The sequence below is a fragment of the Phalacrocorax carbo genome, chromosome 9 (assembly GCF_963921805.1).
Source record: "Phalacrocorax carbo chromosome 9, bPhaCar2.1, whole genome shotgun sequence".
NCBI classification, from domain to species: Eukaryota; Metazoa; Chordata; class Aves; order Suliformes; family Phalacrocoracidae; genus Phalacrocorax; species Phalacrocorax carbo.
Window position 1 is genome coordinate 35,576,604 of NC_087521.1, and position 110,315 is coordinate 35,686,918.

General features: G+C 51.7%; 4 protein-coding genes across 8 annotated transcripts; 2 read left to right on the forward strand and 2 right to left on the reverse strand.

Moving 5' to 3' along the window:
• The first annotated feature begins 529 nt into the window (after positions 1-529).
• On the forward strand, positions 530-24,211 carry ERO1A (endoplasmic reticulum oxidoreductase 1 alpha). 2 transcript variants are annotated; one of them, XM_064461140.1, is made up of 16 exons: positions 530-1,170; positions 8,092-8,211; positions 10,701-10,784; positions 12,753-12,791; positions 13,262-13,338; positions 13,430-13,503; positions 14,422-14,542; positions 15,270-15,307; positions 16,525-16,536; positions 17,698-17,724; positions 17,895-17,987; positions 19,925-20,171; positions 20,919-20,988; positions 21,332-21,418; positions 22,066-22,199; positions 23,769-24,211. In XM_064461140.1, exons 1-16 carry the CDS (start codon positions 1,057-1,059, stop codon positions 23,827-23,829), a joined length of 1,398 nt encoding a protein of 465 aa, XP_064317210.1. In that variant the 5' UTR covers positions 530-1,056; the 3' UTR covers positions 23,830-24,211. The 2 variants fall into 2 exon arrangements, with proteins under 2 accessions (XP_064317210.1, XP_064317212.1); XM_064461142.1 differs by lacking the exon at positions 16,525-16,536 and having other exon boundaries at positions 532-1,170.
• A 1,487-nt stretch (positions 24,212-25,698) lies between these two features.
• On the reverse strand, positions 25,699-42,460 carry GPR137C (G protein-coupled receptor 137C). The gene is made up of 7 exons (XM_064461144.1): positions 41,984-42,460; positions 34,342-34,385; positions 33,364-33,592; positions 30,180-30,329; positions 29,495-29,617; positions 29,258-29,373; positions 25,699-28,456 (listed from the first exon to the last, which is right to left on the reverse strand). The coding sequence occupies exons 1-7, from the start codon at positions 42,350-42,352 to the stop codon at positions 28,285-28,287; spliced, it is 1,203 nt and encodes a 400-aa protein (XP_064317214.1). The 5' UTR covers positions 42,353-42,460; the 3' UTR covers positions 25,699-28,284.
• Positions 42,461-42,755: 295 nt separating this feature from the next.
• TXNDC16 (thioredoxin domain containing 16) lies at positions 42,756-85,764 on the forward strand. Of its 4 annotated transcripts, none has more exons than XM_064461124.1 (22): positions 42,756-42,873; positions 43,129-43,444; positions 49,180-49,383; positions 50,346-50,428; positions 52,326-52,399; positions 53,089-53,163; positions 53,501-53,622; positions 54,594-54,684; positions 56,379-56,535; positions 58,113-58,279; positions 59,380-59,440; positions 60,809-60,950; positions 61,745-61,891; positions 62,381-62,440; positions 68,097-68,265; positions 68,772-68,908; positions 73,804-73,888; positions 79,429-79,567; positions 80,191-80,351; positions 81,069-81,194; positions 82,097-82,287; positions 83,631-85,764. In XM_064461124.1, exons 3-22 carry the CDS (start codon positions 49,215-49,217, stop codon positions 83,912-83,914), a joined length of 2,640 nt encoding a protein of 879 aa, XP_064317194.1. In that variant the 5' UTR covers positions 42,756-42,873; positions 43,129-43,444; positions 49,180-49,214; the 3' UTR covers positions 83,915-85,764. The 4 variants fall into 4 exon arrangements, with proteins under 4 accessions (XP_064317194.1, XP_064317195.1, XP_064317196.1 ...); XM_064461125.1 differs by having other exon boundaries at positions 43,147-43,444; XM_064461126.1 differs by having other exon boundaries at positions 43,294-43,444.
• A 17,758-nt stretch (positions 85,765-103,522) lies between these two features.
• PTGER2 (prostaglandin E receptor 2) lies at positions 103,523-108,380 on the reverse strand. The gene is made up of 2 exons (XM_064461128.1): positions 107,488-108,380; positions 103,523-105,249 (listed from the first exon to the last, which is right to left on the reverse strand). The coding sequence occupies exons 1-2, from the start codon at positions 108,337-108,339 to the stop codon at positions 105,004-105,006; spliced, it is 1,098 nt and encodes a 365-aa protein (XP_064317198.1). The 5' UTR covers positions 108,340-108,380; the 3' UTR covers positions 103,523-105,003.
• Positions 108,381-110,315: the final 1,935 nt, after the last annotated feature.

Below are 110,315 nucleotides of genomic sequence, written 5' to 3' on the forward strand. Positions count from 1 at the left end.
TGGAGTTTGGCATTTTGCACACCGGGCGAACAGACCTGCATTTTGGGATAACAGCCATGCAAAAGACACCTCTAGGCTCTCCTGTGCCCGCAGGCTGTGGTCGCTCCTTAATCCATAAACTCCTACCAGGCAGCACTGAAAACTAAACCTTTGCTAATTCAGCTAATGGCATTTAGAATTTGCCTGTAAATAACCTAGTGCCTTGGCTTTTTCCTTGACACCTTCCAAGCTGCCCACGGCCTCAACATGGGGCAGCCGCCCCTGATGTTATCAACTCAAATTTCAACTTATTTCAGCTTCCTTTAAGTTTACCACATATGCTCAGAGAGTGAGGTGCTTATTTGACACAGGCCAGGTGTTTCCTGGCCTATGGGCATGATTTTTAGTATTATAATGAGGATAGTTCACCTAAAGGACACTTAGTTCTTATCAACATCCCAATTAGTTCTCCTTGACTATGCACTTTATCACCCACTTCTTGGTGTCTTCTGAGGTGCAATGTTTGCTTCTGTCAGCCTCTCAGCTCTTCTTCAAGGATATAGTCATAAAATAAATGCTTCCCTATCTCTCAGCTGCCTTCTCTGGCCGCCAAATTCTGCTCTGCCAGGCTCGCATGGCTCACTTTTATTGCTTAGAAGAAAATTCAATTTTTTTCGGGTTATCGGAGGGAGGGAGTCCCGTTACCAGCCCGCCCCCCGCAGCAGGGCCCTCCCTCAGGGCCCTGGGCTGCTTCTCCGTGTTGGAGAACCGGGGCGGGCGCCCACGCAGCAGCACCAGAGAGGGACCCCCGGTGCTTGCAGGGCCACCCCGTCCCGGCATGAGTGAGTCACGGCGGCCGACGAGCCGGGCAGGTTCTCCGGGCCACGTCCCCGCCTTCCGGTGGGGTCCCGGCCGCCCTTCGGCAGCGGGCGGCCCCGCCGAGGAGGGCCGGGAGGGCTGCGTGCGGCTCGGCGCGTAGCCGGCGGCGGCCGCGCCCCCGGCGAGGGGCGGCGCACGGCCCGGTGCGGCTTCTTCAGCCGGCGGCGGCGGCGGCGGGGACGGCCTGGGAGCGGTGAAATGGCGGCGGGGAGCGCGGCGCTGCTGCGGGCGCTGGGGCTTGCCGTCTTGCTGGTGCTGCCCGTCGTGCCCCGTGAGTCTCCCGGTGCGGCGGAGAGACGGTGCTTCTGCCAGGTGGGCTCTGCCGGAGGGACGGGACGGGACGGGACGGGACGGGGGTGCTCTCTGTGTGGGGCTGGGGCTCCTGCCCCCGGGGAGGGCCCGGACCCTCCCGTGAGCACCGTTGGGCGCAGGTGTCTCAGTGTGTCGACTCTGAGCATCCGAAAGCCTGCTGGGACATGCCTAGAGCAAAGGGACTCGGGGGGCGACTTCTGCCCGCTGAGCGGCCCCTTCCTTGCCCCCTTAACTATATTTTCTCTCTGTCCCTAGCAGGAAAGGTGAGTGTTTCAGATAGGGGAGCAGTTCTTCCCTAACCACCCAGGTGCCTCTCGTCGGATGTTTGAGGAATATGTGTTACTATAATGTCTGGGAGCTGCCTCATCCTCTCTCCTGCAGGTCTGCCTTGCTGTTTCTCCTGTCTCCTCTGTCCAGGAGAGAGTGTGGCTGCAGCAAGTGTGCCAGCACCTGCTCACCCTGCCATGCCCGGGGGTGAGCTGGGCTGTCCGGCTCATTAAAGCTCTTCCAGGGTTAATCCCCCTTAACTGATGTGCTAGGAGTGCTATCATGTGGCGCTTGGTGCACCTTCTGTTGATGTACAGCAATGAGAACCGGGTATAGTCAACCAAGAGATCAGACCAAGCAGCTGGATTTGGGGCAGTGGTTGCTGTACAGGCTTTTGACTTAGCTTTGCACAAGCATGTTTGCATGATCAAGGAATGAAGACAGTAGAATGTACTTAGTGCTTTGGTTTTGCTGCCTTTTTTTTAAAAAAAGGAAGTTATTGTAGAGGTGACTGTTGTTATATTCAAAATTCAGTGCTTAATTGTGAGTCAGAAATTGAGACTGGAGAAAGAAGACAAATGCAGTTGTGTGCTTGGCTTTGCCTTGTGGGTGGCTCTCAACAGTTTTGTGTGGAAATGGTAAATACAAGCTATGCTGATAAAGAATTAAAAATCACTCATGTAGATTCTCTTATCTCTACGGGGGTTTTGCTTGTACGCTTCCTGTTTAACAGTGAATTTTGTCTCCTAAGGATCAAAGTATGAGTCAATAGTGTGGTAGGGGATAAGAAGCCCTAACCACTCAGTGAACTGGCGTTCTGGCATAGTAACAGCTAGCAGGCTTTTTTCCTCGGAAGAGGAAGTTCCCTCCTAGGAGGAACGGGCATTGTACTTGGTATGCTCTTGGTTTCTTGCAATGCGCTTCTCGTTTGTGGAGTGGTGTATGCTTCAGTTTAGTTTTCAGTACAAATGTTCAGGTTCAAGATTTTTTTTTCCAGGCTTTATGGCCTTTGGGAAGGCGTGTTATGTAGGGCAGCATTTCTCAGCCTTACTAACCACTTAACCTTCTAAAAAGACACCTGAGGGCTGTCTCATCTTTTAGTAAAAAACAATCTGCCAATCATCTGGTGCAGAGCTGGTCTGGTGGTTTTTATTTACCACCGAATAAAATATAGGGCAAGCCTTAAATGGTATGTTTTACCCTCCTTGGCTTATATACTTGAAGGCCTGGGTATAGCTTTTGGTTTCCTCCTGTGAACCATCTCCTGCTGTCTCATGAGCTTGTCAGATAAAGAAACCTTGATGTAGGGTGAATGGAAGCGCTTTGACTTGTCTGTCAGCCTGCGCTGGGACAGTTGACAAGGGCCACTTCTGAGAGCACTTGCTGTAGTAGTATTTCAAATGCTGACTTAAGCGGGCCATAATTCTGGAATGGATGTTGTGCTCTTGTCTGTACTAAGAGCAATGCCTCACCTGCTTTTTCTGTCTGTTATTTTAGCTCTTCATTTACTTAGAGAGGTTGCTAACCAGTCCTGAAACTTTTATTAGAAACGTCCATCTGTTACTAAAACACTTAAGTTTCATGTACTGTTCCTGCTTTCCAATCTGTCTCGTTAGCACTGAATAACATTTCAATATCAGAGTTTCCTCGAACTTTGCAGGCACCTCATCCCCCTCCCAGATATTCCTGTTTGCGTTAATGCTTTAGTCAGCCATGAATCAATTCTCTGTATTCCTAGTAATTACTTCTCATTTGCTGTTTACAGACTGATGTAGCTGCATTAAGCTGATGTTCTGCAGGTGTCTGGCACACTGGGATTTTGACTAGGTTTCTGGTCTGGCAGAGGGCTGGTTTTCTTCAGGGCCATTTCTGTGGTCAGTAAGCTGTCATTAGGGGTGAGTCCAGGCATGGAGAGTTACCTTGCTGTTACCTGAACAGACTTTCGAGCCGCTCTTGCATTCTTGCTGAATTGGTGTTCACCCAACAGCCTTCAGGGCAGGAATTCATACCTAGTACAGTTCCCAGCTTCTATGGGGTGGCTCAAGAGGTAGCGTCCAAGTCCAGAGCAGCTGCAGATCCGTCTTTGCCAGCAGCTGCTTGGAGGTGCCATCTGACAGCACTTTGGCTTCTGCGGTTTAACCCCATCCTGAGGCTCCCATGTGAGGTTTGCTTCTGTGTGAGCTCCGGAAGCTCCAGTCCTTGTTTTCTGGGCAAAAGATAGGGCGGAAAAGCACTGGGCCGGCATATGCTGCTTCCAGGGCAGATGCTGGGCATGACTGGCCTCACCTGGCTGCCAGCTACATGATCCAAGTGCGCTGGCAAGGATGAAAGGGAGATGTAGCCGGACTGAGTGCCACAGGCAGAGCCACAAATCCCTTGTGCGGGGCGATGGCAAGGAAGAGTCTGCTGGGGCGGCAGGGAGAGCATCAGCTTGCCATCAGCCTGGGACTGGGGTGGCTTGCCTACAAGGGCAGGCAGCTGCCAGTGAAGTTGGTACAGGCTAAAAGCAACTACTCAGCCACTGTTGTATTCCTGTCCCTGTACCCTACTGTAGCTGCAAGTCGGAGTTGCAGAAAAGAGTTTGCTTTGTTTCCTGCCCAGCTGTGCAGTAGATGGTGGTGTATGGGTCTGGGACAGAGCCCGTAGCAAGAGAAGGAAGCCCTAAATCCATGGCCTAGAGGATATTTCTGTGACACTGGGGGAAGCAGAAAGAGGTGGGGAGAGACAGACCAGCAGAGCAGGGGAGAGCAGGCTGTCAGGAGCCTGGGATGGAGGTAAAGGAAGTTGAAGCAAAGGCCAAACCCAGTGATTACACCGAGTCCTCGTTTGGGGGTGTTTCAGCCTGTGTTATGCCCATGAGGTGGGTACATCGGTGTTAAGGGGTTGAGAGCGGCTGTTGCAGAGGGCCACCAAGCCTTCCTCAGTGCTTGCTCAGCATCTGGAGCCACTTGTGTCGCATCTGTCCCGGCAGCTCTGTTGCATCTCTTCCCACTGGGCAAACCCGGGCCTGCCCGTCAGTCTCATGCCAGGCTGTCACACCCCGGCTGGGTGGAGTGCGACCCGCCGCCGCCACTTGGCTCGGTGATTCACGGATGCCAGCAAGCGTATGGCACATGTTTGGGACTGGATCAATGTGGATTTCATCTTAAACAACTGTTCTAATTATTACAGGCTGAAGATGTAGATAAATATTTTCAGGAGGTGGGGGGGGAAAGTGTTTTAAGGCACCACCCATTGCAGGGTATGTTTGACAAGTGCTCAACTGCTCTGATGGCAGGAATTGAAGTGCAAAACAAATGAGTCTCTGCCTGTGTGCAGGGCTGACAGAAACAGGTTCTTGGGTGGCAGGCGGTCACAGAGCAAGAGGGAACTTCTGGGGTGAAGACCATGCCCTGCCAAGTGGTCCGATGCTGCCTGCTTCCCTGTGTCTTAAAGCAGGTCAGCACTGTTTGGGGGCAGCATTGCTGGGGCTCTTATCTTGGTCTCTGCGGAGCCTTGGCTCTTGATGCCATCTTCTGTACTCCTTTGGCAGTGAACTTTGGTAGGTTGGGTGCCTACAGGGGCTGTCACCCGGCCTCGCTGAGCTCTCTTTCTCAGCAGCCTGGTGGCTTAGGAGGCAGAACAGGAAGGTAAGCAGGCCAGTGATACCTTATTAGCCATGTGCAGGCTAGGGAAATTGCCCATTTCTGCACAGTCTGACTGAAAGCTTGGAGGAGGAGGAAGTTTTCCCTCCAACTTGAGCAGAGCTCGAGTTCTCCCCAGCTTCCCCTTTGCCTGTGCAGCCCCTGCAGGTGCATTCTTGGTGACATTGTGGCTGCTCTTCCCACCAGTGCTTTTCTAAACCGAGCCATTGATATTTAGAGATCTCCAAAGCATGACCCCCATCTACTCCTGGGTATTGTGGGAACATCTGCAGCGCTTTGCCCCACATTATTTTCAGGATGATGTTTTGCCAGGTTGGTTCTGGCTTGAATTGTTCACTAGGCACAGCAAAGGCAGGCCTGGTGCAAATGGTGTGTGCTGCCTCAGTTGAGGGCTGGCTGGATGCCCCACTGTTACCTCTCACAGGGATGTCACTCCCTTGGAGTGACGTGTTTGTCTAGCGTGGGTATAGAGAGCAGCTGAAGATTATCCACGAAGCTTTTTGTAGGCCACTTTTAGACCCAACTTATAAGCTGCTTGCCTCAAAGGATGCCAAATTTTCAGGAAATAAAAAATGGTTGGCTGGGGTGGTTGTTGTAGTTTGGTTGTTGTTGTGGGTTTTCTTTTTAATTTTGCCATAGCTTTAAATTAAATTGGGTAACTGGACTAGCAAATTGCTGTTTTTCACAGGGGCAATTCAGGCTAGTGCAAAGCTTAATTGCTATGCTGTTAACCTTTGTTACCATGCAAAATACATGACAGAATATGGTACACATGTAAGGATGAGGTGGTGGGCTTCAGTGTGAATACAAGATTTAGAAGTGAGCCTCCAAATAAGGTGTCTTAACAAAAACTATTTGCTCAAGTGAAGTGGGGCATTCTGACACACTCTGATAGATTTTTCCTTTCCCACCCCTTAGATTAGTGTATCCAAAATATCAAAGCCCTTTTGAAAAGCTGTTTCCAAAATACAAATTCCTGCTATGGAGCAGTGCGTGTCTAGAGCCTGGGTTCCTTCCTGCTCTGTCCAGGGTGGCAGGAGGAAACTTATGCTTGCCTTGAAGTTGCTCTATGCTTAATCAGGCTATTTTTCCTCCCCCCTTCCCCATTTCGTGTGACTGTGTGCCCTGAAGTCAAGTGCTCCACTTCTGCCTTCCTTCTGGGAAGGAGGGCAGGGAGCTTCCATTTCCACAGCAGCAATTATAATGGTTTTATTTATGCTGATGTGTAGCTTTTGCTGAGTTACCTGAGGGCTCTCCAGAAATGCGTCAGGGCAGGTGGCTCATGTTTCTCATGTGGCGCTCTTTTCTCTCTGTACGCAATGTGTTTTGCCCTAATTGCAAAGGCTGGAGTAGCACCTTTACTTTGGATTTAGGGAGGCTTTTTCTCGAGGCTTGCAGGGTCTTACTCCCTCTCCTGGTCCTGACTGCTGAGATGCCTGTGAGTTTGGTCAGCTGCTGCCTTTCCTGCAAGAGGGACAGCAAAGAGAAGGAGGTATCACCCCACAGTGTTCAGCAACCCTTAGGCTGGTTGTGTGCCTTAGAAGTAAGAAAAGGGGGAGCCCCTTCTTAGTCCAGCACCTTCTTAGGTCTTGTGCATCCCCCCTCTGCCTGCTTGTTCCTGGCATCCCCTGGGGAGCTTTTATGCCACCACTCTGTCATGTTTCACAGGAGCTGCCCGTGCTGATGTTTCCAGGCTTATTCTGCTTGCCTCTGCTTCCAGCTTTCTTATGTACAGAGAGCAGGTGGAGGTTGGGCACAACCCCTGGAACAGTAGTGTGGGGTACATCATTTCTGTGCTGTCTGCTACCAGGATTTTGTAGGCTTTCTGGGATGGAAGCAGCAAGAGGGTTTCTTATCACAAACTGTGGCAAACATCCCATTCTTTGCTTCATAAATTAATAATATCAATTTAAAACAACTGCCTGATCTTAAAACCCTGAATTTATCTGATACTGGGGAATGGCAGCTTGCCATGTGTTGTATTACTACATCAACATCCAGGAAAAATCCCTGGTGTGCTGTTGAGAAGGAATGAGTAGTAATACCTGATTTTGGCCAGGCTCACTTCCCCAAGTACTCATCAGGGGTGTGGGGGAAGCAAAACTACTTCTGTGTTGTGCAACTTTGTCATCCAAACAGTAATCTACGTGTCAGAAAACCATAGCTGAATTGTGCTACTTTTTTTTTTTTTTCCTTCAGGACTTGCACACAGCTTGTTGAGTCGTTCAGGATGATGCAAGAAGTATTGGCTTTCTACAACAGATTTAGAACAAATGTTTTCCTGCCAAATGGCTCTCTGAGGCAAGGAGAGAGACTGTTGCAGTTGCTGTGGTTCTGATTAAACCAAACAAATGGCTACAGCACAGTTGGTTAACAACAAGGACTTTCTCTGAGTGCTGTAATCTTTGGTGGCATTATTGTTGCCTAACCGGTCCCTTAGGCAAATGCCAGCTCTCACCTGCTTGCCATCGTGCCAGGAGTGGCATGCTGAGGTGGCTAGTCTCACATGGGAACCAGAGCTGGCAGTGTGTATGGCTCACCGCTGTTACAGCAGCCGATACGCAGAGTCTTGCTGGATTTGGTCCTGATGGAAACATCTGTGACTGGTATAACTCTGTGTGGTGCGCAGACAAGGGCTGTGTGTGGTTTTGTGTGTGTGTGACACAGTCTAGTTGAATGTGTCTGTCATCTCTGCATTTTAGAGGTGGAAGTGTCTGTCTGATGCCTGTTGCTCAGACATCAGCGAATTCGAATACATCAATGTGTGTTAGAGCAAAAGTGTTCCCAAATAAAACTGCAACAAGTACAGGGCATGTCCTAAAGGTTGCATCAGAGGAAGTTCTATGCTAATTCAGCAGAGTCTGGTTTAATGTTGTTTATTCCTCATTAAACTTAACTAGTTGACTCGCTGGTAAAAGGGAAGAAAATCGTGATTTGTTTTATTGTCTGCAGTGTTAAAAAGTACTGGCTAAGTGTTCATATTCAGTTGTGTGGTTTTTTTATCTGACAGGTTACTGGTCATTTGGATGACTGCACCTGTGATGTAGAAACCATTGATGCCTTCAACAACTATAAGCTTTTTCCTAGACTGAATGAACTTCTGGAAAGTGACTATTTTAGATACTACAAGGTAATTTTCTCATACGAGAATTGTATTTATTATGTGTGTTGCTGCTCTCTCTCTTTTTTTTTTAATCACCCTTGATGTTATTGCTGATCTCTTTAAGATCAGATATCTACATTTCAATCCCGATCTTTTAAGAATGCAGTGAGTAAGTGGGACTCTTCTGTTATCAGGAGAATCTTAATGTGGTACAACATCCTTACGCGATGCACAGTTTTAAAGATATTTTCTTAGGCATTTCTCCCCCTTAAGAACTTAAGCAGCAGGCCAATGAAATTACTTTTGTTGAGCTGTGGCTCAAAAATGTCAATGACTGGAGATCCACACTGCATGAGAGTGTTCATAGTGTCTCCCCATCGACATGGGAAGCCCAGTTTAGTTACCAGACCATAGTCATGAGATGGACTCTGCCCCTATTCAGTGAGGTCGCATGTATATGACTAAATGTGGGGCTTGTTTGAGTGTGTTTGGGTTCTGGGGCAGTATTTTACCTGCTGCATACAGGTACCAAACAGTGACTGGTGTCTGACTGTTTCCACAGACAAAACAAGTATTTACTCTGCTGTAAAAACTTTATAAAAACTTCTCAATTTCACCACACCGCAAACTAGAGCAGGCCCATATATAAAAATCACTGGGGTAGAGCTACTTTTTCCCTGTGCTTTTTCTCTACCAAACCCACAAAATCTTGTTAAATATTAATTGTTCTGGAAGAATGATACTTGATACCAACTGAGAAAAGTCTAGGACTTTTTAAAGAAGTTAATGTCCTTTCAGTCTTGGGATTTGTATTCCCAAGAAATGCTAAAATTGGCCTGAATGAAGCATGAATGGAAATGTCTGTGTAAAAGCACCAGAAGAAACAGCAGAGCATGGATTAAAAGAATAGCCTGTACTGATGACAAGGGCAGGAGCGATAGCAATCGATCTGGTAAATGCCAAGGAATTATTTGTTCCTGTCAAGCCCAGAAGGCTTGCACACCAACAAGTGAAGAACACAGATGACTTGACAGCAGGAGAATCATAGAATTGTTAGGTTGAAAAAGACCTCCAGGATCATCAAGTACAACTGTAAACCTAACACTGCCAAGCCCACCACTAAACCATGTCCCCAGCTGCCACGTCTACACATTTTTGAACCCCCCCAGGTATGGTGACTCCCCCACCTCTCTGGGCAGCCTGTGCCAAGGCCTGACCACTCCCTCAGGAAAGACATTGATCCTAATCTCCAACCTAAACCTCCCCTGACGCAGCTTGAGGCCGTTCCCTCTCGTCCTGTCACTGGTGACTTGGGAGCAGAGACCAGCCCCCCCCTCACTCCAGCCCCTCTCAGGCAGCTGCAGAGAGCGAGAAGGGCTCCCCTCAGCCCCCTCTTCTCCAGGCTAAACCCCCCCAGCCCCCTCAGCCGCCCCCCAGTACACTTGTGCTCCAGACCCTGCCCCAGCCCCGCTGCCCTTCTCTGGACACGCTCCAGCCCCTCAAGGGCCTTCTTGTCCCGAGGGGCCCAACCCTGAGCCCAGCATTCGAGGTGGGGCCTCCCCAGTGCCGAGCACAGGGGCCCCATCCCTGCCCGGCCCCTGCTGGCCACACCAGTGCTGACACAAGCCCGGGGGCTGGTGGCCTCCTTGGCCACCTGGGCACTGCTGGCTCATGCCCGGCCGGCTGTCAGCCAGCACCCCCAGGGCCTTCTCCGCCGGGCACTTCCCAGCCCCTCTGCCCCAGGCCTGGAGCGTTGGATGGGGTTGGTGTGACCCAAGGGCAGGACCCAGCACTTGGCCTTGTTAAACCTCACACAACTGGCCTCGGCCCATCGATCCAGCCTGTCCAGGTCCCTCTGCAGAGCCTTCCTACCCTTGAGCAGAGCGACACTCCTATCCAATTTGGTGTCATCTGCAAACTTACTGAGGGCATGCTCAGTCCCCTCATCCAGATTGTTGATAAAGATATTAAACAGAACTGAGCTCTGGCCACAGGAAGATGGCAGCAAGGCTCCAGCATGTCCTCTTCCTGCTCCTCTAACAGGGAGGCAGGTCATAGTCCGAAGACACCCAAAAGAAGGAAACAAAATCAATGGGGAGCAAGCGTACCCTAAGATTCATGGGGGATGAAGTGAGCAATATTCCAAGGCCAAAGATTGCCCCATAGTAGCTGTTGGCTCCTACAGGGTAGAAACCACCCAGCCAAAACCCAGTTTGTCATTGCTCAACAGGAGCCACGGGATGCAATTAGGAATCAGTGCTCTCTGTGTTACCGCAAACAGTCCTGGCTGGGCTACACGGGCACACGCATCTCACATGAGAAACGAGGGAATGAGCGTGATCAACTTTAAGATAAATAACACCATCCATTTTCACGCTCTCTGCACTCAACTCTGTGTTGTTTTGTTACCTGAAGTCTTGCACTAAGGTGCTGAATATGTGTGTTGGTAAACTGGTGTGGAAGGTTGGCTCGGTTGTGTGGAGGAAACATTTAATAGGATAATATGTTCTTTGTAGGTAAACCTAAAGAAACCTTGTCCTTTTTGGAATGACAACAGTCACTGTGGAATAAGAGACTGTGCTGTAAAGCCCTGCCCATCCGTAAGTACCAAATCCATTCTTTTACCTCTTTTCTGTATTTGGCTTTTGCAGACCAAGGGGAAGAAGCGGGCAGATGACTTCTTATTCTCGTTATTGTAGCTATAGTAAAACTGTGGCTCTGATGGAGCTCTCAGGTGCAGTAGTACTGGTATCCATGAGAAAGGTCACAATACTAAAGTCTGAAAATTTAAAGAAAGGCTAGGCTTTTAATAGCTGACCCTCTGTGAACAGCCAAAAACTTGTCCTGGTAACTCTTTTATTTTTCATTTTAGTGAGGTGGTTTTGGGGCAAATCCACTGTTGTTATAATAAATGCCTTTTGTGTTAATTGCCAGGATGTTCACCCTCTTGGCCCATGAGCTACACTGTGATTGACAGTTTTGGCTGATGAATTTGACTAAGCCCTTTCCAGCCCTCTCTCTTCACATGAAATGGCTCTTTCCAGTTCTCTGTTTCTCAGTACAAAAGCAAATACTCTTCTCCCTGTATCCTGGACGAAAGGGTTTTATTCGCTGAGGTAAAAGAAAACATCTTGCCTGCAGGTGTCTGCCTGAGAACAAGGAGCCAGGAAAGCCAGTGAATCAGCTTGGTTGCTGGGTCGATAGAGGTGGTGAAAATGCCACCCAGCCTGGCATTGTGGATTGGCAGCCAGCAACAGACTGCCTTATGCTCTTGCTCCTGGGTCTCTAGAGCAGTCAGTGTGTGTGCTGCTGGTGTGCAGGGCTGTGCCATGCTGCTGCTGTGATGAGTGCCCTCGATGAGAGGGGCCTCCCGATGCTACACGCGTGCATTTTTCCAATTCGCTGGTTTATTTTCCTGTATGATTTAAAGTATGTTGCAGTGAAGCAGGTGTCTGTCCCCTCATCTGGTAGATCTGTGGTAACCTGATGTAGTGTAGCTGTTGGCTGAAAAAATATCTAAGCTCATATGATACCGTGAAAGATTCTGGTACAGGAGTGTGTGTGTGGAGCATCAGTTGTTAGATAAATTCTCGTATGTATGTTAAATTCATTTGTCCTCTCAGCAACTACCCTACCTCTCAAACAAGTGTTCTTTGCTTCCCTGGTCTTCAAAAAGCACCTATTTTAGACCCAAAATTGAATGATGATTTTTCCCCCTCCCCTCAAAATAACCATAAATTTTGTTTAAATACTTTTTTCCTTAAACGGGATGTTTTTGGTGGTGATGATGACCAACATGACAAAGTAACATTACAATTACATCAGTATTAGCTTGAAGTTCTGGTTTTAAGAACTGTGTCACTGCTGGTTTTAATTATTTTGATTTGAGTCTATTTCATTCTGAAAGCACAAAAATAACTCTTATTCATTGCTTAATTTTTCTCTTCCTGTGCTGTTTGCCATCATAGGATTTGCTCCTGCAGTGTAGAAGTGGTTTTACTGCCTTCTTACTGCTGGAGGAAATGGAAGTTGAGCAGAATTTAGGACTTGATTGTCTTGCATGTACTGCTGGGGTTGTGCGGGGCTGGCAAGCCTGACATCATGTGCTGGAGCGGTAAAAGGGAAGTTTTTGAATGACGTGTATCAGGGGCTGGGAGTTGCAATATCTGAGGAGGCGCCTGGGCTCCTGCCAGGAGCACAGGCATCACCGGGAGGCAGGATGCCAGACATCAGCTGACCGGAGGCAACTCCAGCTCCTCTGAAGTTTATACCGGCTTCCCCAGCTTTGCGCTTGGGTAGGCAAAACATAACCTGACATGGCACCTGTGGAGGGCTGCTGGCCTTTTGAGAAGAGGAGTCTTGCGAAAAATCAAAATAAAACATGAAGAATATTGCTTAACCTTAGTCTGTGGAGGAGCCAGAAACTGGATATGTTGTAAGCTGGGCTGAGTGCTTTGATTACCTTCTGATTTCTAGAAACTGTGATGACCTTCCTAATCTTTCCCAAAGATTAGGGTGAAAGGCCTCATCTGCCCCACATGTAGCACATGCTCAATTTTGCCTTTCAGGATGAAGTCCCGGATGGAATCAGATCTGGAAGTCACAAGGTAGGCGTGCCTGTGTGCCCAAAAGGGTGCAGCTTATAGGGCCATGGTTGTGTCACTGATAAAAGCTGCCTTAACCAGATGGGCAGTGTTTGTCGGGATGTACTTTGTGGCTAAATTTTTACCCTCTTCAAGTGTTTGGCATGCAACAGAGCCTTAGAGGTGATGTCCTGAAGTCAGGTGTTCCTCTGCACTAGCATAGGGCAGTTTGGGAGACTCCTCCAGGAGCGAGTACCATCAGGCACAAAATGCTCCTCCAGCAGTGCCAGAGGCTGCTGTGAGTCCCTGCAACAATCATCACAGTTGCATAAGCCTCTGAATATCTGCAGACATCCTGTGGAAACACAGGGTGGGATGATTCATAAAAGGGTTTCTGATGCTTAAATTGGTTAGTGCATTAAAGGCAGAATTCTAACAGCAGAAAAACTGCTTTTAATCCTCCTCTCTCCCCACCCCTTTGCTTTTCAACCCAGTATTCGGAAGAAGCCAACAGCCTTGCTGAAGAATGTGAAGAAGCCAAGAGACTTGGAGCTGTTGATGGCTCTTTGAGGTTTGACTTCTTTTTCCACGATCCTTACTTGTCTTGAAGGAAATTTCGTATCGGTTCTCTTTCTGATAGTCTTTCTCCACTCTCCCTGCAGCAAGGAAACCCAGCAGGCAGTGCTCCAGTGGACACAGCACGATGACTCTTCAGACAGCTTCTGCGAAGCTGATGGTATAGGGACCTGTTTGATCTGACAAGTCTTGTAATGGGATTTTAAGCTCCTCTGCAGAATTTCAGGCCAATGAGTAATATTTCAGCAAATCTGGAGTACATATAGCATTTCTTCTGTTTTCCACCCCCCTGCCCTCAGTATTTTGAAAATAATATGGTGCAAATCTAGCTAACAGGATGCTCAGGGGACTGGAGCATCTGCCTTATGAGGAAAGGCTGAGAGACCTGGGTTTGTTCAGCCTGGACAAGAGAAGGCTGAGGGGGGATCTCATCAATGCTCATAATTATCTGAAGGGTGGGTGTCAAGAGGATGGGGCTGGACTCTTTTCAGTGGTGCCCAATGACAGGCCAAGGGGTAACGGGCACAAGTTGGAACACGGGAAGTTCCACCTAAACATGAGAAAAATCCCCTTCCTTGTGCGGGTGCCAGAGCAGGGGCACAGGCTGCCCAGGGAGGCTGTGGGGTCCCTTCCCTGGAGACATTCACACCCTGCCTGGACGCGGTCCTGTGCCCCTGCTCTGGGGGTGCCTGCTCAAAAAGGGGGTTGGATGGGGGGTGATCATCAGAGGTCCCTTCCAACCCCTACCAGTCTGTGATTCTGTGAAATATTTCTGATGAAGCTTCGTTGCTGCTCAGGGTCTTGCTGTGTTTAGCAAGTTAGTGGCTTGGATGGAGAATGCTCAGTCTGCTTTGCCATCAGCAGCCTTGCACTCCGATAGCTCCAAAGGCTGGAAAGCATTGCCCTGCTGCAGTGGGTTGACATGTAGCAAATATTATGCACCTGCCTCCCTGGAGAGGGATGAGCTGGTCTCTGCTGGCAAGGCTGTTCAGAATGCAAAGGGGTGGCTGGATCATTCTTGGAAGATGTCGTTTTCCTTCAGATGTTTTTGTCACTGACCCAGCACTCTGCTTCACAGATATCTATTCTCCTGATGCGGAGTATGTGGATTTACTCCTGAATCCTGAACGCTATACTGGCTACAAAGGACCGGATGCCTGGAAAATTTGGAATAGTATTTACGAAGAAAACTGCTTCAAGTAGGTGCTTTGGGAGACAGGTTCCACAAGCCTGCATGTGCTAATTTTGCAGAGGGGCTGCATGTGCTTTAACTGCTCCATTAATCCCCATCCTCCTGTCTCTGCTGCAATGCTTGTGTGATGTGGACTGTCAGAGGAGGGGACAAGCTGTGTGGCTGCCTTGTGAGCCGCCCTTGGCTGTGCTCTGCACCACAGCTTGCCCTGGTGCAGGTTCCCAGTGCAAGCCCTGCAGTGTGGCGAGACAGCAGCCTGGCAGGGGGTGCACATCTTGTGGGTGATGTGGTCCTGGGCGCACAGTCCTGTCCTCCCTGGTCGTTGCAAGGAGCTCTCTCCCACTCTCCGTGCTGGTTTGAACTCTGCTATGGGTACCCCTGGGGCTGATGCCCATGTCGGTCTGTAGTCTTGCCTGCTTTCATCTCTCTAGTGATTTCCTCCCCATTTTTTCTAGTGTATCCTGTTGCACCAAGGCCATGGGATAATGTCCACTAGCACCTCTGTTAAACACTTGAGTTTTCCTAGCCATTCTTCCTAAAGAGAAAAGGGAAAGCCACATTTTGCTCTACCCCTTTCCTGTCTGAGCAAAGCTAAAGCATGGGAGGGGTTCTTAGATCTCCTTAGGCTGTTTGACTGCAGAGAAGTAATGAGTTCTGCTGTGCTGTGTTTCTGCACAGCAAGGAGACAGTCACTCATTTACATATCTTACTTAAATTAATTTTTTTCCTCTTAGGCCTCAGAGTGTAAAAAGACCTTTGGCATCTGGTAGAGGTAAGTCATTTATTTATCTCCCTAAGTGGTTTAGTAGTGTGCTGATCCTAGCTCCAGCAGCCGTAAATGCTCTCTGATCTACTCCTACTGAATGAGAAATATATTGTAGCTCTTGATATCAAGTCTAGAATTTTATTGCTAATGCAAGGGCACCTGGAAGGGTGGCTTTCTAGTATCCGTCACGGAGAAAGGAAGTCTGATCCTCCACTCCTGGAAGAAATGTGAGCTTTGGAGGGACTGGAAGCAGGACTGAACCCTGAGCTGTTCCTGGGTCCCTGGTTTCTTTACTCGGCAATGCCAAACCATCTGTGACGGACTGAAATAAGAACCTGGCTGGGATCCTCTGTGGAAACCGTCCAGTAAGAGAAGCTCTGTCTTAGAGACTGAGGCTGAATGTGTAAATGAAAGGAGGGAAGGGCTTTGGAAACATAAGAGCTTCTTGCCCAAGGCTGCAAAAAGACCCCATGTCTCCTGATGTCCCACCCTGCCCAGACATCTAGAACATCATCAGTCTCACTCCCCCTTCTTTTGACCGGAACACCGCTCCAGCGGGTACCCTCTGGGATGATCTCTTGACTTTTCCCTAGAGTAGGTGCTTTCTCTGCTCCCTTGACCCCTGTGCACTTCAGGAGCAGCACTGGTGAAGGAAATGTACAGTGTCCTTTAAAACATCAGTGCTTCCCTTGACCACCCCTGTTGTTTAGAGCAAGACCTGACTGAAATAACACAGGTATGTTGAGGGGAGAGGGAAGGACTGCTGTTTTGCAGATGAGGAAGCAGGAGGACATGAAAACAGAGGATCTGACCTGCAGAAGTTGTTGTAAATGACTAATAAACTGCAGGAGACAGGGATGGGATCCTTGAGGATCCTGTCGGAGGTCATACAGGAGATTCCTGGCAGAGGCAGACACCTGTGTCCCGTTTTCTGGTCTCTACTTCAGCTATGCAGTGGTTTTACTTCCTTTGCAACTATTGATCCCTCCTGCGTTGGTCAAGTTATTCGGTAGCATTGTTCACCTGGTGCGTTTGCTGCTGTGGTTTGAGGTGATGTTTTCTGTGTTCAGAACATTTCTAAACCTCCCTGGAGAGGCTCGCTCTCTTGTCAGAGCAGATTAACAGAGCAATCTTAATGCTTGTGCTTTGGAGTTTAATTTTGGTCATGTGTAATTTTTAATCTCTTTTCTCTCCCACCACCACTCATGGTTTTTTTTCATCAGGAGATGATGGAGGTGAGTGGCACTCTGTTTGCTTTTACTGATAACAGAAACAAATGTGGCATCTTTATCATGCTGTCACAAGCTGTACCGTTAGATGACACACCTGGTTAGCAAAAACATTATTCAGGTAAAATCAGAAGCTGTCTTGAAATTCTGCTGTGTTTGTGACCCTGCAGAGAGATCCCTCTGAGCACCCTGGCGTTGAGGCCAGCCCATCCTTGTGTGGAGGCCTTAAAAACCACCAGCAGTTTTTTAAGAGTACAAGTCCTATTTGAAGGTAGCCGCTGAAGTGTCATAAGCCTTCAGGAGCAGGACTTGCGGTGTGGGTTTTGTTGGTTTTTTTTCCCCAGCACTTCTTATTGCTGAGAAAGCAGCTCTTGGGTTGGAGCTTTGGCAAGATTCATAGTCCCAGCTGCCTCTGACAGCTGGTAGGAGGTAGATGCCCAGCTCCCCTAGGCCCTGCAGGGCTCATGTCTGGGAAGGGCTGTGCCCTGAAGCAGTTTGCCCTCTGCAGCGCTGGGTATAAGGCTTGTCTTCAGTCCCAAATTATCTCCAAATCATTTTATGTTCTCCAGATTACTTTCAAGCATATAGCAGATGTGAAACACTGACTTGTGTGATTGTACACACTTGATTGCGCTGTGTGGTTCTTGGTTTGTTGTGGGGGGTGTGTGTTTCTTTTATAAAAATACCCCTCTCCCTGCCCTGGCTAGAAGAGATCCATAATCCTGGTTTCCCCCTCTGCTGTGCCATTCTGCAGTGCTGCTGAGATCCCACCCTTGCTGAGATGGGTGGGAATGCCCACATGTTGTGTTTTGCTAGTGCCACACTGCATGTAGAAGCATCAGCCAGAAGGGTGAGGAAGAGAACTATTTTCACGCTCTTCTAATGCTCCTTCACCTGCCTCTGCAAACTGGAGTGGGCAGAGGTCCTCTGGGGGCTGGCCTCAGAGCTGGTTTTGGGGTATCAGGCTTGGGTGTTACCCTCCCCTCTGCTGGTGCCCTCCCACGCTGCAGAGGGGAGGGCACTGCCCTGTTGCATTCGTGTATCATCCTGCTGTGCTCTGAAAGGTGTGGCCAAAGAAGTAGCCTAAAACACAACACAGTCTGTTAAAGCCCTCCTGCTGCTGTAAGGCATCTCAAACTGATGTGCTTGTTTTCCTTTTGTTTCCAGGGCATACGTTTTACAAGTGGCTGAAAGGTAATGCTTTTTCTAAACTTGGTTGCTCTTCCTGGCATGAATACAAAAAGGCACGGAGGGGGTGGGAGTCACTGGCCATGCTTAGACAGCATTAGATTTCTGTCTGACAGGCAGGAGAGGGGAGAATTCAACGTATGCTTTCAGTATCTTACAGTGCCGTTTCTTTTCAGGTGTTTGTGTAGAGAAACGAGCTTTCTACAAACTCATTTCTGGCCTCCACGCAAGCATCAACATCCATTTGAGCGCCAGGTACCTTTTGCAAGGTAAATACTACTTTCTGCCTTAGCTCTCCTGCATCAGTCCTAAATTGAAGCTTCTGTGGCTCTGCTAAATGCTACCTGGAGCCCGTTCCAGCAGGGTTCAGGCCTACTTCTGTGCTCTTCTTCCTGCCTCAGCACAGAGGTTGTGTAACAGTATCAGGAATGCAGTTACCATGTGCCTTCAGGCTGAAAATGGCTGGACTGTGTTCTGTACCAAGTCCTCCAGCATGTGTTCCTTCTATTCTTCCTCCAAGGTTATTTTGGAGTGGGTTTCTAACTGCGTATCGAGGCTGTCCCTTCCTAGCCTGTCTTTATGACAGTCAGTTTAGCAATAATCTCACCTAGACTGTGACATGCTTGCCTGGGCTTTCCCAAGAGCCTTGGTCCCTTTCCGTATGCCATGTCCATTTCCTGTGCATGCCTTTGCCCATGAGTAGCTATCTGAAGAATCTAAATTTCAACCCTGGGGTTGAAAATTCTAGGGTGATGTGAAAAGATGATTTGTGTGCTTACGTGACCAAGGGCTGTGGCACACTGCTCGTGCAGCGTGCGACGTGGGTTCTGACTGACTTCCTGAAGGAGTTAGTCCTGGTAGTTTATAGAGTGCTACCAGTGGACCAAGCCTACCACATTTATCCTGTTAAAGCTTACAAAAATCAAGTACAGATTTAGAGATAGCTGTTGGAATTTGGATAAGTAATTTAGATTTAACTAAGTAATTATATTTCAGTCTCTACAGCCCACGGAGGCCTCACCTTGATGTCAGTTAGACTACATTAGGGTTGGGAGATTGATGGTTCTCTTGTTATTCTAAGGCAAGCAATGAGTCGGGACTGCGGGGGGAATTGGCAAAATAAGGTTTGATAGACAGCCAAGTGTCTTTGCTTGGCTTGTGTAGAAGGGGGTAGCTTCTGCTGGTGAAAGGCTGCCCAAGGTGGTGTCTGCTCCGAGCCGGTGTTCCTTGGCTCAGTGTGGGTCCATGCAGGGATTCCCACCTGCAGGTGCTGTGATTGCCTTGTCGAGAGGCTGCCTCAGCTGGGGGTTGGGATGGAGTCCTTTCCTGCTGGGCTGGTTATCATCCGATGATTTAGAAAATAGTTTTAGTTTCTCCACCTCCCCCCCTTTTTTTTTTTTCTTTCCTCATTTTCATACTTCAGCTTGATACAAGTGTGTCATATCTTCCACTGCATACTTTATATACTTAAGTACACAATGGAATGAGAAAACAGAAATATTCTTTGTGAAACCTGTGGTCTAGATCATGGAAAATAGAGTCCAGTCTCCTCCGCTCCGTGGCTGCTTTTGTTCTCTTGCATTTCCACAATAGAAGGAGTTGTCTTAAGACATCCCTGCTCGCTAGGGAGCCTCCCAGCCCTGGCCCCCACGCTGCTCCCCAGCGCAAGGTGAGCAGGAAGCCTGCGCTGTCTGCCTCTGCAGAGGCTCAGATCAAAGCAGAGACCTGCCCTGAGTCCTGCACTAAGTTGGTGGCTTTTGTGGGCAGGAACAAAGGGGCCCTCACGACCCGTCCAATACTTCTATCCAGCCCTCTTCACTTGCAGACGAATGTTGAGCTATCGCCAGCTTACCTAGAACTGCTCTCAGAGGCAATCAGCTCACCTGATGAGAAACTCTTCAACTGATTTAACTCTGTTTAAAATGGGCAGCCTCAGTTTTTAGCTTTTGCTTGTAAGCCTGGCTCATGTTTTAAACCAACCGACAAAGGTCTGCGGGAGTTCTGCATTTGTTGGGGTTTGAGTTTGGTTAAAAGCATGCCTCTCAGCTCTTGAACAACTTTCAGTTAGCGAAGAGGCTGTGACTGTGGTAAAGCTTGGATCACCCTGGTTAGGGTTTACATTTCACCATTTAGCATGGGATGGTGGGAGGAGCTGAACCAGAACTATACCCAGCCGCAGCGTGTCTGTGTCTTCTTGCTCTCCCAGATACGTGGTCAGAGAAGAAATGGGGCCCCAACGTTACCGAGTTCCAGCAGAGATTCGATGAAGTCATCACCAGAGGGGAAGGTCCCAGAAGACTCAAGAACCTGTATTTCCTCTACCTGATAGAGCTACGGGCCCTCTCCAAAGTGCTGCCGTTCTTTGAGCGCCCCGGTTTCCAGCTGTACACAGGGAATAAAAGTCACGATTCGGAAATGAAAAACTTCTTGCTGGAAATTCTCCACCTGGCCAAGTAATTACATTTGGTACCCGGGGAGAATGGCTCGCTCAAGCCCAGCATCTCTGAGCGTGCTTAACCTTTCACTTAAAGCGCCTAGAAAGGTGGGGTCTGGGTTCGTTCTTGCAGTGGGGTAGTGTGATTTGTGCAGTCGGGTAACATTGCTGGCAGTACGTTGGTATCTGTATTCAAATTGCAAAACAGGGTAATTAAGCCTACAGTTTAATAGTCTAAGCTGCCTTTTTGATTTAGCAGAACTGAATTTAATAACCACCTATGTGTCAGCCCTGAAACTGGCTACCTGTCTGACTCATCTGCGAATACCAGTGCTGGCTTCATGTTTTTGACTAGAAGAAAATCCCAAACATGTTGCTTAACAGACGTTTGGGCTGTTGGACAGAGTTTGGAGTAAGAGGAATGGAAGATAGCGGAGCCAGATGGAAATGCGTGTCTTATAACGCAATTGATGTTTGAATTTATCTTGTCACACTCCCGTGCCTTCAGTGCTTACGTCTGTTAGAAAACAGGCTACAATTGCTTAGAAACCGTAGAGCAATTGCTGAAAATGTCTCTAAGGTGAGATGAAAGCTGAAATTTACAGCCTCCAAGAGATTTACAGAACAAGCAGCTTGGCTTAGAGATGCCCAGTGTGTAACAGCTCTCAGTTCCATTTACGCACCTCACCAGAGACTTCCTTGGATCTGGACTTCAGCCGCACAGACAAGCTGTGGAGAGATAAGACTCTTTCTTGTTCTCTTTCAGGTCTTTCCCACTGCATTTTGATGAAAACTCATTCTTCGCAGGGAATAAAAAGGAAGCTGCTAAACTAAAGGTAACTGGCCAGCCCTTCCCTTTGGGGCACTTGCTACATACAGGATATTTTACTAGGGATAATACTAGATCTGAAAGGGACCCCAACACACTCATGGTACCCGATCAGGTATTTCCATTTCATTTTGCTTTCTGAATGGTTTGGGTACCTGTGGGTCACTACAGACCGTAGGGTGTGCCGTAGGGAGAGAGGTGAATTCCTGCTGAGGAGTTTTCCCTAACGCAGTCCCACTGAACTTAGCCTGAAGTCCAGAACTAATATGTTATTGGACTTGGATTAATACGTGGAAGAAAAGTGCTAATTAGTGCGTAACCACGATCAACTTGAATGTCTTTTCTCCTAGGAGGAATTTAGGCTACACTTTAAGAATATTTCTAAGATAATGGACTGCGTTGGCTGCTTCAAATGTCGCCTGTGGGGGAAGTTGCAGGTACGTGTTGTCAGCAGCCGGGGACGTGTCTGGAAGCACCTCATCTGATGGGACTCTGGTGCTTAGGTATCGGTCGGCTCCTAGGCATAGGCCAGGGCTGCCTGAGCCGGTACCCGGTATCGGTCGGCTCCTAGGTACAGATCAGGGCGTTACCCAGTCCCGTCAGCAGGAAGCAGCGTGCTGATTCCAGCTTGCCGGGCCTGGCAGCAGCTGCCAGTTGCCTTTTGCAGTTGAAAACTGGGTTAACCTGGTACAGGTGCTCCCTGAGGGAGGGAAGGGGGCGCAGAGCCTCTGGCAAGTGAGGCAGAGGGTGCTGTAAAACTGGGGGTTCGGTAATATCCGCACTGAATGTTACACGTGGTCAAACCGAGACAGAAAGCCTCTGTGGGGCAGCTCTGCTCTCACAGTAGCTCTCAATAATTGAAGCATCGTGGCCCTGTTCTGCTCCCTTCTCTGAGCTGTGGTAAGTGAAATCCACGTCTGGCTCTCTTAAGATGGTGTCAGCAGGAATCCTTGCAAAGGTGAAGGAGGGAAGTTAAACTCTGCTTTAGTAAAGTCAGGCTATCCAAGATCAGAGTGAGAAAGACTATCCAAGTCAGGTCCTGGATGTTTTCCCGCTACTAAATGATCTTGTTTGTCGTGTACAGACGCAGGGCTTGGGCACGGCACTGAAGATCCTCTTTTCTGAAAACCTGATAGAAAAGATACCTGAAAGCGGCCCTTCGTACGGATTCCAGTTGACAAGACAAGAAATCGTTGCCTTATTTAATGCTTTTGGAAGGTTAGTTTGAGACTTCTTCCTCTACTTTTACACAAGCTGCTGCGTTACATCTCACTTAAGCTTAAACAGCCCGTTCTCGTTGGCGGTATTTGTGTTAACTCTGGCTCTGATCATGCTGTCTCATAAAGAAGCTTTCACATGTCAGATGATGTTAATGTGGAGTGCAACAGTTGGAACAATTTAAAACAACTTCTTTGTTGTTCTGTAAGGAATTCAAGGAAGCATTTGTATTAAGATACAAAGAATTTGGTGATTTTTAAGAAACTCTGTGGCTCTGTCCTTGGAGCATGTTGTCCCCAGACAAGGGTTGCTGTTCTTGCTGTACATTTACTTGAGAGCTATCCTTCAAGCTTCTCACTTCCACCAGTTCCCAGATCTCTTTGCAATGCTTGCATTTAGCAGGAATCCATCAGTCCGGCCCTTGCGGAGAGCTGGACGAGGAGGTTTTGGCAGTGAAGGAGGGTAATGAGGCCTTTAGGACGGAGAGGAGGTTGCAAGTCACTCCGGTTATACGTTACTGCTTAGCGGTGTTGACAGACCTGGCGTTTCTGGCAAACGGATTTTTCAAAGGATTCCTCGGGCGATGTTTGAAGCTCAGGGGCCCTGCTGTGTCTCACTTCAGACCCACCATCTGTGCCTTCTGCGGTGTGAGCGGCCAGCACGGGCAGACCCCAATGCGCATCGGTCCAACTGGGAAAACCCAAAAACGCTCTTCCCTGGGGATGTTGTGGTGCCCCCCTCTGGCGCACAGCTGCTGCGTTCCCCTTAGGCCAGAGGAGCAGGGCTTCCTCCTGCCTTGTCGACACAGCCTTTGGAAGCAGTGTGCAGGAGACTGACAGACCCTCTGACCGTCTGTCTGCAGAGGGAGCTGAGGGCTGAGGGCAGAGAGCCTTTTTCTTTCTTCCCTTTCCCGCTCTGCTGTGTGAAAAGACCGGGGCGAGGCAGCTCACGCTCAGACTGCAACCTCAAGTCCCACCTACCTGGATTAGAGGAGCCTTTTAAAACAGACCTCCACCTTTTGCTTTGTTGTTCACAAGGGATTTGGGTTATTCCAAACTTTCCTAAACCAGAAGTTTTTTGCTGGCTGGGAAGGGCCAGGCCTCTCCTTCACGGAAGAGGCGCTCACAGGCCACGTCCTCGGAGTCCAGTCTGGCACCTTCCCCAAAGCTCCAGGGGCAGAATGCATTCAGCAAGAAAATGAGGTAGGCGATTTAAAAAGAGAAAAAACCCTTCAGAAGAAACAAGCTTATATTGCAAGGAGACCTGCCCACACGGCTTGTAGTATTATGGTCTGTTTCTTGACCTCTGGTTAATGGGTTTGTCTGATCACTGCTGAGCTCTCTGTAACATCCTGTTCCGCTGCGTTTCTCAGTGTTTGCTTGAAAAAGTCTGCAAAATTAGTGAAGGGCCTGGCTGTAACCAGAACCTAATTTAGCTGAAATTCTAAATTCTCTCTTCCCAAGCACTGCTTGGAGCTTTACTTGATAGCAGTCCCTTTCTCTTGAATTTTAAATAAGGCGTGATGCATATGTTGCTCTAATGCTTCCCTTTTGCTTTCCTTGCACACAGGATCTCAACAAGCGTTAGAGAACTGGAAAACTTCAGGAACATCTTACGAAATATGCGGTGAATTCTGCTGGAGAAAGAGAGACTTAAAGCGTTACTGCTCGGCTCTTCTGGGTTCTCTAAAAATGGACAAGCGCCTTTGTTCCATCGCACTCCCAACCACTACGTGGTGAAGGCCGCTTGCTGGAGTGCCTGTTCACAGCTGTTAGTCTGTAACCTGCTGATGGCCAATACTGTGTATGGGGGGGAAACTACTTTTATACAAAAAAAAAGGTGGGGACTATATGTAAAGTTTATTTTATATATTGGAAGATCATTTTGAATAACTTCTTTAAATATTGCTGTGCTATTTTGATGGATGAAACCCATCTCTTCAGCTTCTGGAGGCAAAGTTAGGGTGAGAACTGTGCCACTGAATAAATTTGGGGAAAATTCCTTGTCCACTCTGTGATTCCACCTAGCCCTCACTTACAGTGTCTGCGCACTAACAAAAGAACTGCAAGCGACTGTCGGAGCCCCCCATGCTTCAGTGCTGCTGCTGCGCAAAGGCACCTTCCTCTTCCTCCTGCCGCTCGTTCCTGGTCGTCTCCACAGTGCTGACTGTGTGTTGTAGACTTCAGCAATCACTTCCTTGGAGAAGGTGAGGGGAGACAACCCAAGCAGCAGCGCGTGGAGGAGCCCTGCTATGTGCTGCTGGGGCAGGAGTCAGCGGGTGTTCGATGAGGGAAAGCAATCACAGCCCTCTTCTGCCTGCTCTGCTGTTGGGAACCAGGGCTGTGGCAGAAAGCAGGGCTTTGTTACAGACCCTGCAAAGCTGCTCTGCTTCCAGCCGGCACCTGAAGGCACCCCCCGCCTCATCTAGGGAAGGGAGCCTAGAGCTCCCCACCTGACCAGCTGCTGCCAGGACCCAAGTCACAACCTCACCTGCCTGTTAAAGCAGATTTGCTCTCTCTTGGGATTGTCTTGTCTTATGCTGGTAGCCAGATGGGGCTAAAATGGGAAAGGACGTACCCGCCACAGGGCTGCTGCCCCTCAGAGGCAGTGCAGAGCTGCTCAGTGTCTGAAGCCAAGTTGAATTTTGCCACTCCAAGGCCAAGCGGCTGGAGAACTGCAGTGGCAGAGCAGAGGTTGGGTGCAGCCACCCATCTAGCACAGAGAAGGAAGGGGTGAGCCGCCCCATCCTGCTGCCGGCCAGGTCCCGCAGGGGTGGTGCCAGCCCCCATTGCACCATCCGCCTTCACAACAGGGGCAAAGGACAGGCTTGCATGTGGTCGGCGCTGCCAGATGACAGACAGCCTGGGCAGGCATCCTGCTTTTCACCCCGAGCCCCCAAAACACACTGCAGGGGGCAGGCACTGCCGCACAGGAAGATGTGGTGTGTGTTCCAGCTAAGCCACTGCTATTTGTGGCGAGCTCAAGGCTGCACAGATAAACCCATGCAAGGAAATAAGCACTGAGCTGGGGTTTTCAGCCCTGAGAAGGGGGCAAAGCACAGCCCATGCCTTGGGAGCCATGTGTGCAGAAGGCAGGGAGGTACAGAGGACATGGTTTGAACACCTTGTACCTCACAAGCTGGGGACGAGGGGAAGCCCTGCACACCTCTGGGCCACAGCCAGCCCCAAAAAACCCCAGAGAGTAAAGCACACTGTGAGGGGCAGGAGGAAGGAAAGGTGCTCTGCCCTCTCCAGGCCCAGAAAACCACAACTGCAGCAGGGAAGCTGCGCAAGGGCCCCCTCGCAAAAACCACCTCTGGGTGCTCTGCACCCAACCACATGGACACCTGGTGAGGGACACGCTGGCATGAGCTACCCCAGCATGTGGCAGCAGAGCAGTCAGACATCGGGGTCCTGCGCTGGCACAGGCAAGGAGGGGGACGGCAGTCACACCAAGCTAGGTCCTACCAAGCGCGAAACGCAGCCAGGCCTCCAGCAACTGCCCAGAGAAACTATATTTTTTTTTATTTCAACAGAGTAGTGCTTGGTTACAGTTTAGTGAAGAACAAATAGGTACATTCATTGGCCACAGCTTCCTGTTGCAGCCAGCTGCTGCCGCCTGCAAAGCCAAAACACTGTTAAATCATACCAAAAAGAAAAAAATTTAATGAAAGGCAACTATGCATTAAAAAAGTCATTGTACTTCTCAGCTATAAATTACTTCAGTAAAACATGGGACCGGCTCCAGCAGGAGCAGTCAGTTTTGAAATCACCGGCCATCCGTACAAAGGAATAAAACCAAAACGCTTCCCCAGTCACTCACAAGTATGTTAGCAACGAGACTCACTGCCCTGACCTGCCCTCCTAGTGCCAGGAAGATCGTAGTGTTGTTGTGTGCTTCAGTGCAATATGAACAATGAGCCTGTAGCCCTTTAATTTTTTTATTTTTTAAATTTTTTTTTTTTGCACTACACTCCTTTCCCTCCAAAGAAAAACTTAAAGTGCTCCTAGTGCTTTGGAATTTAAGCAAGAACAGGGGCCACTAGTGTCACTTACTGTCTTTGGTGACTTATGGGAAAAGAAAGAAGGGCAACGCATCAAGTCCGGGTCCTTCATTAGCTTTGCCATAAGTCAAGCGGTGATTGAGATGGAGCAACCTGTTTCTGCCCCTCAGCCGGGGCACAGAGACTGGTCCTGTACACCACGTAAGGTGGAGCAGCCAGGAGAGCCACGGCAGTTGGGGCAGAGCTCTCCTGTTCAAGTACTAGAGCGAGAGGGGTGTGCCAAGAGCCATCATCTCGGAGCCTTCTCCAAAAAGAAGCAGGCGTTGCTCCTTTTTTGGGGCCAGCAAGAGCAGAGCAAGCGAGCAGGGAGAAGCCCACAGGCCAGCACAGACCACGCAGAGGGACAGGGTGTGCTCTGTTGCTCAGTGCAAGCCAGTTGGGAGCACATGGCAAGCAAGGAGAGGCTGGGGCTGCCTCAGGGTCCCTCTGGCACACAACACCAGCCCATCCTGCACCCAGAGCCAGGCAGCACCGCACCACTCCATGTGTGAGCAAGTCCTTCACCCCAGCTGGGTCCTTCAGTGTCAGACTTGGCTCCAAGCAGCAGGAGCAGCTCTGGGCAGGCTAAAAGCAATTCCAGTTCAGGTTGTCACTGGAGGCCCCTCCCTGGACCAGTGCCTCCATCCAAGTCTGTGTCCAAAGCTGCTTTGCTCATCCACACACAGGGCTCAGCAACAAGCCAGGAATAACATCAAGCCTCATCACAAAGAGCCCAATGGAGCCATAGACCAGGTCAAACTTGGCTGTTTTGGTTAAAGAGACAGAGAAACCTCCTCCCAGGCTGACCGAGCACACTCAAACCCCCTGTACACCACTAAGCCCTGCTGACACAGCTACTGGGGCAGCAGGAAGACCCCAGGCCCAGGGTCCTGCCCCACAGCAGAGGAGAGAGCAAGGAGCCCAGGGACCAGATCTCTGCTACTTCCCTCCACAACAGTGGGCATTGCCCCCACAAGCAGACAGACACCTCCTGTGCCTCAGCGGGGACCCCACCAGTTCACATTCACTTCAGGTTAAAACTCTTGGTTATCTGGTAAATGCAATTTAATACTGAGAGGGAGAAGGGGAGCCCCACTGCAGGCAACGAGGAGGAGGGAGCAGGACTGCTCACCACCCACCCATTCAAGCAGCCCTGGTTTTACAGACGCTTTGGGCCGCACACGTTCCTGCACACACGCTCTCGCTGAGCCAGGTCCAGCTCTGAGCTCTCCCACAAGGCGGCGGCCTATAAAGTCTTGCCTGCTCCCTTCCTCTGCCATAAGCTAGTGGGTTGGTTACAACGTAGTGATCTTAATGCCAGTAGGAGCACTTGATCTCGCCCTCACAGGCCTCTGCTAGGATATGCTTTGAGCTCAGCTTTGAACCTGCAAGTCGTAGGTAGGACAGTTCAGCAATCAGGTGCAACAAGGACCGGCAGTCAGAGCAAGACCACACTCAGCCCAGAGGCATCAGCCCCGCCGGGTGTGAATATGGCACAGTACGCTTTGACATTCACCACAGGAGGCCCTGCCCATAACGTGCTCGGCTGACGGAGCTTCACACTCCCAAGTGAGTCAGGATGCAGAGTACTTCACGGAACACGTCTTTGCAGGAAGACAGTGCCTCTCCCAGCTATGGATGTGCAATTAAAAGAGTAACTAGAACAGTCTCAGACCAAGCACAGTCTGAGCAAGATTCATTCCTTCCAAGTGTGCAGATAAAAGTGCAAATATGCATTTGATGTTTCTTTTCTAGTGAGGAAGCTCTGGTGCATTTAGCTGCCAACATCTTGAAGACCAGACCAAGAAAAAGCTTCCAGAGAGTTCAGCTTCACTTTGCTACATGGTACCTTAAAGTCACAGTTCTCTTGCTTACCGCCTGCAGCCATAGGCTCAGTCCCGCTTACAGCTGCGGCAGGTAGTGGAATGTTTGTGTCAATGAGTTAGATGCTTCAGGGAAGGAGGAAAGAGGGAAAAAAACAAACCAGATTACAGTCCTATACATGAATGCCACTTCTGGAAAGAAAGGGACCTCACCACCTCTTCAGTTCTGTGGTGCAGGGTATGAGCTGTGGTGATTATTCATCTCCGAGCTGCCTGTGGCAACCAGTAAGGGGGCACTGTCTGTAGCGGTTCCGCCGAGATGGGGACCCACCGTGTAGCTGTCATTGCCAGCCAGGGACCCATAGCAGCTGGAGCACTGAGGGGTAGCCAGGCTGTGGGGAGAGACAGAAAAAAAACAAACACAGACTCTTAGAGGTGAATAATTTGGCTGTGGCAAGCCTCTGCTGCTCGGAGGAACTTCTGCTCCCAGCAGTGACCAGGGTAGCCAAGCCTGCAGAAGCAGGCTATGACATGCAGGCACAGTATCTCCAAGGGACCCAGCTTTGAGGAAACAGGTACAAGAAGAGCATCAGGCCCCATGAAACTGGTCAAGAAGAGCTAGAAGCTCCAAACCCCTCGCTACCCCCAGGCAGGCAGAGGCCAGGCCCCCTGAGCAGCAAGTGAAGGACAGGGCTGTCCAGTTTCCCCCCACTGTTTTGCTGGGGATGCCAGACCATTCTCCCCCACACCAGGTGTTCCTGCAGGGCTCTGTCCCAGTTGGCTCCCAGAGGCCACATCCCTGCCAGGGCTTCACCACCGCTCACTTCCCAGTGGAGGGGCCCCTCTGGAGGACATTTAAGAGCCCTCTGTGCCCCCAGCTGAGGAAAGATATCAGCAAGATCAGCCCTCCTGGATGAGGCCTCCTGTCTGTAGCCGCTGCGCATTTCTACCCGTGAGCACCCAGTGCAACGGCCCCCTCTCCGAGCTGGTTGCTTCTAATAAAAATAGCTCCTTGTGAGCTGCCGAAGGGAACAAAACCCAGCTCAGTCAGAAGGCTCCTTGCCTCACCCACCTTGCCCAAGCTGCCTCTTACACCAACATTTTTTCCTAAGAGCAGAAGCCAAGAGCTCTGTTGCTTCCACACAGCGCAGCAGAATGGCAGCTGTGCTTTCAACTTGCCCCGCAGTGCTTACCCTCCTTCTCTGGCCCCAAGCCGCGACAAGTCATCATCACTGTCATAGCGCCTCGGATTGTCAAAGAAGTAGGCTCTGGAGCTGTAACTGTGACTATTGACCATCCCTGCAGGAGTCTGTCAAAGAGAAAGGAGTTAGGCCAGACATGAGGTATTTCTGACAGTCTTCCTAAAGTCCTGCCACCCCCACCCCAGGTGCTTCAGAGTCCTCAAGCTACAGCAGCTCACTCAGGCCTACCAAGTTCTGACTCAGTCTCTGAGCCCGGAAGAACAGCACCACAAAAGTCGTTGGCACCAGCTCCCAGAGGAAGAGGACCACTCCAAACACCACGTATTCTTCACTGCTCACTTCCACGTGCACCTGTGGGCAGAGGTTAGAGGTCTCTGTATAATCCTAGCCACCGGCAGAGCTACACAGCTCCTGAAGCTGGACACAGCTTAGGACTAGGAATGCAGAGAAACCCTTATGAAGGCAGGAGTCCCTAAAGCAGAACAGTGACCCTCACCTGACTGCTGCTACTGGTTTTAGTGAGAGTTCTCTTCAGTGTGCTACCAGGATGCTGTTCACTCCCTCCCCACACCAAAGCCTTTCCCTTCCACACTGCCACACCTGATTAAGCATTGCTTTTCTGCACTAGTTGACTCATTCCTCCTCTCCCCCAGAAGAAGAGTTGGCAGACTAAAAATGAAGAGCACAACAGGGAATCCCTCCTGAATAAGCAGCCAGATAGAGGAAGATTCAGGTTTGCTCTGGTGGAGAGAACAAGTGGGCTTCTCGAGGCATGAAAGCCAGCTTGTCCGGGGATTCAGCGAAACAACTCCGCCCTCCCCAGCCCACTTTGCCCCTACACACACCCTCACAGAACAGTTGAGTTACTGCCTTTCACTTCACTAGCTCTGCACTGGGGGTCACAGACACTTACCTTGTCTGAAAGGTTGTCCCAGCCATAGTTAAAAGGACCAGGAACATTGTCTGGAGATATGGCCACAGCTACCAGGTTATAGCAAGCCCTTGAGGAGTACAGAAGAGCGACTACAGATCCCACAAGAATAGCCTGGCAGACAGATGTTCCCTAGAACAGGAACAAAAACAGTTTTAGCACAGACCTTCCTACAAAGCTGCAATTCCCCCCACCCCTTAAATGCCTGAGAAGTTGCACAGGCAAGAATGACCTAGAACATTTGCATGTTGTTGCTAAAATATTCAGAGCCAGTTAAGTGCTTCCATGTGTGAAGGGTTCAGTGCGGTAGCAGAGCTATACAGCCAGTGTTGACAGGGAAGAGGGAAGACTTGAGGCACAGCAGCATCATTCTCAGGATCTTAGTTTCAAAATTGTGGTCCAGAGAGATGCAATCGCACCCACCACCTTATTGTGGTAGTCTGCATAAGGGCAACCAACACCATTAAGAAAATCTTACTGCTTCTACACCCTCATCAGACGCTACAGCAGAGACATCCACCCGGCTCACCCACTCTGCAGCAGTTTGGCACCCCCGACATCAAACACAGGGTTTGTCTAGGAAAAAAGCCCAAATATCTGGGGTGGGCAACTCAGAGCAGGCAGAAAGACCCAGCACCTGAACCCCAGTGCTGCTGTGGGGCGAACCAGGCTTTGCTGTGCACAGAGCAACATGCTAAAGGGTGGCTAGATGTTGCAGGACCGCTGCCTCCTGCCAGCTGTCCCATGCTGGTGAAGGGCAGCTTTCTCCACAGCATTTCAGACACAGTGCTGTCAGAGGGATAGCTGCATGACATTCCTGAAGGTCACGGTACCTACCTTTCCTGGATGGCTAGCCTTGGGAGAGGAAGCCACTTGAAGATCTACAGGTGTCTCCATTTCTTTGCTAAATACACCCACGAAGCCTTTTAACAGCTTCTGGTAGCCACCAGTCACTGCACAGCAGACACCAGTAAGCAGGCAGACAAACATCCCAGCAGCTGACTTGCCACTGTATTTAGAGAGACATTCAGCTCAGGAAGAACATCTCATTGACCTGCTCCATATCCAAGCTATGGGTATGCTAGCTCTGTTTTCCCAGCTTTACAGCACTCAGGACTGTCTTGGAAGAGTCAGTGTGAAAGTGCCGCTAACAGACAAGTACCTGTGACACTGCTGAAGCACAAGAATGCCGCCTGTTCTAGCACTGTTAGCTGAGCCCTTGGTATTCAGGGCAGAAAGGCTAGGGAAGCAAATCTCCAGCTGACAAGGACCACAGTAGAGGATCTGGCAGCAGTTCAATAGCACAGTCTCTTCTCAAGCATCAAATGGCTCAAACCTTCCTACCTTCAGTGGAGGCAGCAGCCTCACTGGGCCCCTCCAGCCTTGCTCTATTATTTTGAGTCAGCAGGTTCACAGCTGGAGTTCAGGAGGCAGGACAGCCTCTTCAGGCATTTGGGTAACACTTCTGCTCATCTCCACCCTATTTTTGCAGCTCCTCCACACCAAAGTCAGGAGATGCCTCCAAGGCAGGGAAGGGAGACATCATTTGAATGCAAGAGACCTTTACCAGACAGCCAGGTGGAGCATTCAACCTGAGAGCAGGCTTCTCTAGAGCATGTTGTACAAGAGCACAGCCCCACAGGCAGCTTCAGGCATGTAACTAGAGGAAGTTACTGCATTCATAAACTACTCCTGGGTGAGCTTGATAAGTTAATTAGTGTCCAGAGCCAGTCAGAGCTGGATACGTGGCCCATGCAAGCAGGGGTGCAAGCAGGTTCTCAGCTTAGTCATGGCTCCTCTGCCTCACTTCAGATCACCTGGCTACGATCTGCAGCCCCTGTGGACAGCTGTCACAAGAGCCAGCTAGGCAGCCACTCCCAGCAGCCCATGGCCCACACACCCTGGATTCTGGGCAACCACCGATGCTCTCTGCTGCCTAAGAGAGTCAGACTTCTATGGAAAGCCTCAGCTTCAACTTTGACAGCACAGCTCTAGCCACCCTCTCTCAGAGGACAGTCCCCCAAGCAGTCACGCAGCTGGCCTGCTAAGGAGCAAGGAGATGCCTCCAGCCAATGCAAGGCAGCCATCTGGATCCAGACTGTCTTTGTAGCAGTGTCTGCTGCAAGGTGGCTTGTCACCCTCTTCCTGAGGGGGGACAGAGCCATCCAACAGCCTCCAGGAGCTCTACGCTCCAGGCAGCGTCTTGCCTGAGCCAGGCACGGCAGTGCTTTAAGCCCATATTGATTCATCTGACTGAAGGCCCATCAGAAATAGTCTCTGCAAGAGACCTGACACCTGAAACACAGCAATTCAGAGCATATGGGGTGAGGAGCTACACTACTGGGAAAAGGCAGTCACTCAAAAGTACTAGGGCCAGGCAGCTGGCTTCCCTAAGCCTGACTAAGCTCAGGTGCTCAAGTTTTATCCCCACAGATGCTTCCAGGCTCATCAAGAGCCTGCTGTCTGCCCCCCCTCGGCAGGCCAGGTCCCTACCCTGCAATCACTGCCTTTGACAGGAGTGATACAGCTTCCCAGAGGAAGAGGCAGCAGCTCAAGCACACACTTAGCTGCAGCCTACTGCCACTGGCTTATCCACTTTCCTCCCTGCTTGAGAAGTGTTGTATATTTCAGACCCTCACCTGTCCTTCTGCTTTGGGGCAGGACCTAAAGCAACTTCTCCTCCCCTTTTAAGACACTCGTCACTGCCTCCAGCTCAAGCAAGGAGGCAGCTAAAGCTGGACTGCTGGGGGGTTCCCCTTTGCAGAGAATTATTATGTTATCTCTGGCAGATGCAATATGCTGCAGACTTTACTGTCCTTAGTGGCAATACACTGCAGAAACAGCATCTGCTACTCTTAGAGAACCCTCTCTTCCAGTCAAACCCTAAATTATACTTCTAAACTGGAAAAGCATTAGCAGCTCATGAGTCTCCTGTCATGCCAGCAAAGCTGCAGACAATGTATTCCCCTAAAACACAAAGGGCATTTCATTCCTACAGCAGGAGCATGCACTTTCTGGAGGGAGGAGTCCAAGAGCTGCCACAGCCACATTAGGAGGAGTATTTGAGCAGGAGTAGCTTGGCCACCAGGCCAGCATTGCTCCAAGTAAGCACACACAGACCTAGCTGATGATAGTGCAGTTCCAGCATAGTTGCTAAGGCATTTACCTTAGACTCGAGGTAGACATTCGCTGAAGACATCTTTCCCAGTTTGCACATGCAGCAAGCCAGCGAGATGGCACAGAGGATGAAGAGGCTGTCGTTGACTAGGGCACGGGCAAGGACGGTCCACCTCCGCTGGTTCTCCGGGACCTCACCGTGGATTAACATTGCACAAGTTAAGTTCACAACTAAGAAGAGGAGGCTGGTAAATATGGAGCCCAGGTACAACAGGACCCTGGAGAGACGGAGGGGAGAAAAAAAATGGAGTTCAAGTCAGACAAATCTAGGGTCTTTCTTCACTGCCCTGCTGTCTCATCAGGCAAGAGGACCTCCTGGCACGCCCAGTGCTCTGCTTGCTATGAAGATCAGACATCCCAGCAAGTTTCGGTGGTTGTATTGACAGCCCAAGCCTGCAGAGTATTTGTCTGAGCTGCTCTCGTAATCCGTGAGCAGTGTAAGTAGTCATGAGCTGCAAGACATCTTCTGACAGTCAGGTTCTTATCTTGCAGATTTTAAGTATTGCTCTAGCTCTGCATTAACTTCAGTCAATAAGCTGTGACTCATCACAACCACTGCAACTTCTTTACTGAAAGCCACTGGAGCTTGCATCTTCCATTGTGGGTTCCCCTGGAAATGGCTAGGAAACACCTGGGCTGCACAAATACAGGTCCAACCTATTGCTCAACCTTACCCTGCAGACCTCTTTGGGGTGGGACAGCTCAGAATGAGCTCAGGAGTCCATCTGGTTTGCTAGCAGCACCGGTATGGGACGCTGATGACATGTAGTGAGGCATGCAGCACACGCTTTAGCTTCCTTGGTACCCTTGAAGCTCCAAGGTACAACACTGATCCTTTGGCAGAGCAGAGCCAGGTATAGCGTTAGCTCTGTTCAGCCTTTGGGGTCTGAAGCTCCCATTCCTAGCACTGCAGTGCAAGTTCACCTTAAGCCAGGTTTGGAGGTAACGTTCAAAAGATATCACTTACTTGTATTTGTTGAATTCAGCTGCACATTTCACTTTGAATATGACCTAGGGGAAAGAGTTGCACATCATTACTTAACATGACCTACAGTTCTCCTTTAAGCTTAGTAAAGGTATATACAACAGGGGAGCCAGCATCCGCTCAGGCATCTTGAAGGACTCTAGATTATCTGTTAACACCAAGTCTTGCACTGGAGCTACTTGTATTCTTTTTCCTGCAAAAGCCAAGCCCAAACATAGGTGTTCAATAGGCACAAAACCATTTAGGTTGGAAAAGACCTTTAAGATCATTGAGTCCAACCATAAACCTAACACTGCCAAGTCCACTGCTAAGCCATGTACCTATAAAATTATTTAATAACCCATATGCAACAAGGACTTTAATAACAACCACACCTAAGGACTTCAAGAAAAGCAGGGAGTTTAGCACTCAGTAATCACTAAGATAATTCAGAAATATATTTCCTTTGCCCAGTGTTCTGTGCTGCATATTTTAGGGCCTCAATCATGCTTGATTTCTGTTAGAGAAGGCTGCTCCATCTGCCGTGCTTTAGCAAGACAAGTAGCTGATCTGAAGTAGCCCTCTGGTATTGGATTATGGACCTGCAGGCTGTAACAAGCATTTGGAGCTCGCAGCTCCTCCCCCCGAAGATGTTTGCAGGCCAAATACACCTGAAAAGTAACTCTGAGATGGTAGGAAGTCCTCCAGAGGTGGAAGGCCCAGCCTACCAAGTTGCATGGCACACTTGACAAGTATATGAGATGAGTCAGTCACAGACTATTTCAGTCCTCAGAGAAACATGCACTCTGTCCAGGAGTGGATCTGGGTTCTGTGAATCTTCTCACCACACAAGGAACTGGGAGACTCAAGCTGAAAGTTGCCTAAGAAGGACCAGTGCTTCAAAGCAGAGGCTCACAGGCCTCTCCTGAGACTGCAGGGGACTGGAGCCACGCCTGCACTCCCAGCCATTTGGGCTGGAAAGGCTGGAGGACAACCATCAGCTCACACTCAGGCAGCCCTACAGCACTCTCCCCAAGATGGCAGACAAGCCTCCATGTTCCTTGGGGCTGGAGGATGGCTCCTGCTGAAGCATACAGGGGCAGGACTTTTAGCCTAAGGAAGTACAGACAGTTTAGGAAGGTGCAGACACACTCCCAAGCCACAGCTAAGTTAGGAGCACAGAGGTCCTGCTGCAACCTCTTGCAGGTGACCAGCGCTCACACATGGTCAGGACAAGCAGCAGGAAAGCAGCATGCTGACAGAGCTCTGTGGAGCTCACTTGTCACACACTGATTCAGCCCAGCCATGGCAGGAACTGGGTTTTGTCCTGTAAGAAACAGATCCTGGTACAGACGCCACCAGGAAGGACCCCAGAGCTGAAGGTCACATTCAGTCTCAGACAAAGCTCGTGTCCTGATTAGACTTTGAAAGAACTTGGGAAGAGGTTGAGAGCCAGCCAGCCAGGACCAGCAGACATGTCCTCATGGTCAGCATAAAACCACTGTGGGGTCACTGCACCAGTGCGGAGGCTTAGTTTCACTGCTTCTGCAAAGAGTCCTACCCATCAGCTTCCAGACTGTGGCTGCAGTAAAGGATCACTCATCTCTTACAAGGCACCCTTAGTCAGCTTTTTTCTGATGGGATTTCTTGGCTCCTGCCTTCCAGTCAGCACTGAGGTAGCAATGGCACTCTGAAGCTTCAGAAGTCAGGCTCCTGCCAACAGGAGTTGCAGAGACATTTCAGGATTTGAGGGTCATCTGATCCATTGTAGTAGTTTCAAGCATTTGAAATATCTCCTACAGGGCATTGGTCAGCTTTAGCAACCTGTTCTGAGAGCCAGTTTCACTGTCTGGCTCCTCTCCCCCAGTCTGAGAGAAGACTAACTCAAGCAGCACTTTGTGGGGAACAAGACAATCCTTCAACAGAGGGAGGTACCCAGCCCCCATGGCAGAGGGGCACACAGCTACAAGCCATCCCTGAAGCCCTCTACTCTGCTGTCCCGGCCTGTTCCAGCCCAGAGCAGTACAGAAGTGTGGCATAATCCACACTGAGCCCCAAAGCCATCCAACAGGCCTTGGAAGGACCATGCAGTGACTTCAAAACAGAAGAATCCCTGAATCCTGCTCTGTCCTTAGTTTGCCTGTAGGCTGCATTCAAGCACTTCGGGAGCACTGGAAGACATCAAGGACATCCAGAAGGGAAACCTCTTGGTTCAGCACCCCTTCACGCAGCACAGGAATCCATCTGAGGTTTGTATTTCATCCTGACTCCCAGAAGAGCAGTCTGTAATCGCAGTCTCTGAAGAGCAGAGCTAACAAGTCCCTGACTTCTATTCCAGCAGATCACCCTGGGTGAGAACAGCCCCTCAGCTGAGCAGGGACATGCCAGTGGCTAACAGAATGGAGATGCTGGCTTCCACTGCTGCAGTAGCCCAATGCAAGACAGTCTCCCACAACTCTCCCCCACAGTCCCAAGCCTGGAGACACAAAGTTGTCTCAGGATTAAGAGCAGAACAGCAACCTGAGACTCACGCTTGGACTGCTGCCACTAAAGAGTGGTCGGAGACCATGGCACCAGCCTTACGCTTTTATTAGCCCCCAGGTATTTAGCCCCTTAACTTCAGGAAGAGAACAGGCACCGCTTAGTTTACAGTGGTTTGAGTTATGAAGACATGATAACTCATCTGAAGGTTGCTTTTTCTTCACAGAGGCTGGGTCAGTAGGTGACACTAGTAGCGTTCACAATGCACCTTTGGGTTCTCATCCTTGAGATAATCTTGCAAGCCTTTCAGTGCTGGACTAGCTCTGCTGCTTTCAAAGCTCAAGGACAGCTGATGGAGAGGGTTCTGCTGTGAAGCAGCCAGTGCAGAGCACTCAGGGTAGTCCTATTCCTCATAAAAATAGGAAATCCAGACGCCTGCCCTCAAACAGGTGCATTATGCTATGTTGCTAGTAGCAAGCCTTGCAAACTGAACCATTCCTTCAGTTCCCAGCTGAGAGGCCAGCCCCAGAAGTCATGCAGTTGCCTGCCGAAAACAAGGAACAGACATCTCTGCTAGCCCAGAGCAGCAGGACTGAGACTGTTTACTCCTAAGCAAGCCTTTTATAACAGTTAGGCAATACCCAGTTGTCTTTCTGGAGCCACAAGCCCTTTGAGCACTTCACATCAGCCACAGACTTGGGAGAAAGGGGTGGCCAAGAAGAGCTACAGACCTCAAAGTCCCCTGTGATGCTGGAGGCTTTTGTTTTTGTGATGAGTGGATATATTTCACAAAAATGAATACCTTGCTCGCATCACTGAGCCCAGAAAGTGAACTTGCTACAGGTTCACAGAACAGGTCTCAGAACATTGTTTAAGAAACACACTCATCCTTAGAAGGTGTACTGGAGGTGTCACAGCTGCTAAGAAGATGAGAAGTGACAGATGCTGTATCCCTCAGACGGCTCTAAGGACCACTTCCAGCACCTGTACAAGCCAGGACCTTAGCCCTAATGTTGAGCTTCAGACAGCACTTTACCTTGGTTTTAGTACAGCCAGTTGCAACAGATCTGAGAGATCCAGGAAAGCCAGAAACTTGTCCAATAGAATCAAAGTGTCTTTTGCTCCCTAAAGAAATCATGAGTTTGGGCTCCCCAGACCCAAGACAACCATGTCCTGCCTCAACATGAACACCGCCCTCACTCAGTGGCACGAGCATCCACAGACAGATTAGATTCCTTCTCCCACCACAGTAATTCAGCAGCAAGCGTCAGAGCAGAGCACAGACTATTTTGGGACCACACCCCATAGCAAGTGTTCAAGCCCCCACCCGCCCCTCAGGAAAAGCTGGAACTATCTGTGATGAGGATCTCTCACCATCCCCACTAATACTGATATCATCCTAGGCCATCGTGAGCTCAGGGTGCCACTTGCATGTACCCTCATTTCCTGGAACAGCTGGTTGCTGGCACGGCCACCTGTTAATTTGGGAACCATGGGGCCCATGGGAATCATCAACTGCAGGACAGAGGAAGTTCTGAGTTTAAGTGACCCCTTACCAGCCATCCCACTGAGGCAGAGGGCACGTGCTAGGTGTCTGCTAGGCAAGGAAGGTGGAAGAGGGCACGAATGGATGGAGGCTTTTCTGGTTTTCCATCTGAGGAGGCAGGAAGATACAGGAGAACAAGGACAAACAGCTCCCAGGCTGGATGCTCTTTCCATGCATGTCTGCTCCAGCACAATTAGAGCAGCAAGGGATGAAAGAGGCTGATGTCATCCCATCGATGGAGCACTTAAAGCAACCCAGACAGGTTGAGGGTTACGGCCACGCCAGTCTGGCGGAGCAGCCTGTCAGAGCTCACCACTTCAGCAGAAGGCCTTACTCATTGTTGCACACAGTTGCTGACTCCCAAGTGAGGCAAGGATGCCAAGCACTCAAAGAGGTCTTTGAAAGGGTCAAGATGGAGGTTGTTGTGGCTACGTTTCCATGTACTGTGCTCCTGACAGCGACCTGGGGAAAAGCAGGAACTGGCAGACTCTTGGGGAAGGTAGCGTTACTCAAGCAGATGTATAGCTGGCAGCAAAGGAGCTATCCCAAGAGGCAGAGAAGCACCCTAGGTTGGATATCTGAGCCACTGTTCTGCCTGTTTGAGGCAAGACTAGAAGTGGATCTGAGGAATTCTGACCTGATGTACTCTGAACTCCAGATTTCCTAGAAAGGAACTCATTCTGTTACAAGCTGAAGCAGAGAGGAAGAGATGCTCCCAAGGAAAAGGCATTACACCATTTGATGTTCCAGGTGGAAATAAGACAGTGACAAAAAACCTGTCACCACCACATAAGCATCCCACACACATTTTGTCAGGCCTCCATGTCCCCTCAGGGATCTCAGGGCCAAGAGGGGATAGGAAAAGCAGAGCCTCTCCCCATAGAAAGGAGGAATGCAAGGCAGTCTCATGAGTTTGAATTTCAGACCCAGAACAGTCTGGAGTGCAAAATAATGTAGTTTTCCATGGTTATTTGTTGTTTCCTGGAGCTCTTCCCCCACCCAGCACCATTTCATCCTCAGCTTGTACATAGCCCGAGGAACTCCATAAATCAAGCAAGATCAGCTCAAATAACATAGCACAGGACACATTTTCTTCCACTGCTTACACAGATGCCACCTCTCCAGCATCTTCACAAAGGAGGCACTGTGTACAAAGCCAGTTAGCCAGACCTTCAGCACAGACACAGCCTATGCTTTCATCTGAGGACCTCTCAGCCCAGGATGCTGCCTCCAGAGCAGCAGAGCCCCAACATCCTTCTACAGGTCACTACCAACTGGTCCTTAAGAACTGGGAACGGATGGGCCCTCCACAGCAGGTCCTGCTTGAAGTCACACCAGTGAACATGCCAGACATCTCTAGATCTAGAGCCACTTCAGCTGAACTGCTGTGGTTCCCCCATAGCTTCTCTCCTTCCTCCAGGTATAGATAATTTAGTTTAATTACACCCTAAGCCCCCTTAACAACTCCTCCTGCGCTTTAGGAGAAGCACTGAGCAGATCCAAGCCAGGCACACCTCAGCTACCAGCACATGGCACCCTTCTGTCGAGGAAGAATGGGCTAGTTTTATCAGCCTGTTCTCCAAGCAGGGGAGGCCAAATATCACTACTTGGCATTACTTTTGTTCTTAAGTGGAAGCCAGAAAAACACCAAAGGCTTTCAGTCTGCCTAAGCTGCACTCTTTGTCCAAACCTCTGGGCTTTCAGCACTTACCACCACTGTGAGATCACCCACAAACACCGAAGTGCTGGACACCCATTCTGCTTGCAACAGCCAAGCGTCAGACCCTCTCTGTAACTAAGCCCACAGACCCATTTTAATAAGTCATTTTAGCCTTTCCCAATCTAGATTCTGAGCTCTTATTCCCTCAGACAGGATTTCCCTTGGCTCTAGGTCTTCAAACAGAAAGAAATAGGGTATATTCAGGCAGGGTCTACTGAAAAACAGATATTGTGGGAGGAAGGGAAGCCTGGGAACCGATTTGAATTGACTTTGCCATTCCTTAAAGGAGCCTTCTAACAAGCCTGCAAAAAGGCAAATCTGCTGTCAAGTCAAGTGACTTGGAGGAAAACAGAAATCCAGCCACTTTGTAGGATCAGAACATGGGATCCCTTCCTCAGCTTGCCTTCCAAGGAACACAAACACCTACTAGTTGGAGCAATCAGTAGGTCAGGCTCCCTGTAACAGACAAGATGGATTATGCATGTTATGCACCATTTGTTATTTTGCTGCCACTCAATCGGCAGTGTATCTAACACGGACAGCTTTTGCAACGGGCATTTTATCCCAGCTTCCAGGTGTTTATGTCAGAGGGGGAAGAACCAAACAGCTCAACAACCCAATGCTCCAAGTCTCACATCATCATGTGAGCACTGATGTCCTCGGGAAAATGAAATCATAACTCCCATCAGTGACACATCGGAGCGATGGAGCGATTTCGCTGTGTGTTAGCGATTCCTTTGTGAGGCTGGTGAACAGCTGAGAGCTGCAGAGCAAAGAATCTGAACAACAACAACAAAGCTGGAAGGAAAGTACTGCCTATTTATGAAACAAGTCACCAAACTGAAAGGCAGGCAAGCAAAGGGCTGCTCACAAGAAACTGGAGCAGAAACAAAATATTCAGAAGAGGGAGGGGAAGGGAGAGCCAAGGCTTTAAAAAGATAAAGACAAGTGAAAGGACTAGAGAAAGAAGGATAAAAATCACAAGATGAGTGATGGGAAACCCAGAAAAGGAAGAATACAGCTCAGCAACAATAACAAGCAGCTCCGCACTGTCCCGGTAGCAATCATTGTGCTAGGAAGGGGCCCACCTCTCCAGCCCCCGGCTGTTGTCTGAGGAGACAGGGGGATCTCAGGGCTTTTGTCTGACAACAAGCCGCAGAACAACAAGCCCAGTTCACAGCGGAGCGGAGAGATGGAGAGAAGGAGGGAGCGCAGCAACAATAGCAGAAGAGGCTCTAGCTGGTGACGTAATGGTTGGCATCACTCCAGGCCAGAGCAGCCCCTGCTGCTGCCACTTTCTGGTCCCCTCTAGAGAAGGGGAATCAATTAAAAAACAAAAAGATGCAAAACAGTACCCCCCCAAGAGAGCCCCCGTGGCACCGCCACCCCTCATAGGGCTGCAAAAGGGGGAAAGCCCCACCGGGGAGCAGGGCACATCTCTACGCCCCCCCAAACCCCAGATTCAGGGCATGAGCCTGCCTGTGTCCCCCCACCCCGTGCCACCCTACAGAGCCTGCATCCGAGGCACACCCCTGCACCCCACGACCCTGAAGCTTCGGTGATTCGCACTTTTTGTTCACCCCCATCCCACCACCAAACCTGGATTCAGTGCATACTCTCTGTGCTTCCCCCCCAGCCTGGATTCAGGGCACACCCCTGCATCTCCCCCACCCACCCCGAAGCCTCCACACCGAGGGCAGACCTCTCAGCACCCTCTCCCACCGAGCCAGGTCAGGGCACAGCTCCCCCCCCCAGCAAAACCCCCTCCATCCCACCCCAGAGCCTGGCTTAAGGGCACAGCTCCCCACACACAAAAACCCCCTCCATGCCACCCCAAAGCCTGGCGTCAGGGCACACCTCTCCAAACCCCCAAGTCTGAAGGGGGGGGGGGAACTTACCTCAGCGAAATAGAGGTTGAGGAGGCAGAGGCTGGAGAAGAGCAGGCAGCCGGGCAGGCAGTAGAGGAGCCAGTGGGCGAAGGGCTGCTGGAGGCGGAGGGCCTGCAGGGAGTTCTGCAGGTAGAAGGAGAAGAGGGTGGTCCTGAGGGCTGCCCAGAGGAGGCAGAGGAAGAGGCAGAGCGTGTGGTAGCTCAGCCGCCGCTCCCGGTAGTAGAGGAGCAGCCAGAGCTGCAGGTAGGCGAAGAGGAAGAGGGCGGCGTAAAGCGCCGTGTGGAGCACGGTCAGCCCCAGCTCCACCGCGTAGGGCACGGCGGCCCCCTCAGCCAGGGCCGCCCCCTCAGCGAGGGCCGCCGCCGCCGTCGTGCTCATGGGGCAGCGGGAAGGCAACGGCCCGCCAAGGGTCGCGGCGCCCGCCCCTGCCCTCCCCTCAGCCCCGGCTGGACACCCCCATGCAACAAAGGGGAGCCCGCGCGCCCGCCCGCCGCCAAACAACTCTCCGCCGGGGACAATCAGCTGAGCCCGATTATTTGAGGCGCTCGCTCCTGACAGCGCGCGCTCCCCATTGGCTCCCCGCCGCACCGCCCCCACCGCGCCCATCCTCTTCGCCGACTGGTCGTAACCGACTGTCACTCACAGACGCCCCCGTCGGTCTCTTCTTTGCTTCTTGGGTTGCCGCCGCCGCCCGCCTCCTCGTTCTCGCTCCCCGCCTACCTCCGGCGGCGGGAGGCGGCACCGCCCCCCACCCTTCCCTCTCTCCCTCCCTCGCTACCCCGCCCACTCTGGGGCGGAGCGCGCGCGGCGCCGCTGGGTCTCGCGCCGCGGGGCGCGCGCGGGCGTGGGTGCTCCTTGCAGCGGGGTGCGCTTTGCAGCGGGGTGCTCCTTTCAGCGGGGTGAGCCTTGCAGCTCCAGGGCCGGCCCTGGGGAGCCCCGAGCAACTGGGGGTTGGGGGGCAGCTCTAGGGGTCCCCGCAGCAAGAGGGGCAGGGAGCATCTGCCCTGGGTCGGCTACCTCTGGGGGCTCGTCTGGGGTTCCTGTAGGAAGCAGGGGGCTTTCCTAAAGGGGTCACCGGAGCTGTGCAGGGGATCTGGGCACCCCCAGCAGCCTGCGTGGGTGTGAGGGGGGTGTTGTCTTTTCTGTATGGGCAGCGATCCCTGTGGCTGTAGGGAAAGCTCAGGGATCACAGCAGTCCCGTGAACAGCTGAGAGACCCCTGCTACCGAGACGTCTCAGCTCGGGTCTCAGAGATCCCACCGCTGGAAGGGCCGGACTGGCACAGACCTGCCAGCTTCATTTTTGGCATCCCATTGCCAGTGTGTAAGACAAGGCCGCCTCGCAGATTCTCCAGCTGCACAGCCAGGCCGCCGACCTCAGGGGGCTGCTGGGGCCAAGGGGAGACCTGGATGCGTGATGCTCTCCTAGCAGCCGTGGTGGAGGGACAAGGACTTCAGCTCAGGACACCCAGGTAGGTGACATCCATAAGCCATCTTGGAGGCAGCTCGGCAATGTCCATCGTCACAGCGCCAGCTGCTTTCCAGGGATTTTGGGGGGGCTGATCCCCAGGGACAGATTAAATGGGGGCAGCGGTGCGGCAGCAGTGGGGGATGCTGCGGGCTGTCTGCTGCGCACGGGCATCAAAGCGCTCCTCTCCCAGCATGGGCAGAGGGAAGGGCTGCAGCGTGTCCCTCCTGCAGCCTTGGCTAGCAAGCGAGGCCCAGCAGGGCTACTGGGTGCTGGGAAGTGGGTCCTGGAAGTGAAAATGAAAGTGAAACTGTCCGGGAAGTGGCAGGAGATGAGGCAGCATGGGAGCATCACTGCAAAAAAAACAGTGAGGCAAAGCACGCTGGGCAGCAGGCTGGGATGCACTTCGATGTCGATGTGTTTCCCACCTCTGCTGCTGATCCTTGGGAAGGATCCCTGCGCTGCAAGATGCTGCTCCCGCCACTCACCGCAGCCGCCCCTGTAGGCACCCTTGTCCCCTTGACTGCAGGCCCGTATCTTGCATTTGCACTGAAAATCAGGCCTCTCTGGTGCAGGGGGCCAGAGGCTGGGGGAGAGGCGGCGGCGCAGAGTGGAGCTCCGTTATCATCTGACATGATGTGCCAGATGTGCCTCCGGTCTCGTGAGCTGCCCTGGCATGGATTTGCACCGTGGGCTGATTACGCAGCAATCTGCAACGTCCTTAAAACGCTGCTGGATGAAAAGTGTGCCTGTCTGTGCACAAAAGGCCTGGCAGCGCTCCGGCTTGAAACAGCCTTTGTGGATAAATGCAGGATAAATACCTCCACAGCAAGGCTCTGGTTTCTGCCTGGAAGCAGCGCACGAGTCTGCTGTGCGTCCCAGCGTTTCTGGGAGGCTTGTCGGGGTGTCCAGCACGGGTGGAAACATTCCCACAGCTGTAGGGACACGGCTGTGGCAGCACACGATGCGGGGGCACGGCTGCCAGAGCCTCGCAGTTGCAGGTTGCAACCCCTGCCTCCTCCGCAGGCTGCTGGAGAGAAGGGACAGGTGGGAAGGGCCAGCAGGTATTTTGGACGGATGATTGCAGGCCCATCCCAAAGTGATAGGGAGCAATCTCAACGCTGTCCCAGCTCCAAGTGCTGAGGAACAGCAGCTTCTTGACCTTATTCAAGTCAGTCGGGTCAAAGAACTTAGCTTTGGAAAATTTGGAAGGAGCTGGGTTGAGCTCCTTTCCAGCAAAACTGGGCAGTGATAATTAACCTGACCTGTCTGCTGCTTAGGAGGAGGCTGGCGCTGGCTGCTTTCTCAAAGGTGAGCAGGAAAGGGGAGCATGTAGTGAAAAATGTGCAAAAAAATTGCAGTATTTGGTAAGGAAGTGAGGTTATTGCTGGGCAGCCACAGGATTCCATAAAACTAACAGATAACCCTACCCGGCAGAAAAAAAGACTTAAATATTGCTTGACTTCCGCGATATTTCAGCAGTTGTCAGCAGTATATGTTCACGGTTATCAGGCAAGTGACTTGGAGTTGCGTGGTCTTCTGATGAATTAAAAACCCACAGGACAAACCTACCCCTCCCCAGGCAGCGAAGTGGCTGCAGGGTGACAGTTTCACATAGTGAGTTGTCACCAGAGAGTCAGCGCCATCCAGATATGCTTCAGTGGGATCCCAGGGTGCTTTCTTTGGCCCCCAAGAGCCAATTTATCATGTCTTCAGGAGAAAAGAGATTTGCAGACAATACAGCTGTTGGGACAGCTTCCGTCTTGGGGCAAGCTGGCTGCAAGCAAGTTGGATGTGTTTGGGAAGGGTTTGCTGGTCGGGCAGTGACGTGTGGCGGAAGGGATTCTCATGGATCCGCAGAGCAGAGGGCTGGAACGGAGAGCTTTTCAGGGAGTTTTTCTGGATCCCCTAAAGGAAACCTGTGTGCATGGTCCAAAGTGCAAGAAGAGCTGTCAGTGTTATGCTCTCCCGTGCATTTTTCAGCAGCAGCAGCAGCAGGCGGCTGATTTGGGCTGGGGCAGAGTGCTTCAGCCTGCTTAGCTTGCTGTAGCTCAGGAGTTGAGTTGGCTCCGCATGGATGTTGCGTGTCCCCTCTGCCAGCAAATCTGGGAGGGCAGCACATTGGTTAACTGCTGCAGGAAGGGCATGAAAGGCAGGCGAGCGCGGCTGCCAAAAAACAGTACCAGCTGGGTGCGTGGTGAATGACCTGCTGCAGCAAAAGGCCTGATCTGTGCTGATCGCCACAGGAGAGGCTGAAGTGGCTCCTTTTAGGAGCATCCTAAATGCTCCTGATTTAAGAACATCTGCCTTAGGAGTTAAAACTTGTTAACTGAAGGTTCTGCAGGCTGGAGGATACCGATATCACAGAATCACAGAATCCCAGAATCCCAGGTGGGAAGGGACCTCAGGGACCATCTAGTCCAACCTTTCTAGGAAGAGCACAGTCTAGACAAGATGGCCCAGCACCCTGTCCAGACAACTCTTGAAGGTGTCCGATGTGGCCGAGTCAACCCCTTCCCTGGGGAGATTATTCCAATGGTGACTGGCCTCAGTGTGAAAAATTTCCCTCTGGTGTCCAATCGGAATCTCCCCAAGAGCAACTTGTGTCCATCCCCCTTGTCCTCTCCATGGGACTCCTTGTAAAAAGGGAGTCTCCATCTTCTTTGTAGCTACCCCTTAAGTCCTGGCACATGGTGATGAGATCCCCTCTGAGCCTCCTTTTCTCAAGGCTGAACAAACCCAGCTCTCCCAGCCTATCCTCATATGGCAGCTTCCCAGTCCTTGGATCATCCTGGTGGCCCTTCTCTGGACCCCTTCCAGCCTGTCCACATCCTTTTTGTACAGCGGGGACCAGAACTGCACACAGCACTCCAGGTGTGGCCTGACAAGCGCTGAGTGGAGCGGGATGATGACTTCTTTCTCTCTGCTGGCGATGCCCTTTTTGATGCAACCCAGCATCCTGTTGGCCTTCTTGGCCGCAGCAGCCACTGTTCGCTCATGTTGAGCTTCCTGCCCACCAGGATCCCCAGGTCCCTTTCCACAGAGCTGCTCTCCAGCCGGGTGTATCCCAGTCTGTGCTGCACTCCCGGGTTATGTTTTCCCAGGTGCATGACCTTACACTTCTCCTTGTTGAATATAATGAGATAAAACAAAGGGGAAGCAGCAGTGTAACATATTTGGACCACATAAAGCGTAGGTTTTTTGTAAGAAGGTAGTTGAACACCAGGAGGAAAATACCCTGCTGAGTGATGTGGGAGATTTTACATCACTGGCATTTAAGTCCAGGCTGGTGGTGTTTCTCCAGGGTTCAGGGAGGTCCATGGATGATGGAACTGGTACCCGGCTGGCTGTGCAGCCCAGGACAGTGGTTCTCCCTTGCCTTGTTTATCTTAAAAGCCACCTCACATCACCCTCTGTTGAATGAAATATGCTGCAGCTTCCTCAGTCATAAATATTGGCAGCCAGGGCCTTTGTGAGCAAGGTGTCAGGGAAAGCAGATGGGAACACAGAGGTGATGCTGGGATCCCAACCCGTGGTTACCGCTGCAGGATTCCCAAGCAAAACTGATGCTGCACGAGCAATTTATGCCAACACAAGAGTTTGTGCTGGGTGTCTCTGGTGTATTTGGTTATATTTTAGGTCATCTACAGTGGCCGTAACCACCTTTCCTGGCTCTGTCTTGGAGATACGACAGTGAACACACCAACCAGGTCTTCCATACCATCTATGCTGTGCTAGGCTGCCCCGTGGCTCGTGGGCTTAAGGGTTTCCCAGCAGTGACACATTGCTGGTTCACACATCCCTGGTATTTTCACACATCTCTGATAATCCTGCAAGTGGCTGCGGTACAGGGTTCTGGCTGTTTCCAGCCCTGTGGTGTTAATTTGATGTCGATGGAAAAAAGGTGACAGAGGAAATGACCTAAAAGCTGAATATTCAAGTCTGGATTGATGGGGCACAGGGGCAGACAGGGCTGATTTTGGGAGAGGTGCAAAAAGCAGCGGTCACACAGGGATGTGGAGAGGGCAGAAGGTGGACGCTAGAAAAACTACAAGAGCCAGAGGAGGCATGAAGAGTGATCGGGGCTGGGTAGAAGCTGGAGTTGTGTTTTAAACTGCTGGCACCCTCCAAGTATACTGCCGTGAGGTCTTTGAGTCATTGAGGGCTGCTCCTCTTGTCTCCTTGACAGTAAGCTTCCCCATTTGACCTGGGCTGGTTCCCACATGCCAGGATTGAGTTTATTTTTCCATCCTGCTGTAGCCAAGTTTGTCTTTTAATAAACATCACCCCCCCCGCCCTGATCTCTGTCCCCTCTGAAAGCCAGAGGAACAGATGGGAGGGCAAAGGACCAGAAACGCCTGGCACTTCCCAAAGCTGGAAGGGAGAGAACTGGAGCTTTTTACAGATGAAAATGAAAAAATTCATGCCTTTCTCAGCTCTGTCTTTGTTCCTTTGTGCCATTCAGGCCTGATCCAAGCACCCCACCTACATGAGAGGGACCCTGTGAAGGTTGAGCATGCCTGGCTTTCACTAACTCCCTGCTCTTGCAGCAAGGCAGAGGGGCTTTGCCTGCTTGTTTTTGAGCTTTTGGGTTTGGGTTCATCACAGAACAGCGATAGTAAGCTGGCAGTATCTGGGTGCTGGAGGGAATGACAGTCCATGGACACAGGGGCGTTTGTTACCGAAAAATGCTGCAGCTTATGACGCAAACAGCTTCTACATGGCTTCAATTCCAGCTTTGTCTCATTGTTGACCAGGGGCCAGCGATGCTCCGGCACACTCAGCAGCAAAAACCAATACCTGAAGAGCAGGCTGCGAGGAACCTGGTATTAAACAGGGGAATGAAGTGCGAAGAAGGTGTTCTCTCATCCTGTAGTAGTTCTCCCCATGAAGCAGTCCTGGGCCCCTTAATTTAAGCAAGAAGAGTTAAACAGCTGCGGCCGGGCAGCCTGGGGAGGGCAGCTGGTGAACCCTGGCAGCAGGCTTGCACTCTTGGTCTTTGCCCCGCTCTCTGAAGCATCTCACAAATTTCCTTGGCTCCTCTCCTAACCAGCTTCACGTGGAGACCTGGTGTGGAAGGGAGACTGCTGGGACTGCCCCGCAGCCTGGTGTGGGTCATGGGCTTTGCTCCCATGCCACCGATGTCAGAATAACCTGAGGCTGGACCAAGCAAGGTGTGATAAGCCTGAGGAGTTTGCACAAACCCCTCTTGCATTTGGTGTAGCTGAAACCCCGAATGGCGGAGGGATGGGGCAGGCACTAGAGGAGGGCTCTTGAACCTCCCCCCATCATTTGGCATGGTCTGAAGCAGGCAATATGGCCTGTACCTTTGTGAACACCTCTTTCAGTGGCACATAAAAGGCTAATGGCTTCCTCAAAGCTTTTTAACAGGAATTGGGACAGTTTGGGTGGGGGTTTTTTTGTATGATATGGCCACTGTTTTCTGCCTGTGTGTGTAATTCGTGTTTGACTTGAAAGAAAAAAAAATAGGGAAGAAAAACAGCGCTAAACTGAAAGCACGGAGGGTCCATGTGCTTGCAGATACTGCTTAAGGAAAGGGAATAGCCTTTTCTATCATCTTTACAGTTGTCTGAATCACCTGCTATTCTAGTGACTAATTCATGATGTCCTTGAGACGTTTGTGTCACATCTGGAAGTTACAGTCATCCTGCACCTACCTAAGTGGAAGGCACTCATATATGTGCATATATGTGTATGGTTTTTATTTGTTTTTCCCAGCTGTGACTCTCCCGTGCCTGTAGCTGATAACAGCCATGTCAGCCCAAAAGGACAGATGGGTTTTTTCCTTCTTTTTCCTGCTCTTCTGTGCTTCCTCCATCCGGATGCAGGGAAGTGCAAGGCTGCTGCAGGAGCTGAGCCCCCAGGAGTATTTCAGTAGCTTGCAAGCCGGCAGAGCATCCCTGGCTTATTTCAGCCACAATGGTATGTATTTATCAGTATGCGTTTACATCAGCCTGGGTTTTCAGCAAAGGTGTGTGTGAGGGTGTGTGTGAAAGTGGGACAATGGGGAGGCAATTCTTGAGACTTTTAAACGCAAAGTGATTTTAAAGAGCTGGCCGAGCTCAGCTGGTGAATCTGTGTTTGCACAGCTCTGAGTGTTCCTGACAGGCAGAGACCTCCTGGGGTGGGATCTTTCCTGGCTGTGTCCCCAGGCACACTCCTTCAAGTCTCTTCATTAATTTTCTGGTTTATTTTCTGGACATACCATGGAAGAGAAACCCAGCCTCCTAAGGAGTTGTCCCCTCAAAGGGGCTGGGTTTCTCTTCCACGGTACCTCCCACGGAAAGGGGGATCCCCTGCAAAGAGGGGAACTAAGGACTGTCAAGAATTACAGGGAGATCCTTGGCCTTGCCTTTCTTATTCTGCTCCTGCATGACCCCCAGGTATGGTCTCCCAGAGATATTGGCATGGGCTGAGACACCAACACGGCTCCCACGCCAGCATCGAGAGGCTGGGCTTGGTAGAAAGGAAGGTGGGGAGTCTGTGGGCATTGGTGTTGTTGCCCATAGTTTTGTTTCAGTAAATACCTTACCCTTTTTGAGTAAGAGCAAGACCATATCGTGTCAAGCACTGTCTCAGTGTGTGGCAGGATGATGCTCTTGACTCTGAGGACCTGTGGCCCAGCCCAGCAGCACCCATCTGACAAAACCATTCCCAGTCCATCTGCCTTCCCCAGCCAGCACCCAGCCCCTCTGCCAGCAGCACGCCACAGCTCCCTGCTTGCCCTGCTCAGGTCAGCTCGGATGTCCTGGGATGTTTGCATGGGGACCTCAGCATGCTGTTACCATGCCAGAGCAGAGACAGTGCTTGCCCTGAAGGTACTCTCAGCTGCCTCATCTGTAAGGGGAAGGGATGGAAACCAGGGGTTTTTTTTTGTGTTTCAGTTTCTCCTGGTGCCCAGCCCTTCTTGGAGCAGATCGAGAACTCAGCTGAGGCCCTCCAGGACTATGGCATTTCGGTGGTGAAGGTAAATGGGGATGAGGAACGGGACAGGCTATTTCTGCAGATTTGTTTCTGCAGGGCTTCCTGTGGGGTGAACAGAGCTTCTCTTGACCCACCTTGGGGACTGACAGCAACGGGACCCCACAAGAAAGCAGGTGTTGGCAGACCAAGGCATCCCATTTTATCCTGGCCTTACATCTACTGCCTGTGGGTTGTGTCACACCTTCTGCCTGCAGGACATGGGCAGGTTCCTGTGTCCCAGAGAGGCTCAGTGTTGTGCCTGTATCTCCAGACACAGCAGAGGACTGGCAGTGCTGAGGGTCAGGCAGGGGCAGCCCTGAGCTTCTCCTGGGCTCCCAGTCACAGAATCACAGAGTGGCGGGGGCTGGAAGGGACCTCAGGAGCTCATCCCGTCCCACCCCCTGCGTGAGCAGGCACCCCCAGAGCAGGGGCACAGGGCCGCGTCCAGGCGGGGGGTGAATGTCTCCAGGGAAGGGACCCCACAGCCTCCCTGGGCAGCCTGTGCCCCTGCTCTGGCACCCACACAGGGAAGGGGTTTTTCTTCATATTCAGGTGGAACTTGCTGCGTTCCAAATTGTGCCCCTTGTCCCAGCGTTGGGCACCACTGAAAAGAGTCCAGCCCCATCCTCCTGATATTTATAGGCCCTTCAGATATTTATAGGCATTGATGAGATCCCCCCTCAGCCTTCTCTTCTCCAGGCTGAACAAATCCAGCCTTTCCTCCTAAGAGACAAGCTCCAGCCCCCTGATCATCTTTATAGCTCTCTGCTGGACTCTTTCCAGTAGTTCCCGGTTCTTGAACTGGGGGGCCCAGAACTGGACGCAGCCCCCCAGATGTGGCCTCACTGGGGCAGAGCAGAGTGGGAGGAGAACCTCCCTCGCCCTGCTGGCCACACTCCTTTCCATGGCCCCCAGGACACCGCTGGCCCCCTTGGCCCCAAGGGCCCGGTGCTGGCTCAGGGTCACCTCGCTGCTCCCCAGCACCCCCAGGGCCTCTCAGCAGAGCCGCTCTCCAGCAGGTCCCCCCCAGCCTGTGCTGGTGTGGGGGGCTGTTCCTCCCCAGGGGCAGGACCTGGCACTTGTTGAATTTCATCAGGTTCCCCTGGGCCCAGCTCTCCAGCCTGTCCAGGTCAAAACAGTCGATGAACATGTGCACATGGGCTGAGGGAACATTCAGCTACTCACATTTTTCCCCGCAGATGGGACTTTTTCATGGGCAACCCCGCGTACTAGGCTTAGCTGGCTGATCTAATCTGGCCTCCCAGCAGCTGGGTGGGTCTGTGGAGCTGCCTGGTCACTGCTGTGTACCTGTGGGCATGGTGCAAGGAAGAGAAGGCCCCCCAGCGTGCTGGACAAGAGGGCATCAGCCTGCTCATCTCACTCAGAAGGTGGGACTTGCCCAACTCCCTCCACAGCTCCCTCCTGCCAGCTCAAAATGCAAAGAATGATGGATGGGTCAGTTCACTACTTCTCAATTCAGTGCAATAAATATTTCATATAAAGGGGTTTGTAGCTGAAACTTTATGCAGATTTAGGTGAGGGAATGACAAATTCAGGCAAGTGTAATTAGATTATAAGAAGTGCTTATATATGCATGTGTTTGTATTTAATCCCCTCCAGACACAGGCTGGGTTTGATAAGCAAGCATCAATCTGTCACTTTGAATATGCTGGGTGGATCATAAGATCTCTTGATCCTGTCTGACCCAGTTCAAGGCAGGCTGAGCTGGAGAACTGAAGTACACACTCCAGTCCCCAGCTCTGGACTGTGTTTTATTGTATTTTCTCTCCCAGCAGGTTTGGAAAGGCTGTATTGACACCCCTGAATGGAAGTGAGCTGTAGTGGTATGTTTGTAGTCATTTGTAGAGCTGAATGTCTAATTACATGGTTTCAATGTCTAGGTTAATTGTCCCAAAGAGGATGTCTCAAGATATTGTGGAGAAGAAAACGCATTAAGGAAAGCCTACCTGTTCAGGTGAGGGGGATTTTCTGGGCACCACACTGTGATTGCTTTCCAGTGCAAATGTCTGGAGGAAAAACGCTGTCAGTGATCGGAGGGATGTCTGCACAGGAAGAGAGGAGCCATGGGGACAGCAGTGACATACAGAGTTCAGCGAAATCCTCCATCAGTGTTGTTCTGTCCTCGCGGCGTCCCACCACCAGGTCCCCCAGAGTTACGCTGTGTTTTGGATCTAGTCCTAGAAAGAAACACACTTCGGTGCTCTTCCTGTTGGTGTGGTTAGCTCGTCTGCCCTGGACGCAAAGGTTTAGCTCCTGGTCTCTCCATGGGTTGTCAGCTGGATCTTGTCCGTGTGTCAGCTCAGTTCTCATTGACTGTTGTACATGACTCACAGAAACATTTCTGCTGCTGGGGAGGGTCTACAGGGTGATGCTTGGTATATGAAGACCTTCTGTCAGTCTGGGCTAGGCTTCTCATCAAGGCCCCAGAAGCTGAGCGAGATGGCAGTGACCGAGGTGACTTCACTAAAACAGCATTGCCTGGACACCTGGTCCTATGAAATCCCCAAATTCAATCCTGACATTTTCTCTCCAGTCACACCTGCCAGCAGATATCTGGAAGTGTTCAGCAGGGTGAAAATTAATTTGTTATGTGTAGCTAATCTTTCGTAATTTCTTTGGTGATACTCTTTCTTCTCTCCCCAGAGGTAACATGCTGATCAGAGAGTTCCCCACCGACGCCTTGTTTGACGTGGACTCCATTGTTGCTAACGTTTTGTTGTAAGTACCGACCAGATGTATCTCTGTGAAATCCTTTACTTCCCATTTTTCCTTGTTGATATAGAGTTATGCATAAATACAAACCCCACATATTCCAGAGGCTGATCTCCGCCCAGCAGAAGGCTGCCTCTCTCTCTGGTATGATTTGACCCTGCTAAATCTATATCCTTGAGACGACTCACCAACACACATCTGGGCAGTTGTATTTGGCTGTGAATCTTCAATCTGCCAGCAAGAAGCTGGAATTTTACCTTGTTTTTCCCACCACTGTTACGTGGCAGCAAATTCGCTCTTGAAAGAAAGCAGTGCTAATGAGGTTATTTTTCTGACTCCTCAGTGCCCTCCTCTTTAATGAAGTTAAATACGTTGAAACACTGGCAGATCTTCAGAACATTGAAAACGCGTTGAAAGGGAGGTCAAACATGGTCTTTGCCTACGTACCAGCTACCGGCACAGCAGGTATTAACACTCAGCTTTTCATCTTTGCTCTCCTCCCAGAGCCTTTTTTACTGAGGTACAAGGGAGCTGGATTTCTGACCCTAAATCCTGCAAATGGAGGATCAAAGAAACCTGAAAGGGCCAACTAGACACAACTTCCCCACCTCTCTCTGTCTTGCTGTGTTTCCAAACGGATCAGTCGCAGCAGAAAAATTTTGCTGTGAGCACAAAAACTTTCAGGACATGGAGGTGCTGGAGCGAGTCCAGAGAAGGGCAGCGGGGCTGGGGCAGGGTCTGGAGCACAAGTGTGCTGGGGGCGGCTGGGGGAGCTGGGGGCGTTTAGCCTGGAGAAGGGGAGGCTGAGGGGAGCCCTTGTCGCTCTCTGCAGCTGCCTGAAAGGAGGTTGGAGTGAGGGGGGGGTTGGTCTCTGCTCCCTCCTCTTCTTAAGAAGAAATGGCCTCAAGTTGCATCAGGAGAGGTTTAGATTAGATATTAGGAAAAATGTCTTTACTGAGGGAGTGGTCAGGCCCTGGCACAGGCTGCCCAGAGAGGTGGGGGAGTCACCATCCCTGGGGGTGTTCAAAAACCATGTAGACATGGCACTTGGGGCAGGGACTTAGGAGGTCTGGGGGTGTTGGGTTGGGGGTTGGACTTGATGATCCTGGAGGTCTTTTCCAACCTTAATGATTCTGTGATTCTATGATTCAGAGCTGGACTCGAGAGGTTGCTGTCCTAATAAATAAATGAACCCTTTGGCAGACCTCTGGTTATGCAGTAGAACGGGTTTGCTTACACCACCTGTGTGTTTACTGGGGGTCCGCAGCTGGGTTCAGCGCCAGTTACTCAGTTACCTTCATAGTGTGTCTTCAGACAGCTGTGGCTTTTTACTGAGAGTTTCTGAAAGCCCAAGCCTTGATATTTACAACTGGGAAAGATGAAGAGAGAGGTCTGGAGGGAGCTGAGATGAGTTGGGCTTGCCTTTCTCTTTCCAGAGCACAGAGCTGTGATGGAGGCAGCTTTTGTCTATGGGACTGTCCACCAGTTTGTTCTGACAACTGAAGCAACGCTGTTGAAAGACACTGGGTATGTCCAAACACACACCCGCCCACGCCAGGTAGAGCTGCTCACGTGCGCTTTTTGCTCTACTCTTGGTTTCTCAGATCCCCATGTCAAATCTGGGATGGTGTTAGGATGTTATGCCAAGGGTGGACAGTCAGATCTGTTTTGCTTTTCCAAAACCAGCTGCTGCTTGTGTTCCTGGACTTGGACTGGCCATGCCATTTGTGACCAGTCATTGAATAGGATTTTACAGGAGATGGGCCTACTGTCTCCTTTCCAGAGCTGACTGATCAAACCTCAGCCATGGGTTTTCGGGGAGGCTGATATAGCTGATGTTACAGTCTTAAAACACTCAGCCTTGTGCTTTGCTGAGCAAGTCTGGCCAGCTGAGAAGGGTAGGAACTGCTATAGTGGGTCGGAGCAAAGCCCACCCAGCTCCATATCTCACCTCTGTGGTGGCCATAATGCTTACCAGGGGTGTGAGGGAATAGGTGTGTGTTGCCTGCAGCCTCCCATCTTCTGGCAGTCAGATGTTTAAGGACTCGCAGGGGTGGGAGCTGAACCTGTATCATGGTGTTAACGGCCACCAGAATTTTTTAAACACATTTTTACTTTTCACCTCCACAACTCCGGGCAACAGTGAGTTCTGCAGTTCAGCTGCGCGAGGCACGGTTCCCTGGAGCTCTGCATTTGGGAATTCCCACCCAATGGCTTCACTGGAGCTGGCCGGCTCAGGCCATCCCCTTCCCACGCGGGAGGAGCTGCGTTAGAAGGGCAGATCCTCCTATGCGGCTTGCTGCTGATGTGACCTACTGCAGTCAGGAAACTGAGAGGGAGCAAGGTTGGAATATCACACAGCATGTTGCATCTTCAGCAAAGCGTTTATACAACAATTTGCCTGCTTTCACAGGTGACACCAGGGCGTCCTTGCAGGGTCATGATCAGGGATAGCATTTTGTGGCTGCCACTAGATGGCACGGTTGTCATTTGGACAGGAATTGGCTTCTTTACGCTTAAAGCAGGGAGGACACCAGCAGGCCACCTCCTTAGCTGATGAAATGGTGGTAGCTTCACTGACGTGAATAGCTTTCAGCCAACCAGGGTGGCAGGCTTCGAGGTCTTAACACTGCACCCTGCTCTTCCATAGAGAGATCTTAAAACCCTTTGCAGAGAAGATGATCCCTATTGTAGAGACGGGGAATGGGTGCATAAGGAAAGTAATGTGACCGCCCAAAGCTGACCTTCAGGCTAACCAGCGATGGTATCAAAGCAGGAACTGCTAACCAGGGAGCTATCCAGGGAACTCGATCTCACTGCTTCTTTTGGTGCAGCCAAAACCAATGCTGTTATAAGGTGCAATACCCCTTATACAGTCTGTAAGATGTCATCAGTGAGGTAAAAGACATAAGCAAAGCTGTACTTCAGCTGTCCTCCTCTGGCCAGGGTCTCCACTGCAGTGGCACGGCTGGTTCCACTGAGAAAAGTTCAATTTGTGTCCTTCTTGAGCCAAATATTCCTGGATTGAGGTCATTTGCACCCAGAGAGCCAGAGTATTTATTAGATGGCCAGCACAATTTTGAAAAGCGCCTGGACACAATTGTACCTGTCAGTAGCAGGGCTCTTGAAGAGGTCCCACAAGCCTGCCAAACCCTGAACAGGGTGTTTTAAAACCCGGCAGTGGATGCCTAGCTCAGCATGGTTTTTGTTTTCTCTCACAGCAATGATGAGTCTGATGTGTCGTCTGCTCGGCTCTTGTTCTGCCACTGCCAGCAGGCCACGGACTTGGCGCAGCCCTGCAGGAGGACGGCCATGGGGCAGACTCTGACGATGCTCAACATACACAGGCACCTCAAACTCATGGGGGCTCCTCTGGTGGTATGGCTGGGGAACAGGAGCTACTTGGGCTGTGTGGTGTGAGGGCAGCTGGGGTGGATGTGAGGATGAGGGAGGTGTGAGCAGAAGGTAAGGCTGAGCGTGAGAATCTGCCCCTTCCCTATGAAGTTAATGACAAAGCTCCCAGGCTGGGTCCAAGCAAGGAACAGGCATGGAGCTGGATGGGAGTGACACTCATTGCACTGCTCAGCTTCCTTAGACCTTTCCCGGGAGCCCTGGCACCCATGTATGCTCTTCTAGTTGTCTGTAAGCACTGTGAGTGGGAACGGGGCGGAGGTACCCCTTGGACTTGGACATCAGGGAGAGGAGAGGAGAGGAGAGGAGAGGAGAGGAGAGGAGAGGAGAGGAGAGGAGAGGAGAGGAGAGGAGAGGAGAGGAGAGGAGAGGAGAGGAGAGGAGAGGAGAGGAGAGGAGAGGAGAGGAGAGGAGAGGAGAGGAGAGGAGAGGAGAGGAGAGGAGAGGAGAGGAGAGGAGAGGAGAGGAGAGGAGAGGAGAGGAGAGGAGAGGAGAGGAGAGAGCGCAGTTCAGTTGGAAGGGACCTACAACAATCATGTAGCCCAACTGCCTGACCACTTCAGGGCTGACCAAAAGTTAAAGCAAATTATTAAGGGCATTGTCCAAATGCCTCTTAAACACTGACAGGCTTGAGGCATCAATCGCCTCTGCAGGAAGCCTGTTCCAGTGTTTGACCACCCTCTCAGAAAAGAAATGCTTCCGAATGTCCAGTCTACACCTCCCCATGCGCAGCTTTGAACCATTCCCACATGTCCTATCCCTGGATCCCAGGGAGAAGACATCAACACCTCCCCCTCCACGTCCCCTCTTCAGGAAGCTGCAGAGAGCAATGAGGTTGCCCCTCAGCCTCCTTTTCCCCAAACTAGACTAACCCGAAGTCCTTGGCTGCTCCTCTAGGCTCCCCACAGGAGGCTCTGCACCCTGGGGAGTTCGATACCAGTCATTCCTGCCTTGGTGAGCACAAGGGGCTTGAGGCTCCCTCCTATCTCCTTTTCCCACTGGGCAGGGATCTTCAGCAGGCCTCCAGTTCCCACAGGTGACATCTCTGCCCAGCCAAAAGGACGGGTGGATGAGCTGGGAAGTGCCGCCTTTGGCCAGCCCCCTGGGTTAGGCGCGTGGAGGGAAGGCACTTCGTTGAGCAGCTCCGTGCTGTCATGAAGCAGCATGTCCAAGGCAGGAAGGGAGAAGATGCCAGCTCTTGCATGTTGCGGCTGCGGTTTGCAAACTGCTCTGGGGAATGGATGTCAGGTAAATAAAAATTAATGGAGATTTGACATCTGGAGTTACTAAGTCACAAAAAACATGCATAATAAAGCCCAGGTTTTTAACAGGGAGGGTCGTGACAGGTTGGAACAGTTTAACCAGGGTTGTGTGGGTTCTGCTTTGATGGAGGTTTTAGAATTGGGGTTGGAGGCTTTTTTCTCGAGGGTATCCTTATTTCTGTGGCTGGGGAACACATGGTGGCTCAGGCTGTGGAGGGTAAGAGTTGAGGTACCTTCAACAGCATAGAGATGTGCTGCAGTATAACCATGTCTCTTCTCCAGACAGAGGTTGCTGAGGACCCAGAGAAGGTTTCCACCGTTCACTTACAGCTTGGGCTACCACTTGTGTTCATCCTCAGCCAGAAAGAGACCTACGAGGCTGACAGGAGGACAGCAGAGTTTGTGGCCTGGCAGCTCTTGGGGAAAGCGGGAGTTGCTCTTTTGTCCAGGTATTTGCTCTCAGGTGTTTTGGGGTTCTCCTTGCTTCTTGTGGTGTTCCTGAGCTTGGTTACCCCACCACCAGGACAATAGTCAGTGGTCTTATTCAGATTTGTATCAGAGGCGATAAAACTAGGTTATATCCTGTGAGAGAATGTCACATTTAAGGACGTGTCCAGAATCAGATTAGGTTGGTTTCAGACTGGCTGAAAGTGTTTGAGGCTTTTGCTGACTTAGAAGTGGAAAAACAGTCAGACTAAGAGATATTTTGGAAAGGAAATTTAGCTCAGATGGTATTTTGCCCTCAGATTAAGGGCACAAGATCTGGTAAAGGAGGTGGACTGCGGGTGCTGTGACATGGCAGGGGTCTCTGCTCAGTAAGTGGTGCCTCCTCAGTCAACGAGGGCTCTCATGAATTAGACCAGCACACTTGTTCCCCAGGAGGACCGGAGGAGACACTTGTGGCTGGCCATAGGGCAGCTGTGCTGTGGAGATCTGTTGGCTTCCTCTGGTTCGACCACTGGTTGCTTATCTCTGCTCTGTGGGCTCAGGAGTAGCCTGCGTACACCAGACTGGCTTGTGATTGCAAATGCTTCTGTGGTGTCTTGCCAAAAGAGGCGTGCGGCCCCCGTAAGCGTGGTTGTATGGCCTTTGGGGATGTCTGCTGGCAGCCGTGAAAATGGGAGGAGATGGAGGAAGGATGGGTGTGGGCTCTCTTCTTCCAGCTTTCTGCCACCGTGGTACCTCCCTGTACGTAGGCACTTCTTGGCCATATTTACTCATGAGCTGAAATCCACCAGCAGATCAGCTGCGCTGGGACGTGGCTACCAGTGCGTGGGCAAAGACCCAAATCACAGAAAGGGAATCCAAGCCCCTTGTGAAATAAGCATATTGTGTACCACACATGGTGTCAGTCCCCCCAGGTCACTTGGAGCCTATTTCTCCACCGTTGATGCTGATTCTGCGTTCCTGCAAGTTCTCTGGGCACTGAAGCACGCCGCCGTGAAGACGTGGTGCGGCTGAGAGAGGCGGGCTCGCCAGCCAGGCAGGCTGAGCGGAGGGGGTGATCTTGCATATCACACCATCTAATGTTCACTTTGTATTTTGAAAGGGACCTCGTAGATTTGAATATTCTGCTCCGGTCAAACGTCGCTCTCAAGACACCAGATGAGGTTAGATGCTGGATTTCTTTATTGTACAACTCTTGTTTCCCTATCTGGGCATGGTGCTCTTGAGAGGTGTTGGGGTGTTGCTCACCTCTGTTGTTATTCATCAGCCTTCACAGAAGCTCAAGGGGAAGTGTCTTTCCCTAGATGCACGCCTGTATTTGGAACTGTCTGAGTTTGGTACTGCAGAGCAATAGTGCCTACTCACCAGAGACAAAGGAAACTGTTTATTTTGGGTTCAAAATGTAGGGTGACATCTCCGTTACACCTTAAGGCAATGGAAGGTTGTGAACTACCTAAGGTAGTAGTCCAAGTGCAAATTCCCCAGAGATTTGGACTTCTAAAGGCCCTTGGCCCCTTAGGAAAGGCGTTCAAAAGATGGGGATGGAAATGAGTGAGAAACTAAGCAAACTAAGAGCAAACAACCAAAGGTTTGTGCTGAACTGATGTAACCGCATGCCTCTGGCAGTGATCTGGGGAAAGGGCAGGGTGTAAGTTAAATGAGGTTGATGAAGATGAGCTAAACTCTGGAGGGACCTGACCCAGCTTGTGAGGCAAGATGGAATTCAGCGCCAACAAATGCCAGGGAGCACACATTGCCCCAGATTACCTGGACTGTCACACTTGTGATTGCAAAGTTACAGGATCAGACCTGAAACTGAGTGTCCCCTGAGGGCTTCCCCTGCCCTGATGAGAGACGTGCACGTTGCGCTTCTCCTGTTAGAGCCAATGGGAGGTGCCAGCAGTTTGTCATTTCTCTCAGCTCATTATAAAATTCATTTTCTCTGAAGTGCCTTTTGCTGAGACAGTGCCAGAACTGGTTTTAAGCCGACAAGGTCTCATTTCTGAGAAATACATTTTGCTCTTTCTTTCCATGGGTTGGCAGCCCATGTACACTTGGGAGCACTCTTCTTTGTTGAGCTCTGTGCGATAAAGGACTTTTTGTGCCAGTTTCTGAGGCTGTGATGGGCTGCTCTGACCCAGCCTCACCCCTCTAGAGCAGGGACAGCCAAATGGACCCTGTACTTCCCCGCTCCCCTTCACTGTTTGGCCACAGGCCTTTTTCTCACAGTGGTGGGTCCAGGTTAAGATGCTGGGAGGTGGAGCATGTTCACTTTCACCACTGGATCCCACATAGCCACAATTTCTTCCTGGCAAGGAAAAGTCAGTCTGGAGTGAGAAAAACTCAAGCGCAGGTGAAATTGGATCATAGAAACACACCCCAGAAGCTCCCCTGTTTGGCAGGAATCTTGTTGACATACCCCAAAAATAAGGAGTTGGGTGACGTTGCTCCATCAGCCTTGAGTTTGGTTTGCAGACAGAATAGGCAGAGGGTGATGTTCTACCCCCATTGATTTATTCTGTTTTCTTTAGGGAGAGCCAGTCAAATACCTGGTCTTGGAAGACACTGATGAAGTTATAACCCTGGTGGAAGATAAGAACAAGGTTGAACAAATCCAGGAGGATGAAGAGGAGATTGAGGAAGATGAGGATGAAAAAGAGAATAACAATCAAGGTGTGCAACTAAACAGTGAAAAGCTGATTGTCATCAGGTAGGACATGCAATCAGCATCTGCTAGAGACAGCAAACATATGCTAAAGCATTAGAGAACACTTTTGCAAATCCATGGCAAACCGTCAGAGTCACATCAAGGTTGTACAAAGTGACTCTTTTATTCTCTGCAGATCACTGAAGTTTTGTGACAGACAGGCAAAATTTTTAGGGAAAACACCAGGAGAGAAAATCAGCAGCTGTTAGAGGAACAGTTGCGGAGGTGTTGCGTGAGGGAGAGGGGGGCTTCTGCGTGAATGCATCCAGCTTCAGAGTTTAAAGTGCACCCAACGCTGTCTCCTCTTCAAGCATCAGACAAAGCACCTCAGAATTATCAGTCCCTTCGGAAAGGTTTGAGACATGTTTTTTCTAAAAGCTGTTCCAGACTTGCCTTCCCCAGGAAGAAAACACTGGCCCTTGCAGTGCTTCCTTGAAAATGCATTTGTTTTGTATACAAAATTGGTTTTGTTTTAAAAAAAAACCTGGTGCAGGATGCTAGAGGAGCCAAAATGTTTAAAGAATAGTGTTCAGATCAGAGGGCGCAACTGGTGTGAGATGGCATAAGTGCATTTCAGTGAGTTTGCATGTCTGTGCTGGTGCCTCCACTCCCCCACACGAGGCAGTTACTTCTCCCCTGACTGACAGCCACCGTGTCTCTGCTGAGAGGTGCTGGCTCACAAAAACGCGCTGATGGGGCGGCACAAGGGGCTGCAGTTCCCTCTGCCCTGTGTTCATGCCTGGCCATGGGTCCCTTGCAGACGTTCAGGATGATCAGGTGGTGGAAGCAGTTTCCAGGGACAAGAAGCGAGAGCTGCCCCTGGAGCAGATCCTTGTCCTGACAGAGGAGACCTTCCACTCTGCCCTCTTGGAGACTGCCCGGACAGTGGTGCTGTTTTATGCCAGCTGTAAGTATGAAATGTGGCCTGGCCGTCCCTTCGATAAGCTTGCGCTGCTCACCACGCTTTCCATTGTATGGTGATCCTGTAGGCAAGTTTAAACGATAAGTAAGTGCCGCATCCTGCCCAGTCGGCCTCCACCCACTGTTAGCAATCAGATTAAATCAGTTCTTCTCATCGACTGATATGGTGTGAAGACAGTATCTCTCAGTATAGAAGATACCGATGTTTATAGGTGTTTAACCTTCATTTTACAGGGACTGAATGTAGGACATGAGGGGAGATTGTGGTAGCATGGGCTCATGGGATAGCCTAGGCAACCTGTTTGCTGTCTGCTGAGCAGAAGCAGAAATCCAATTTTCCATATTTCTTTCAAACTTTTCAGAGCTTAAAGCAGCCTAGGATGCAGAGAACGATAAAGTGACATTGTCAGAGAGCAAGGTGGGGCTGGTCTGTCACTTGTATGTCCCTTAGGGCTGTGTCTCTCCTGTGTTTCAGGGGAGGCAGTGTCCCTGGCAGTGCTGCGGTCTTACACCGAGGTGGCCGATCACCTGAAAGGTAAGGTGCCACAGGTCTGAGTGCTTTACAGCTGGCACGTGCCTGCCCTGACAGTAGGAACCAGAAGACTGGGAAGATATTGATGGTACCTCACTCCCACACCCACTAAATGCTCATTTTTTTCCCCTCAAACTTTTAAGGAAGGCATACCCATCAGGTTGCTTAGGAAAAGTCCTTTGTTTCTTATTTAGGGATCTTTGTGGTCCATTTATGCCTCTGTACAGTCACGGGACTGGGAACGCAGCCTTCTGTAGTCACCTTATGTTGTTGGTGTAAATTGGTACACACCAGCTGCCCAAACTGCCTCGCAGCTGGGACGGCGATGTTGGTGGGCACAGTGACAGCGTGGGTGGGTGATGGCGATGGTGGTGGTGATGATGATGACGGTGATGTTGGTGGGCACAGTGACTGCGTGATGAATGATAGTGATGGTGGTGATGATGATGACGGTGATGTTTGTGGGCATAGTGACAGCGTGATGGATGGTGGTGATGGTGGTGATGAAGATGATGGTGATGTTAGTGGGCACAGTGACTGCATGATGAATGCCCAAGAGCATGGGGAAGGCCAGGGCAGAGCACCGGCAGCAGTGGGTGACACAGGGTGGACTTTGGAGCGAGGAAGGGCAAACAGCAGGCACCGTAGCCTGCATCATGGAAACAGGGTCCTGTTTTGTGCCCCTCAGTGCTAGGTCCTGCACAGACCAAGGAGATGCAGTGTGTGCTGCACAGCAAATCAATCTGCATGGTGGCCCATCAGTTCTCCTGGTCTTGGAAGTACTTGATCTGGAAAGGAGCAGCAACTGGCCCCAGCTTTGGTGGAAAGTGTGACAGACAGGTGTGGGCAGGCCCAGATCCACCAGGGCAGGACGGTGTCAGAGGAAGAATTCACAATGATGGTGCCTTCAGGGGCTGGAGACTGCTTAATTACATGGGAAGTCTCACAGACGGCCACAGAACTCCGTAAATAACACGTGACGGTGAAGAATCAGCAACCCTTAAAGAGAGCACACATCGGGTAGTCTGGTAGTAACGGCAGGAGGGGGTGATCCTTCAAGAGGGTCTGGGCAGTTGAAGCCCCAATTCAGCTTCATTCAGGTCTTCAGCCCCATCCCTCTCTACAGTTACTGGAAAGAGGTGGGTTCCTCTGCACATCCATCATTCCTACCTGGGCTGAATCTCTTCCAGAGATGCCTCTTTCTTCCCCTGGCTGCAGGGGACACTCAGGTGGCTTCATCCCCAACTCATTGCACCACGGCGCGGAAGTCACATGGATCTGGGTGAGAGCTGTTCTGGCACCTCTGGAGGTGGGTGGTGCCTTCTCTTGGTTTTTCTTCTTCACCAAGGCTCATTTCTCCTAGTGATGGCACTCCCTTGGGACTGGGCACCATGTCCTGCAGAGTTGCAAGCAGGATTCAGGCTGGGCTCTCAGCACTGGGGACACATACCGAATCTGCAGAGGACCCAGCCAGCTTTGTGGGAAGCAGATGCAGTGGGAGTTGCTTACAAGAAACCCTCCTGGGAACACTACAGACAGTGCTGTGGTTTGGATGAAATCAGTTCTGCATTCATAGTTTGCAAGAGGGGAAAGTCATCAGCAGCTTTGATCTGGACTGAAATCACAGGAGTAAACAGGAAAGGTCAGGGAGGGTAGTTGTTGTTGTTAGAGATGTTATGGTTGTTGATGGTTTGGGGTTTCTTTTAGACTCCCCAGTGGTCAGACCAGCTAGAGGAGCCACCTGGGAGAGTCAGTGGATGAAACCCAGCCTCTTCCCAAGCCAGTGGCCAAGCCTTGGCTGATTCTGTGTGGCCAGGCTTTCACCATATGCTTTTCAATTCATTTGATAACAATCTCGGTATGTGGAAGTAGCAACAGACAGATTCTCAACAGAGATTAGAAACTGATTGGGGTCAGGGCCTTTCCTCTGTGATCAGTGAGGACCCATCAAAGACTCCCAGGCCAGATGTGACCTGTGGAATGACTCCAGAGGATGGAGAACAGCTGCATTAGTGGATCTGAAGAATCTTTGTCTCTGCTGCTGAGAGAGCCTCAGCCACAGGCAGGCTACCAGGGAGCTGGAAGTCATAAAAGGATGGTGGTCCCTGGGCTATCAGTTATGGCCAGGATAAGGGAAGATACAGCAGTGCAAGGGAAGGAATTCTGGATCAGGAAGAAGATCTTGAGCTATGCAGGACTGAGAATAAAGTATGGGGTATGGCTTTGGGGCAGTCTGCCAGTTTCTTCAGAAGCACTGGTCGGAAAAGACCTCTAAGATCATCAAGTCCAACCCCCAGCCCAACACCCCCAGGCCTCCTAAACCATGGCCCCAAGTGCCATGTCTACACGATTTTTTGAACACCCCCAGGGATGGTGACTCCCCCACCTCTCTGGGCAGCCTGTTCCAACACCTGACCACAAGCCCAGATGCCGTTGGCCTCCTTGGCCCCCTTGGGCACTGCTGGCTCATGCCCAGCCGGCTGTCAGCCAGCACCCCCAGGGCCTTCTCCACCGGGCACTTCCCAGCCCCTCTGCCCCAGGCCTGGAGCGTTGGATGGGGTTGGTGTGACCCAAGGGCAGGACCCGGCACTTGGCCTTGTTAAACCTCACACAACTGGCCTCGGCCCATCGATCCAGCCTGTCCAGGTCCCTCTGCAGAGCCTTCCTACCCTCGAGCAGATCGACACTCCTGCCCAATTTGGTGTCATCTGCAAACTTACTGAGGGTGCACTGAACACCCATATCAGATTCAGAGGACAAAAGTTCTCACTGTTGCTGGTTTTAGTAGCATCTAAAGTCTCAGAACAGAAGGATATTGTCTTCCTCTTTCACCTTTCTTCCCATCCAGCAGCTCAACAGTGACTACAGGGCTGAACAGTCTGTTGCCAAGTTACTCAACTCCTGAAACTGGTGCTGATAATTAATAGTGTGGTGTAGATTGGGATGGGAGAGTGATCATCCTGTACAAGGTGTTCCTCAGGCCAGATGGCAATCCTTTGTAGCACTTTTGGTACATAAACCCCCGAGGCAGTGTCCAAATACTGAAACTCCTATTTGAGTTAACAAGACATCAAAGCCCTATTTCCATGTCATTGTTTTTCAGAGTTGTGCAAGACACAAGATTGTGTGGTAACAGATGATAAGAACCAGCTATACTGGATCAGAGGTGTGAAATAAATCCAGGGGCAGGCTTTTAATTTAAGAAGTTATTTCAGAGCCTGGAGAATGACACAAACCATTTCTGCTCTCGTGGAGTGTTTTGACAACGCCTGACTGAGCAGAATTGCAGCCCCTTAGCTCCGTGGTGCTGTTAGCTTTTTCTGTACGTGAGTTTGACGCAAGACAGAAAAGCAACAAACTCCTCATGTGAGCTGCAAAGCAGAACCTAAAATTAAAGTTGCAGAAAATGGTCCGGTGGGATGCCAAGGACATAGGGGTCGGGGATAGGAACACATGCTAAGGTCACCTCTGCCTTCACCCTCGTCCGTGGAGATGCCTTCCCCATCCCTGGCAGGCATGTTTCCAACCTGTGATTAAAACCCTTCCACAGGTTCTCTGCCAGAGAGACTCAGCTGTGCTTGGTCCTCAGTAGCTTGTTTTAATATTTGGTCAACCCTCCCTACCTGGGGATGGGTTGTTGCCCAGCTGGCAACAGAAAGTGATCTCACTGTCACCTCCAGAGCAGACTTTACATATTGTTAGATTTTGTTGTTTCTTTCTTCCAGGCAATTTCCAATCGAAAGAAACACAGTTCTTTGGGTTTTTTTCCCAGAAGCTGTGTCTTCCAAACTTCTCCAAATTCTCTCTCATCTGCTTAATCCTTTCCAAAAATATGCTTCCCAGCCTGACTTTCTGGGCTCCGCAGAGGTCTCGCCAGGACACAAGAGTATAGTTTTCCTCCCATGTCTTGCAGACACTGCTGAGAGTTCATCCCAGAATGAGCTTTGCCCTTTTCTGCATCACTGATGATATCTGTGCATCCTGCCTGTCATTACACTTTGCCCTTCAAATTGCTTTCTGGCCCTCTGAGATTGGGATCACTTGCAGATTGGATGTGTGTGTTTTATTCCATCAGCCAGGCCTTTAATGAAAATAGTGATCAGAATCAAACCCGGGACAGACAGAGAAGAAAGCTTGGCTGGTTTACTCTGCTGTACTCTTGAGAAATCCTCATCGCCTGCCCTGACCCTGGTTTCTGAAGGACGCTTTGCGATGGTCTGCCTCCATGTGTGTACTTGTCTCCAGGTTTCATCCCATCTTTCCCATGTAACTCTTGAATCCTCTTCAAACAGATTTAGGGAAGGCATGAAGATTTCTGAGATATGGCATTCCTGCAGTGGGCATGGACGATGTATGGCCTGAGGACTGTACACGGCCCTGCTGTCCTTCGTCAAGCATGCAAGTAGGTAGGAGGCAGGTTAGGCGAGGCTGGCAACCAAGGGGTGGTGGCTAGTGAAGCCAGTGGTGGTTCACCTCCCAGCTGGTTAGCACAGGCTTAGCCGTGGACCAGCAGCAGCGTGTGCCGGTCATCGCCCAACCTGCAGATGAAAGAAAGGCTGATGAGGACATGCTGGAGCTGCAGGCACTGTGTCTTGGGCTCATGGAGAGCATGCAGGGAACCAACCTCCATTTGTTTCACTGTTTATGAATCCCTTGAGTTTATTGCTTTGGTGAGACCCATAAAAAGCTTTTTTAGTACCAGGAACCAAAGTTGGACTGACTGCTCTGTAATTCCCAAGTGCTCTCTCTTTCCCTTACTTGTGAGACCCCAGGCTCTTTCTTAAGGTCCTAAAGGTACCTTCTAGTGGCTTGGAGATGAGCCCCTTGCATAGGTAGGATAGGGTGACTGTCATCAGACTGCCAGCCTCTATTGCTTCTATCATGTCTATGTGACCTTTAACTGCTCCTCATGCATTGGGCTCCATGGTTTAGGTAGAGCAGACGCTTTTCAATACTTGGCACCTTAATAAATGAGAAAGCCTTGAATACATCAGCCTCCTCCATGGCAAGCTTTATCTTCCCTCTTCCCTGTAAGCAGGGGCCTGCATAATTTCTTTGTCTTGGCCTTATTCCTAAGGTATTTCCAGTACCTTTCCTTACTGCCTTTTATGCTCCTGGACAGTTGCCTGAGGGTTTCATGGTGTTCCTTTGAGTAACCAGCCAGATGTGGATATCTCTGGGAATTTCCTTCTGAGAAGTGCAACCGACCACTTCCCTGAGTTTATTCTCTCCGTGGTTTGTTGTTTGGATCAACCCACTCCTGCCGGGGTATTTAATACATTCACAGGCTGGAAATAGTTACTATTATGCTCAAAAGTGTAAAGCATATCCATGAATGATTTCAAGAGGGAGATAGCCTGTACTCAAAGGGATTGTGTATTTGGGGCTGGATTTTGACATCCTGCCCACATGAAGCAGCATTTGACTCCAGGAATGGTCTGGCAGCTTCTCAGTGGTAGCCCACCTGGGCTTGCTCCATATGCCTGCAGTGTGTTAGGATCCAGCCCTACAGGATGCACACCAAAGCAAATAGGAGTTCTGGCAGCATTAATACAAATATATGCAATAATATCCAAAGAAGCTCACAAAAAAGAATCTCTTTTTGAATAATTTCTCTTTTTTTTCCATATTATTAGTATGCATTTATTTTCCATTCTAGGAACTCGGGGGATTCTGCTCTCTCGGGTAAACTGCTGGGACTGGCCTGGCGTTTGCACAAAGGAGAATGTCACTCAGTTTCCTACCATGAAGATTTATGAGAAGGGAGGGCGATCAGTGATGTACAGCGGCATGTGGGGAACCGAAGAACTGACCAGTTTCATCATGCTGTAAGTTACAGAGTCCCAACACAGTAAGATTGGCACATCTGCTGGATGATGTTCTGGATACTTTATGGCCTGTGTCATGGAAATCCTTTTTGGAAAAACAATGTCAGATCTGATTGTAGACCTGTTTTGGAAATTGGCTTAATAACTGTTTGTGCTTTTCAGCGTCAAGGAACATCTGTTCTTGGACAGTGCACCTCTCTGTTGTCATTGACCGTCTCTCTTTGCTGGGATTCCTCTTCTGTTATTTTTAATGGGGATCCCAACAATCTCAGAGGAACTGGTTTGGCTCAGGGCCATTCTCTCTTCCCCATAACCAGCTCCAATGCCTTTCTGTGACCAGGCATTGTCCTTTCTTCCCAGGCGAGTGATTTTTGTCTCTAATGAGGCATAACAATTGTCATATTGGCTTGGGGCATTGTTGGATTGAGGTTGCCCTTTTGTCTCTTCATCCCAAAAGTGAAGGCGGCGGCTGCCTATGTTGATGTTGTTTCTCTGACTTTCCATAGGAACCGAGTTTCCTGCCCTCTGAGGCTGGCCACGATTGATGAAGCAGAAGGATATTTAAGAGGAGAGTTTCCACCTGAGCTGTCATCCTATCACCACACTTCGCTTCTAGGAGTATTTAGCACAGCCACGAGTGAAGGTTAGTGTGGTATTTGTGGGTTAAGCACTCAGCTTCATTCCTGGTGGGAGAGGGATGATTCCAGGTGCCTGAAGTTCCTCTGTGTTTCATTTTCTCTAAGTGTGTTTGCTCACGTCACAGCCTGCCTGGCACCACCCTTTTTATTTTCACAAGAAGAAGATAGCAGGTGATCCCAGATGTGGGGCCTAAAGTCCATGTCCTGGCTCAGGGGACATTCAGCTGCCAGGCACATTGACCCAGTGCGGTAGCATCTAACAACCCCGACAGAGACAGAGAGATGCTGCTTGGTGCGGCCCAAAGCAACGGTGCCCTGGGCGACCTGCCTCTGCAAAGGAATTTTTGCAGATGTCCACTCTGAACTTACCAAGCCACAGTTTGTTCCTGCTGTCTCTCCTGCCCCTTACTGTGAGGAGTTTGGTCTGTCCTCTTTATGAGTCCCCTTCAAAGTAGTCATAGGCTGCCATTAAAGCCCCTCTTAGCCTCTGACTGAACAAGCCCAGATCCATCAGCATCTTCTTGGAGTCCGTGTACGACATATCACAACATACTCTTTCCACTTCACCCTTTCCACTCTTGGATCGATAGTTATCTTGCTGACTCCTCCTGCAAATGCAATAGTCCCAGTCCTTGCAACCAACACACAATCCAAACCAGTTTTTTTTTTAAATAAAAGCAAAGCAGCAATAAGGTAAAATACCAATTTCTTACATCAAAAGGAATGAAATGTGAATAACTCAGTGAAATCCACTTGTGGACTTTGAAATAGGTGGACACAGCCCCCAGACTGGTGGACAGCAGCTAGAAATGCTAAGCAAAGTTACTGGAAGGAGGATTCTGAACTTGTTTGAATTTGTCTCACTTTGTAGTCTCGGTCGGTGTAGTCCTTGACCAGTGGCTGAAACCTGGAGCGGTCATGCTCTCCCTCCCCTGCCTGCTGCATGGGGTGCTGTTAGACACTCCGATGCAGCTCCAGTATCGTTCGTTGCATGCCATCGCTGTGGCCCAGGATCCATTGGGTTTCCACAGCCTTTCGGAAAGATAGGAAAATTGACTCGAGAGCTACGGTGATTTTTCATGTGACAATTGTACATGCTAACAAGGGAGAGGGTATGAAGTCAGTCTGGAAAGGGAACATCAAATCCACAGTGCAGAGCTAGGACCTTCCAATCCCACAGTCTCTCAGTTACCATCTACCCCGGAGAATTATTGCATTGAAAAAGGAGAATTTTCTGATCTGTCTTAAGGTGAACATTTCAGACTATTTTTCATTGTGAAGCTCTGTTGTGCCCGTAAACTTTGGTTAAATGCAAACCAAGCTACTTTCTCACGTGAGGAGGTCCAAAGGGAATCCACTGTGCTCAGAGGTGAGAACAAAATAAAATGTCTGGAACCAACGAGAAAACACCTGGGCTGTGTTCATCGAGCCAGCTGACAGCTAACATGCCTGCCTTCTTCTGGAGGGTCTAATTCTGTTAAATACAGCAGAAAATCTTACTGATCTCAAAAAACCTTTAGCCCGTTTCTGCCTGGTTTTCATCAGCTGACCTCCAAAATCTCCCCTCTATTCCACATACTCCACCCTCTGCAGCAGCGGAGCCTGGATTAGCCCCATGACAGGACCTTGGGCAACATGGGGATGGTGAGAGGGGTTCATGGAAGGAACCTGCCCGGATCCAGCTGGATGTGTGAGCTCAGACTCTTTTCTATATAGAAGTTAATTTCCTTCCGTGCAAACAAGAGTCTTGGAGGTTTCCAGATGGCTCTGTGCGGAGCCGGCAAGACTGCCTCTTCCCTCAGGGCACACTCAGTCTGCAGTCTGGAATGGCATCCGCAGTCTAGGGTAACTCAGCCGCAGATGCCAAGGGAGATGAGCTACGTACGTGGTGCTTTCACTGCCTGTAACCTGCGGGGTGCTTGAGCGTCATGCAGAACGACCTGAGGGAGCAGAAAACTGGAGCCAGCTGTTCTGGCACCAAACCCAGGCCAGGGCCAGGGAAACCACATTGCAGCTCTTATCAGCCTGCAGACTTATCTGGAATTTCCACTTATTTTCTCACAGCAAGAATTCCTGCTCTAACCTGAACCAGCAATACACCATGTCGTAGCCATTTGTAGTTAACTGAAACTGAGCAACAAGATGTCCAGTTAAATAAAGCCCTGGATTTTTTCCAACACTTAGTGGCAGGACTATGTTAAGAAGCCCTTCAGTGGGTTGGAGCTGGAAGAGGCTTGTCGGAAAAATTGTAGTTGGAATTTATTAAAAGAAGGGAATGGTATTGCTAGGGCAATGAAAGAGCATTTTCCTGGAAACTTGGAGAGTTTATATGAGAGAAGTTTGTTTGCTGTGCAGAAACTGGAAGCATACTTGGAAGTAAGACTCTGTCCTAAACCGTGCAGCAGATGTTTAAAAATATACCTGTGTCCTGCAAAGCTCTGGTAACATTGTAGGGCTCACCAGCAGCAGTGTGAATCGATTGAAGAAGGCGTGCAAAGATGCTACAGGTGCCTCTGCAGAGCATGGTTTTCATGAGATGCCTTCTGCTAGAGGGATAAGGTGTTGTACTCAGATCCTGCCTCCGAAAACTCTGCCGGAACTGTAGACCCTTCCCGTCTGGCAGTTCTATTCCTTCTAGTTCCCAAATCCTGCAGTGAAGCTGTGCTTGTGCAATTCACAGCAGCTGTTGTGGAAGGCAGCTGGGATTCCAGCAGCTCGAGGCGTGTGCTGCAGTGCACGATCAGCCCCTGTGGGGAATTAAAACTATGCTTTCAGGGGGGCTGAATTTTCTAGGAAAACAGCTTCTTTGGAAGCGCTGCGTGTCTGTAGCGGAGCTGTGGGAATTTGGTGGGTTCTTGCACAGAGCTAAGAGACCGTCACCGTGAGCTGTTGAGAAATGAAGGCTGGTGCCTGGCTCTGGCTCTGGCACAATCCCCAAAACACGATAAAATTTGGAAGCGTGACAGGGAGGGAAGATCCCATCAGGAATGACCCTGATGACAAGAGTAAGCCTGGACTCCGCTGAAGGTTGTCCTGATTTAGGAGAGAATTCCTGCAGCCAGGGACGCTGCAGGGCAGTGCTTCAGCATGGGCTTACATCTCAAGTGAGGGTTTAAAGTTAAAAGCCTGTACAAGTGCTCTCCTGAGGATGTTTGGATGTGAGCCTGCTCTTTCTGCATCAGGCCGTGTCCTTTAGTGCCTTATGGCACAGCGAGGGCTGATGGTCTGCCCGGTGGCTTTTTTTGCAGTCACTGGGACACAGACAATTTCACAAGGGGTTTGTTGGTGAAGTTCTCAGTGATCCTTATCAGTTGGTCCTATGGGTTGCTTTTCTTTCAACACTGATAAAACCAAGTGACCAAAGAGCTGGAAACCAACATCAAACCCATCCAATGGTGGTTTCTCAATATCACAAGATGAACCAGCCAAGCTGTGTCACCAGCTTTGTTGTCTGTGTGTTTCCTACAATGTCTGAGCCCTCAGTGAGCCACTCCTTTTAAGGATCTAAGCTTCCATTTGGAAAGGAAAATAGTATAAAGGAAAGTTTGTGGTCCCTGTGGTTCCAGGGAAACACAGTGGAAAGTACGGCTTTGAGTGTAGCTGGAAAGCAGGAGGCAGAGAACCAAAAAGTGACTGGTTGTGAGCCAGCCTCAGTCTATTGAAGTCTGAGTCACCGGTCCCAAGAGCTTGGGCTGGCCACTTGTGATATGACGGCAAATGTTATGAGGAGCACTAAATAGTGTCTGAATGAGGTCTTATTTAAATTATAAAGCAATATATACCATAGCTGTATCTGAGGTGAAACCTTAACTCTTGGGAAAACCTGACTTATCTTAAGAGTGTGATTTTTCTCTCCCCTTAAGTCAGAAGAGCTGGTTTTGTTGCTTCCAGTTGCTCAATACAAAGGGGGAAGGGTGACGGTGTTGAAATCCACCCTATTCTCACCCTACCTTTGGCAGCAGCGGTTTTGATCTCTGTTTTATAACTGTCTTTTACAAGCTCGCACACTACGGCTTGCATGTTCTCACAAAGCTTGCCTCTCCCATGGAGCCAGCTGCCTAAAAATGAGGATGTTTTGTGCGGGCATTAACGAGCTCTGGAGCCAGCTTCATTTCGGGGCTTTGCTCTCAGTCTCTCAGCATGATTAGATTCGGCTGTGATGGATCAAGAGAGCCCCAACCCGGTCCTTTCCTCCTCATCCCCTGCCTGGCCTCACCATCTTGGTAAGACAGGTGATGGACTCCAGCAACCACTGCGCATGGGTTTATGCTGATCTGCGACGGCAGAAGTGCTGCCCTCTCTTTGCAGCTGCACAAAGCGGTGGAGCACAGTGTTTCGGCAAGGCATATAGCTTTTTGATCCTCCCTATCCTAGCTGGATGCCTCTAACAGACCCTGCCTGCTCTGAGGAACTGCATAAAACCAAAAGACACTTTGGGGAGAGGTTGGTTTATTTGCTGGGCACTTAGCGCTACTCCAGTTAAGTCATCGTCAGTCATTTCCAAAAGGTCACTGGGATTTATAAGATTTCTATTTAGATTTGTAATTGTCTCCTGTGTCTAAGAACACTTACGGACTTTAAGTCCTTAAAGACATTTCATTTTCCATCAGTGCCTCTGTCATGCAGATCCTGGAAACTCAGTGCTGGTGCTAAGTGCAAATACTGTTTTCGTAATAGGAACCTTCCTTCTGATCCTTTCAGGGGCTGCCAACTCCTCCTCCCGTAGCCTGCGGCCATGAGACGCATCCATTTCTCATGGGCCTCTAACGATAGTTTTGTTCCCAACCAACAGTTTGCTGTGGGAGGATGCTATGTACACAGACAGCGATTCGGTTTCCAGGAGCAAGCTGACACTTCTCTTTCTATTGTTTATTTTTGTATCTTTGTCTTTTTTTTACAGCCAGGGAAGCTTTCGAAGAGGCAGGAAACCTCTTAAGTGGCCATGTAATGATGGGGATGTATTTTGAAGATGATGCCTTGGCTTTGTAAGTTGTTTTGCTTTTTCTTTGGTGCGAATTCAAACAGATCTGCGTTCAGTGAAAGCCAATGCCTAGAGCAAATGTCACTGGCCGTGCTGAGTGTTTAGCAGCAGCCTTGAACAGCTACGAGTGACTTAGTCCTGTAGGGAGGTTGGTCGGGGCTCAGCCAAAGGGAGATGTAGCCCTGGCTCTGCCACTGATTTGCAGCCTGTCCATGGGCAACTCGTATAGCCCTGGTGTAAATGGCAGTCATCTCCCTTCCTGCTGTTCAGGTTCACTCCAGGCATTTTCAGTTGTCCAGCTGTGCCAGCCCCCCACACATCTGTTGTGTTCCTCATACAACCAAGACCAAACTTATATGGGGGAAAAATCAGGCTGGAAAAATTATATCCTCTAGCTAGGGTCAGTGTGTGAGGAAGGAAAAAATCTGTTCTGCCCTTCTCTTTCCATCAGGAAGAAGTAACGAATTGTTACCCGTCTTCCTCTTGCTGCAGTTCTTTCTTGTTTCCTCTCTCCTGCCCTGATGCTGCAAAAGTGCTTGCTCAGGTGGGGATGGGGAAGGGGAGCGTCAGAGGATTGCTGCAAAGCCAGGGGTGTAAATGTGAGTCTTGCTCTGATGGTTGCCCCCAGCTGCCAAGAGCAGCCAGAGAAGAGGCTGCTTGTGACTACTTGCAGGCATTCCTGGCTAGCAGTGGAGTGGGCATTGTGTCTGGGTGCTGCAGAATGGTTTGAAAGCTCTGAAATAAATGCTGTCTTTCCATGGAGCTGCTTTTCTGTGGGGACAGGCTGCCTTTCTGCAGCACTGTGAAAGGCGTTAAACCCCCTTGGTCTCATCCAGCTTTCCGGTGGGCACTCGCATCTGGCTGTGAGATGTTTTCAATTGCCAAGGATGTGGAAGAACCTACCTCTATCTTTTCACCAGTTAAACTTCCTGTGGATCTTTTTTTCTTGAAAGATGTGCCCACCCGTTTCCCTTCCCTCGGCCAGAGCAAGATATTACCACCATTTCCAGACAGAGCTTTGGGGTGGATGCACCCTCTTTCTGGAGGAAAATTGCTGGAAAAATGTGGCAGCCTTCCTCCTGCAAATATTGTGAAGGCAAAGTCAAGGCTTTCTTAGTCAGAACCTGATTGAATAAGGTCATCAATTGTGGTCCTAACTTGTAGCCAAATTGGAGCTAATGGGATCTGAGCATGTATCAGTCCATGCACTTAACTGTGTCATTAAGACTCACTCCAGCAAGGGGCAAAGTGATTTGGATGAGACTGTGAGAGATGCTTCAGTGGCTATAAATGCAGCTAGATCCAGAGGGAATCTTCAGCTTGTCCTGGCATCTCATTTCCATCAGGAACTGGCTATCAAGGCAGAGTTAAAAATCCCTGAAGGTCCTTGGCCAGCTATGGGTTTAACAGCCAGTAATGCAACAGTGAATTATTTTCATAGAATCATAGAATCATTAAGATTGGAAAAGACCTCTAGGATCGTCAAGTCCAACCCCCAACCCAACACCCCCAGGCCTCCTAAACCATTGCCCCAAGTGCCACGTCTACATGGTTTTTGAACACCCCCAGGGATGGTGACTCCCCCACCTCTCTGGGGAGCCTGTTCCGATGCCTGACCACTCTGTCAGTGAAGAAATTTTTCCTAATATCTAATCTAAACCTCTCCTGATGCAACTTGAGGCCATTTCTTCTTAAGAAGAGGAGGGAGCAGAGACCAGCCCCCCCCCTCACTCCAGCCCCTCTCAGGCAGCTGCAGAGAGCGAGAAGGGCTCCCCTCAGCCTCCCCTTCTCCAGGCTAAACCCCCCCAGCCCCCTCAGCCGCCCCCCAGCACACTTGTGCTCCAGACCCTGCCCCAGCCCCGCTGCCCTTCTCTGGACACACTCCAGCCCCTCAAGGCCCTTCTTGTCCCGAGGGGCCCAAACCTGAGCCCAGCATTCGAGGTGGGGCCTCCCCAGGGCCGAGCACAGGGGCCCCATCCCTGCCTGGCTCCTGCTGGCCACACCAGTGCTGACACAAGCCCGGGGGCTGGTGGCCTCCTTGGCCACCCGGGCACTGCTGGCTCATGCCCAGCCGGCTGTCAGCCAGCACCCCCAGGGCCTTCTCCGCCGGGCACTTCCCAGCCCCTCTGCCCCAGGCCTGGAGCGTTGCCTGGGGTTGGTGTGACCCAAGGGCAGGACCCGGCACTTGGCCTTGTTAAACCTCATACAATTGTCCTTGACACCTGGATCCAGCCTGTCCAGGTCCCTCTGCAGAGCCTTCCTACCTCGAGCACATTGACACTCCTGCCCAATTTGGTGTCACCTGCAAACTTACTGAGGGTGCCCTCGATTCCCTCATCCAGATCGTTGATAAAGATATTAAACAAGACTGGCCCCAACACTGAGCCCTGGGGGACCCCGCTTGTGACCGGCCACCAGCCTGCTTTAGCTCCGTCACCACAACTCTCTGGGGGGGGGGGGCCATCCAGCCAGTTTTTACCCAGTGAAGAGTTCACCCGTCCAAGCCATGAGCTGCCTCCTTCCATAGGAGGATGCTGTGGGAGACGGTGCCAAAGGCTTTGCTGGAGCCCAGGCAGACACATCCACAGCCTTTCCCTCACCCACCAGCCTGGTCACCTGGTCATAGCAGGAGATCAGGTTGGTCAGGCAGGACCTGCCTTTCATGAACCCGTGCTGGCTGGGCCTGATCCCCTGCTTGTCCTGCACTTTTTTTATTAGTTTCTTACAGATGTGATGCATCTCTAGCATGTCTGATGAGACATGAGCATTTTTTATGGTATGCATGGAGAATAAAAAAGCAAATATCTTGATAGTACATCTCTATTAACCAAACTGCACTCAAAGCACCAGCTGTGGTTGGGTCTTAGAGGTGAGGCAGTGTTAGGCTTGTTCAGTGCTGGGGTGAGAGACCACTGGGCAATGGCAGGTAGAGAAGTCACAACCAGCAGCATCAAAGTGAAAAACCTGACACCCCCCCACCTAGCTAAAAGACCTCTCCCCTAAAGATCTCAGCCCAGCTGATGGAAGGAAAAAAAGCAAAGGAAGGCAGGGTGATGTTACGAAACACGATACCAGTAGAAAAAGCCTGTGTTCTCTCAACAATGACACGTGGAAGGATACACCTCTGTCCTCCTGCTCCAGCCGCAGTTTGCGGCGTGCTCCTGTTCAGTTGGAATATTTATTGCAGTTTATATAGACACTCATTCTGCCCAGTTTGGATTTTGGTTGTGATTTGTGGGTGAAGCTACTGTAGATGGTTGTCTTCTCAACTGTAAGTAGAAAGTAAACACTTACAGGAATTCCTTATGCAAGACCCAGGCTCACTTCCTTTCTTAAGAAAAGCTATTCTTCTACTAAATGCTCAAGGAAGAAATGTTTGTGGCTCCCAGGTCATGGCAAGCTGCGTCCCCTCTTCTTGGAGAAAAAGTTGCACAAAATACAAAAGAATGCTGTTAGAAAAACTGTTTGCTCAGCAAGCACCTGCTCATTGGTAACTAATGAAAAAAAAAAAGCATTAAGGAAAAAAAGTTTTGAATGAAGTCATTCTTTAGTTCTCAAATACTTAGATGTCATAGTTTCCTGCCAAGTATTCATTTGCAGATGTTTTTGATTTAAATGCAAGTCTCATATTACCCATTGAATGCCCCTGCTAGATAAAGAGAAAGCTGCCGTAAGCAGCAATACAACCACTCAGTACCAGTAAGAAGAGAAGTGACTTCAAGGTAGTCTCTAGCTATTAGATGGGGAATTTGTTGGGTTTTTGGCAGTGTAACCTCTTTAAAACCTGTGGAATTCTGAGACGTTCAAAATCCCCAAATTTAAAAATTTTTAGAGTTTTACCATTCTTAATCGATGGCAAATACAGGTTAATTTGAAAAACAATGGAGAGGAAAGTTAAGGACCTTCCTAATACATCAGAGGATCCCCAGCCATGACCAGAAGTGCAAAACTCAACTTCCTTGACTGGTGGAGCTCGGGAGTCTGGGCAGAAGGGGGAGAGCTCAGCTCAGGGCTGGATTTACGAAGATTAATTAGAAAAACCAGAGGATACTGTAAAATGAAACTGAAGTGGCTCAGATAAATCCAAGAACAGTTTAGCAACAGGATTCACAACATTTGAAGGCCTCAGGAAAGTCCAAGGTCATTCATCACTGCTGCTCTTTATCAAGACATCAGTGCAGATCTGGGGCGCCCCTTAGAAACTTGCAGTGGGTGCATTATTTCCAGACCGATAAGAGCTGTGATGGAGGAAGTGAAAGATTTACGAATGAGCTGAACATCATGGAAATGTGTTATCTGCAGTTCCCTCCGCTTGCTTTGTCATTGATGACCTAAAACACCAAACACTGAGATCTCCATCCTATTCAGAACCGCTAAAACAAGCACCCAAACTGAACTTGCCTGAGCAAACCATGGAGGGAAGTGCAATAGGTTGTAACATGGCATTTCTATGAGCTGCCTTTCATTAACAGTAAGTAGTTTGTTCTGCAGTAGGCTGAGTCTCTGTTGCGTCTTTCTCATACAGGAAATAAAAAGATGGACCAGATTACTTCTGAAAAGGGAGTAAAAAGGCTTTCCACCTCCACAACCCAAAACATCCTTACACCTCACTCACTTTCCCAGCAATTCTGGTGTCACAGCCTTTGAAAAATAACCCACAGACACCTCCAAAAGAACTGCTGGGGCAGCTGACTTCTGTCACGCCCTTCCTCTGGGCACTGACATCTGGAGCCTTCAAGACTGAAGTTCCTCAAACTTCCAGAAAATTGCTCTCCCATCTTGGTGTACCCCCTTCCCTCTCATTGCTCAGACTTCTCCTATTTTGTCTCTTTCCACCTTCTCAGCTTTTCTTTAAATACCCTTGAACCCTCTTACCAGAAGAGCATTGGGGAACAAAGGGTAAGCTGGCTTCTCCACGCAAAGCATACGTGTGCAGGCTGTGTGTGTTGCTCTAACATGGGGCTGGACTTCAGCAAAATTGCCCGTGTTCACCAAGCCAAAAATCACATCTCCTGGAGCTTGTTTTGTGTAGGTTGGTGCCCCTCGGATGGGGTCTAAGACATTCTGTTTGCCTTGGCTTGGGAGGCAGAGTAAAGCGCTGGGTGGGTATTTGCACCACCTAACCTTAGGTGTGAAAACAAAAGAGAAGTGCCAGCAAATAGTTTAGACAATGGTGTTTTGGATTTTTCCTATTATTTAGCTGCTGATCTCTTCTTCCAGAAGAAATTGCTGGGGGGGGTGTGTATATATTTAGTGTCTGGTACGAGTTGGGTAAGTGACAAGCACTTACCCTCGTCAGAAGGGGACGAGGGAACACATCAGCCCCATTTCTCCCCATGAAATCAGGACTGTCAGGGACCAGAGAGGGGTCGATGGGGAGCATGACCCTTTCCTCCTGCAGGTGCCTGTGCCTCTAACAGCAGCCTTTCCCTCCCCTACGTCCCTGCCCCCACTGTTCTCCATGAGGATGCCAGCTCTGCGTGCAGCAGATTTGGTGCGTGCCAAATCCCCCGGCCAGGTCTTGTTACCATCCCTCTTTTTCAGATCCCGTAAATACGCAGTGTCTCCCCCAGCCCTCCTCCTTGCCAGGAGCAGAGGTCAGAGCGTGGAAGGCATCGCTTTGTCCAAAGAGAGCGTGCAGGACATGGTGCAGATGATCAGATATGAATTGCTGGACGTTTTTGTAAGTCAAACAAAAAAATAGTGTCCTTTTTCCTTTTTCCACTGAGGTCATTTGCAGAAGCACTGATCATAGCACGGATCTGTGCAAAATAAATATGTTTGTTCATTATTTCTATCATGCTGAGTTACATTTGTTTTTAAACTTTATGTCTTGGGTCAGACAGTCTGGACAGAAATCTGCTGTTTCTGTGGTTTCATGGGAGGAGACCCTGGGAGTCGATGGCCTGGCTTGTGCTCATGGTCACAGACCCGCTGCTGTGGCAGTTTGGCCTCTCGCAGGGTCTGCTCTCTGCCTCTTGCACATGCCTTCCAGAGACTGGTTATAGCCATAACATGGAGCTGGGGTGAGCTGGCCTTGCTTCTGCCTTCTCTGCTCACACCCCTTCCTCTCAGAGTTCACAGCTGCTCATACAGACTTGGCTTGCGATGAGTAGGGTTGGGCGTAGACATCTCCAGTGTGCACCAAGATCCCAGCACCCACACTTGTTTTTGAGCTGCTCACATTCAACATGGATCCTACAGCCTTGCTTAGCCCTTACACCCCTCACATGAGGACAGAAAGTCTAATTTTGTCCTACTCTCTCCTCCCCATAAACCCCAACTTCTCGTTTTGACATCTTGTAGCCAGAAATCACCGTGCAAAATCTGCCCCGCTACTTGCAACTCAGAAAGCCCTTCCTCATCTTCTTCAGCGATGGTGACCTCGGTCAAATGGAAAGCAAGGAAATGCTGAAGCTGGCAAAAGAAAGACCCCAGCAAGCATTTGTGGCTTGCTGGTTGAACTTGTAAGTGTGTAAAAACCTCTCCTCTGCTTTCTATAAGCTCACTCTTAGTATTTCAGGGCAAGAAAAAACAGTCTGCAGTTACTGAAAACACTATCTAGCTTGTAATGTGCTTATTCCATCTGAAGTCATCATGAGATGGGAGGTCAAATCATTTAGCAATGATTCAGTGTGTGCATTCCAGGCAGTTGCAAAATTGTAGGACCAAGTAAAATTAATAAATATTTAATTGATTGCAGAAATAATTTTCAGTAGAGTAAAATGTTCTTAAAGCTATTGCATGGTAGCTTGACCCTGGCTCTCGTGTTATTTGTATTTGTGTCACATTTGGGAGAAGAAAGCAGATTTGCCTTCCTAGAGTGTCTTATGGTGATTTTTCCATCGGCAATTAGAGGGAAGCACGACAGGATAATTACTGATTGTTGACTGGGAGAGGGAAGGTTTTCAGAAGAAGGGACAGCCAGAAGAAGCCCCATTAGGCAAACTTCAGAAATATTCAAGAAACAAAATGAATCCAGGAGCTAAGAAATAGAAAGTTGTAGGAGAAGGAACTTTTTTTAATCCCCCCCTCCCTAGTTGTGTTTTCAATTTTTAGCCTCTGTTTGTTTTGCCCAAGCCCAGAGACACCTCACTGTCTTAATCATAATGTGCTTTGAACTCTGGGAAGCGCCTCGCAGTGTGGGCTGAAGTTTAGCTAATGGGGAATGCACATGTTTTCAGAAAGAAGACTATCTGTTTGCCAGTAATGCACAAGAAACGAGAGCCCCTGGAACTTCCCCACCTACACATCTGCCTTTGTTCTCCCTTCCTGAGAAAGAAAGAGCTGTCCTTTGACAGAGCACAAAGGTATTGCCACAAAAAAGGGCAGAATATGGCCCTTGGCTCAGAAAAAGTAGCAGTCCTAGAAAGAGGACCTCATTCCCATGGCGAGACTCAGCTCAGACCTCAAGCATCACACTCAGCCTGAAAATAGTGCCAGAAGGACTCAGCATCTTTGAGTGCTTGCTGTCCCTCCATCTCGACATCCTCTTTTGGCTTTCTGTGTCTCTTTGGGAAGCTGCCCTTCCAGCTCCCCGGGCTGTGGGGAGCCACCTAGCAGCTACCAAGGGGCTGGCCCACCTGAGCACAGCCCTCTCCATCAGCTCCTGCCTTTCCATCCCCTGCAGACTTGCTGCAGCTGTGGGGCGGTGGCAGCAGATGGGCTGGAAGGAGCTGGTAGCTCTCCCTGCAAACAGGGGTAACCACGGCGGGCTGCAGGATCTGTCCCGCTCCTGTCTTACCTATTCTTAAAAACTTACAGTGGAGAACATTTCACACCCTCCTACAGAGTTTGGCCCAGCTCCTCCTGCTCGAGGGTTTCTTTACACATCTAGTCTGCTGTCTGCTCCCTCTCCATTGGACCCTAATGCCCTGCTTAAGGCATTGAACTTGTAAGTAATGCGGTGGGCTTCTACAGCTGTCCCATAGGCAAAACTGTGTGCTTTGCTGGTGACAAAGTTGAATCTTCTCTTTCCAACAGAATCACAGAATCACAGAATCATTAAGGTTGGAAAAGACCTCTAGAATCATCAAGTCCAACCCCCAACCCAACACTCCCAGGCCTCCTAGACCATGTCCCCAAGTGCCATGTCTACGGGGAAGCCAGGGATGGTGACTCCCCCACCTCTCTGGGCAGCCTGTGCCAATGCCTGACCACTCTGTCAGTGAAGAAATTGTTCCTAATATCCAATATAAACCTCCCCTGACAGGAAGAAGACTCCAGTAGGACGCGGTGTTCTGAAGGCGTACTTTGCCACCATGCCTTCGCTGCCTGTTCTCATCTGGGTGAACCTTCATGCCGGGGGTCACGTATTCAAGTTCCCATCAGAGCTGTCCATCACTGAAATGAACATCTTGTCTTGGCTGGAGAAGCTAAAAGCAGGACTGGAGATTCCCAGCAGTAAGTGGACACATATTTCTAATGTTCCTAAGCGCACACTGTTAGCTCCAGTCTGTTTATGAGAAGATGCTACATGCAATAAATTGTCTGTCCTGGAATTTAATGATGGAAAAACTAGCTATGCTCGTTTGAGCTGGAGAAGTACAAATAGTCCGGCCAGAAGAGAATACCTGCACTCACGAGTTTGCTTCGGGACTGTTTAATGTTCAGAACCAAGCACAGATAGTTCTGAATCGATATCTCTTCCCCGCAGTAATCCCCAAACCTGGCTGTGCTCTCCTGGTCCTGCAAACAGACCTTCTGAAACACAGCTTGCTAATAAAAAGTCTCCTGGCTCCCAGTTGTCAGCAGAAGAAATAGCTGCCCTTTAGGTGCCTTCCAGCATTTTTCGGATGGGAGAGAATAAGGAAGCTGGTGCTTTGCTGTGATCTTTGGAACATAAAGGGTTGGCTTGTACCGCGAAGCTTTTCACTGCATCCCTCCTGCCTTGATCATCCCTCTGAAGCTTTGGAGGAAGGAAGCAGGGATGCACCTTCCTCGTTCGTTATGCGTAGCCAGAGGGTGCCGCAGGGATCTTGGGAATTGCCAGCTGCCAGCCTGCGCCAGGCTCCAGAAGGGCAATGGGGTTGGGTCCACTTGATCCTTGTGAATTTTAAAATGAGCCTTTCAAAGCAAGTCTATCCAAAAGCGTGGTGGGGTAGGATGTGTAGGCTCTCACTGGAGCTGAAGACACCATTTCTGACCCAGTAATCACTGGGAGAATCCCGTGAGCCAGCCATCCTCCCACACCTCTTTCCATCACCACTGCTAAAGGTACCAGGCTGTCATTTGGGTCTCTGGATAAGGATCTCAGTTTACAGGGGTGTCAGAAGGGTGAGCTGATGGCTGAGCAGCTTACTGCATGGCCACAGGCTGAGCCAGCCATCAACAGCCTCCTTCCCCAAGCTTTTAAGTACTATGAACTGTGTGATCAGTCTTAAAAGCATAAATTAAAGAGCTTCCTCCCCGTGTAGAGAGCAGTCTCCCCTCACTCCTAATGGTGTGTCAGTAATGCACAGTCATTGACACAGATATCTGAGACCTGAATGAAACATCCACCCACTGGTGAACAGATACCCCATGTGACCTTTGCAGCGTGACCTTTGCCTTTGGGAAGTGGAGCCTTGGCCAGCTTTGGTAAATATTAATGCACATTTGGCTGGCGTTATTAGTTTTGGAGGAAAGAGGGTGATCTTTATTAAAAGATCTTTAAAAAAGTCATGATTGCTTTGAAAGGGAATTGTCTGTGGAGTGGGACTGCATAACTCTTAAGTTATTAATATGGGACTGTGTTCAATTCTCAGGTACCTTGTCTGAGGAAGACTGGAAACCACCTCTCCCTGCTTATGACTTCCTCCAGATGATGGAGATGGCCGTGCCGGAGACCCCCCTCCGCACATCCCACCGCCACAGGGACGTGCCACAGCAGTACCCACCTGAAAGCTCAGGAGGGGACACTGGTGTCCAGGAGGAGTCGCCCCAGGACAGCAAGGCAGAGAAAGTTGGGTCCCCTGGGAGGGACCTGCGGGGGACAGCCCCGAGGCTGGCGGCGAGGGAGAAGCAGGGCAAGAGACACAGTGAGCTCTGAGGGCTGGGCATCCCCCTGCCCGGGGCAGTTAAAGATGTGGAATGGTGGCCAGAAAACCCTCTCACTTTCCCAGCCCTCCATGAGCCTTTACACCAAGGAGAGAGGTGCTTTTAGCTGTAAATTAATGGTAAAGGGATAAACCAGCCTCTAAGTCTCAGTGCAAGTTTCCTGCTGCAGTGTGTAGGTCGTTCTGCAGTGACTGTGGTTTCTGATGCCAGAAATGTGTCTGTACCCACCGCACCTTGGCACTCCCATTGTTGGGATTGCATTTCACAGCAGGCGGTGAGAGCAGATCTGCAGGGAGGTTGCTGCGAGGGACCTCAGCCCGCCCCGTAGCTGGAGGAGAGATGGGGTGAGCTCACCACACGGTGGAGGCTCGCCCGCGTGACAAACTACACTGGAAAAGTCGAATCAGCACAGCCCTGCTCTGTGGTTTCTGTATGTCTCACATAGGTGCTTCGGTTGACCCCAACCAGGAAGGGGTGAGTGATTCCAGGATAAACTGCACATTTCCCTGCCCACCCCCCACTGCAGTAGCGGCTCTACTGATGGGTGTCAGCAAGATCTGCTCTCAAAAAGCAATTACATCTGCACTGTAACCATGTGGAGCTGGGAGGGCAAGCGTGCCACCCACACCAGGGCTGCTTAAACTGGCACCCGCTTGCGTTTACACTTGACTTCTGAACTGAATTCATGAGCATGTTCATCTTTGGGGGTAACAGGAGTATTTGGTTAAAGCAGTTTTACTACAAAGGCCAGAGCTCAGGTCATCACAACAGTTGTGAAGAGCCGGGACAAAACACTGCCAGTAAATCCCGAGGGCAGGCAGGCTGGGAGGTGGTTTTGCTCAATGCAGGCATTTTCATGGTTACAAGCCCAGGGGGGAGTTACTTGCAGCCTTGATTTTTGTTTGCTCCAGTGACAGCAGCAAGATTGGTGCTTTCTGAGCTGGGGACGGTGCGGGGAGTGAGGTCTGCAGAAAGACCGGTGCATCGGAAACGAGGGGAAGGAGGTGAAGGACAAGGCTGGCAGTGCTGGGGACAGGCTATGCCTATGTGGGATGGAGCTGCTTCACATCTGTATCTCGATGGGGAGACGCGGGGCCTGGGGAAGTGGCTTTCCAGCCTGCTCATCTCCTAGGGACAGCAAAAGGTCTGTCGTTCCTTGCTGGAGGAGCTGAGCCTGCAGAACAGCGTGGGCTGTGGGCTGGGGAGAGGTGTGTGTTTGGAGGGAAGCTTTGTCTAATCCCACGTATGCCATGATGATCTTCCCACCCCCCTTCAATACGGGGGTCTTATTGACCATCTGCTCCTTTCCATAGCACCACTGAGATGTGCCAGGAGGGCCAGATCCTCCTCCTCACATCTCTGAAGTTACTGGGGAGGGGAAGAAGGATGGTAAGAAACCACTGAGAGCATTGTGAAGTCTGTATTTCTCATCCTGCAAGCAGCCCACATGGTTGGGAGTTTTTTGAAATGCCCAGAAATAGACCATTAGTCCTGGGCTCTCCTTGAAGCCCTTAATTGAAACAGACTATTTTTGGACTTAATGACAGGCTTAGAGCCAAAATGTATGTATTTAAAGTAATAAATTGTAGCATGCATATCAGAGCCTGCCACGCAGCTGAGTATTCCCAAGGGAAGGAGTAGGTCAGGGCGCGAACAGATCCCCCGTGAGTTCCCGTCATTCCTCTGCTGTATAAGGTTACACTGCGCTCTACGAGCTGTACGTCAGTCGTTTCTCGTCCTGTCCCCAATGACACCACTGCTGCATCACTTTCCCACTTGGTGCAGGTGAAGTGCGTTATTTGGGCTTCTCACTAATGTCTTAAATAAATTCTATCTCAAGGACAGTCAATCTGCATCTCTCTTGGGCGCAGCATGGTGAGCGGAGGGGCTGGTGTCCTGGGCTGGGGTGGCTGCACCCCTACGGGAATGCTCCGCCAGCCTGCCAAGCCCTGCAGCAGAAGGATCCCTTCCTTCAGCAGCGTTTGTGCAACACAAGGAGCATTCCCACATCCCTGCTCTTGGCCGTGGGTCCTTTTTCAATCACATCCTCCGCTTGTGCAGCATCGGGGCAGGAGCTTGTCACTAGGGGTCAGTGGCACATCTCGGTTATAGCTGCAAAAACTGCTGCCTCTCTCGGTGCGGCTCAATGGAGGTTGGAGCCTTGCCACCAAAGCGATGCGGGGTTGGGAATCGCTATCGGATGGGCTCCTGTGGAGATGCTGAGGGTATCTTTGCTCCCAGGGGCAGCGGTGTAGCACACCTGGAGGGCTGGGAAGCCCCCACTCTACAGGCTTCAGCCCCCCACATCAACAGCGGGATCCATCAGCCTGAGGGTCCCGGCTTGGGTTGGGGGTACCAGGAGCCCCGAGCCGAGCCCAGCCGGTGGGTCCTTGCAGGTGCCAGCGTAGGCTCCTGCGGTGACTTGGGGAAGGGACGTATTTGCCCATGTCCCAGCACTGCTAGCATCAAAGTGGGTCGGCAGCTGTTTGCTGGAGCTGCTGACTGCAAGCACGGGTGCGGGTCAGGGTCCTGGCCCATAGCAGGGTGCATGGGCCTGGCTTTGAGTTTGTTGGTTGGGTTTTGTTTTTTAAATACAAAATGTCTTTTCTATTACATAGCACAAGCAGGCACTTAGGGAAATCTATCGAGGCATGTATGTGCCAAGAAGTGTACATATAGGGAGAAAAAGTTAGGGATATTGGGATCAGTTTGTGTTCTGCATCCCACAGTGTGCTCATTCGCTGGAGGAAACACTCCTGCACTAGGTTGTTCTTAACAGTTACGGCTCTGGGGACAGACCAGTGCAGAAGGAAATATTCAGTGGGTGTTTATGGCCTTGAGTGAGGAGCTTGTCAGAGGAAGGAGAGCTCTGGACCTGGGGGGCAGCTGCGAGGGACGGGGAGCATCCCGCCTGGCTTGAGGAGCCGGGTGCCGCCCCGCACGCACTGCTTGGCGAACAAGTGGAAGGCAGCCAGCAATGGCCTGCGGACCACACGTGTATCTGCCACCGCTCTGCGTCTCAGCACATACGAATGCCGAACGGAGGTAATTTCACAATGAACACTGATGCTATCAGCTCCTTTTTCAACCATTTAACACCAAAAGACCCATGTCTGTTTGGGTAAACCACAGATCTATCTCCCTAGATGACATCAATGAGGTGAATGCTGAGCTGAAGAACAGATATTTCCTCACTGATACAGTATTGACTGTTTACAGCTTCAAACCAAACTCTTCTTTTGAAGACACTTTATTTCAGTGATACGCAAAAGGTGGACATTTGCATGTGCTTCGTGCACTTTGGGAGCCTTTCAGGGGGTGTTTATATGTCAGTGGTTCATTGGAAGATAAAATTATGATACACACACACACAAAAAAAGGATTATGTGCTTGTCCTGGAGAGCAAAACAATTTAAATTCTTGTCCTAAATAATAGGAAATTCTCCATACGTTGTGGTGTGACTGGCCTTTCACCACCCTCAATGAGCCCTGCAGAGCCACCACCGTCAGGAGGGAGGAAGGCTTGCAGCAGGAGCGTGAGAAAACATTAAGGGTGCACATTGTGTTTTCCGTGTTTAAAGAGCTTTTGGCCACATGGTTACGGAGGTACCTGCTGCGTGGCTGGACCAAGGGGTGGTGGATTGAACAGCAGGAAAGCCCCAGGGACGCGGCTGCAGGATGGATGTTCCCATGCCGTCTGCTGCCCTCGGGCGTTCGGTGCCAGCTGACTCGGGAGCCAGCACGCTCCCACCTGCTCCCACTGATGTCTCTGCTGGGTGCTTTCCAAACCATGGGACATCGGGAAGCAATCACAGCATTTCTCCCAGCTTTTCAGCCCTTTGAGCAAAAGGAGGATGGTGAAAGACAAGTCCTTGCAGTGGAAGATGAATTTTTCCAGATTGGCTGTTTTCAGACCATCCTGGACCACTGATGGCCACAGTCCCTCCTGTTAAGCCTTGCTCCGTGGCCAGGCTCTCATCTGGCTCTGCCAGAGGGATACAGCTGCAGCGTGGCGGAAGAGAAGGCTGTAGCAGGGAGGAGGCAGGAGAGGACATTGCCCCCAGGAGGGAGATGCTGCAAGGCAGGAGTGGGGGCACGGGAAGGACACATCTGCCTGCGTGCAGGCAGCTGCCATGCCAGCGATTCCTGGCAGCACTGCCAGGATGCGAAGCCGGACACAGACCTGGTGAGCTGGCTTGTGTCTCTTGGGCTCATCGGTGCCTGGTATGCACAGGGATGGGGGGGTCTGGCAGGGCTGGGGGACGGTGGGGACCAGTCATTCCATCCCACCTGGTGGCTCAGGGTGGCAGAGATGCTTTCTCCGCTGCCACCTGGCAGGGCAGGTTCCTCGCCACCACAGCTTGGCTGTGATCCCTGCCATGTGGCACCCTCCCCTGCCGCAGGGCACCCTTCCTGCCAGCAGTGATGGAGCCACGGCCAGGGCTGTTTGCCTGGAGTTGCTGGGTGAGGCTGGTCTCCTGCTGAGGCTTTCTCAAATTGCCTTGGGCAGGCGGACAGCCAGATCTCAGCCCACCGTTGGGGGCATCCAGTTTTACAAGGGTGATGCAAACCATCATGGTACCCTGGGGCTGTGATCCCCGTGCCCTTGGTATTGCCTGAAGGGATGGGAGAAGGGTCCTGTGGCTCAGCAGTGCCTGGCGTGGTCATCACTGCCAGCAGGTCCCTCTGCCCAGACCCAAACCAGCTCCCTGAGCACACACGATGCCCTTGCTGCCTGCTGATTTGGGGCAGGACAAGTGGCTGAAGCATGGGCCGGGGGGCATATGGAGACAGACAGGCAGACAGACGTTGGTCCGGGGGTGGGACGGGAAGTGGTCAGTGCTGTATTGGCACAGCTGGAGGTGGCAGAGGAGCTGCGCTGGGGAAGGGAGGGTGCAGGAGCAGGATGGGGCTGGGATGTGAGATAAAGGGTGGTGGATGGGCAGGATGGATTTCTGTGTTGTGTAGGGTGGCTTTTCGCCTGGCGCTTCCATTGCTAAAATTACAGCTGTGCTCCTGGTGCAGTCCCAGGGCAGGTACCCACAGCACCCAACCCCACGCTGCCCACGGTGGCCTGCAGGGTGGCTGTGATGGCGTCTCCATCCCTTCTGCCCTAGGCTCAGCATGGGCAGGGGTTGGGTCTCAAGGGCATTGCTGGGTCCATATTCCTGGAGCAGGGGATCGCGATGGAGCCCAGACAAGCAGCCTGAACCTCATAGAACACCTCTGTGTATTTTCCCATCCCAAAAGAGAGGTGCTCCACCTCCAGCATCTCCTTCTGGAACTACACCCACAGCTACAGCATCCTGCTCTGCTCCCAAGCCAGGTGATATATGTATCTCGCAGTAACCTCACTGCTCATGCCGCTGGCCGGTCAGGGTGACTCTCACACCCAATGGGTCAGTCGAAGACAAGGCTGGAAGAACAGCAACCACAACGGACCATCCCATGGCAACCCCTTCACAGTGTCTTTCCCCCACCCAGAGAGCAGAAGCCCCCTGTGTTCCACGGGGCTGGGAAGGGCGTGGAGGTGGCATGTCTCCTGGTGCCACCTTGCTGGCTCCATTGTTCTTTGTTCCTGCTTGGCTTGGCAGAGCCAGTGTAGGAACAGGAACTGATAAGGGGGGAGAGGGCACTGCACCAGTTCCTGCTCTCTGGCATGTTGTTTCCCCACTTGCCCGACCTCTCCTTAGGTAAACTCGGTGCTTTGCCTCCCTTAGAGTTTGCTTTGCTCTCCCTCACTCATCCAGCACAGCACGGGGCCCAGGGAAAACAGCACGGCTCTATTAATAGCCCGTGGGGTTGCCAAATCCCTTCTGTATGTTGAAAGAGCAGTGGTGGCTGCAATACCGTGATTCAGCCATCGGTGGTAAGACACGGGACAGTTCCCCAGCAGGGCCATGCTGGGAAGGCTCCCAGCTTCACTCCAGCCCTGGAGGGCAATGCTCAGCTCTCTGGTGGACTGGGGACATGGGGAAGGGCCTTTGCTGAGGATTTCTTGGCTTGCTTGCAAAACAAATAGTTGTATCATTAAACTTGGTGTTGTTCCTCTCCTTTGGCAACTGCCCAAGCTCATGGGCTGGACTCACTCTGCCCATGGACCCACAAAGAGTAAAAACCAGGACCCCCAGTGAGGGCAAAGCCATGGACCCCTCACTGTGGCTCCTGGCACCCAGGGCTGAAGCAGGCTCTCAGGGATGAAAGCCACGGTGTCCCTGGCCCAGCTTTGCTCCCTGAGCGGTCCTGTCTGGAGGAAAGCAGACAGCAGAGCCTCTTGGTGCAGTGCTTGGAGCATCTCCTCAGGCCCCTTTTGAGTTTTAAGTCTTGGGGACTTCTTTCCCACAGCTGGGCTTATGAGTGAGCCATGTTGGGGAGTCGGAGCTTTGAAGGGCTGGGTTATTCTGGAATGATTCTCTGGGTGATCCTCTGTGCACCCTGGACATGCCATGGGGAGATGGGTGGGAGAAGTGGCCCATGGGGAGAGGTGGGATCCTGGACATGGAGGTACCACGGGGCTGCGGGAAGGATGCTGTGGCTGGGAGAGTTCAGCTTTGCGCACCAGTGAGCGGAGGAGGGAGCCCTAGCTGCAGGCAGGGCTAGGCACTAACACCAAGGCAAATATTTGGAAAGGCGGTTACTGCCCAAAAATAACTGCAAATGCTTTCAGGAGCAAAGCTGGAACAGTGTCCATGGGCAGCAGCCAGAGTCCCCTGGCCCAGGGCAGCTCCCAGTATCGGGGACAGATGTAAGGCAGGGACATGGCCAGTGCCTGGCCATTTATTACCCTTCCTGGGCCACTGTGTGGGGACTGTGGAGCTTCTTTGAGCTGAACTGTTTGGAGACACCACATCCCCATGGACCTAGCAGCTGAGGAGGTGAAAAATAGCCTCTCCTCGCTTGTCAGTACCCGGATGCTGAAATGTGGATACCAGCATCCAGACAGTCTCCTTGTTCGCTCCCAGGAATCAGTACCTTTAGGTCCAAATTCAACCTCTCTGTTTAACTACAGCCAGGGGAAGATATTTGAGAGCCTAAAGGGATTAGCACCAGCCGGGGGGGCCTTAGGCAGGGGTCCCTGTCCCCATGGACTTGCCCAAACCTGAGCACAGCAGGGCTGGAGCCAAGGCAATAGCTCAGCCTCGCTGCACGGGAGCCAGATGTGCTGCTGGCAGCTGCCTGCAGGCAAACCCAGGATTGTAAGCACAGGCTGTGACTCACCAGCCTTTCACCAGGCAGCATATTGCATATTTGCAATGTCGGGCAGCCTGCTCACTCCCCCTGGGTTTGCAAGCCCCCTGGGAAAAGTGGGGTGCTTGAGTCGCCCAGCCAGGTGCAGAGTTTTTGATCCCATCATGAGGCATCAGCCCAGTGTCTGGGTCACCTGGGAACTGTCTGAGCTCAGAGGTGGCAGGGAAGGGACCATTCCCTCCCCAGTGCTTGAGCAGCCTGATTCCCTGGGAACTGAGCTGCCCTGGGAATCAGCCCTGCACCAGGGACAGGAGGGCACTGGGGTGGCTCATTGGGACACAGGGGTCCTGACAGAGCCACTCTGATGGAGTATTTCTACTGGAAAGCCAGTGTGACAGCCACAGGCTTCAACTGAGCTTCAGCCCCATCCTTGCCAAGCATCCAGGTGGCCCCAAATTTTGTCCTTGTGTCCCCAGTCTGCACACCATCCCCAGCAGCAGCCTGGCCAGGCAGCCCTGGGGTGGGACATGTGGGAAGCACTGACAGCAACTGTCACAGCTCCGCTGCCACCACCTCCACTGGCAGAGACCCGTCTAGGGTGGGACCCCCCTGCAAGGAGCCAGGCCCCCCAAGCCAGGGGTCTGGGCACAGCCTCTTTGAGGGTATCCTGCTGAGAAGCATCCTTCAGTGCCTATGGGTGGGTCCAAGGTTCCCCGGGGGCTGTGTGTTTTGGGGGGGGGGCATTAGATGGAAGAAGCTTAGGGGTGCAGCAGATCCCCACTCCAGACACCCAGCTTGGAGCTCCAACTGGCTCAGAAAACCTCAGCCAAAGACCCTGCCTGCTCCCACTGAGATGGAGCTGCGTGTAAACCTGAGCAGGCACTGGGGACATCTGGGTGTGATTCCTCGCTGGGCTGATGTGCCCAGAGCCCTAATCCTCCCTCTTCCTGAACCACCCCTGGGTTTCCACCTTTCCCTCTTGCTAAACCACCCCTCTCTGTCCCCAAACCCCCACCCGCTCCCCAGGAAGAAGAGAGCTCCCGAAAGGACATGCAGTGTTGAAACCCATCTCCCAGGTGTGGGAACAAGCTAAGATGGCAAGTGGGGTGTGAACAATTGTGGTTTGACCCACTGGCCACTGTTCCCTGGTGTGGTCCACACCCTGGTGGCACTCATCCTTCCTCCTTGCGCTGCAGGCAGCAGCACCCGTGGGCTGGCACCGCTGAGCATGAAGCATATAAGCTTGCAACCCTCTAACACACAACCTTCAGGGGCTCTGGCTCCCGGGGGACACGGAGGCCAGCTGAGGACCCCAGAGGGACAAATCCCCAAAGCGCCAGGTCCTTCTGCCTCTCCTGCAGCCTCTTGCTCTTCCCCTCGGGTCGAGGAGGAGGCAGCAGTGAGGCACCGCGGGCTCCGGGTGCAGGCAGGAACCTGCTTCATTTCTTCTCTGCAGAGGACAGACTGAGCTCCTCACTAGAGCCTTCCTCCCCAGGGATGCACTATATGTGCTGGCAAAACCTGTGACTCCACGTCGGGGCTGGCTGTGACATTCGTGTGTCCCTGGGTCCCACCTAGCTGTCAGGCAGTGCTGCTCCATTTTCCCACTGATCCCTGTCCCCGGGGGATCAGCAAAACCCAGAATCCATGAAGAAAAAGCCACCAGAAACCCAACCTGTTCGTTTAACCTCACCCCACGATTTGCAGCAGGGCTTGAGTCAGGAGCTGGGGATGTTGTGGCTGCCAGCTCAGCTGTGATGCCACAGTCTCAGGCAGTCAGACACTGGAGCAGGGCTCGGAGACTGGTCCCAAGGGGCTCGGAGGTCCCAGCACCCACGCTGGTATGGGTCACCTCCTGTGTGACACCCTCACCAGCCCCAAGGGCACCAGGATGGCCATCCTGGGACAGACCAAGGCTGCTTATACAGCAGAGACTGACAGCAGCAGCCGAGGGCAGGGCAGGGGTTGGCACCCAGCCTTGCTGCTCCCCGTCCATCCCGAGGGACACCCAGTCCTTTCTCCCATTTTACAACTGGTGGGCACGGGCCTTTCTGCAGTGGAGGCAGACGGGTCCCTCACTCCCTGTGCCTCGTTGTTGTGGGGCTGGGATACCCGGCAGGGACTGTGCTCAGTGCTTGGACTGGGCAAACGGGGTTTTCTCTGGGAACGCAGCAGGTCAGGACAAAGCCGGGCCAAGCGTGGAGAATTAAATGGGAGGATGGGAACGTGATTCAGGCTGCGTCACGCCAGGGCAGCGCTGCACCGGCCGGAGGAAATCCCGCTTGATTCATGGCTTGGGAAGTGCTGTGGCTTAGTGGGACCACGGTAACGCAGCGATGCCACCCCACAGCAGAGAGGGCTCTTGATGACGGGGCACGGCCAGACACCAGCATCTCTCCCCAGCTCGCCTGCAGACTGGCCGCAGAGGATGCAGCAAGGCAGCGAGATACCAGGGTGACACACAGGTTGCCAAAATGATGCATGGGCTGAGTAAGAGAGAAAGCTGTGATTTCTCTTTTCCTCTTTTTGCAGCCAGGAGCACAGCACGGTCTGTTTTAAGGACTCAGGCCCAGCTGGGACAAGGTCTCAGATATTTTATTTTATCTCTGCAGTCTGATTCCCATGGATTGGGAAGGGCTTCACAACACAGCCCAGCTGTCCCTGGCTCCTCGTGGCAAAGCTTCAACTATTCCCCTGGCAAGCTGTGTCCTGCGGTACCGGAGGAGCAGGGCCAGCTGGCTACTCTTCCCAGCCTTTGCCCAATGATGATGGCCCCAGTGACCCAGTATTGCTGGGGGGGGGCTCTGGGTTGACACCCCACCATGTCCCCTGTCCCTGCCAGCTCGGTTTCCCACCTGTGGGTACAACCCTGGTTAGACCCTGAGCTCCCTGCTGCGGGGCGGTGGTCCCTTCAGAAAGGGGGCAGGTGAATTCAGGGGGGCTGGACTGGCTCTTGGTGACTGCTGACCATCACTGGCCGAGGTTGCTCTGACTTGCTCAGTCCTTGGTCTCATTCCCTAAATCCCAGCTAGCGTCTGCTGATGGAGACAAGCGTCAAAGCTTGGGAAACCTTCAGCATGAGCCAGCAGGGCCAGCCTTGTATTCCTCTTTCATAAAGGGGTCCCAAAGCAGATCTGTTTTTAAGTATATAATTTAAAGCCATTTAAATTAATGGCTATTAATTTATTAATTTAAAATTAAAGCCATTTAAATTAAATGCTATCCATTTCCTGTGGACCCCCCTGGCTTTCCATGAATTTTTTCTTGAGCAACATCCCTCAACCTCCTGAGGACGGTTGAAAATTGAGTCATTGGCAGCGAGGACCACTTAGCCCTGCTCTCCTCTCTCCCACGCCACGGGTCTCTCCTGATCCACCACAATGAGCTGAGGACAAATGCCTCTGTGCATCCACTCTCTCATGGTGTGTCAGGGATTTCCAGGGAAAATGAGTGCTCTAGCGGTGCTGGGAAGCATCCTGCAGTCTCCCAGGAAAACAGGGCTGGGCATTCAGCCTGGAGGGTTTTGCTTACCCTTTACCAACCACAGTGACAGTTCTGGCTCCACTGGGGATGAGGTCCTTGCCACCCAGCCTCAGCAGGGAGCGGAGCCAGTCTTCATACAGGGAATTGTTTTATCTTACCCAGCACAGTCCCCCTGACTGTGTCCACTGGTGGTGTCCCAGTGCCAGAGGCACATTAATGTCGCCAGTCCCTGCACCAACATGCACCCAGTTGCCCCAGCTCTTCGCACAAGCCCTTTCATCTGCTGCTTGATATCAAGTATTAGAGGTATTTTTCTTGGACTTAGCAGATAGACCCCCTCCTTTTTCTTTTCCAAATAGAGAAAGGCATTTTTTTTGTTCCTCCCAGCCTGCGAAAATCCAGCTGGCAGCAGGCTGACAACACTGCTGTCATCATTTTACTCTCTGCAAAGCTCAGCTCTTTGCTCTCCTGGCTGCTGCCTTCTTGCGGTGACCTCCACCTGCCCTGTGCTGCTCTGATGCCCTTTGCATTGGTCTGCGTGGGTTTTTCCAAACCACAGCAGCCACCGGTCTGTGATGGGGCCAGCTGGGAGTTCCATGAACCACGGTACGGCATGCCACAGAGCTGTGGGCTGACAGGGACTTTTCATCTGACTCCTTGTCCCCCTCCATCCTGGCTGCCCCTCTGTGTGTGCCAGGCCCTGTGATGTGGTTCCCTGTGGGAGGCAGCCCTGATCCCCCTAGCTGCTGCAGCCCTCTTTGGACCCCCTGCAAGGACAGGGACCCACTGTGAGGCCAAGGGCACCCTACAAGGGGCTTAGACCCTCTGCAAGGGTCAGGACCCCACAATGACACACACAAGGACAGGGACCCCCATATGAGAACAGGGACCCCTATGCCAAGACAAGGACCCCACAGTGACCCCCTAAAAGGACAGGGACCTCCTTGGAGGGCAGGGTCTGCTCTGCAAGGATGGGGACCCCAAAGGTCTCCCCTATGAAATCTGCTGCTCCAGCAGCCATATGATCCCAGGGGCTGCCAGCGCCCTTCCATTCCCAGAAAGGCACAAGCAAGTCCATTCAGGGGGGAAAGGACAATTAAATATGATTTTAAAAATGCACTGGGCGCTGCTGTGCAAAGGCAAATCTCAAAGCAAACAAGCCCACAAGAAGAAATCCTTCCCAGCTTAGCGTGTCCTAAAAACACAGAATGACTTCAGAAAAATGTGAGAAAACATGAGCTGATCCCCTCCAAGAGGGAAAAAAAACCACAGAGCAAAGAGCAACGTGATGGTGTTTGCTGACTGGACCTGTGTCCTTGTCCTGGCAGGGGACGGGGACTGCACTCCCGGGGCCTTTGGGTGGGCTGGAGGCAGGTGCAGGGGCACTGGCAGAAGATGCCCCAAGAGCACCGCTGCAATGCCCAGGAGAAGCTGTTCTCCCTTAAAAAGTTGTCAGGTGCTGAATACTCGCTTGAATGCTCCCAGACATCCTGCAGAAGGGTCCTTCAGCTCCCCCTGAAGAGAGATTATTGGTTATAAACTTTGCAAATCTTCATGATTTATTCTAATAATTACAGCATGTTAATCATAACAATAAATAATTAAAGGAATCAAGAGCCTCTTGCGTAGATATTTGAGAAGTGTTTGGCATCACGGGAGTGCCGGCTATTTGAAGCTGAGCCCAGCTGCTCTGCGGGGCGGCTGTAGCTGGTGCTGGTGGGAAGGAACACCAGGAAAATGCTGTGCCCAGGAGGCAAAGCTGGTGCCGGTGCCCTGGCTTGCACACACAGCTCCACCAAGGAGGAAAGTGCTGAGCAAGCCACCCTGGGAAGGATGCTCGGAGAGAAGGACGTCTCTGAGGGAGCAACCAGCTGCTTGAACCAGTGGATATCCTGCCCTGGATTTCCTGGCATTTGCTTTTGAGCCCTGAACCCCTCTCAGACAAGCCAGAGGCTCTGCGTTCTGGTGTCCTGGGAGGCCCCCAAATGCCCCAGCAGTGGGAAGCCTCCAGCTCCCAGAGCATCTTGTAGGGAGCACTTGGGTTTCTAGGCTTATTTAGCTGCCAAAGGTCAGGAAGGCAAAAGGCAATGAACAGAGGACTGATGGCAAAGTGCAGAGAAACCGTCTGAGCACAGCAGTTTCCAATGGCCAAACACACCAGCACAGAGCCTGGAAGCCTTTCTCCTTTCCCCTTTCCCTCCTCTCTTGCCCCCTTTCCCCTGTCCCCGTCCCCATTTGCAGAGCTGCAGGAGGTTTGCAGAGGCTTCGTGCTCCTTCTTATCCAAGTCATGGACGTGGTCCTGCAGCACAAATGAGGGACGGTGACAGCCTTGCTGGGAACAGCCCCAGGGGATGTCAGGGACCTGGGGTACTGGCTGACCCGGGGTACTGGCGGAAGCGGGAGCACTCTCACAGGATGCAAGAGGTTTCCAAAACTGGTGTGATCACTCCAAGACCCCAAACAGCTTCCTCCAACAGCCTCGTGGACCACTCAGCAGAGCCTCTCAACCAGGGCACGGGCTGCCCGTGCCTCCCCCAGGCACTGGCCATGCACCAGTTTGCTGAGAGTAAGTGCTGAGTGCTCGTCCTCACGGAGCTACGGGTTGGTCCGGCCTCCACAAGGCCCTCAGAGAGTCCTCACAGCTGTAAATGAGCATTTCCCAGTCCCAATTGGATGAAAAAGGTCTTTAGCAGAGGAAATAGCAGTTGCTCGTGACAAATAAATGGTCTCTGATGTATACATCCACTCGGCATGACAAACCCCATCACTCCTAATTAGCTGCATGGCCAAAACTCTAGTAGCATGAATGTCCAGGGATAAACACAGGCAAATCAAACAGCCCTGGAATGGCTTCTTGTAAACAGTTACTTCTTTTTTCAAAATGCTTTCTGCTTTGATGTTTCACATCTGTCGCAGCCAACACCATCTCCTCCTGCCCCTCCTCCTATAGAGAGAGAAAACCTTGTCCCCAGGGTGCCGTGGCAGCAGTACTGGGGTATTGGGCTCCCAGTAAAATGCATCCTTAGTGGGTTTTATCCATCCCAGTTCTGCTATGCTGCTTATTCAACATCTTCTAGGTGGCTTTTAGGGCTGAAATTACAGTGCAGTTAATCGCAAAGGAAGGAGGTCAGTGAGGATGGTGGTGCTAGAGAGGATTTGGGGAGGGTGATGGGCTCAGTGAGCTCTGGGGATTTCTCCCAGCACCATTTCAGTGCCTCTAGGCAGCGGACGAGGAGGCAGCAGGGAGCAGAGTCCTCCTCCTGTGCATCCTTGCAGCATTGTGCATTGATCCTGCCTCCTCCCTGGCATCCCAGCTGAGCAAAGAGCCACACAAAAAGAAAAATAATTCAGCAGCTAGGAAGGGCCTGCTGGGAAAAGCCCAGCAGGAGACATTTGCATCTGGTGGGTGCTCTTTAGAGCAGTCGGTGGCAGAGAGACATCTGTGGGTGCTCGGCATGAGGAATGGCTCCACCAGCCCTACGGAAACCTTGCTTGGCCGGGGCCAGGGCCGGCACGGCCGGGCTCCTCTCGGCATGGCGTGATGCCAGCAGTGTGGGGCTGACTGCGGGAAGGGGAAGTTGAGCCAGAGCAGGGACCATTTGTCACTGCAAAAGCTGTCAACGCTAACAGAAACAAAGCCGATCACAGCTGGGAGCTGGAAGAAGCCAGCAGCTTCAGGCTGGCAGAGCCCTGTGACCTGGGGCAGAGGGCAGAGGGCATCCCCAGCCCTGGCACCCAGGTGGTTTCCCCATTATTATTTCCCCTTTTTATTCCCTTTATTATTTTCCTGGAGTTTCCCCAATTGATGCAGGGCACTGGGGGAATGGCCATGGGAGGGATGCGGCTCCGATGCCAGGAAGAGATGCTCCCAGAACATGGAGGGGAAACAGAGGCAGAGAAATGCAGCGTGCCAGACTTGTACAACTGCAAAGCTGGTGTTTTGACCATGTCAGGACCTTGCTTACAAACTGGCTGCTGAGAAAAACGAGCTTTTTCAGGTGGTTTGTTTGTTTTTTTTTTTAGGAGGGTTTTTATTTCAGCCACAAACTGGCACCTTCTGCAGCTGGGCCACCTCAGCGGGAACTGCAGCAAAACCAGAAGAGGCAGCGGCTGCTCTCGGCCACAGCGTTGGGACCCAAAAACCTCCACAGATTTATGGTCTGACTTGCTGAGAAACCCTGGGGCCTTTGCCCTCCTCACATGAGCACACGAGGCTGCTAACGGGGTCCCGTTTCTTACCTAATAAATGGGGTTTGCAGGCGAGGTCACAGCATTTAGCATGTGGGGCAGGGTGGCAAGCCATCCATCATGCTCAGTGATGCCTTACAACTTTTATGGCCTTTCTTGAAAGACAGATGCTTGACATGAGCTTGACATTGTTTAGTCTCTTGTTTTTGAAGATTTAGATCTCTTCAGGAACTGCACTAGCGCTGGCAGATCAGCGGCATTTCCCTGTGGATTTGATGGGCTCGGATGTTTCCACATTTCAGAGGAATCCGGTTAAAAAAAGCAGCTTGGCATGAAAAACCCTTGCAACTTCCAGGAGCCTACCCAAACTCATGCCCACCTTGGTCTTTCGAGCAGGGACAGAATGTCCCCCTTCCAAAGCCCATGAGTGTCATCGGGGAAGCGTGGTCCGGCCGCCACCAGCTTCTCCTGCTCAGGGAAAGGCGATGCGTCGCCCTTCAGCACGCATCAGCTGTATAAAGAGCAGCAAGTGAGAATATATATTATCATATGCCTCATCTGGATGCTCTTAAGAGAGCGGACTTTCTCCAGGGGCAAGTGCCAGGCCCTCCATGCGTGCACACCGCCACAGCAAACAAACAAGCGGTGGCCTTGGACGGCTCACTCCCTCGCCGAGCCGCAGCAGCTGTATTTTTAGCTCCTCATCCCAGTTGGGTTTGTAAAACTTTCCCTCCTTGTGTTTTTAATCAGGCATAGATCATCTCCGAGCTCTGGCTGGATTTTTCCCAGCCCATCAGTTGTCCCCTCGGTTGGTCCGCCTGCAGCAGCACATCCCCCAGATGGAGGGGAAGGACCCTGGGGGCCTCTGCTCCCTCCGTCCCTTCCCCTGCACGTGCTTTTTGGCCCGAGGATGGCTTGGGGGACGGCAGGGATGTGTGGCTGCCCTCGCCACCCGGGGGCACAGCCCCATCCCCAGCATCCTCCAGCTCACCCCCCCAGGACACCTGGATCTGCTGTGGAGAGAAATGAGCCCACAGGAACAGCGGGTGGGCTGGACTTCCATCCCTCATTCGTCCCTTATGCATCAGCTCCCAGGCTGCAGCCAGGTACCGGGGAGGGACAGAGACGCAGGAGCATGCCAGGAACCAGCATGTCCCCCGAGCAGCCAAAACATTTCAGCCAATTTTGGGGAAAACTCAGACAAGAACTTTAACCTCTTGCAATGCTGAACCAAAAAGTCAGAATGCAAAAAATTGTTATTGTTCATACATTGCAAGAAAAGCCTGAAGATGTGGCTGCAGAGACATAACCCTGCTACAGCCCTGCTGCTTCCCAGGTCTCATAACCCCACTGCAGTAATGACAGGGATTGGGCCATGAATTACTTGGTCTTGGTGTTAGTGTTGGGTGGCAGGCTCTGATTTTATGTCTATGATGTTTGGGGTACCCCAGCAGCCTTCCTGGAAAGGGCTCATACCCTTGCTTAGCAAGCTGTAAGGTAAAATACTGCCTGATTTAAACTGCAAGCTCTCCCTTCTGGGGATGCTGTAGGACAGTGTTGGTTCCCGGTGACCAAAAAGGGACCTGGTGAATCCAGGGAAATGGGAGACGTGGGGTGATCTGAGGGACCCAGAGTTGCTGGAAAGATTTCACATTAATACATGAGGATGCAGAGATCTGAAACCAGCTGCAAAAGCAGAACGCAGCTATGGTAAAGTCAAATGCTTCTTTTCTTTTCCCCGTGTTTGAGCCATGGGGAATTGCCATCAGCTCTGACATCTGATGCCAAGGTAAGCCCTGGCACTGCTGCAAATCTGGTTTGGGAGCCCAGCTGGGCCATCTCCCCTTAAGTCACTTCCTTGCCTCATTCATTTTATCCGGTTTAATAGCTATCATGCCGCATGCCCTCCCGGAGCCCAGGGAAATGGGCTTGCTGCCCATCCTCTGCCTGGAAATGCAGCCGCCTCTGCAGGGCAGCTGCCTCCCCCCAGGCTCTTCCCTCCTTCCTGGGGCCCTGTTTTCCTTCCAGCCTCCTGGAGGACCAGCCCAGCAATCCCCGAGGTGCTCCGCAGGGATGCCGGGGCTCTGCTGCAATGCCGCACGCAGCACATCACGTCACCCACCTTTGCAGGCTGTCCCCAAATGTTGCCCGCATTTGCTGACGCCCATGAATGGAGTTGTGGGGTTTTCGTGGGCCCCAGCAGACCCACGGCCGAAGCACTCAGGCTCAGCCAGGAGGCTAAAGTAGATGAAAAATGAGGGCTCGCTCCTTGCTGACAGTACACAGATCTGGAGGAGATGATCCACACAAGCCAGAAAAGGAGAGAGCAAGAGGGCAGCTCCCCTCATTTCTTCTCTACTCTCCAAAAATAACCAAAAATTTCCCTGAAAATGATGCACTGCTTCGCCATCATTTCCCATCCAAAACATGCCTCACCACCTGGACCCTTTGGCTTTTTCTTTTTAAGGGAGACAGCCCAGAAGGAGAGGCGGACACTGGCCTCCGAGCTGCCACAGGGCACAACTCCGAGCTGCCCCTGGGCTGCTCCGGCTGGGGAGGTCCTGATCCCCCAGGTCCCACAGCTCCCCCTTCCCTCAGGCAGCTATGGAAAGACCTTCTCCATTTTTAAGAAGCCTGGTGAGCAGCTGATGCCATCCACTCCACCCAAGGGGTGGCTTCTCCCTCAGTCCTCTTCAGCAGCTTGATTTCCAGATGGAAATGGGGATGTAAAGACCTGCCTGGTGCTTTTTTTTGCACCAGTGGGTTCCCAGCTCTGCTCCACAGTAGGAAAATAAGAAAATCATTAAGGGTCAGACAACAAAATGACACTTCGGCACCTTGCGTTTATGTTGAGCAGATGTCAACTGAGCTGAAGAGAGTCAAATTAATTTGTGTTCCTAATGGTTCTGTGTGATGCTAGTAAAAGCAGTGCTGGCTCATGGCTCAGAACACAGAGGGATCCATGGCCCTCCTTGCCCTCGCAGAGCTCTAATTAAGGCCCTTTTCTCAACTGAAAGAAAGAGCTGACTGCTTTTTTCATTTTCTGGGCTCAGGGGCAGCAGGGGCCAGGGGTAACTCACGGCCAGCAGCTCAGAGGTTGGGCAGGGCCAGCACACCCCGTTCAGGGGGGCTGAGGCTGCATCCCTCCCCGAGGAGCGGTGTGTGGAGCGGTCCCCAAGCAGAGCGGTGTCCTACAGCACCTCTGGGTGAGGGACAGGTCTGTGCAGGATTCGTCACGGCAAAGGGACTCGGGTCCCAGGGGGGCTCCTCTCCTAACATGCACCAAGCCTCTCCTTGGCTCAAAACCAGTTTATCTGTTTTATTTTTGCATTCAGTTTCAGCCAAATCACTTCTCTGAGCCCACTTGCCAAGATTGCTGGCCCTTATCAGGGACAGCCCTCATGTGAGTGACTCTGCGGCAGCATTACCCTGAGAAAAGCAGACCCCAGCGGGATGGATGCCGGGAGGTTGTCTCCCAGCCCCGCGTTTCCTGATGAGGAGCCATAAAACTCCCAAAAAAACAAGCAGCTGGCAATTAGCGGTCAGCAGCCGAGCTGGCGGTCAGCAGGAGTGGTTCCTCGGAGTGAAAGCCACTGGGAGCATCCCGCCTTCGGGTTGTCCCTGTGCTGCCATGGGTGGCCCCGGGTCCTCTTCCCACCCCTGTCACATGCCCTGGACAGCTGTTCTCTGTGGGATGTGACACCCCCCCCCGCCACTGCCATTTGCAGCATGATGGGTTTTTTCCTTTTCTTTCCATCTTTTGCATGCCAGGCAGCCTTTCCTTCTGGCTTAGGAGAGGATTAGGCAACTGGTCCCAAAATTTCAGCATGAGCAACCAGGTCATGACCATCCAGACTAACAAAGTGCAGGGACCCACGGCTCTTCCCAAGCTTTTGGTTCCTTTTCCAGCCAAGCACCCACTGAGACACAACAGGGTGCACAAGCCCTGAACCCAGAAAGTGCCTTTGCTGCTGCTGCATGCACAGATGGAGAATTAATTGGGCAGGCGGGTGACCATGACCTCTGAGCGACACATGGGAGTCTGCTAAATCTCAAGACCCAGGGCTCGGCGACAGGGTGAATGACTTAATTGCATGAGCTACACGACAGCGTGGGGAGCACCCCAGCTGCAACCCCATGCACTAGGCACATCTTGCAACCCCCACCCCCACCCGAAATCCACCCCCTGAAACTTCCCAGCCACCTCCCCAAAACCTCCCAGCCACCCCCCAGCTGCAGGGCGCTGCCAGAAACCCGCCAGCAGGGCTTGAGCAATAGCAGCCCATGCCTGACATCTGCCCACACACATTTTGGAGGCCAGTAAACTTCCTGTGGATATTGGCTGCCTGACAAAAGTGACATAAATTCTGCCTTTTTTTAGGGTGGGTATTTTTTTTTTTCTTTGTATTTTGATAACAGGTAGGAGCTTGGCCTGCCTCTCCCTGGCTTCAGGGTATATAAGTTTTAGAGAAGAGCTCAGAGGGGGTATTTCTGTATCTCAGGGGCCAGGTTGCAGCGGTAAGGCAAAACTGTCATCACACATCTATAGAACACGGTTTATATTCACTTTTCAGGAAATTGTAGGCACACATTTCCCCTCTCAGGCTCCCCTCCTGCCCTCTCCCCCTGTCCCGGAGGCTTCATCCCACTGATGCTCCAGGCAGGTGACACATTTCCTCCAGGAGCCAGATCTACCCTGAGGTGTATCTTGAGCACAAACCCACACAGGATTCAGCCGGCTCCTTTGAGAGACGTTTATTATTTAAATAATAATATATTTTGTTACATCACCTCAACTAATGAACCACAGAAAAACTCCAAATCTTGGCACCTTTGGGCTTTCTGAGCTGAGCTGCAGCTCTCAAACGGACAACAAGACACTCTGCTTGCAAGAGCACGACACTGTTGGATCCTGCAAAAACAGGACCCACGAGCCCTCCCAGCAATCCCTAACAGCAGCGATGGCCTCAGGACAAACCCAGCTCACCCATGGGGTCGGATGCTCCTTCCCCTGGTGGGGACCAGCCCAGAGCCCCGAGGAGCAAAAGGCACATCCCACAAAACAAAATAGTGGCACTGAAGGATGCTGCCCGATAGAGCAGGACTGACGACCAGGATGTTTTCACGCTTGGGCTTTTTGGTTTTGTTCATTTTTTTTGGTTGGGTTGGGTTTTTTTTCCAAATAAAACCTCTAGAGAAACGATGCCCCTAAGCAGGTTTGGTCCAGGCTGGCAGGAGGATGAGCAAAGGCTCTTGGTCAGGCAGCCCAGGAGGATGAGCCCTCCCCTGTGCCAACCCAAAACCCATCAGCGGCATCACCCTGGACGTCAGTAAAGCTCATGGCTGTGACCGAAACCTCCCATTCCCCCAGCGGGGTCTTTAGCCCCCTTGTTGGCTCCTGCACAAACTACAGGGCAAGGAAAATTGCAAATGGGTGTTCAGGAGGGGCCACACAGCTCCGCTGGCCATCACAGCGCAAAGGAAGTGCCACAATTTGGCTTTTTTTCTGTCCTGGTGCCCCTCAGACATGTTGGGCTGGCACCCACCGGCACGTAAAATCTCTGGGGACAGGGAACAGACAGACAGACACATGCACACAAACCTACACCTGATAAAGTGCATTTTTTTAGGCACCCAGGCTACTTTATCCAGAAAATAAAGGGGAATATTTGGGGATACACTGCTCCCTTCCTCTCCTACCCTATCTCTAGGGATCTGGGGGCATAGATAGGCACTTGCAGCAGCGGTCACCACCCAGCCCCACGTCTGGGTCCCGTACCCCTGCCTGCACGGCTGCCTTCAGCCTGAACGACCACGGGGACCTTGCTGGGAAGCACAGCAGCAGGAAGCTCCGCTCCCCAACACTGCCCCACAGCAGTAGTGTTACAGCAAAGCTCTCCACTCTTCACCCCCCGACCCTCCCGCAGCGTGGCCGAACACGGCCTGCACCCTTTGCTGGGCGGGAGCAACCCATCTAAGGGTGACAGCAATATCCAGGTACTCATCAGCCCCTCCAATCCTGCCCCACTGTGTTTTCTGCCCTGTGAGAGACCACGCTGGCTTTGCAGGGGGTTCCCAGACATGCAGTGACACCTGGCCAGGCCACCCGTATCTGCAGCAGATACGTCTCTTTATGGGCCATAAGGCAGAGCTTCATTAACATCTGCCAGGGTTGCGCTTCACCCCAGGCTGGCAGATGTCTCCTGGACAGGCTGATGGTTCTATTGCCCACTGGGGTCCAGCCGTGCTGCCACTTTTGTCTTTGCGGGGGATGGAGTCCGTCTGTCCTGGCTCACGGGGGTTACCTGGCAGCACAGCATGGAGCGCATGAACCTCAGGACTGGTGGCCTCAGGATGGCAAAGACCCAAGGGTCGATGATGGAATTAATAGAGAGAAACCTCAGGGCTAGGAGGTCCCAGCTGAGGCTGTTGTTTGTCTGGCTGAACTTGTTCATGTAGGCGCAGATCTGTAAAACAGGAGGGGGAGAAATAATGCCAGGTCTGGGCTTCCAGGAGTTGGCCTCTGGGCAGCTTCTTGGGGAGATTTGGGCTGTCACAGCATGCTTCCTGCATCCACAGGTTTAAATGAACTTCTTGAGAAAGAAAGCCAGGCCTGTGCTCTGCTCTCAGCACATGGTGAGGCTTCGTTTAGCCCAAACGCAATTAAGCCGGCGGCTGCTCAAGGAAGCGGTGGGTCTCACCTTGAAAACCCCATGGGACAGATAAATGTGCAAGCTGGAGAGGATGCGGGTGCTGGACCGCTCTGGTCCTTCCTGCAACATGCCAACTCATAGCAACTTACGGGGCTTCCTGGAAGTGTGACTCAGCACTCCTTACTCATACGGCTCGAATCGCCACCCCCTCACTTTGGGGGGAGAGGGGATGCTCGGATCGGGATGGAGCTGGGGGTGCAGGAGGCATGAGCATCCCTCCTCCAGCTGAGATCTGTCAGGTACCACCCAGGGCTGGTGCATCCCATGGCACGAGGTGGCCCCGTCGCAGCCGGCACCTGGGGCTGCCAAGAGCGCATCATTTCCCAGGGCTGCCCTGGGACTGGGGTTTTTTTGGGAAGGATTTAGTGGTGCTGTGGCCTGATGCTCTCTGGGTTCGTGTGGCCAGGCTGCTCCTCAGAGGGTGGCTGCTGTAGGCAGCCCCAGCAAGAAGAGAAAGTGTTGCACCAAGGAGGCTCTGGCAGCGTTCGGCAGCTCGGTTTGAAATGGTGCCAAAACGCAGCCCAAACACAACCCTACATGGGAGCCAGGCGATGGGAAAAGGAAAAACCAGCTGTGCTTCTGGGTAAGACTGTATCTGCTACCACAGGGCCCATGGGATCCCCATCAGTGGCACTTTCCTGTCCTGTCTGCCCCCAGCAAACCCATAGAGCCCTTTCCATGTGTCCCCACCAACAGGTTCCGCTTCGTAGCCGTCATGTCATCCAAACCTGGGCTTTTTTTGGGACATGGGGAGAGCTGCCCACCATGTGTGGGCCCATTGACGGGAGGTGAAGCATCTCTCAGGATGTTGACTCTGGCTCTCGGGATGCTCGTGAGCACCTGGACATTACTGCTTTGTCTTTTCTCTGTCTTAAAGCCCAGGCAGCCTGGCTTGGCTACAGCCTGTGGTTATTTTATTTTCCCTTGGGAAAAGAAAGGGAGCATGAAGGGAAGGTAGTGTCTGCTTAACTCCATAGACACAAAATTAGCACTGGCTGTGCTCCCAACCTTGGTGGGGCTCGCTTCTAATGGGAATAAAATGACCTCCCGCCACAGCAGGCTCGCACACATGGGCAGGGGACACGAGTAGCTTGATGTGCTCTGGACTCAGCGATGCTGCTGGTGTAATATGGCTTGGATGGATGAAAAGCATCTCTTTGGTGGGGAGAGCATGGGGCAGAGCCAAGGGACTCACTCTCCCCTTCCTCACTTGGCTACAGTATTTCAACCCCGTATTTCTGCTGAAAGCCTCACAGACGGACGGGAACATGAGCACAACCCTTGGGATGAGGCATGCTGTGGCCCATGTGCCCAATCTCCATTCCCAGCAATCGCCCATCTCTGTGCCTGCGCCTCGGTATTGTTGCGGAGGAGTGGAGACCTCCGTATGCCAGTGAGGTCTGTGCTGCCTGCCCACATCTCCAGCTCCATCCTTCCCTCTTGCCACAGAAATCTGGGATAACTCTACCTGCCCAGCGCAGACACTCACTGTCTCCAGCCGAGCGGCATCTCCTTCATCCCCACCTTTGGATGTCTAATTTATTGTTCTGCCACCCCTCACACCTCCACTATGAGTGCCCAGCTCCTGGGAACTGCAGTGATGCCGTGTGGTCCAGGGGACCCCTGCCCTGGACCCTGCCTGGGCCATGCTGCCTGGCCTCGGAGACTCTGTGGGATGGGAAGGCATCTCTGCTCCTGCCACCCTATCCTTCTGCCACCCCGTCCTCCTATCACCATGTCCTCCTGTCACCCTGTCCTCCTGCCACCCCGTCCTCCTGCCAGAACTCAGGATACGGGGGGTGATTCCCCCAGTTCCCCATGGGATGTGCAAATTGCCTAGAGTTTGTGACAGAGCTGGGCTCTCCTGAGCTTCAGGAGGAGCCAAGCTTTGACCTCAGCCCTTGAGGTTTGGGCAGCGGAGTTATAAAGGGAGGGAGAGAAATGGGAGTGCTGGGGAGGGAGACCCCACCAGGGAGAGGCAATCGCACTCACCGTGATCGGCAGGGAGCAGATGACAAAGGTGATGGTCATGATGGAGAGGAGAAGGAGATGGTCGATCTCCTCGGCCATGGAGAACATGCATCGGCTGCCACCACCGGCCACTCGGGGCTGTTCGAGCGTGGCCAGCCGGCGGGTCTTCTGCCCACGGCGATGCATGCCGACCAGGTTGACGATGACGCTGAGGTTGCAGAGCAGCACGGAGAGGATGAGGAGGAGGAGCAGGGTGGCGTAGAGCAGCGAGAAGGTGATGTCCGACCCAGACACCTCCTCGGCACCATTATTCTGGAAGTAGCTCCCATGCATCTGGATGAAGCACCAGGTGCCAGGGTAATACTGCACGTACTGCCCGAAGCCCATCAGCGGCAAGGAGCAGAAGGCTGCAGAGAAGGTGTAGATGGCGGGCAGGGCAACAAACCCCACGCGGGGCCTGAGAAAGCGGTTGTAGAAGTAGGGCTGCCCCAGGGCCAGGCATCGCTCCACCGCCATGGCAAAGAGGATGAGCATGGTGGCAAGGCTGAAGAAGCTCATGGCGAAACCAAAGTAGAAGCAGATGTATTCTCCTTTGGCCAGGGTGACCAGGGTGCAGTTGCGGTGATAGGAAGCCAAGACGAAGGGGCTGACGGAGCAGGTGCCCAGGAGGTCGGTGACCACAAGGGCCAGCACCAGGACGTGGAAGAGGGAAAGCGGGTGGGCGCGGGGGCCGCGGCGGCAGCGCAGGAGCAGCCCCAGGGCCAGGAGGTTGCCCAAGAGCCCGGCGGAGAACATGACGGCGCTGACCAGCGGGCGGGCCCCGGCCGGCAGCCCCCCGCCGAGCCCGCACAGCCCCTGTCCCGTCCCGTTCATCCCGGCGCCGCCGCACGACTGCGCCGCCGCCACCGCCCGCCCCGCCGGCACGGCCCCTCCCCTCCCCGCCATCCCCTCCCGCCCACCCCCCCCGCCCCGCCCGCCGCCCCCGAGCCCGCCCCGCACCGCCCCGGACCCTCGCGAGCGGCTGGGGGGCCGCGGGACACCCCGCGCCGGGCTAGAGCCGGGGCCGGGGCCGGGAGTCCCGGGGCCGGACCGACGGGGCCGGTGCTGCTGCGGGAGCCCCGAGGTACGGGAGTCCCGGCGCCGGGCCAGCCCCGGTGCTGATCTGGGAGCCCAGCAGCGTGGCCAGCACCGGGGCTGGTCCAGGAGTCCCAGTGCCGGTTCGGGAGCCCTGAGATAACAGCCAGCCCCGGTACCGATCTGGAAGCCCCAGGCTCACAGCAAGACCCAGTGCCAGGTTGGAAGCCCCGGTGCTGCTGCGGGAGCCCCAACACTGGGCCAGCCCCAACACCGATCTGGGAGTCCAGTGGCACGGCCAGCCCGGTGGTGATGCGGGAGCCTCTCGCATAGCCAGCCCCGGTGCCGGTGTGGGAGTCCTGGTGCCAGTTCAGGACCCCCAAGATATGGAAGTCCTGGTGCTGCTGTGGGAGCCCTGATGCTGGGCTAGCCCTCGTGCCAATCTGGGAGCCCAGCAGCATGGCCAGTCCCGGTGCCAGTCCAGGAACCCTGCACACAGCCAGCCCCAATCCAGTCCAAGAGTCTCGGTGCAGCTCCGGGATCCCAAAGGCACAGCCAGCCCCGATGGCGATCTGGCATCCCCAAGAGGCACAGCAAGAGCTGGTGCAGATCCGAGACTTCCCAACCCACGGCAATACCCACTGCCAGTCTGGGAGCACCAAGTTCACATCAAGCCATGGTGCTGGTGCTGCTCCGGGAGCCCCAGGTGGGCTGCGAGCCCCGGTACTGGCCTGAGGACCCCGAAGCATGATGAGCCCCAGTGCTGACTCTGCTGGCCTGGTGCAGGGCAGTTACTGTAGAGCTGCAGCTGAGCCTGGGCTCTGCAGGTGGGTCCCCCATAGCCCCAGAGGCACCCGGAGCCCCCGGAGAACACCCTGCCCCATGGCCAGCCCCATGGTCATCAGCGCTCCGCATGGGGGTGCAGCCTGCAGCCAGTGCCTGGTCACGAGTGGGGTGTGGGGGGGACATCGGGGGGAACCCCTCTTCCCACTGCAAGCCTGGCTGACTGTGGCTCACCCACCCCAAATACCAGATCCAGGAAAGCTCCTTCTGCTGGGGCTTTGGGCTCAGCAGCTGGTACAGGAAGCTCTCGCTGTTGTGTAGTATTTCCCCAGTGATGATCCCAACCCTCTCCCCACCTTGCTGAGAGCAAAGCCTTTGCCCTCGGCTGCCGAGCTGGGATCCAGCTCAGTTGGGGGCCAGGCAGGGCTCAGGTACAGCCCTTCATCCATGATCTGGTGTGAAACTATCCTTGCAAAATGCTCTGGTCCCCCCAAACCCCAGGGAAATGGTGCAGCGTTGATTGACCCCAGCATGGACACAGCAGGTTGCTGCCACAAGTACATTTTGGCTGTTGTTTTTAAAGCCTTGCTTTTGCAACAGGAACTTCGTAAAGGAAATACGGTATACGGCAAACTCCAGGGCTGGGTGAGCTGCGGTTTGTTACAGCACCTCCATTTCCGAGGGGCTGCTCCTATTCTTTGCTTTGGTTTTGTTCGTCACAGCACCTCCCTGTTCCCATGGCCAAAGCCAGGGGTGTGTTTTAGCCCTCTCCAGAACCAACCCTCTAGGCAGATGGGCCAGAAAAACACACACTCCAGGACCTCTTGTTACATCCCTCCCAGCCCTGCAGACCTGATCCAGCAGAGCGTCAAAGCCTGTAGACACGTCTGATGGTGAGAGCGATCCTGTCGGCTTCCCGAGGGTTGGATGGGACCCTGGCACGTTCCGCCTTCTGCGGTATCCGCAAAAATCAGGTTAAAAAAAATGGTCCT

What these genes read in the sequence shown, in the direction of transcription:
- ERO1A (XM_064461140.1), top strand. Translation starts at nt 1,057, where the DNA reads ATGGCGGCGGGGAGCGCGGCGCTGCTGCGGGCGCTGGGGCTTGCCGTC. An exon ending in TACGAAGAAAACTGCTTCAA is followed by an intron (nt 14,543 to 15,269) that starts GTAGGTGCTTTG and finishes TTTTCCTCTTAG; the next exon opens with GCCTCAGAGTGTAAAAAGAC. An exon ending in GAAATTCTCCACCTGGCCAA is followed by an intron (nt 20,172 to 20,918) that starts GTAATTACATTT and finishes GTTCTCTTTCAG; the next exon opens with GTCTTTCCCACTGCATTTTG.
- GPR137C (XM_064461144.1), bottom strand. Translation starts at nt 42,352, where the DNA reads ATGAGCACGACGGCGGCGGCGGCCCTCGCTGAGGGGGCGGCCCTGGCT. An exon ending in GCTGAATTCAACAAATACAA is followed by an intron (nt 33,593 to 34,341) that starts GTAAGTGATATC and finishes CCGTCTCTCCAG; the next exon opens with GGTCCTGTTGTACCTGGGCT. An exon ending in ATGTCTACCTCGAGTCTAAG is followed by an intron (nt 30,330 to 33,363) that starts GTAAATGCCTTA and finishes TTCCTGTTCTAG; the next exon opens with GGAACATCTGTCTGCCAGGC.
- TXNDC16 (XM_064461124.1), top strand. Translation starts at nt 49,215, where the DNA reads ATGTCAGCCCAAAAGGACAGATGGGTTTTTTCCTTCTTTTTCCTGCTC. An exon ending in ACCAGCTACCGGCACAGCAG is followed by an intron (nt 53,623 to 54,593) that starts GTATTAACACTC and finishes TTCTCTTTCCAG; the next exon opens with AGCACAGAGCTGTGATGGAG. An exon ending in AGGACTGGAGATTCCCAGCA is followed by an intron (nt 82,288 to 83,630) that starts GTAAGTGGACAC and finishes TTCAATTCTCAG; the next exon opens with GTACCTTGTCTGAGGAAGAC.
- PTGER2 (XM_064461128.1), bottom strand. Translation starts at nt 108,339, where the DNA reads ATGAACGGGACGGGACAGGGGCTGTGCGGGCTCGGCGGGGGGCTGCCG. An exon ending in TCTGCTCCCTGCCGATCACG is followed by an intron (nt 105,250 to 107,487) that starts GTGAGTGCGATT and finishes CCTGTTTTACAG; the next exon opens with ATCTGCGCCTACATGAACAA.